The sequence below is a fragment of the Haliotis rufescens genome, unplaced genomic scaffold, assembly GCF_023055435.1.
Source record: "Haliotis rufescens isolate VD_foot unplaced genomic scaffold, xgHalRufe1.0.p SCAF_3, whole genome shotgun sequence".
In the NCBI taxonomy this organism is placed as follows: domain Eukaryota; kingdom Metazoa; phylum Mollusca; class Gastropoda; order Lepetellida; family Haliotidae; genus Haliotis; species Haliotis rufescens.
In genome coordinates, this window is record NW_025964001.1 from 11,406,863 (window position 1) to 11,529,845 (window position 122,983).

A 122,983-nucleotide genomic window follows, 5' to 3' on the forward strand; every position below is an offset into this window, starting at 1 on the left:
TTCTACAACCCATGCTTGTCGTAAGAGGCGACAAACGGGATCGGGTGGTCAGGCTCGCTGACTTGGTTGATGCATGTCATCGTATCCCAATTGCGTAGATCGATGCTCATGATGTCAATCACCGGGTTGTCTGGTCCCGACTTGAATATTATCAGACCGCCGTCACATAGCTGGAATAATGCTGAGTGCAGCGTTAAACAACAAACAAACAAACGTATCCATTCACATAAAACAGTTTATTTCAAGCAATACCCCATTTTTCCCACACCACCTCTCTAAATAATGAGAGGGAGAGAGAGGGAGAGAGAGAGAGAGAGAGAGAGAGAGAGAGAGAGAGAGAGAGAGAGAGAGAGAGAGAGGGGGGGGGGGGGGGGGGGGGGCGGCTAGTTGTAAGATTACCTGGGGATTCCAGGTTAGAATTGACCTCCGGCAACGTATGCTGGGCGTCTACATGGATGACTTGGATCGTTGCACTTAATATCAATCACTTGATTGCCTGGTCCAGACTCGATTATTTACAGGCCTCCGAATTTTCTGAGTCCAAAACACACACGACTGGTTGCACATAATTTAGAGCACGCAGGCGGTTAACTGTATCTGCATTGCGAGTAGTATTAACAACGAATATACAATCATGCCTTTAGAAATATGGTGCTGTTGTGTAAGCTTGCATGAGGATATGCTTTCACACCTATACAAGCATTCTCAACGCGCTACAGAATATAGAGTTCAAAAGACATGCACCAACTACTAGGTTATCCAGACTTTGAAATGAGTCCATCTTGGGGAATATCGTTTCAACTTTTATACATAACTTACGAAAGTTCCTGTGAAAACGAGTCAATAGTCACTATACAATTCCTATCACAGGGACGTTTACTCCCCACAATGCGTATCGTGTTTTGCTTACTGGGGTGTTATTGACGCTACACTGTATACGTCCGTGTATAAGTATGAATGGGAGATACGAGATAGGACGCTCCCATACGTTTTAAGGCAACGGGGCATGCAAGGAGACTTGCACAACATTTCACACAATTCAATTACTGTACCATAGACTGTTTTTATTATTACTTACGTATACATCCATAAGTACAGGCATATATTAGCTTTATTGTATATATCTGGTAAATCTAAGCGGTTTATTGGAAATCCCGTGACTTTCATAATGGCAAAACGACACGCCCTTAAACATTGTGTACACAAAAGAATTTCGAAATAGCGTAATGTCGCAACTGATGGTCATCAAACAGGTTTTTGTGTTAAAAGACTGGAAAAGATCTGGTGCTACTAGTTTAATATGTCATTAAAAATGAAACATGTATTGATCGGCGTGTTTACATGCAGAACGCCCACAATACTGAATATACACGTGCGGCTTGTGTTATTTGTATAAATATGATCGTGTGATGATTCCTGCTAAAGGGTTGTCCTCCCATTAAGAATATCACCGAATCATATATTTTATGCGCGTCTCATGCCAACATTAGACAACGAAAAATGCCAACGAAAAGAACATCCACATCAGGCAAAAAAAGAGATTATATATATATATATATATATATATATATATATATATATATATATATATATATATATATATATATATATAATCTTTCACTTCACTGCACTATCTGACAACTATTCGATTTTAATGTTTATTTCAAGCTTAATCCATTTCATTTGAGGAAATTAGCGACAGAAAGTGGTACATGTGTACCCGTCATTATACAAAGAAACGTTTGTTAAGCACAGTAGTATGTTGCTGTATCACTGTATATAAAACAGTATGTGTTTACGTTCGATTTTGCAATACGTTGAAAGGGTTGCGTAGGTGGAAACGATTAACATATATCTATTATGTTGAATGTCACGGACCTTCTAAACAGTTCATTGGAAGATAGTTTTGCGCGCACGTCGGTGCGTGTTCATCCGGGCATTCTGTCATAGCGCAACCAGAGTGGGAGAAGTATGTGGACGGACGTAGTTGAACTTGCGCATTGTCTCGTGTTAATTGCTTGACTTTTGTAATCAGTTTTTACTATTCATCAACTTGGTTTATTTATTTATGTGTATTGTATTTTCAGATTCTGGTGTATGAGAAATACTCGTAGAAGGAAGATTTCATCTAACATATTGGGACCAAGTTCCCCAGGGCGATTGCCAATTACAGTTTGCTTACAAATTTCTTCGCTCATTTTTAGCGTTTTTATGACGTTTGTGCGACCAGACGGTAAGTTTGATGTTTTTTAACTTACATTTAAGTCAGTTGTCGATTTAAATTGTCGTAGACATGTTCTATTATGATGAAATATGTTGAAATGTCGGCCATATTGCTCTGTGATATATCTGCGACACCAACACGTGGCGTAGGTGTTTGCCGTCGCTTGATTGCTACCAAAGTCTTCCTTTCAAGGATTGGTATTTTGTGATACGTCATTGACCATACATTGTCTAATAAGGCATCATAGTTAGCTATCATGAGAATTATTCATGATTTCACCTCTCGAACAAGGTCAGTATGAAACAATTTAACTAATTCAAACCTTGACATGCTGTTACAAAGTAAATTGAAATGTAACAACATACTTTGAGTGCAAGTATTTATGAGGGGGATCATGGTCGGACCAAGTGACTATCCTAGCAAGTCTTTCAGATAGCCCTTACGTTTGGATCTATAGACGTATAATAATCTACTAATTGCACACTGAAATGGTGCGTGTGGGTTCACTCATGGCACTTATTTAAATGTCTGGACCTAGACTGGAAATGGCTAGCACACTGAGCATAGTTCCCCATTTAATTAGTTATTACCAACTAAAGTATCATTTACAGTCACTTCTTGACTCAAGTCTAGTTGACAGTGTGTCATCTTACCCCAATGGCGTGATTTGTTACTCATAATCTCAATATCTGGATTGTCTGGTTAAGATTAATTGCTTACAGTCTGCCGTCATACAGCTTTAATATTGTCATGTGCTGTGTTAATCAAATACACATTTACAGGCCTATAGCCAACTAGGTCTAATGATTATGCTAACCATAGGACTAGTAGATAGACTAACATCTAGTCTCTGAAATGAACATATATACAATGGCATGGGCTGTTTCAGATATATTTGTTTAAGGGCAAGATTTGTAGCATATCAAGAAGGATTGTCATGTTGATAGAAAGGTTGACACTCCTGTGGGGGATCTAGTTTCTAGTTCTGATTTGATCATTTACAGGCTGTTGTGATATTGCTGAAATATTGCTGACTGTTGCGTAACAACAAACATCAGGCAAACAGTCACATTAGGTTGTAATAAAGCTCTAGTTTATTTTTTTCACGGACAAGGTCATAAAAGTAGAGCTAATTCACTTCCTTAGCTGTTTGACTTCCAATAAATGGATTGATTGGATACATATGGGATTTTTGCCTAGTGGAGTGAAGCAAGAACACTGTCAGTTTCTTCAGACCTGTGATAAGCAGCTGGAAAGTTCCTTACAACTGACAGACTGATAACCATGTTGACATATTTCACTGGAGTTTGTTCAGGAAAAATCTGTTGTATTTTGAAAGTGAAAATGACCATATGTTATGTATTTTAGTCTTTTAATTGCAGTTCATAATAATGCTGCCTTGTATGGATATAGGTTCGGTGGGGTAGCCTAGTGGTTAAAGCAATTGCTCATCAAGCCGAAGACCCGGGTTTGATTCCCGACATGGGTTCAATGTGGGAAGCCCATTTCTGGTGTTCTGTGCAGTGATATCGTTGGAATAAAACTCGCTTGTATGGATATATAATTTGTTAAAGTGCAATTTCTTCATCTTTATCAAGTTATGGGACCTTGGTCTAGGGGTATTCATGTAAAAACTGTGGCATGGTAGCTAACATTATAGAACAGCATAATCTTCAACCCCATTTCACTTCACACATTCTTGATGCTTATATTTGGAATAACTCTACATGTTTTAATTAATGCAAAGGAAAACAAAATGAAAGTTGAACATAACATATGCAATAATGATAAGAAATCAACAACTATATTTTTGTAATATTTTTAGTCACATCTATCAGCTTCTTTATTAAAATAATCCAAAATATTAAAGGTATTATAAAATGTTGGCCCTATCAATGAAAATGTATTGCATCCTATTCAAGGTTTTGGCAGTATGTTTTAGACAAATTAAGTTGGTTTAGCATGCCCTCAACACTCAATTATTATGTCGCTGAATAGAGGAGCTTCAGTGTCTGTGTTATTCAGGGTTTTGTAGTGATATGGAAGATACTCTGTATGAAGTAACCTGTGAAAATAAGGGGTAGAATAGGTCTCCAGCAACCCATGCTTGCCTATGTGACTATGCTTGTCATAAGAGGCGACTAACAGGATCGGGTGGTCAGACTTGCTGACTTGGTTGATGTCTGTCATCGTATCCCAATTGTGTAGATTGATGCTCATGATGTCAATCAATGGTTAATGACTTGATCATTTACAGACAGCCATCATATAGCTGGAATATTGCAGAGTGTGGCGTTAAACAACAATCAACACCAACAACATCAACCTCATGAAGTATTCTGACTATCACATTTTGGGGTGACAAGTCAATAAACATTGAATGATTTTGATGTTACAGGGCCCTTGTGGTGGCATACAAGAATAATAGAACCAGAGCTAAGTGGTTTGGGGAAAGTTTCGTCAGAAAGGTTTATGAAGTTCCTCAAGCAAGCTGCTCATTTAAATCAAGCAGATAGTAGTATTCATAGGAAGAGGAAACCTTATCAGAAAAACCTATCAAGATGTCGTTCAACATTGATAGAAGCAATACCGACCCCTTCTACCGTTACAAGATGCCTCGTCTCTTAGCCAAGGTAAGCATTTTACTGTTGTATTATTGCTTATAACATCCATTCCAGGTAACTGTTGGCCAAGAAGTATTGTGGAAGTCAAGTATCTACCTTAAGGATGGATATTGCTGATCTCATGGAAATAGGTTTTAAGGCGAGAGGAGGATGAAGAAAAAACACCTATGAAACATCGCATTTTAAGTTTCTTTCAAATGTTTTGAACTATGCCAATCAAACCAGTGTTTCTCAGGAAGGATATAGTGACAAAAAATGTTGGTTTATAACTGATTAAATGCCTTGGATCAAATCATTAAAAAAATGCATGACTGATATATATATTTGGATACTATAGTGATTTTTCTTCTGCGTACAACATGTACAAGTCTTAACAATGACATTTCTTTCAATGCAGGTGGAAGGAAAGGGAAATGGAATCAAAACAGTTATTGTGAATATGCCGGAGATCGCCAAAGCCCTAGCACGGCCTCCGACTTGTAAGTTTGAATGATTACAAAGCTTGACATGATTCTAGATGTACAAAGCTTAATGAAAACCAGATGTTACTTGGTCTTTAATTGACTTACTTTACATTTAAGTCCAATACAGAACCATGCTTTGGGATGGAATTAACAAGCTAATTTTGAGTTGCCTTTTTTAAGATCAACATTTCTGTCTCTGTATTTTCAAAACATGTTCATTTGATTCTTTCACACTTGTTACTAGGAAGATTGTAATGATTCACAGTTTAACATTGTTAACATTTACTGATGCTGCTGTTAATTTGTTTTCAGATCCCACCAAGTTTTTTGGCTGTGAACTTGGCGCTCAAACCCAGTTCGATTTAAAAAATGATCGCTTCATTGTCAATGGCTCTCACGAATCCAACAAGCTTCAGGATCTGCTTGACGGCTTTATCAAGAAATTTGTCTTGTGTCCGGAATGCTCCAACCCGGAGACAAATCTTGTAAGTTGATTGATCCCTAGACTAGCCCAGTGTAGGATGAAGCTAACATGGCTTTGGATGGTCGATGATCACTTTTAAGAATAAATGGTAGTTTCATTTCATAATTGTGTGTCTATTTGTATGTGTTGTGTTAAATAAGTCTGTGACAAAAATTGAGTTTGCAAGCCCAAACTTGTCTCAGCACCATTTTCAGTAGATTTAATTGTGAATATATTATCCTGATATATGGACTAAAATTTCATGTATTTTCTGAACTTATCAGATTGAAATTTTACTAGACTAGAGGCTCATGTCACAGATTTTTTTATTTTAAAATTGGTTTTATGCAGGTATGATGAGTTATTTTGTGTTGGATTCCCCATCAAGAGTCTTGACTGAGAACAAACACTCTGACTGCTCAATTACCATAGTCTTGTCTTTCACTTCTTTATTTTATCACAAAAAGACTTATCTCCACAAAATGCCCAAATGTTTCATGCATATGAGACATTGACAGTACAAGTTTATATTTTGTTGCAGACTGTTCATGCCAAGAAACAAACCATATCCCAGCGCTGCATTGCTTGTGGGTATACTGGCAACATCCCATTGACTCATAAAGTCACCACTTACATTTTGAAGAATCCACCAGACATGGTATGTAGTACATTTATTGGTTTGAGACTTCCAACAAATTCTAGTGGCATATTGTTATTTTGTGTCTTTATTATTTAAAGTGATTTGTGTTTTCCCTAGGTACAGGGAACAGAATTGTCCCATACCCTTCAGTGTTAGTTTTGAATGTAAGTCAGAAAAATATATACCATATTCGACGTAATAAACGCCCACGGCAATATTTGCTAATATATTGGCTAGTGAACAATCCCAATTAGCACCCCTTCCGATTGATTAATGTACACAAGACTTATTTATTCGCGTATAATACGCACTGGTTATATGCACACTGAATTATGGGCAATTAAATTCGGGAAAAATATATGTGTTGTACATAAACATTTCAGGCTGTCAGCATAAACCACGAAATTAAACTTTCAACTCAACTTTTTTCACCAAAATAAAATTCTAATTTATGAGAGCGCCCTGGGCGCTTATTATGTCGAATACGGTAGAATGATTTAGCAATGGACTGCATTCATTACTTCTAAATTTAAGGAAGTGTCGACGACACCCCAGAAAGGTGGCAAGAAGAAGGAAAAGAGAAGCAAGAAAGGAACAGTGAATGGGGAAAAGGAGGATGATCGTGCCAGCCCAGAAGTCAACGCACAGGAACAAATGGCTGCTCAGCGGGCTTCTGGAGGTGTCATTGATGCTCCACCTGAGGAGGTCAGTCACATCTTAATGCAGTTTTCGTCCTTGAATAATGCATTTGTTGCGACATCCCTGCCTAACCAGAAATGTCTCCCTTTACAGTTTTATTATGCTTATCAAACCATAAGAAGGCCATTCTCATGCTGTACTATACCTATTTACTCAAGATCATGGTACAAAGAATGTTTTTGTTTTGCTTTCATGTGACCACTTCTACAGTATAATGTTATCTGTTAGCATCGTTTGATGCATTCTGGTGAAAAAATGGAATGAGTCTCTGTGACAGTTTACACATCTACTTTCCTTGCAACTTTTTGGTATGGCAAAAGTGATGAGTTACTTTGTGTTGGATTCCCCATCAAGAATCTTGACTGAGAAAAAACACTCTGATATGTCATCCGATAAATTTTGGGATTTTGTTTGCTATGTTATTTTTTGTGGTGGAAATGTATACTCCTATGTTTGCTTTGATCCAGACACGTGAGATTGACGATGATGACTGGGGTGAGGAGACAAGTGCGGAAGCCATCAAACAGCGGATGCAAGAACTGACGGATGCAGCTAAAGGACTTGCTTTCACAGAAGATCTTGAAAAAACATCGGAGGAAAGGGTTGACATTCTCTACAAATACATTGAGGTAAACTTGAGTGTTGAATGGCTACAAGACTCTCTCTGTGGTACCCAGCGTCCTTTACCCTGTTATTACCCTGCCCTGGCACTCAGCATTAACTCTTTCAACACCGTAGGCCGATATACCAGCCAAAAGCATCGAGTACCCAGACACCATAGGCCATGATAGGCTGGTTTACCGACCAAGCCATAGTCACGTCAAAATAGTATATATTTTTATGAACCTACCTGTCATATCATTCATTTATTAAATCTATCACATTTCACAATGTCTGAAATATGTATTCCATTTCAATTTATCATTTTTTATTTATTGATATATGGGTCCACATCGAACATGTCAAAGAGCAAAATAAAGACGTTTCTGTGTAATGTAAGTCAAATGACATCTCAGCTTTAATCGTCTTGAATTCTCGGCTCGGACACAGTGTATGCTTAAAACGTTCAGTAAAACATGATTTAACAAAAATCTTTCTTCAACTTTTGAAGTTTATAATATCCACGAGGCAGTACCATAGCTTAATTTTGATTGGCTGCCTTAGGTCACGTACTCAAGTTTTACCAATCATGAACCTTGTAGCAGATTTCGGCAAGAAAGCATCATTAGAAACCAATTTTTATCCTATGAAATCATATGTTGTAACTTAAAAAAATCCAGGTGATACGAGCATGTACATGAAGGAATAAACTTTCTAGCGATGTGTCATATGCCAGTCTTCGAACGTGTTGTTCATACAAAGCCTCGAATAGGGGGTATTTCTTCATGTTACTGAGCGGACAGCCACTGTTATCGGGAAATGGGTGATGACAGATACTTATTGTAAATTCTTTTCAAAATGATTTTCCAATTATGTAAACAATGAAAATAAAACAGAAATAGGTACGTGGATTTGATTTAATCTTATATTTGCCGAAAATCGTCAATTATTCGCTTCCTTGGTCCTTAATGTGGACGTTATCAACGTGTTAGCTTATATTTTTTTATTTACAACAAACCTAATTAAGTTGTAAATGCATTATTTAAATAATGTGATAAACATAACTTTCTTATTTATGAACCATAGGATCAGACCTTTCAAATTGTGTATAACACATAGTAGCAAAGATGTTTTACAAGCAGATATTTTCTTTGATAAATGTTGGCTTCATCTATCACACAAGATTCTCTGGGAACTAGGTGTCCCAGCAGTAAACACTTCTGGTTGACTGGTGTTGAAAGAGTTAAGGGGCTAAAACAAAGACTGGTCGGCTTTGATAATGTTTTCTCCCAACATTGAAATAATGCTCAATCAGTACCTGGTGTCACAGCATCAAAAACCATATTGAGATGAGGCTAACTTTTAATCATGCTGATTTGACTACATGATTGATCTGTTCTGAGATGCTGTAACGCGCCGTGCATAGTTGCTTCCCTTGGTTGCCTGGATCTGCACGTCATTCTTTTGAAAGTCAGATTTGTCCTGATCATTATACAATACTCTTGACTTACTTTATTCTCTAGACACGTCGTGACAATGGAACTTTGAAGAGTACCCTTAAGGAAGTGGTTTCTGAGGCTGAGAGGCTGGAGGTGAAGGACAAAGCTACTCTAATTCTGGTGGAATTGCTGCTCGGTGCCAAGATCCTTGCACAGCTCAAAGAGCATGAGAAGCTCTTCCGAGTGGTATGTCATCTTTGGCAGTGTCATCAACTTAAGAATGTGAATAACTTGTCATCCATGTTCAAAGTAAAAGTACATTCATGCTGGGTTGTTTGTAAACAGTTCCTGTTTATCCTCTTCACACATGCCTGTTCAAGGTTCTACAATTAAGTCTAATGCAGACATGATGAGTTTCTTTGTGTTGGATTCCCCATCAAGATTCTTGATTGAGAAAAAACACTCTGACTGCATATTTAAAGATTATACATTTTCCTGTTACTTAGGCCTTATAAATATGTTTACAGTTGTCATTTCCCGACAATGTTCAAAAGGTATTGGCTGTATTGCCTTTTTCAGTTCTGCCATGGCAACCAGAAAGCCCAGAAGTACCTGTTGGGTGGCCTGGAGCAGCTGGTGGGGAATGTTCACAAGGACACACTGCTGCCGAAGATGCCTCACATCCTCAAAGCATTGTACGATACCGACATCCTGGAGGAGGAAGTGCTACTAGACTGGGCAAAGAAGGTAAGGCCCATTTCCTGGAGTCTCACTTTAGACACCTAGACATGACCAGCTTCTTCAAATATTCCAGTTCAGAATAGGTCACCAGTACCTGATGCTTTTGTAGGATGTGACTAAATGTGTATCTTTGGCTGATCTTGACTAATTCCATCATACCCTGGTTGTGTGTATTGTTGCTTATGTTATCAGTAAGTGGGTTGTTTGGTCGTTGGGTTTTTGGGTTAATATTATTTTCAGACTCAGTTGATTTAGCTGAAATATTACTGACTGCGGCTGGCAACATTCTTTCTTTAAAGAAGTGATCTTTGCCATTATGGCACACTTGCGTTTCTGCTGGTTATAAGCATTTTTAAGTAAGTTACATATATGGAATATTTTTCTGCTCATCACATGTAGCTTTTCAGCATAATACTCATTTGCTTTTTAACAGATGTTCAGTACAGAATTGCTTGATAGTTTCCCTAAAATTATCACTTTGAAAATTGTTTACAGGTTTCTAAGAAATATGTGTCGAAGCAAGTTGCGGCGGAGATCCATGAGAAGGCTGCACCATTCATAACATGGTTGCAAGAAGCTGAAGAGGAAACGGAAGATGAAGATGATGATGAAAACCTGGAGGTATGGCAAAACATGTCATTATGGCTTTCCTATTTAGAAACTGGCATCATAATTGACACTAAAACAGTTGCAGGAAAAGCACATTTTGAAGTACCTAATTCTATATCCAGTTGATCTATTTTCCATGATTTGAGTCATTTAAACATTTTATCAATTCTCTTGGTTTTCTATATTCATGGATGTGACAGTTTATGTATATATGTTGATGAAAAGTATGACCTTGATGGTTCATATGTTTGGTTCAACTTTGACATCCGTGTGAGTTGATAGGGTTTCATTTTTGAGTATTCTAAATGCATGTTGAATATACACTTTATGCCAAACTTTGTCACCGTTGGGTATTTGTTAAAATACTTATGTCTCATTTACAATAAAGTAGGGATTTCATTTTACAAATGGTTGTCCGTCATGCCTGCATTCAGAATATGGAATCTTAAATTGGCTTATGTTTGACTTCAGCAGGGTTTGTTGATCAATTGAGAAGCAGGGCCTTAATTTACTCAGTTTTTAAAAATTATATAGTAGCTAATTCTTTTGCAGTAACTCATTTTATTATCTGTTTCAGGTTGTGTACTCCACAACTGAGAGGGTTGGCCAGCAGGAGAAGCCTAAACCTGCAACTGCTGAGATAGATGACTTCAACATAGATGACATCTAGATGATGCCCCACTGGCAGACCAAGCTAGCACTCCCCGTCTAACTGCAAGCTTCATAGCTATCTATCTAGCACAGATGTACTATCACAGGGGAGAAGACTAGGCTGTTCTGTTGACTTTCTTGTGAACATTCTTGTAGGTTAGGATGGGCCGCCAGTTACAGTTATACCAGTCATCGGAAACATTCAGCCAATATGGAACTTTGAGTCTGATAAGTCTCAGATATGTTATCCAGGCTTTCATCTATTTGACCACTATCTGATCACCTAGAGCATAATTTATTAATATATCATTGTTTAAAGGGTTGATCAGAACCGATTTTCAATGTTTATTGTAGATATGTCGGCTTGTCATTATGTTTGTAATCAACCTTATTTGTATATTGGGAATTTGTTGAAGTTTAGCACTTTTGTTGTAAACATACATTTGATTTTCTTTGGAGGTCTGTGGTTCTTAAATTCTTTTTTTCCCCAGAGTTGTTTCCCTGCAGTTGCAAGGACTCTCAAAATTGACCTATTGAGTTTTGCATGGACTGACTTTTCAAGACAACTTGATGAAATGATGCAGCTTGTTTTAGTGATTTGGTTTATGGTATGTTCTATGAAGCTGTGTATTGTATCACTTTGTTGTAGCCTTGTATATTTTTGTGAAGTTCTGTTTTTAAGTTTTGAGGAGGCTTTGAGAAAATGTCTGCTTTGCTATTTTATTGTACAACCTATAGTGATCCGTTTCTTCATCTGTGAGACAACTGTGGCTTCAGTGCTGGGATGTATGTGCTATTCATGTGGGGTATTGTTTGCTTACTCTTGAGGTACTCTGTACACAATGAAACAACTATATATTACTAAATTATGTAATAAATAAAATGTTTCAAAGTTAGAAGTATTTGATTACTTTTTCCTCACCAGTGAGCTGATCAACTCATTTTACAAGTGTCAAGCAGATTCATATGATGTGAACATTACTATGTACCCAATGGGGATTCCTTTTTGCACTAGGTCCTCGGCATCTGATGGGGACCAAAATGAGAACCAAATGGACAGTGTGAGATGTGTGCATCAATGTCACCATGAATGTTGCACATGCTTTTAGAATTGCTTTTCATCACTGACTATACAGGTCACAGCTTGATTAGTTAGATGTCACCATGATATGACAGGAATATGGAAACTGGGCTGTATGAAACTCTTCCTCTTTTCCCCCCTCCCCACACACGCGCGCACCAAACTATGGATTGTGATGATTCTTCACAATTGAAATGTTATTCATGCTATATACAATGAAACAGCCGAAAGGGGATCCTGGTCTGTCAGAACGGGTCCTTACTTGTCGTTTTGAAGAAGACCCAGCTTATGTGTTTCAGCGATTTGTAACCATGGATAACTCTTGGGTTCACATCAGCCAGAGACTAAACTACAGTTAATGGAACCATTAAACGTCTCCTCCTATAGCAAACCCTGTTTCATCAGCTGGCAACATGATGTCTTCGGTTTTCTGGGATCCCAAAGGGATCCTCCTAATAGGTGACTTCCTCCCGAAAGGCCTGACCATTAATGACCAATATTAAGCTTATCTCCTGGGGCAACTGCATGATATCAAGGTTGAACGTCCTGGGAAAACTCACAAAAAGTGAAACATAATCAGCAATAGACTCAAACAGTCAATCGTAGTTTGGCGTGGACGTTTTCATCCATACCTGGTATGTATGTTTGTGTGTAGAATTACGCCTCTCTTTGAGGTGAGGGTGGCACGGGTGGCCCAGTCGTCTTAGACGCCGCGATTCGCTGTGCAGAGTTGCGTCCCTTGGGCACGCCAGAAACCTATGATTGTGCGTTCAAATACCGGTTCGCCCCGATTGTTTCTAGGTTTGTCGACACCACACCCGACGGTCCGTGCTCGTGGGTTTCACCGAAGTGGTTAAAGTCAGACCTGCTTCACTTCGGGCCTTTTCCCACGTTGAGCTGACACGCCAGGATATAACTGGAATAATGTTAAAAGCGTCTCATTGAGGTAAGGTGAAATTGAGGTTATCGTCGTGTTCAAGAATTTTGCACTTATATAGCGACGTTCAATAATCTTGAACACGACGTTAAACCCCATTTCAACTCACCATTAAGCAGACGATAGATGATTATGGAGATGGAAACCCCCATTGACAATTGATATGGCCTGTCAAAATGTTCCTGAATATTTTGGCATTCCTGCGATCACGCTTCGTACAAGCAGCAATTCGCTTGGCAGAGTTGCACCCCTTGGGCGTGTTATCATTCAGTGGTCGTGGTTCGAATCCCAGATTTGCTCGCATTGTCATTCTTATATTGGAAGCACCATATCGGTGCTTGTGGTAAATGACCAAGACATGCGTCAGTTGTCGCGTTTGTCGTAATAGGCGACGACCGGGATCAGGTGGTCAGTCTCGCTGACTTAATTGATGCATTTCATCGGACCCCAATTACGTGGATCGATGCTCATGATGTCAATCACTAGATTGTCTGGTCCAGACGCGATTATTTAGCTGGACTATTGCTGAGTGCGGCGTTTAACAACAAACAAACAAAACAAAAACAATAGTGGCGTAGCTCTCATATTAAGCTAACCCACCGCCATGTAACTGAACTACTGTTGAAAGGGTTAAACCAAGCTCTATCCTTGTAAATGGTGGATACGGTTTGATTTCGTCCATGCAAAAGTAGCTCTAGTTTTTGTGACACATTCAAAATAATAATAATAATAATAATAATAATAATAACCAAACCATGTATGTCCCATTTAAGCAAACCGGCACCCCATTTATTAGTCTCAAAACTATATTTTAGATAATGAAATGAAAAGTGACCATGCAATTGTTTCCAAAAACACAACAGTAACAACGTAATAACACAAACAACCCTACTGGACACAAGACACGGTTCTAAGCTTTAACACTGCACGATACTTTCAAGGCGAGAAATTAATTAAGTTTTCAAATAGGAAAAGGTTTTATTTGAAAATGCCGTTTAGAATGGGCAATCGCCAAAGGGAGCAAAGTACATGTAGACACTCAGTTAGGTGTATCCAGCCAATGACTATGTAGCGACCACCTCTGTGGTCTCGTTGATAGCGCCCGGAGATGGTCGGTGGTTCATACCGAAAGACGCTAAAAATGGTACGTTATTTTCCTGTCTGGCGCTCTGCATTAAGGGTAAAAAACAAGGACTGGTCGGAGATCGGAGTATTCTATGTCTGAGTGGGGTATTCATGTTAAACTGCGGCCTGGTATCTCAGTGGGCTAGCACCATAAAACTAACAGTGCATAAAGCATGCACACACACACGCACGCACGCACACGCACGCGCACAGACGTCACTATATTAGTGCCTCGCCACACCTTTAAAATGTAGCCGTAATAATCTACAGTGTCACATAACTACTGTATTTGTTCTTAATACACCAAAGTATAGAAAGTTCCTTGCTTTTTGAACAACAGTGTTATCGAAGTGTAAGGCAAAGCAATATGTAAGACAGCTCAATGTTCCAACCCTGGAAGGGTTAATACCCTGGAATAACCCTCATAAACAAATATTTGCTCAAAATAAAAGGTTCCTTGCTCTATATTTTGCAACTCAAATATCCTCATCAAATTGAGGTTTATAAGGGGGCAACGTTGAGTTATAATACATACTCAACGTTTGGGATTTTCATATATATCCCACTATTTATCTCGACAGGTCATTAGTAGTCCCTTTGGTGTGTGAAGCAATTACCGGAACATCCCAAGCAAAATCTGATATTTGTTTTAAACATATTGGCTACTGTGACATAAATGTACTCTTTGAGTCAACTGAAACGATGATATTGCACCACCCAGTGAAAGGCTCGATAACGCCACTGTAAAGGAAAGATATAGTGTTCAGCTAAAATGCTGAAGTGTTACAATACACACAATCAAAAATATGATTTTGCACTATATTGACATGATATAACAAAACGTATGTTATATGAACTAACAATCCATGTGCCAAACGATAATAGGCGTTAAAGTAACAAACTGAATACTGAAACAGAATGTAAAAACCCCAAGTAGTCCGTCATGGATACACGTGGGAAAAAGTTAGTGCCCCATGACAAAGATAATCACTGTCGCGCGAACCTGGACCCAACAGTAGTCAAACGACAGGAATTGTCACAAGCATTGCACTGAGAATGGCAAAACCTACCCCAGGAACGCATCAGTCACTGGGGGCATGTGGAGAATGTTCAAGCGGTTATCAGGGCAAGTGGTGGTTACACAGTCCTGTTAAAGCCATATTGGTCATTTGTAGTTAGCATCTTACGAGCCATAACAATATAGGGAACCCTCCAGCTCCATACTTAAATCGCGTACCAATTTTGCCAATAATACACACAATGAAATGTTCTGCTTTGTATGCCAAAGATTTGGGGTCAGGGCACAGGTTTAAAAACTCATAGCTACAACAGGAGGGGGTGCTTAACGTTTTTTCCAGGTGTGTATAATATATTCAGCAATGGGCTGAATAAAGATTTGATTCGTGACTAAATCAAGTCAAGATCTGACATTGTTGGTCAACATAACTCGTCACGCCTAATCACATACATTTAAACATTTAATTCAACATCTCCTTGAGATCCGCATTAAACAGTATGCAAAACCTTACCAAGCACCGCACAACGGACGTTTTGTTGACCATAATTGTTGTCCAGTAAATGACCGATAGTAAGTAGCCTCACATGCCCCTTTTATCCCTCACCATACAATTCCCTGCTTTTGATGATAATTGTGTACTACTCTCTACCATGCTGCAACACTCTATTGCTGATAAACTCTGCATGTTTAGTTGGGATCGTATCCGCCACCCGTATAAGGCTGGAAAGCCCCAGCAAGTAGAGACATTGTTCGCTTATGTCATTTTATACGAAAGTTAAAGACTTAAACACTTTCATGACAAACCTTAAACGAGATTTCCACAGAAGACTTATTGAGCACTGCTTCCTTTGCAACATCGTTTCTAACCAGCAGACTAGTAGTATTCACCTATTGGTTGAAACAGAGTGTCTGGTTTCTTTTGAAAACTGTAGACTCTTTGTGTTCGACATAATTTCATTACAAGTGACCCAATTTACAAGTTGCACAACGCACGTAGGTCAAACTGTTGTCATGGATCCTACTGCACATCTTTGAGCGTAAGTGGCGTGACAAACCCCACCATGATGCACAAAAGTAGAGCCACGAAGCGCACCCACAACATAACCTCCCTTATCCAGTTACTTTTCTTACATCGCTTATCCGATCCGACCTTCTTTGTTTCTGAAACCGGTACACATGTGTCGTCTGCGTCTGCTTCTCTGGCACTCTCTGCCCATATTGCCTCGATATCTGCCGTGATTAAGGTTACTTGTTCTTTACTTCTTCGTGTTTGGTAGAAGTCTACCCTTGTGCCTGCGTTTCTTTGCTCCTCGCACATTCCAAGTCTTCCCGACAGTTCCGAGGCGTCTGCAGCGTACTCTAGAGCCCGCTGGACGTTCTGCTGGCGGTAACGAAGGTCCGACATTGCTGTGTAGTACGTCACTCGAAGAATCTCAGGGACGCCAATTTCCGATTCTTCAACAATCCGCAAAACATCCTTGGCTTTATCCACACTTAATGAATTGAGGTTCAGCCCAGAAAACTGCATACTCTCCCCACATTGGAGAAGAAGTGAGGCATACTTAACGAAGGCGAGAGATTGCCCAAAGAGTCCATCATTGCTGTTTTCTCTTTTGAAGTGTTCTATTGCCTCCTCCAAACTGCGGAGCGCTTGTTGTCTAAGATTGTGACTTCGACGTGGACTAGCTACTTCGAGGATAGATGTCAATAGTCTTGCATGATCAACAAATATCCACCCTGCCGCTTTCCCGGAGCAACTTAGTGGATCTTGATGAATCAGCTGCATGGCGTCTCGAAGACAACTCTCTAACTTACTCAGTTTGTTAAGTTTAAAATATCTCCACGCTTTTTTGGAAAGAATGTCCACAGAGAATCCGAGGGGGTTGCTGGTATGTTGTAACAATTTTGATGCTTCTTGACACAACAATTTAGTTTGACTCAGGTCGTTCTGAAACAAGGACTGACAACACTGTAGGTAGAGGACAGTGCATCGCACGTCTGCCGGACATCGACAACACGACATCAGTTTCTGGGAATTGTCGCGAAACTGCGAGTAGTCTCCCTTGTTGAGAGAGTTACTCAGGATGTTGAATACACGATGGACTCTCCTGTCTATGATTACTCCCGATTTCGGCAACGGGCGCGCAATGATTCCCTTTGTTTTTGCATGTCGCCTGTTTGTAAATGAGTTTTCGTCGTCTGAGTCAGTGGAACTATCACGGATGGGGGCAACCACTGAAACTGAGCGTGTTTGGATGGCAGCAGTCTCATGGATTGACGAAATAACAGATTTGACGGAAGCAGCAACCGGTGACACCAAAAAACTATAATCCGACCTCAAGCTGTCCACAAATGTTTTCAAGGCCTTGACCTTGTTGTCCCTGAAAGTCAGTCTCTCCACCAGCAGACGACATCTATCTTTACGTGTGACCTTCACATTGACCAAGTCCATGTCCTCCTCGCTGAGCGCATGTTCCTGATATAAATAATCCATTACTTCTCGTGGTTCAAGGTGACTGGACACGCTATTCACCAGGGCGTTAAGAGTTGGATCTGCCATCCTGTATTATAAAGGAAAACATGCATATTAACATTGAATTTCAATCATGTATTCAAGTAAATGAACAAATATGTTACTACACACGAAATATTTTACTCTATAGAAAGTCTAAACTTAGGACTGCAGCTGCACACTACTATTGGTATCCCTATAACATACAAAATATGCATACTGCGTTATATGACACAGATGCATGTGAATGTTGCATGGTTTTGTGTTTGTTTTCAGACAATGTCATGTGGTGAACATGGAGGGACCAGTACAAGGTGACAGGTAATGCTCTGAACACAGACCACACATATATACACCTCAAGACCATGTATACATGGTGTAGATCCTAGCTCGAATAGGTAGCCAGTGGTCCAAGAAGCATCAACTCTTTGTGCAGGGTTGTCTCCCTTAGTTGCCAGATCAACAGCTACTAGTTGGGCGTTCAAATCCTAGATTCATCCCACTGATGATCCTTTGTCTGTCAAGGTGATACCAGTGCGTGTGGGTTTCACCAAAGTGATGAACTACTTAGGTATGATTTCTTTACAGTAAACTACGGTTATAACGAACTCAAAGGGACCAGTTCGTAATAACCGTAGTTCGTTATAAACATATAAACAGCATATATACATCAAATGGCCGGGACTAAAAAATAAGTTCGTTATATCCGTCAGTTCGTTATAAACGTAGTTTACTGTATTTTTCTCCACAAGTTGATAGGCTCGTTTAGTTTTTAGGTCGTTGTTGTTTGAAGTATATCGATCTCTTGAAGATTCCTAGTCAGAATAGACACCCAGTACATCCGTACATTTAGAAGATGACTTGTCTGATTGTTTGTCATGGTACCCAGACCCAGACATGTGACATAACGATTTAGTGAGTGAGTTGGGTTTGAACAGTATTCCAGTAATGTCACGGCGTGTCAGCTTTATGTGTGAGGAAAGCCCGATGTTATGCAGGTCACAGATGTTTAACACTTGGTGAGCACAGGTATGATGATCACCTACAGACATAATCGGGGCGAACCGGGATTCGAAACCCACAATCTTCGGTTTCTGGTGTCCCCAAGGGACGCAACTCTGCACAGCGAATAACGGCGCCTAAGACGACTTGACCACCCGTGCCACCTCACCGTGACATAATTGTTATATTGCTGAATGAGAGTAAAACATTCACTCACCCATTCAGTCAGAGTAACCTGGCCCTACAACTGAACGGTCATGTTTATGTACTCACAATGTAACAATAGCAATATGTATATTGTCCCCAAAAGTTCCTTAAAATCGCGACCCGTGAAGATCCGGGGTAGAATAGGTCTTCAGCAACCCATACTTCCCGAAAAAGGCGACTATGCTTGTCGCAAGAGGCGACAAACACGATCGGGTGGTCAGGCTCTCTGACTTTGTAGATGCATGTTATCGATCCCAATTGCGTGGATAGATGCTCATGATGTCAGTCATTGGATTATCTGGTCCAGACTCGATTATTTACAGACCGCCGGCATATAGCTGGAATAATGCTGAGAGCGGCGTTAAACAACAAACAAACATTAAAATCGCGAACACGACCCTTAAATTGAACTGACATATGTTTATTACTTTCCACTAATATTTACAACATGAGTTTATCCTACGCGAGCCCTGCTGTACGTTGGTAAGCATTTACTTACAATACTCTCATCATGCTCATCACTTGGTGACAGATGCTGGGAAAGACATCTCGACTGCTACGGAACTCACACCCAGTTGACATCCGAAGTTAACAGTAGATATAAACCTTTATATATCTTTTGAAAACTCACCTGCCATGCCTGTTAACATTACTACTGGCTACCCAGCCTTTATTTAATGTCTCCTAAATGTAACGAACAACGAGTATTTTATGTTTCCTAGATGTAGCTAAAAACTGTATTTGATATCTTCTAAATGTAACTATCAGCTTTTTTTGTCCCCAAAATGTAACCAACAATATGTATGTTATGTCTTCTAAATGTAACTAAAACCTTTATTTAATGTCTCCTAAATATAACTAAAACCTTCATTTAATGTCTCCTTAATGTAACTAAAACTTTTATTAAATGTCTCCTAAATGTAACTAAAACCTTCATTTAATGTCTCCTAAATGTAACTAAAACCTTTATTAAATGTCTCCTAAATGTAACTAAAACCTTTATTTAATGTCTCCTAAATGTAACTATAACATTTTTTTAATGTCCCCTAATGAATCACAATCTTTATTTAATGCCTCATAAATGTAAGTAAAACCTTTATTTAATGTCTCCTAAATGTAACTAAAACCTTTATTTAATGTCTCCTAAATGTAACTAAAACCTTTATTTATATTCCTAAATGTAAGTAAAACCTTTATTTAATGTCTCCTAAATGTAACTAAAACCTTTATTTATTTCTCCTAAATGTAACTAAACATATATTTAATGTCCCCTAATAAATCACAATCTTTATTTAATGTCTCCTAAATGTAAGTAAAACCTTTATTTAATGTCTCCTAAATGTAAGTAAGACCTTTATTTAATGTCTCCCAAATGTAACAAAAACCTTTATTTATATTCCTAAATGTAAGTAAAACCTTTATTTAATGTCTCCTAAATGTAACTAAAACCTTTATTTATTTCTCCTAAATGTAAAACCTTTATTTAATGTCTCTTAACACTGTGAAGTGTGAAACTGTGACCCCATCTTCCCTAAGACGTCATGACCATGTCGCCTGTTGTGAGATACTCATTGATATGATGCATGGAATATCTGTGACCCGTATGTATATGTTATATTTTATACTAAATAGTACGTGTATATAATTACGTCTCTCATAATCCTGCAAGGGATGGCTCAGTTATATATTGTTGTATATGTTGTTTATCCCTTCCTGGGGCGAAACGAAAATAAAATATTCTGTCTGTCTGTCAAACACATCATCATCGAATAACCATTTCTTGTTTTGTTTCATGTTTAGCCACCATCAAACATGGGTGTATACATTCTTTGCCCGGAAGTAATTATATCCCCTCAAAGAAACACCATGTAACCGATACCTAAACGCCAAACCACCAACATGGTACAACAATTCAAACTTACAGAGCTTCATGAGATGACGAACTTTCACACGATACATGTTAACAACATATAACGTCCCACCGGACGCTAACATCGACGTGGACAGTCCGGATCAATGCGCGATCCCACAGCCGTACTGATGTAATTATTTGTGCAATGCTTCGTTGCCTTGGAGGTGATCGAGAAATACATTCAGCGGTCAAGAGACATAATTAACACACTTACCTTGACATACCCTGACAGACTAGCTCTTACAAGTCCTGTGTATCAATACTGACCACTAGAAACAAGAATTAGGCTTTCTCCAGAAACTGTGCTATTTTTAGTAAGCGTACTTCTCCATGACTGGATATCATGTGACTTTCTTTGAAAGTAAACAACGAATGTTGTGTTTATTTATATTTTAGCGCAACCGACGACAGAGTCTCAATATTATGGAACGACTATTTACAGATTTGCCAACAGTTTTCTGGAGACAATAACATCTATATTGTAATACGTTCAGCATCATAATTACACACAGGACGCCGCGTGACGAGACACAAGGCATATGTTTTACACCAGCAACTAGTACAGTTATGAAGGGACTACTTTCAGTAGAACTGGTACTTTAGAGAGTGAGAGGGAATGTAACAAATTAATAAAAGATACAAAGGAAATATGCCCCAAACATGTATCGTCAAATATATTTAATAGGACAGGGATGTGTCCCTACGGAAACAAATTAGGGCCATACCATTTTTATGCTTTCTCGAAATTATAAATTTGAAAATGCAAGTTACCAATAATTTGAAATTTCATGATACGGTGTTGACATTTCAAGATAATGCCAATGCCTAACAGTAACTCGTGGCTTAAAATTGTAATTACACTTGAAGGGAATATATATGTTTCCGTATAATATTTGAAGGGAAGGGAATATACATCCCAATATATGTCTTCGTATACAAGTTGAAGGAAATATACTGTTTAATAAATATGTCATCATATACCAGTGGAAGGGAAGGGATAGCCCTGCACAAGTCTCGAAAGCAATATTTTTATTAGTTTAAATCATACTTTCTAGATTATGTAAATAATAAGAACGAGTTGTCTACATATTTAGACTTGCCTATGAGAAGGTGAGTGAGTGAGTGAGTTTGATTTAACGCCGCTTTTAGCAATATTCCAGCAATATCACGGCGGGGGACACCAGAAATGGGCTTCACACATTGTACCCATGTCGGGAATCGAACCCGGGTCTTCGGCGTGACGAGCGAACGCTTTAACCACCAGGCTACCCGACCGCCCCCCCTATGAGAAGGATAGAATTACTACACATTCTTGGACTTTCAGCACAGACTTGGAGCAAGGCTAGAGAAGGGCATATACCTCCTAATATATGTCTTCGTATACCATTAGAAGGTAAGGGAATATACCTCCTAATATATGTCTTCGTATACCAGTAGCAAAAATATACTACCTAATATACATGCCGTCATATACCAGTTGAAGGGAAGGGAATATACCTTCTAATATACACTCTTAAAAAAAGAGGGGGGCGGTCGGGTAGCCTGGTGGTTAAAGCGTTCGCTCGTCACGCCGAAGACCCGGGTTCGAATCCCGACATGGGTACAATGTGTGAAGCCCATTTCTGGTGTCCCCCGCCGTGATATTGCTGGAATATTGCTAAAAGCGGCGTAAAACCAAACTCACTCACTCACTCACTTAAAAAAAGAAACGCACAGGTTGTTTGTAGTTCATTGAACCTGACTACACAAAAAATCCGGTATATAAATTGGATATATGTTATTGGAAAATGTTGGTGGCCTGATATTCGACAAACGGTGCGTCAAAACGCAGGCATTGTTGATTTGCAATGTCTTAAACGGCATTGTTTTCACACATGGACAAAATGTCATGGAGGAAAACAGTAAAGCCAAATGCATGTGCAAGTTATGGCATTCGTAACTCGTGGTAGTGGCTATAAAAAGGCAAGCCAATAATTTGTCATTCAATTGTCAACATTTTTCAAGTTCGAAAATGCCGAGACTCAGGGCTGCCGATTGGAACATCGCCATAGTACGTATCCAAAGAGGGGAATCGCAGTCTTCTGTTACACGCCAATTCAATGGACCGATACACACAGTTCAATTCCACTGCAGACCGTCCGAGAACCGGCCGACCAAGAGTTACCACTCTTGCACAGGATCGCTACATTCAACTGTTCCACCTACGTCATCGCAATGCCACAGCTACGGAGAGTGCAGGACGCTTCCCTGGTTTGAAGAGGATATCGGACCAAACTGTCAGGAATCATCTTCGCGAGGCTGGAATCCGACCCAGAAGAACAGTTATCATCCCTGATTTGCAACAGATCCATCGACAGCGACGTTTGCGTTGGTTCCATACCTTACAGCCTTGGGATTTGAGAAACAGGCCATGAGTGTAGCGATGAATCACGATTTCTTCTTCACCGGCGAGATGGAAGACAACGTGTTTATCGTCGTCGAAATGAGCGTTTTGCCCCACATTGTGTACGTGAATTCGACAATTTCGGTGGCGGTATTGTCATGGTGTGGGGGGCCATATCCTACACCACGAGATCTGACTTGGTTGTGGTTCAGGCAAATTTGACAGCAAATCGCTACATGAATCAAATTCTTCAACCTCACCTTCTTCAAATCATTGACCGCCAGAGGGAACTGTTTCAAAAGGACAACGCTCCACCGCACACAGCTCGTGTCACGGTAGATTACCTTCACATTGCCAATATCAACGTCTTGCCCTGGCCGTCGAGATCTCCAGATCTCAACCCAGTCGAACACATCTGGGATGAACTCGATCGACGTGTACGTCAACGTCAGAACACGCCGCAGTCACTCCAAAACTGGCCAAGCAGTGCCGAGGAGATGCAGAACCGTGAATGCTGCCCGGGGCGGTCACACGAGTTCAGCGTAACCTTGTGGCCTTATGTGACATGCCAATGAACAGTTTTCAATGCCTTTCACAACGACAAACATGTGACTATCGAGCTCCAAATTTCATATTTGTATCTATGATATTAAATAAAATATATCGACTTTATTAGGTACAATAAATTTACTAAAAATCTACCTGTGCGTTTCTATTTTTGAAGAGTGTATAAGTCTTATATACCAGTTGAAGGGAAGAGAATATACCTTCTAATGTATGTCTTGTATACCGGTTGAAGAAGAGGGCTTCCCAGCTAGCCCTACCAAAACAAACTCTAATCTCAAACTAAAAAAGACCCACCCCCATACCAATAGCCAACATAGCCACTTCCCCAAACCGATAGACACCTAATCTGACCTATAAATATTTCACGAATGGCAATTTCTTGTTCGACAAGGGTGATCGGGCACGGAAGAAGGGCCGCCATTTTAATTTGTTAGCTGAATGTATTCATTAATGACACTTTCATTTTAACGTTTTTAAAATCATCTTTTGAAAAGTCGAATTGACCTTCAACATGGCGTAAAATGTCAGAGGGTTAAATAAAGTTGCCTTGTGAATCTAGTGCACTGTAATAATGATATCCTCATGTTTGTTGTGAGGAGAAAAGTCTCAGTTATGTTTCAGATATAGGTGTCATCAGTACCCCACGTGTGAGTGAGTGAATATTGTTGACGTAGCAGTCACAATCCTTCAGCAATGTCACAGCGGCTTGTGAATAATCGAGTCTGCGTCAGGGAAATCAGTGACTGAATCTCAAGTATGGGCACGATCCACGCTGGCTGAGGAGGTTGACAACAGTCACTCACGTCACACGCATTGTGACCACCCGGTCCTCTATATATAAGGGGACGATGGGATAGCCTAGTGGTTAATGCGTTCACTCGTCACGCCGAAGGCCCGGGTTCCATTCCCCACATGGGTACAATGTATGAAGCCCATTTCTGGTGTTCCCGGGGGTGATATTGCTAAAAGCGGCGAAAACCATACTTACTAATTTACCCACAGCACTCTATATATAGATCTAGACAGTCATCTCTTACGACAAGCATAGTGTGCTATTCTGTCCGAGAGTCACAACAGCCACCCATATCATGAACTATGGACAATGATCTTGTATTTTGAAGTATCTTCACATCTGACACCCCCTAATCTGAAATCATGCCAGCGTGTCCCTCAACAGGGAGACGACAGCTTCAATACACTGTCCTCAACGCCCGATATCTGTCCGCCTGACAGTGCAGAGAACCTGCTCACTTACGCTTGTCGTCTGCATATGAACTGATCGAGCAGATTTCTTCCATATGCTTACGGTCGTCTGCCTCTGACTATCACACCAACATGGCGACTTTAGACGCGTGGGGGGAGGCGGGGCAGAAGTATAAAATCCACGAGGAGACCCTTGCGTTTTTTCGCCAACAAAAAGAGAGGGGAGCAAGACCCTATCCAGAGCTCAGTGTGGAGGAAGCGCGTGAAGCCAACTTGCAGACGTCACTTTTCTACGCGGGAGACACTGAATTCAAAGGCAGCATCAAGGAATTCACAGTTCCGTCCGTTCATTGTCCGGGTAAGGCCGTATTTACACACAGAGACGAGGGCCCTCTTATCTTGCCCATTCTTATCAGTGGAAAAAAAGGTACGACAGGGGTCCTTTCGTTCAACGAGAGACTTCGCTATGCTGTTATTTATTGCATTTTATATATAACAAGCAAGTCGTTTGCTACCTGCAAGTTCTATGGCATAAATAGTTACATCTCAAACATGCATGGACTTCGTCGTGTTTTCGGAGGCAAGCGTAAGATAATCAAACAATAATTTCACGTAAATTATTTTTGCAAAGTGTAATCTTGATGATGGCTTTTCGCCACTGTCGTATGGGCATGATGGGTACCGCCGTATACACAGCAGAAAATAATTAACGGGTATTCATGTCGGCTGTTTGCTCGACAGACCAGTTCAGTTATATGTGCCCAGTGAACGGCCATGACAGGTCAAGGTGATAGATGCGGATCAGTGGGACAGTGGTTTTACCCGGCAAGTAACCCAGATCTTTCGCACGTTATCAGTCCAACACAACACACCGACTACACTTACAGCGGATTCATGTCACCATAATTGCCGCAATCACGCCACTAATATGACAGTTTACGAAAATGATGAAACTTAATTACATCGCTGTATATATCTCTCCTGCTCTTAGCTCTTGCATAACTGTTTGATGAGCGGCGTTGTCTCCCGATGACGGGCTGAATACACAGCCAGTATTAAACATTTTGATGATAATGACGATGCCACAAATAAAACGTCGACGACGTTAAGCGACGTAATAACACCCGGTGTTGATAATGCAGTTTAGAATTGGCTCCTAGTAACCCATGCTTGTCCCTAAAGGCGATCAAAATGGACCAGGTAGTCAGGCTATTAACGACTCCTTCATGTGTCATCCGCTTCCGATGACGTGTTTTTTGTCCAGGCTCGATAATTTACAAACTGTCGTGAAACCGCTGGAATATGCTGACTGCGGCGTTAAAAAAACGTTCGCTACCTCGAACTGTACTTACAGTGACGCAGCAATACACTCACACAAGGATTGATATGTGGTATGATCAGTCACGTTCATTTGAAGTGGTGACATGAATACAGATATATGTACGCGTAGTCACGACGCATTATTTACGATACTGCTGTCAACAGACACGTGGCCCCTCAATCGTTGAATTTTATCTTTACTATCTACGTCCAAGGTCAAGGCCGTACACAAAAAGGTTCATATCTTAAACACAAAAATGTCTTAAAACATGATTATGAAATCAACATATCAGTCAACTTTACTTCTTTACTTCAGACGGGAATATATAACCGACAGGCCACCTAGATCGTTTTCATATAATGTTTATATTACAAATATTGCTATATTGTATTGCTAATAGCATACAAGAAAAACCTTATTAATGTTTTGTTCAATTTGATTTACACTGTATTGAAAGAACCACATTAAGTTCATAAGTTTTTGAACAAATGACTTTGTGCTTGAAATAAACGCGAATGCAAGTAACATATACATGCAAATATAAGGTATGCAATGATTGAGTGAGTGAGTATGGTTTTACACCACTTTTAGCAATATTCCAGCAATATCACGACAGGGGACACCAGAAATGGGCTTCACACATTGTACCCCTGTCGGGAATCGAATCCGGGTCTTCGGCGTGACGAGCGAACGCTTTAACCACTAGGCTACCCGACCGCCCCGTTACGCAATGGAGTTGACTTGGCCTTATTGTGGTATGATATAAAATGTCAGATATAAAACATGTCCACTCTGACAAGAGAAACAGTATGAGGAGAAGATATTCTCTAACGAAAATTAATGACAGAGTTTTGAATACTATTAGGATTAATACACATCTAAAAAAACAACCGCCTTAATGTTTTATAATTGTGGTGCCCCACATGTCTTTTAGTGGTAAAGGCGTTGGGGAAGCCTATAGCAGTTTTAAGCATTCGCTCGTAACACGAAAGGCCGGGGTTCGATTCCCAAATGAGTACAATGCTGTAAGCCGATTTCCCGCCGTGTTATGGCTGAAAAATATCTTAAAGCAACTTAAAACCATACTCACCCACCTTAGCGCCGAATGTTACCATGTTATATGTCTACATCCCCTCCTTGACTGTGCCCAGAGGGCGTTGCTGTCAGCGTGTACAAGGACTCCATCTGCCCCCTCACAGCCCCAGTGCTCGTCTACTTCCACGGTGGAGGAATGGTGGTAGGCTCCAGACAGGCTTATGATGTCACCTGTAAACTAATAGCCAGGTACGTTTTGTTATTTTCTTTTCGATGTTTGGTGTTTCATTATGAAAGGAAAGCTGTTTCACGAAAGACAATATTGACAAACAAATATGAATGATTTCTATAAAAATAGAAACAATCACTTGGGTTAAAATATACCTCTATCACCAATGCGTTGACCTTCATCCCCGGAAGTGCAAGAGAGGCAGTAAATCTCGTTCACCCATTTAGAAATTCATGTTGGTTTGTTGGATGGCTAGTTGTTTTACGCCGCACTCAGCAATATTCCAGCTATATGACTGCGGTCTGGTAATAATCGAGTCAGGACCAGACAATCTAGTGATTGATATCATGAGCATCGATCCACGCAATTGGGATCGATGACAAGTTTCAACCAAGTCGACGAACCTGACCATGTGACAGTACCGTGTATATACAGTTCTTTTTGAAGTTTAGATGTAAAAACAAATACAACTATTAAACTACACATGGCTCCACATAATATTTTTCAACCATTGAGTATTTACTTACATGTCAGCAATCATCATCTCCGGTTACATAAGCTATGATTGTATGAAAAAAAGCCTAATGCATGTCGTAGTCTGTTATGTATTTTGCCTCCCACCCTTATGTTGCGACCTATGACGGGCACCTGCTGATGTGTTTCAGAGACACGCCCTGTATAGTGGTGAACACGGAGTACCGCCTGGCACCGGAACACAGGTTCCCTGCACAGTTCAAGGACGTGGAGTGCGTCACTAGATGGGTCTGCATGAACAAGGCACTCATAGGTACACGTGTCTCCTTTCAATTACACAACTTCAGATCAATGTGAACCCCTATAGAAAGGTGATCCATTACTGGCGGAATTACCCTTTAATTAGACCAGGTTTCAGAAGCAGGACCAGAGGTCCCACACTGCTCTGAAATGGGTGATTGGTGTTTTTCTCTCTGGTCAATATAACCCGAGACCCTTGGCAACTTAATGTTGCATAAATACTCTTCATTTACTCCAAGGTGTTGTAGGTGGCCTAGTGGATAAAGCGTTCGCTCGACGTGCTGAAGAGTTGGGTTCAATTCCCCACATGTGTACAATGTGTGAAGGCCATGTCTGTTGTCCCCTGCCATGATATTGCTGGAATATTGCTAAATGCGGCGTAAAAGCAAACTCTCTAATTTACTCCAAACATATAACGATTATCATCTTCCCGAGGCAAGTGAGTTAACTGACTATAAAAGTCTAGTTACCACCCTTGCCGAACTAGGCTGGTATTATGGAGTTACATTTTGGCTGGGCTTACGAGTCTATGCATAGTCCAATCAAAATCGCGCACCGAAATCGAAATCCGGTTTGTAAAATGTCGTGCAGTTTTCTGTCGATTGCAGGATTTGCAAAGCATGTGCACCGCCAACTCGTTGTCAACAGATATTTTCCAAGTCTTTTCATGTTTTTAATCAAGTTGCTCACGTGATTTGATGCATTTCGCTATGTAAGACCCGTTTTATCACAATATAGATCTTGATTATCAATCAGATCGTTTTGACTGGGCGCCACCATTTTGTTTGAAACAAATGCAAGTGATACGAGAGGTGGAATCTGATTGGTCCATAGGAGAGGCTTAGAAGGAACATCACTCGTAATAACCATTGGTGGCGCTACGGTCGAGCCCAGGAATTCCAGCCTAGTTCGGCAAGGGTGGAAACTGGACTTTTAAAGTCAGTTAACTCCCTTGCCTTGGGAAGATGAACGATTATATGTATTCATAATAATTGATTTCTGCTGTCTTGTGACAATCTAGATGATTGTAGGAAGTAATGGTATAACGCATGTTTCATTGTCAGAATAAGACAACATATAAAATAAAAGTGACAAAAACCATTTCCATTATCACAAGAAATATCTACTAAAAGCAGAGTCCATTGTACTATTCCAACTATATCATAAGAATGTGTTTATGGATCACTTCTAAGTAGGTGTTAGCGAAAAGGTTACCGTATCCTGCTACCACCGGCGACACCGTCACAAACACGTGCAAAGGAAAGTCAATTGTTCACTTGAAAAAAACTGAAGAAACTTTAGAAAAAAAAGGAGTTTAGAGTTATGCCTCAAGGTGTCCAGCTGGCTCCACGAGTTTCCCATCACTATGGAGCTGAAGTTTAAAAGTCTACTTCATCTTTAATATTTGCGTTCTTGTCTTGCAATGTTGTCATCACGTGACGCACCAAAGCACCCGTAGGTATGTGCACAATGGTAATTTTATTAACATGGCACCAAGAGTTTTCCACTCCACCCGAACCAATATTTACTAATGACTCCAAACTGACATTCACACCTAAGATATAAAATCTTGTATGGATTCTATCCAGAGCTTCTATACAGTCTGACTGATTGTGTTTGTTTGGTGTTTAACACAACACTCCGAAACATTCCAGCTATGTCGCCGGTGTCCCGGTATAAACTCTCCCCCGTACAAATTCTCCCCCCGGAGATTTCCATACAAACTAACGATTGCTATTATGAACAAAGATGCAAATTGCCACGAGACGATGACAGGCAGTCGACCATGTCACGTTCTTGGGCCACTCGAACAGTCAAATATAGGAAATGATCTTTATAAATATGGCCAAATTACTTCTGTGACTGATAACTAACCTTCGATTTTTCAAACACTTCATGTTAAGGTTTTACGACGTTCACCCAAGAGGTACGACAATAGTGTGTCAAACTGCTGCGTGTAGGGATTTTCTTGCTTAGTCAAGTCTTTGACCAGGGCCTCGTTCCACAAAGCAATCTTAGCACTTCAATTGCCTTAAGTCTATGTTAAAGTATGTAAGTTACGATCACCTTCACACTAAGATCGCTCTACGGAACAGGGCCCAGAGCCCAGAGCTGCTTTTTGTAAGATAAGCAAGCAAAGACAATACAACCAGACAACGACAGATTCATTTTGTTTCCGGAATTTCTCATCAAACTTTCTAAATGTAAACCGTTTCAACCTTTTTCTGTACCTCATCTATTTAAGTTCTGAACATGCAAGTATTACTTTTTCGTAACTTTGAGAACTATCCCATTTCAAGTGGCCATTGACCCTCATTCCACCTGTTGTTTAAAGTTAAAAGCTCTTTACAGCGCTGCTCCAGCTTCCAGTATACGGGTATGCCTTTACCGCAAGTGAACACCGGGTCTCTCAGTGTTGCTCATGTAAGAAACCTGTAGCCTTTATAACGTTTATTCTATCTTTATTGTTCAAGTGGTATTTTTTAAAGCCTCAATTGTCGGAAAAAATACATTGTTATTTAGCTAATTAAAAACTCTATTGTTTTAAATTCAGGGGCAAATAACTCTAGTCGAGTTGGTGTTGGAGGCGACAGCGCAGGGGGAAACCTGGCGGCGTCCGTCTGTCACCAAGTCAACGTCGACTTTCAGGTGAGAGGCTTGTGTATTCAGGGGCAGGTAACTCCAATGGAGTTGGTGATGGAGGAGACAGCGCAGGGGGAAACCTGGCGGCGTCCGTCTGTTACCACGCCAACGTCGACTTCCAGGTGAGAGGCTTGTGTATTCAGGGGCAGGTAACTCCAATAGAGTTGGTGTTGGAGGAGACAGCGCATGGGGAAACCTGGCGGCGTCCGTCTGTTACCACGCCAACGTCGACTTCCAGGTGAGAGGCTTGTGTATTCAGGGGCAGGTAACTCCAATAGAGTTGGTGTTGGAGGAGACAGCGCATGGGGAAACCTGGCGGCGTCCGTCTGTTACCACGCCAACGTCGACTTCCAGGTGAGAGGCTTGTGTATTCAGGGGCAGGTAACTCCAATAGAGTTGGTGTTGGAGGAGACAGCGCATGGGGAAACCTGGCGGCGTCCGTCTGTTACCACGCCAACGTCGACTACCAGGTGAGAGGCTTGTGTATTCAGGTGCAGGTAACTCTAGTCGAGTTGGTGTTGGACGCGACAGCGCATGGGGAAATCTGGCGGCGTCCGTCTGTTACCACGTCAACGTCGACTTACAGGTGGGAGGCGTGTGTATTCATGGGCAGGTAACTGTAGGGGAAAATCTGGCGGCGTCCGTCTGGCACCACGTCAACGTCGACTTCCAGGCTTGTGTTTTCAGGGGCAGGTAACCAAAATCGATTTGGTGTTGGAGGAACCCAGCGAAGGAGAAGGGTGTCCGTGCATCACAATCAGGTGAGTAAATTCAGGAGCAAGTAACTCTAGTCAGGTAGAGGTGCGAGATCTCGACTTTCAGGTAAAAAAGCTGGTGTATTCGGGGGTAAGTATCACTACGATTCGCTGGGGTTGAAGGAGAAGCTGAAGGATTTCAAGGTCAACGCGGATTTCAAGGTGAGTGCCAGATGCAGTGCTCGATGGAGTGTTGAAATGAGTAAGTGAGTGAGTATGATTTTACGCCGCTTTTAGCAATTCTACAGCAATATCGCGGCGGTGGACACCAGAAATGGGCTCCACACATTGTACCCATGTCGGGAATCGAACCCTGGTCTTCGGCGTGACGAGCGAACGCTTTAACCACAAGGCTACCCGACAGTCCCTTGTTGAAATGATTTACCGTAATTACATGTAGGCACATTTCATAGCACAGTTACAATCAGAATATATGGACATTTAGGTATGGTAGAGCTATAGCCCTACTCGACGAAAATAGGAGCCAAACAATTTTAAGGAGAACCTCAACTCTTTTTCCAAGGCCGTATAGATATACCATGGCTGTATTGTCCTGATACTTACAGAACCAATGAAATAAAAACAGTGGTAGTAGATGAACTGGTCTTGTTTTAGGTTCTAGTGTACCCTATGACGGACCACACGTGCTCACAGCCATCTTTCAGCGAGTTTGCCACAACACCAGGACTTAACCAAAGCATGATTCAGTGGTAAGTCGGGAAGGGGCCGATGATAGAATGGCGTGTTACATTGTATCCGGGACATCGGACCTGCATCACGGAGGTCCGCTATGGTACATCTTTATCACGCAGAGCTTGGCCTGTGCACTTGCAGTGTACACGCGTCAGGATTACTAGGTGTGGGCACACATTTAGACAGGTCACAATGTTCTGTTTCCAGTCTCAGTAACCATTGTGGATCCTTATGAAATGTTGCAGCAGCTACACATATCCAGTGAACCATATTTGCTGAAACAACATCAGTAGCTGACAAATTCTAAGCAACAAATTCAGGACTTGACAGGTTGTTGTTGTTATTGTTTAACGCCGCACTCAGCGCTATTCCAGCTATATGACGGCGGTCCGTAAATAATCGAGTCTGGACCAGACAATCCAGTGATTGTCATCATGAGAATCGATCTGCGCAATTAGGATACGGTGACATGCATCAACCAAGTCAGCGAGCCTGACCACCCCATCCTGTTAGTCGCCTCTTACGACAAGCATGGGTTGCTGAAGACCAATTCTAGCCCGGAATCTTCACGGGACCAGGACCTGACAGGATGTGTCACATCGTCGTGTTACAATGTTACCAAACCAATGCATCAAACTTTAGACTAGGCACGTTAGTAAACACCTAAGTTAGGTCCAGCTATTGTTTATTATTAACAGCGTGTCTGCCTCTCTTTAATGTTTGCATGTTACTGACGTTTGACTTTAGCTTACGACTGTGCCTTTCTCTCATATCTGCGTCTGGTCTGCCTCTCTCAGATGTTTGCTAGTCACTATTGCCTTCTTCTGTATGATTTCTGCCAGTGACTGTCGTCTGCTTTTCTCTGATGTCCGCAAGTTATTGTCACCTGCTTCTTTCTGATGTCACTGTCGCCAGCCTGTGTCTGATGTTTTCACGTTATCTGTCGTCTGCTTCTGATGTATTCTGGTCACTTTCGTCTGCCCGTGTCTGTTGTTTGCATCTTACTGTCGTCTACCTTTCTCTGATGTCTGCAAGTTACTGTAGTCTGCTGCTCTCTGATGTCTGCAAGTTACTGTCGTCTGCCTCTTTCTGATGTCTGCAATTCACTGTCGTCTGCTTTTCTAGGATGTCTGCAATTCACTGTCTTCTGCTTATATCTGATATCTGCAAGTCACTGTTGTCTACCTGTGTTTGATGTTTGCATGTTTACTTTCGTCTGCTTCTCCCTTATGTCTGGAAGTCACTGTCGCCTGCTTCTCTCTGATGGCTGCAAGTCACTGTCGTTTGCCTGTGTCTGATTTTGCATGTTTACTGTCGCCTGCTTCTCTCTGATGGCTGCAAGTCACTGTCGTTTGCCTGTGTCTGATTTTGCATGTTTACTGTCGCCTGCAAATCACTGTCGTCTGCCTGTCTCTGACGTCTGCAAGTCACTGTCGACTGCCTCTCTCTGATATTTGTGAGTCACTGTCGTATAAATTCTCTGTGGTGTCTGCAAGTCACTGTCTGATGTTTGCATGTTTACTGTCGCCTGCAAATCACTGTCGTCTGCCTGTCTCTGACGTCTGCAAGTCACTGTCGACTGCCTCTCTCTGATATTTGTGAGTCACTGTCGTATAAATTCTCTGTGGTGTCTGCAAGTAACTGTCGTCTGCTTGTGTCTGATGTTTGCGTGTTTATTGTCGTCTGCTTCTCTCTGATGTCTGCAAATCACTGTCGTCTGCCTGTGTCTGATGTCTGTTAGTCACTTTCGTCTGATTCTCTGTCTGCAGATCACTGTCTTCTGTCTGTGTCTGATGTCTGCAATTCACTGTCGACTTCCTCTCCCTGATATTTGTGACTCACTGTCGTCTGCCTCTCTTTAATGTTTGCATGTTACTGACGTTTGACTTTAGCTTAGGACTGTGCCTTCTCTCATATCTGCGTCTGGTCTGCCTCTCTCAGATGTTTGCTAGTCACTATTGCCTTCTTCTGTATGATTTCTGCCAGTGACTGTCGTCTGCTTTTCTCTGATGTCCGCAAGTTATTGTCACCTGCTTCTTTCTGATGTCACTGTCGCCAGCCTGTGTCTGATGTTTTCACGTTATCTGTCGTCTGCTTCTGATGTATTCTGGTCACTTTCGTCTGCCCGTGTCTGTTGTTTGCATCTTACTGTCGTCTACCTTTCTCTGATGTCTGCAAGTTACTGTAGTCTGCTGCTCTCTGATGTCTGCAAGTTACTGTCGTCTGCCTCTTTCTGATGTCTGCAATTCACTGTCGTCTGCTTTTCTAGGATGTCTGCAATTCACTGTCTTCTGCTTATATCTGATATCTGCAAGTCACTGTTGTCTACCTGTGTTTGATGTTTGCATGTTTACTTTCGTCTGCTTCTCCCTTATGTCTGGAAGTCACTGTCGCCTGCTTCTCTCTGATGGCTGCAAGTCACTGTCGTTTGCCTGTGTCTGATTTTGCATGTTTACTGTCGCCTGCAAATCACTGTCGTCTGCCTGTCTCTGACGTCTGCAAGTCACTGTCGACTGCCTCACTCTGATATTTGTGAGTCACTGTCGTATAAATTCTCTGTGGTGTCTGCAAGTCACTGTCTGATGTTTGCATGTTTACTGTCGCCTGCAAATCACTGTCGTCTGCCTGTCGACTGCCTCTCTCTGATATTTGTGAGTCACTGTCGTATAAATTCTCTGTGGTGTCTGCAAGTAACTGTCGTCTGCTTGTGTCTGATGTTTGCGTGTTTATTGTCGTCTGCTTCTCTCTGATGTCTGCAAATCACTGTCGTCTGTCTGTGTCTGATGTCTGTTAGTCACTTTCGTCTGATTCTCTCTGTCTGCAGATCACTGTCTTCTGTCTGTGTCCGATGTCTGCAATTCACTGTCGACTTCCTCTCCCTGATATTTGTGACTCACTGTCGTCCAGCTGTGTTTGATGTTTGCGTGTTTACTTCGTCTGCTTATCTCTGATGTCTGCTGGTCACTGTTTTCTGCTTCTCTGATGTCTGCAGGTCTGACGTTTGCCTCTCCATCATGTATGGTTGTTGTAGGTTCCAGGACCTTCACTTCACCTCCCCTGAAGAAGTGAAAGATCCCCGCTACTCTCCCTTACTACACAAAGACTTCAGTCGCCTGCCACCGGCAATATTTGTTATAGCAGAACTGGACCCTCTAAGAGATTGTGGATACGGTAGGTGACTTAAGTGCAGTGCATGATCTAACAATACGGACTCGGGGAATTAAGGACGTTAGCTTACGTGCTTAAATAACGACAGTAATCTTGATATGTATCTGTGTACCAAAAAGCGGATTTTAAGCTTGGCTATTACCCAAATAATGACATAAACCTTCAGTCTTAGGGATTCATGAACAAAAATACAAAGGTCATAGGACAACGCATGAAAATTATCTAAAATTAAATTATGATTATATTTCACAGAGAATGTTTCTGTATTTTGTGTCCAAGCGTCCTCCTAGACTATTTTCCCGGTTCGCCCCGAATATGTTTCTAGGTTTGTCAGCACCATACCCGTGCTCGTGGGTTTCACCGAAGTGGTAAACGTCTGAGACCTGCATCACTTCGGGCTTTCCTCCCACATTAAGCTGACACGCCGTTATTTAACTGGAAAACTGTTCCAAGCGGCGTTAAACCAAACTCACTCACTCACTCCTAGACTATTTGTATGCTGGTTTTACCTTATGTCATGTCCTGCCTGTATATACATAGTGCGTCTCACACATTTGGGTGTGTGTATTGGTCTGACAGTTTCCCGATGACACTCTTCTGCCTAAGCCCTTTTGTCATAATCATATAATTCAGTTCAGTTTGAAAACAGGGTTTTATATAAAAGGATTCTTATATAAACACTGGTTGTGGCCATATATCTTGAAGCTGCTATTTTTTGCGTTACAAGCCCCAGTGAGTTTGAATATATATTTCAAATGATGTGTATGCTTTCCATAGCCTATCGGGATAAATTATCGTCTGCTGGCGTCACAACTGACTGCATCACACTCCAGGGGGCGCCCCATGCATTTTTCCACATGCCAGGTAATAAGTTAAACAGTTAATAGCTTGTACAGGTAGACACCGTCACGAAAACTTTATAACATTATAAACAGCATGTGACTATTACGGTGCGTGCTGATAACGTCCATCTATCCTTTTCACTAACTCAAATTTGCAAACTTCTTGCTAGTTCCTCGGAACAGATAATTGCCTCAGTCTCGTCTCAGGATGATTTGGATTCGCTATATATCTGATAAAAGGGGAATACAATTCATCGTTATCGCTGCTCGACGTTAAATTCTTAATGGCAGACGTGTAAATTGTTCCATCAATCTGCCCTACTCATGCATTATGAAACAACGTTGTCGTTACTGATTAAGAAGAAGGTCAAGGTCCTCTGAATTTATTCTCTATAGAAAGGCTAAGACCCATGCTCTGTAGCATTTCGCTCAGTTTGTGATGCGACAATGTTACGGTTATAACGATAACCAGAGTCATTTATAATCAAATAAAAAATGTATTATCACTTTCAAACTATATCGCATATTGTTCTGATTTGGAACTTTAATCAGGTAAATACATTGTTATCATCACGTCCTTTTATCGTTTTTAGGAAACTATGAAGTGAACTGCCGTTTGTCCTACGAAGCTGTTACAAGGTTCATCCGCAAATTTAGTCACTGAGAAAAAGGATCAAAACCACGAAGCTCTATGAAGGGATACAGGCAGAAAACACATATAGGGCCCGTGACTCTTAACTGAGCAGACGATGTACGCTATTGCTCACAAATACTTACCGTATTCGACGTAATAAGCGCCCCGCTTTAATAAGAGCCCACGGCGATATTGGGTATTATATTGGCTTGTGAACAATCCCAATTAGCACCCCTTCCGATTAATGTACACAAGACTTATTTATTCGTGTAAAATACGCACTCGTGTGTTATATGCACCCTGAATTATATGGGCAATTAAATTCTGAAAAATATATCTTTCATGTATGATACGCACACACTTGTCAGCATAAACCACGAAATTTACGATCTTTCAACTCTTTTTTTTTCTCACCAAAATTACATTCAAATCAGAGCCTCCTTTTTGAGATTTTTGAGAGCGACCCGGGAGCTTATTACGTCGAATACGGTATCTCTTTTTCCGTTATAATGTTCGTCATATCTTTGCAGTACCAGACCGGTACGATACGAGAACAAGCGTACAGAGGTCATTTTGTAAGCGCCAATGTTTTGCCAAACTACCCTGCTACTCTCGCGGAACCGCAGTAAAGCCGTAAAGGACTGGTCATTTATTGAAGGGAGGCGAGTTGATATTTGTCTTAGAACTGTTGACACCCCCACCCCCTCCTCATAATATGTGACCTGTCTCAAAGCAGTTGTTATAGTGTAAGCAGACACTGTTCATAGCTAGAATTCCTCAATGATGCATGCTCACAATCACTTGTAATAGATACATAAATTGATGATCAAACCACTACCTATAGTTTTGTTTGTTTCTCATTGTAAAACCAACTGCCAGGAACGATAATCGCCCCGTGGACATTCTGGGTTAGAATTGGTCGTCAGCAACCCATGCCTGTCGTAAAAGTCGACTAAAATGGATCGGGTGATCAGGTTTGGTGATGTGGTGGATTGTGTGACATCTTTCCCCTATGGCGTTAGACGTTGCACATAATATCAATCACGGCATTGTCCTGTCCAGACTCAATTATTTTCAGGCCGTCGTCATATATCTTGAAAATTGCGGCGTAAAATAACAATGAAGCAAGCAAGAACAAAGTGGTCTGCGACATACAAAGGATGTTGATATGCGTGCGTGAGTTGGATTTAAGACCGATTCACTAAGTTCAGATTTCACGGAGTAGTTGCAAAGCAGGATTCTATCATTGCCTTTGTGCAGCCGTCTCCGTGGCCTGGTGGATAATGCGGCTGTCCGGAGGAGGGAAGTTCGGAGTTCGATCCCCGGCCGCAACTTGAAGATGCATTAAAAGATGGTACTTGGTGTCACCCTGACCGACATTAAGGTGATAAAACAAAAACTGGAGTCAGTATTCTGAGAGGGGTATTCATGTTAAACTGAGGCATAGTGGGCTGGCACTATAAAACCGGCATTAGTCACAGACACACACACGTGCATGCACGTCGCTATTTACAATAATCTTGAACGCGACGGTAAACCCCATTTCACCTCACTCAGACGTCATCATAGAGACATCTAAATATCAGGTATATGACGGGTAAAGGTATGTTTGCTGTCGCCAGGTTTCCCTGTATACAGACCGCCTCCGTGGTCTAGCGGTAGAGCGTCAGCCCGGAGAGCGGAAGGTCAGGAGTTCGATCCCCGGCTGCGTCATACCAAAAGACGTTAAAAGATGGTACTTGTTGCTACCCTGTCTGAGGCTCGGCATTAAAACAAGGACTGGTCGGCTCGGAGTCAGTATACTGTGTCTGAGTGGGGTATTCGTGTTAAACTGCGGCATGGTATCTCAGTGAGCTAGCATTATAAATTGGCATCAGTCCGGTCTAGTACAAGCAGCCACACACTCACGTCGCTATATAAGTGCAATACTCTTGGACGCGACGTTAAACCCCATTTCACCTCACCTCACCCTGTATACAACTGGTCCTCAGACCAACAGTGTCACAATTTCAAGTTTGTTGGACGTTCATAAACGAACCTGAGAATATACCTGCTAAGTATTGGGGTTACCGGGACCTGGGCCCGGATTTGTAACAACCTCGGATCTTAAGGGTAATCTCACAGACGTATAATAGTCAGGCTTTCTTCTAGAATACTGCACACATACGTACACAGACGTATGCAAGAAAATAGTCAGGCTTTCTTCTAGAATACTGCACACATACGTACACAGACGTATGCAAGAAAATAGTCAGGCTTTCTAGAATACTGCACACATACGTACACAGACGTATGCAAGAAAATAGTCAGGCTTTCTTCTAGAATACTGCACACATATTTACTTCAGAGCGAGGACTTCGGACACCTTCCAGACATCATCATGCGACTTTCACTTTTCCTCTGCTGTGAGACGGATAATGACAACGTATCTATTTACTCCGGGTGAAATCTGGAACCAGCCATTTTGTACTGGGGTTGCGAGGTGGTGTGGGAAGAATGGGTATTATTTCTGGTGATTGCTTCAAAACAATTGTCTTACGTGAATGGAGAAGTCAAACACACGTTTCTCCAGGAACAGCAGCATGTTCTGGTAAATCCGTAAGGAAAATTATTACCTTCGAGTGTCAATAATGCTCCCTCTCTCTCTCTCTCTCTCTCTCTCTCTCTCTCTATGATTTCCCAGCTATGTTGTTTCATGACTTATTAGCAGAGCCGTGTTTAATGTACGATTCATGATGAACCTAAGTGGTAAATTTTATTTGTTTATAATTGCCAAATATCATAAATAACGCATGTATAACAACACAGTGTAAAAGTTATATACAGTAATTGGCTTGATACAGGGACACTACGTGTACAAGTCATGTTGTATTTATAAGTACTTACAACGCCTTATCACGCATCGACTGATAACCAGTCAGCCAGTCGGCGTGTACTGTCGCTGCTCTATATATGGAGTGAAAATATATATATATCTGCTTCGAAGCGTGTAAAAAGGGCCTAGCGATAGAAGAGTCGGGAGAGTCCCGGAGGTGGCGACACGGCAAGGTCACACGTAGCTGATCAGGGCTGTATACCTCACTCCGGAATAGATAAGTCATATCACATCCCTGTATAAGACACGGGACGGGACCAGTATGTCTACAGTCGAGGCGTGGGGTGAAGCGGGTCTCAAGTATGACATTCACGAGGAAACTCTGGATTATTTCCGAATCCTGGAGGGTCGGAAGGACCGGCCAATTATCGAGCTGACACCCCCCGATGCTCGGGAGGCGGGACTGATAACAGCCAAGTTGTTCGGGGGTGAAGTTGAGTTTGACGGTCAGATCAAAGAGTTTAGGGTTCCGTCACCTGCGGATCAAGGTAGGTCAACCACGTGAACGGAGTACGACTCGGCGCACTGATTACATCTGCTGCTGTGTGAAAGTAAAAGCCTTTTTATTGATAAACCGATAACAATGAACGATTGAAGCGTGAAGAAAAAAAATTACAGGGATTTTTAGACAAATATTTTTATTAGATATGTTACTGGTTATCCCTGATGCATTATTCGATGTTAGCTTGTATGCGTATTGTCACAACACATACACCTTACACAAGTATTTGTTAGATTACTGCTTACCTCTGTTGAAATACTGGATATTAGCCTTGTGTATTGTCCCTTAAACAAAAATAAAAAAACTACTGCTTATCCCTGTAGAATTATTGGATGATAGCCCCATAATATGTATAGTCCCAATACATCCTTACCTATGTAGTGATAGATTAATTACTAGTCAACACTATTGAATTATTCGATTTTAGCTTTGTACGTTTATTGTCAATGCCAACAGAAACATCCTTGCGCATGTATTGATAAATGTTACTTGTTATCCCTGAAGCATTATTCGATGTTAGCCTCGTAATGTGTATTGTCTCAATACACCTTCACAAACGTGTTGCATTTGGATGTAAGCACTGTTCTCACAGGTAGGACAGCTAGTGCGTCATATCGTACAAGCTGACTGTGCTGTGCAAGTGGACAATATGCACGCATGAACTGTGTTGTTATTTCCCACTCATGTGCATCCGACGACGCCCTCGACGACCTCTACACCGTGGGAGTCTGTAAACTACTTTGTGTGACAATACACTAGCAGCGTGTTTTCTCACATCGACACGCGGGTTAGCTGCACTCCGTCATCGCACCCTCGTCATATTTCCGGTGAACAAAATCTAGGAAGCACCCCGGCCATACCTGTCGTAACAGTCGAGAGATGGGGTCATGTGGCAACACGGTGTCACCTGGTTTATCGTTGCTCATGCTATCAATCACTGGCTGGCCCGGTTCTGTACTTGCCGCCGTGATACAGATGTTGTTTTACTGAACGTCGTTAAACGTCACCCACTTCATCCATGGCCATTTTCCCAGACAGCATACCAGTGAGCGTCTACAGGACAACGAAATGTCCCCCAGAAGCCCCCGTTGTCATCTACTTTCATGGTGGGGGCTTCGTCGTCGGATCACGGGCAACAGTGGACAGTATATGCAGATCCCTCGCCAGGTGAGACAGTAGACAGTATATGCAGATCCCTCGCCAGGTGAGACAGTAGACAGTATATGCAGATCCCTCGCCAGGTGAGACAGTAGACAGTATATGCAGATCCCTCGCCAGGTGAGACAGTAGACAGTATATGCAGATCCCTCGCCATGTGAGACAGTAGACAGTATTTGCAGATCCCTCGCCAGGTGAGACAGTAGACAGTATTTGCAGATCCCTCGCCAGGTGAGACAGTAGACAGTATATGCAGATCCCTCGCCAGGTGAGACAGTAGACAGTATATGCAGATCCCTTCGCCAGGTGAGACAGTAGACAGTATATGCAGATCCCTCGCCAGGTGAGATGGTATGCAGTAAATGTAGAAACTTCGCAGGGTGAGACAGTAAACAGTATATGCAGAACCATCGCTATGTGAGACAGTAGACAGTATATGCAGATCCCTCGCCAGGTGAGACAGTAGACAGTATATGCAGATTCCTCGCCAGGTGAGACAGTAGACAGTATATGCAGATCACTCGCCAGGTGAGACAGTAGACAGTATATGCAGATCCCTCGCCAGGTGAGACAATAGACAGTATTTGCAGATCCCTCGCCAGGTGAGACAGTAGACAGTATATGCAGATCCCTCGCCAGGTGAGATGGTATGCAGTAAATGTAGAAACTTCGCAGGGTGAGACAGTAAACAGTATATGCAGAACCATCGCTATGTGAGACAGTACACAGTATATGCAGATCCCTCGTCAGGCGGGATTGTAGACAGTACATGCAGATCCCTCGCCAGGTGAGACAGTAGACTCTGTACTGTGTCTGTGTGTCTGTGTGTGTGCATATGCGGTCGTGTGTGTGTCTATGCAGAGACCATATTCCGATCGTTATATGTTCTCTGGTGTGTGTGTGTGTGTGTGTGTGTGTGTGTGTGTGTGTGTGTGTGTGTGTGTCTGTCTGTCTCTGTGCGCGTCATCTGAATACTTACACTGAAATCACACAGCCCACACACTACACACGTCACCAATCTTATCCAGGGGGAGAGGCTGAGCTTCAGCCCCTTTCGGGAAGCAGATCCTTTACCAATAAACCACCTAGTTGTATTACATATAGGTCGCTATGCAGGAAGCGAGGCTCAGTGTCGTTTAGCGCCCGGCAGGCCCTGTCCGAGATGTATTTGAAGGGAAAATAAACACTTTTATGTTTACATCGCAGCTAATCCCTTATTTCCTTTCAGTGAAGACTAAACATGAGCCGCTGTAGACATATGTGAACATACATATTCAAGATATGAGTAGTTTTGTATTCATGCAAATGTAGGAATCGTGTACATGAAGCAAGTTATCGTGCCTATTCGATGATGCAGTGTTAAAATCTCCTTTGTATTGAGATAAATACACGTTGAGGATTTCCAAGACAATTATAAATTTGTCTCCGCGCCCATTCGTCTGGTGCTACTGAAATATTGTTACAAGAACACTGCAATATTGTTACAAGAACACTGCAATATTGTTACAAGAACAATGCAATATTGTTACAAGAACACAGCAATATTGTTTAAAGAACACTGCAATATTGTTTAAAGAATACTGCAATAATGTTACAAGAACACTGCAATATTGTTACAAGAACACTGCAATATTGTTTAAAGAACACTGCAATATTGTTTAAAGAATACTGCAATAATGTTACAAGAACACTCCAATATTGTTACAAGAACACTGCAATATTGTTACAAGAACAATGCAATATTGTTACAAGAACAATGCAATATTGTTACAAGAACACAGCAATATTGTTTAAAGAACACTGCAATATTGTTTAAAGAATACTGCAATAATGTTACAAGAACACTGCAATATTGTTACAAGAACACTGCAATATTGTTACAAGAACACTGCAATATTGTTTAAAGAACACTGCAATATGTTTAAAGAACACTGCAATATTGTTACAAAAATACTGCATTATTGTTACAAGAACACTGCAATATTGATACAAGAACACTGCAATATTGTCACAAGAACACTGCAATATTGTTACACGAACACTGCAATATTGTTACAAGAACACTGCAATATTGTTACAAGAACACTGCAATATTGTTACAAGAAAACTGCAATATCGTTACAAGAACACTGCAATATTGTTACAAGAACACTGCAATATTTTTAAAGAACACTGCAATATTGTTACAAGAACACTGCAATATTTTAAAAGAACACTGCAATATTGTTACAAAAATACTGCATTATTGTTACAAGAACATTGCAATATTGATACAAGAACACTGCAATATTGTTACAAGAACACTGCAATATTGTTACAAGAACACTGCAATATTGTTACAAGAACACTGCAATATTGATACATGAACACTGCAATATTGTTACAAGAACAATGCAATATTGTTACAAGAACACAGCAATATTGTTACAAGAACAATGCAATATTGTTACAAGAACAATGCAATATTGTTACAAGAACACAGCAATATTGTTTAAAGAACACTGCAATATTGTTTAAAGAATACTGCAATAATGTTACAAGAACACTGCAATATTGTTACAAGAACACTGCAATATTGTTTAAAGAACACTGCAATATTGTTTAAAGAATACTGCAATAATGTTACAAGAACACTCCAATATTGTTACAAGAACACTGCAATATTGTTACAAGAACAATGCAATATTGTTACAAGAACACAGCAATATTGTTACAAGAACACTGCAATATTGTTACAAGAACACTGCAATATTGTTTAAAGAACACTGCAATATGTTTAAAGAACACTGCAATATTGTTACAAAAATACTGCATTATTGTTACAAGAACACTGCAATATTGATACAAGAACACTGCAATATTGTCACAAGAACACTGCAATATTGTTACAAGAACACTGCAATATTGTTACAAGAACACTGCAATATTGTTACAAGAAAACTGCAATATTGTTACAAGAACACTGCAATATTGTTACAAAAATACTGCATTATTGTTACAAGAACACTGCAATATTGATACAAGAACACTGCAATATTGTTACAAGAACACTGCAATATTGTTACAAGAACACTGCAATATTGATACAAGAACACTGCAATATTGTTACAAGAACACTGCAATATTGTTACAAGAACACTGCAATATTGTTACAAGAACAATGCAATATTGTTACAAGAACACTGCAATAATGTTACAAGAACACTGCAATATTGTTACAAGAACACTGCAATATTGTTGCAAGAACACTGCAATATTGTTACAAGAACACAGCAATATTGTTTAAAGAACACTGCAATATTGTTTAAAGAACACTGCAATATTGTTACAGTGACACTGCAATATTGTTACAGGAACACTGCAATATTGTTGCAAGAACACTGCAATATTGTTTAAAAAATGCTGCAATATTGTTTAAAAAATGCTGCAATATTGTTTCAAGCATCCTAAAACTTCACTCACTTATTTAGAAATATATGCTTGACAAATATACACTGGACAATCGAGGACGCATGGCTGTCTACAATACATCTACTGCCTCCCGGATCAAGCTGACACTGAATATACTGGTATAACTGAAACAAAGTCGAAAGAGGCATTAAAACAACCTCACTTCTTGATATTACACAATTGCTGGGGACGAATTGATATTAAAGATATCAATGCTACGGGTTTCTTTATTCAATTAAAAAAGGCAATATAAAGTTTCTCTGATAAATCGTAGTATACTGAGTTTTATAGTGCTAACACGCGATTATGTTCATACAGGGATACTCCTTGCACGGTGGTGAGTGTGGAGTACAGACTTGCACCAGAGAACAAACTGCCGGCGTGCCTGGACGACGCCGTGTGTGTGACGCGATGGGTGAAAATGAACAGAGCACTGATAGGTGAGTTATTGCTATTGCATTCGTGACCAACTCGTGTTATTCCAGGACAAGCCGAATCGCGACTCGTGCCTCTCCCGTGGCCATTTTTGAGACTGGGTTCCGTCTAAGTGCAAACGGGTATCGCTAAAACAAGTGTCAACTTGTTACGTAATGATTCACGTATATTTGCCCCATATATCATATATATTCTTGATGCTACTGAAAACACATTGAGACTTACATTATTATACAGTTTAGTTGAACACATTTAAATGTATCTTGGGTATATTTTTAATTGCAAGACATGTAAAATCATAACTTATTCCTGAGGGATTCTTTGGCCGAAGTACTAGAAGTCATACGCGCATTCTGATTGGTTTGTCGTATTTTCGCACATAACATTCATCAATAGGGGGACGAGTCTTCTTGTAGGTTACGGAAAGGGGCGAGTTGTGACCAGAGACCTTATACCGATATATCGGTATATGGTCTCTGGTGGTGACGAATGTGGTGAATGTTGTGGAGGGCAAATACCGTTTGAAACAGACTTCTTACCAATGTCGTTGTCTTTCACGACGCCATACTTTGACAAAAAAGCATGTCAGCATGACCCTCTCTTGCATACACATTATGCACAACATACACAGCTTTTGATATGGGTAGTCATAGTGTCTATTGGTTAAGATTAATTGTCCATCATTGGAAATGTTGTCATACGACTAGTATGTGATAGTGCCACGCTTATTCAGCTCTATTTCTTGTATTTCCGTTAGCTGTCCTCGGAGTGAAGTAGGCCTAACAGTATGTACATGTCAAAAGTTGAGTTGTGTGATATATCTGATATACATGTATAATATATCCAACTTTTGAATATTGGAAGCATCTGAAGCTAATTTGAATTTCTTTGTCAGTTACACTGATCAGGTCTTTGAAAGGCATTTTGAAATTGGTTGAAAATAAAGACATGAAACGTTTTATGAGGAACTACTTCCTTCACCTGAAGAAATAGCTCCTGGGCCCACTTGCACAAAACGATCTTAGCAATAAGACTATTGTAAGCCTATGTTAAAGTATGGGAGTTAAGATCATCTCAGCGCTAAGATCGCTAAGTGCGCACCCCCCCCTTTTTATTTCGAAAAAAATCTTTATTTCTTTATAAATTACCACCAAAGACAATAAATAGATCTTAATTGTGCACCACCCCATTTAAAAAAAGCTGTATCCGCCCATGGCCCTGAACGGGTGTTAAACAATAAAGAAATTGTCATCCAAAAGGTATACCAACGGTATTAAATAAGGGGACAGGGCTTGACATGACATTCGCAAAGATGATCGGGGATGTATATAACACCAGATACCAACAGCCAGCCCTCACTTCCGTTTTGTTCATATGGAAACCATTTCAACACAGCAATGAACCTTCTCACGCTAAAATGCCCTATGCTCCCTTGTTTATTTCCTTGAGTATGTCTATGAATCTGTATTCACTGTGTGACAGGTGCAAACAACATCAGCGCTCTTGGCACAGCCGGGGACAGTGTAGGTGGTCACATCGCCTCCACCGTGTGCCATGAGGTTCCGGACGTAGACTTTCAGGTAAAGCTGAACTTGTTTGTTTTAACGAAATGTTAACGATCGTTTCTTTAAAGAAGCCTGTCAGCTTAATCTGCCAGGAAGAGAAAATGACATAGGTCGTAGTCAGTTAGTTAGCCTTGCGGTGTTGTCATATCCTGTCAGACCAAGAATCAGTGCGAATCTGATATTCGAAGCCACGATCATAGGATCCTGGTGCGCCCAAGGGACGCAATGCTACACGCCACCCTTACCCACATATGAATATTCTCTCATCACGAATTTTTCTTTCGGCATTAAAATACATATACCAGAGGTAAGCGCTCTTACTCATTATGCAGAACGGATATATGCCCGATTCCATCTATTTGTGAGATATTATATCAGTGTTAACACGATTAATATGGAATCAAAGTTTCACTTCTATCCGTCTAATAATTTTTGACATTGGTCTGACCTTATTAGAAAGCAAATCCATGTGTCTATACAACTAAACTAGCGACCAAAAGAAATTTTAGAATTATATAAGATTACCGTTCCCGGAAGTTTGTAAGGTGTCACGCGCTGGGAAGGTTAGCTTGCTCTTGGGCCAGAGAAGACGTACATGGTTTTGAATCCACAGGTCATGTCCTGTGCAAAAGTACGAGAACACAACCCGTGCAAATCCTCATGTCGTTATTAGGCGCTGTTCAAACTCCGGCCGACGTCGTGGGCGCGCTTGTTGTGTTGCACGTGGAGGACACACACATTGTGGAAACATTGACGTTTAGTCATTGACAATTACCGTAATGTTTCTTCCCATTTCGTGTAAAGTGGTTCTGAAATCGCACATTTACTCCTGTGTGCTGTGATGTTGACAGGTGATGGTAATTATTATGTACATCGGAGTTTCTTTCTCGACAAATTACTAGTCTCGAGATACACCGTTTGCATTGATCAGTGTCACTATTCCGAAAATAAACTGGGTATACTTACTTTTGATGGTCAGTTTATAAATGCATACGTTGTGTGTCTCGGGTATGTCCATCCAACTCGTGTATGCCCATCCAACTCGTGTATGCCCAGCCAACTCGTGTATGTCCATCCAACTCATGTATGTTCATCCAACTCGTGTATGCCCAGCCAACTCATGTATGCCCATCCAACTCATGTATGTTCATCCAACTCGTGTATGTCCATCCAACTCGTGTATGTCCATCCAACTCGTGTATGTCCATCCAACTCGTGTATGTCCATCCAACTCGTGTATGCCCAGCCAACTCATGTATGCCCATCCAACTCGTGTATGCCCATCCAACTCGTGTATGTCCATCCAACTCGTGTATGTCCATCCAACTCGTGTATGTCCATCCAACTCATGTATGTTCATCCAACTCGTGTATGTCCATCCAACTCGTGTATGTCCAGCCAACTCATGTATGTCCATCCAACTCGTGTATGCCCATCCAACTCGTGTATGTTCATCCAACTCATGTATGTTCATCCAACTCGTGTATGTCCATCCAACTCGTGTATGTTCATCCAACTCATGTATGTTCATCCAACTCGTGTATGTCCATCCAACTCGTGTATGTCCAGCCAACTCATGTATGTCCATCCAACTCGTGTATGTTCATCCAACTCGTGTATGTCCATCCAACTCGTGTATGTTCATCCAACTCATGTATGTTCATCCAACTCGTGTATGTCCATCCAACTCATGTATGTCCATCCAACTCGTGTATGTCCATCCAACTCGTGTATGTCCATCCAGCTCGTGTATGTCCATCCAACTCGTGTATGTCCATCCAACTCGTGTATGTCCATCCAACTCGTGTATGCCCATCCAACTTGTGTATGTCCATCCAACTCGTGTATATCCACCCAACTCGTGTATGTCCATCCAACTCGTGTATGTCCATCCAACTCGTGTATGCCCATCCAACTCATGTATATCCATCCAACTCGTGTATGTCCATCCAACTCGTGTATGTCCATCCAACTCGTGTATGCCCTTTCAACTCGTGTATGTCCATCCAGCTCGTGTATGTCCATCCAACTCGTGTATGTCCATCCAACTCGTGTATGCCCTTTCAACTCGTGTATGCCCTTTCAACTCGTGTATGCCCATCCAGCTCGTGTATGTCCATCCAACTCGTGTATGTCCATCCAACTCGTGTATGCCCATCCAACTTGTGTATGTCCATCCAACTCGTGTATGTCCATCCAACTCGTGTATGTCCATCCAACTCGTGTATGTCCATCCAACTCGTGTATGTCCATCCAACTCGTGTATGTCCATGCAACTCGTGTATGTCCATCCAACTCGTGTATGCCCATCCAACTCGTGTATGCCCTTTCAACTCGTGTATGTCCACCCAACTTGTGTATGTCCATCCAACTCGTGTATGTCCATCCAACTCGTGTATGTCCATCCAACTCGTGTATGTCCATCCAACTCGTGTATGTCCATCCAACTCGTGTATGTCCATCCAACTCGTGTATGTCCATCCAACTCGTGTATGTCCATCCAACAACGCTTTGTGCAAGTCCCCAATTACATCAGCCGCCTCCTATGTGCTATGTCCCGGATGTTGCAGGTGCTGGTGTACCCGATGGTGGACCTTGAGAATACATATCCTTCCGTGGAAGAGTTCGCCAACACGCCAGGACTAAACAAGAAAACCCTGGAGTGGTAGGCTTCAACGTTATCAAATGGACCTTAAATACTTTTATGTTTTCGTATTACTTAATATGTTGTCTCTGTGGACACGAGACCGCCTCCGTGGTCTTGTGGTAGAGCGTCCGCCCGGAGAGCGGAAGGTCCAGGGTTCGATCCTGGGCCGCGTCATACAAAAAGACGTTAAAAGATTGTACTTGTTGTTACCCTGTCTGGCGCTCGGCATTAAGGGGCTAAAACAAGGACTGGTCGGCTCGGAGTCAGTATACTGTGTCTGAGTGGGGTATTCATGTTAAACTGCGGCATGGTATCTCAGTGAGCTAGCACTATAAATCGGCATCAGTCCGGACTAGAACAAGCAGCCACACACACACATACACGTGCATGCACGTCGCTATATAAGTGCAATAATCTTGGACGCGACGTTAAACCCAATTTCACCTCACCTCATCTGTGGACACTTTCGACAAAACGACCCAAGCTCTACGACTGTAGCGCTGAGACTTTATGTTAAAGGGGGCTGGGGACGAGGCTCAAACAAATTGGCAGCCCTCGATTATATACACACATGTATAAGACAATTGGTATGATACACTGGATAATCGAGGATGCAGCCAATCGTTCAAACACTACCTGTAAGCTTTGATTATGTAGATCAATATGATATTGAATAACCTAATTACATGTCGACGGTTCATTATACAACGGACAGAGCACAGTTTCACACAGTACACTAACATCGTCATCACCTGTAGAAAGTATATCGTCCCTCCTAATGGATTTTAATGCTTCAAAATATATAATGTTTATACTTCGTATATATTGATGATGATGATGATGATGATGATAAAGGAGAGAATTTATGGATGTCAACTTCTTTGTACTGAGAACCACAACGTTTCGGAGTATATTCTTACCCCTTCATCAGTTTAACGAGTAAGCATATACTCCAATCTCATTAAAATCAGACCTTAGTTCTCGCTACCGCTAAACAAAGATCTGAAGACATCCCATTAGGGGTCACGTCGGAACAACCTTTCATCTGACCAATCAGAGCGTCGCTTACCAGATTATGAAAGTGACAGTCGGAATGTGGTTTCTAATCATGCAATTTCAAAAACTTTAACACGGGGTATTCCGAACGATAGTTATGGGTTTAACGACTGAATCCATACAATGTAGACCATCTATTAGCCATTCCAGAATGTTCTTTTGTTTAGGTTTCAAATTGTAATCGAGAATTTGTCAAAATATGTTTCGAAGCTTAGTCGCCAATTTTGAAATTAGTGCCGTAAAGCACGAGAAAGCTTCTTTCTGATTGGTCATTTCATTGGTCGATCAAAGTTCGCGCAAGGTCGGTCTGACGTAACCCGTAATGGGATGTCCTCAGATCTTTGTTTAGCGGTAGTGAGAACTAAGATCTGATTTTAATGAGATTGGCGTATACTCCTGAACCTGATGAAGGAATAAGCATGTACTCCGAAGGTTGTGTTCATCATAATAAAAAACGTTGACGTAAATTCTCTCTCTTGTGTGAATCACTTCTAAATGCCATTCGGAGACTTGATGATGACGATGGTTGTTTGAAGGTTTGAGAACCACGCCCTCACATCGCCAGCTCAGCTGTCTAACCCGCGTGTAACTCCACTGTTGAGGAAGCAGTTCTCTGGACTTCCCCCTGCCTTGGTGCTCCTCGCTGAACTAGATCCACTGAGAGACTGCGGATACGGTAAACTCTAATCTGATATCAAGTGATTAAGTTGGATTTAACGCCTCTTTGAACAGTATTCCAGTTGCATCATGGCGTGTCAGCTTAACGTGGGAGGAAAGCCCGTTGGAAGCGTTTGCCAAGGGAAAAGTCTTCAAACCTAGAATCAGGATAAACCTTTGATTCCATCCCACCATCACCTGATCAAAGGACCCCGGTCCAGATGCATATACCTCAGCTATAAATCTTAGTGGGGCGGTCGGGTAGCCTAGTGGTTAAAGCGTTCGCTCGTCACGCCAAAGACCGGGTTCGATTCCCGGCATGGGTACAATGTGTGAAGCCCATTTCTGGTGTCCCCTGCCGTGATATTGCTGGAATATTGCTAAAAGCGGCGTAAAACCTTACTCACTCACTCACTATAAATCTTTGTGACATATAATCAGTCATTATATTTAGGTCGACCGGTATCTGTGTACCACCTGGCTGGGGAAAAACTGGGCATTAGCCCCATGTTGGAACCAGCATATTAATTGTTAGGTGACAAAATCCTTGCTTATGCAATGCCATGGATAAAAGTCTTACATCTCCCGATAAAACAAATTGAATATTTTGAAAGAATTTCTAAAATCTCCAGTGACAATCTGCTAATCTCTGAAGATTTATATGGTCATAAATAGTGCTTCCTTAAAGTTGGTTATTTGCTTATAATTTTTTTTAATATTCTGCGTTTGTTTCTATGCCCACGGACTATCGTTTCCTGATTATAAAATGGGCGTGGCTTGTGTTGTATTATTGCGCTGGGCGATGTCACTGATTTCGTACTGATGTCTGATGTTTGTGTTTATCTGTTATAATTTGTATAGGAAGTCTGTGAAGTTATTATTGTTGACGTATATATTTGTAAGAATATGTTGTTTCCGTTATGGGACCGCCTCCGTGGTCTAGAGGTAGAGTGTCCGCCCGGAGAGCGGAAGGTCCGGGGTTCGATCCTCGGCCGCGTCATACCAAAAGACGTTAAAATGGTTACGTTACTTGATGGTAAAACATGGACTGGTCGGCTTGGAATCAGTATACTGTGTCTGAGGGGGGTATTCATGTTAAACTGCGGCATGGTATCTCAATGGGCTAGCACTATAAATCGGCATCAGTCCGGACTAGTACAAGCAGCCACACACACACACACACATGTGCATGCACGTCGCTATATAAGTGCAATAATCTTGGACGCGACGTTAAACCCAATTTCACCTCACCTCACCTTCCGTTATGGAGTTATAAACCTATAACCGGTGTGCTGACTTGGCGAAAATCCACTACGCGTATTTACACAGTACGCACATATGGTTTTACGCATATATCTCTGTAAACGCAAAACATATTGAAGTCAGTTCTAAAATAATTTTCTTTCATATCAGATTAGTACCCTAAGCGACTTCAAGATATATTGACTCATATTTTAGCTTACCGTGACCGAATATCTGAGGCTGGAGTGCAGACAAAGCTGGTGTTGGTAAAGGGAGCGCCACATGCATTCTTCAGGATGCCAGGTGAGCTACAGGCAATATATACATAGTTGTTCCGCATTCACATATTGGACAACCACGAAGGGACCTGGGTTAACTTAGCTCCCAGCACTGTACTGCTTGTCGTTTGGGGGCGACTATATCAATACGGTGCATGCTGGCTCCGTGGCTGCTTGCGTCACACAACGCACCGATGGCGTAGACCGGTGCTCATGTTTTCAATCACTGGTTTGCCTGGTCCACACTTGAGTTATATCACCTGTGACTTTACCAGGTATTTGCTGACTGCCACGTCTTGTTACATTCACGCACTATACGACGTCTGTTGGTCTCTCATGTAATAGAGTGAGTGAGTGAGTTGGGTTTAACGCCGCTTTTAGCAATATTTCAGTTATATCACGGCGTGTCAGCTTAATGTAGGAGGAAACCTCGAAGTGATGCAGGTCTAAGACGTTTACCACTTCGGTGAAACCCACGAGCACGGGTATGGTGCTGACAAACCTAGAAACATAATTGGGGCGAACCGGGATTCGAACCCACAATCATCGTATTCTGGCGTGCCCAAGGGACGCAATTCTGCACAGCGAATCGCGGCGCCTCAGACGACTGGGCCACCCGTGCCCCCCTCATGACAAGTAGAAGTATGAAACAAAGATCAGAATCATACATATCTACAACTTCGCACCTGAAACATATTAACCAAGGATTAACTTGAACGTACATTTCTTCCTTATACATTGAGTAATTTCATTTTTGGGGACACGTGACACATGTTGTTTAAGAAATCTATTGATGCAATAATATTGCAGGTCACTTCAAACTGCTTTGTGCCTCAGCATATGCAGCAGTGTCGGAATTCATCAGGAAACACGGCAGCAACAAGGACGCGCCCGCGGACGACTAGCACCACGTGACCATGCTACGTCATATCCGCCCTGTATTGGCCTATGTCCACTCCCAGACACCCGACTGCCTTGTGCACAGAATGTTCCAATGTCTCAATACTCAAGCTTTACTTGTAATGGGCAGATTTTTATACTTCATTTCAATTGTGTTTTTGGAGTTTATTTTAATTGTTATGAAATATTCTAATAAAGGATTTTGAAAAACAAAACGGATTAGCTTTGTCAAGAATATGTCATGTGGTCACGCATGATAAAATAATATTGATTGCAACCACAAACAAACTGTAATCGTCGCCTCCGTTCCAATTGATTTATACATTATTATATATTGATGGTACTAAATTTTTCAATTGCACCACAATTTTTTGAAAATCAATTGCCCTTTATGCCGAGTACCAGGTAAGATAACGAGTACTACCTGTTAACGTCTTGTGGTGTGACGCGACCTGGGTATCGAACCACCGACCTTCCGCTCACCGAGCAAACGCTCAATCCATTTCACCACGTGGCGGAAATGAATGATATCAGGGAATGTTTGAAAATCGGAAATCGGAAACATAACGAAAAAACACCAACTTTACCAACCAAACAGTGTATCCAAGTGGCATTTTTGCACATTCTTTTTTCTGTGTAACATGCGTATCAACAATTACCCCTGACCAAAGCATCATTAACTTTTATGTGGAATCTGATGTGAAATCAGATGGGAAAGATGAATTCTAAGAAGATTTGTTTAATCTGGAACAGGTAAGAAGCATGTTCATTTGACCTAGCTGCATCTTCCCGAGTCAAGGGCGTTAACTGCCTATATAGGGACTTTTATAGTCAGTTAACGCCATTACTTCGAGAAGATGACCTGGCTGAAACAACAACCCTCTGAGGGGACACTGAGCCTTGATCTGACTGAAACAATAATCCTCTGAGGGGACACTGAGCCTTGATCTGGCTGAAACAATAACCCTCTGAGGGGACACTGGGCCTTGATCTGACTGAAACAATAACCCTCTGAGTGGTCACTGGGCCTTGATCTGACTGAAACAATAACCCTCTGAGTGGTCACTGGGCCTTGATCTGGCTGAAACAATAACCCTCTGAGGGGACACTGGGCATTGATCTGACTGAAACAATAACCCTCTGACAGGACACTGGGCCTTGATCTGACTGAAACAATAACCCTCTGAGGGGACAATGGGCCTTGATTTGACTGAAACAATAACCCTCTGAGGGGACACTAGGCCTTGGTCAGACTGAAACAATAACCCTCTGAGTGGACACTGGGCCTTGATCAGACTGAAACAATAACCCCCTGAGAGGACACTGGGCCTTGATCTGACTGAAACAATAACCCTCTGAGGAGACACTGGGCCTTGATCTGAGTGAAACAATAACCCTCTGAGAGGACACTGGGCCTTGATCTGACTGAAAAGATAACCCTCTGAGGAGACATTGGGCCTTGCTCTGACTGAAACAATTACCCTCTGAGAGGACACTTGGCCTTTACCTGACTGAAACAATAATCCTCTGAGAGGACACTTGGCCTTGATCTGACTGAAACAAAAACCCTCTGAGGAGACACTGGGCCTTGCTCTGACTGAAACAATAACCCTCTGAGAGGACACTGGGCCTTGATCTGACTGAAAGAATAACCCTCTGAGTGGTCACTGGGCCTTGATCTGACTGAAACAATTACCCTCTGAGGAGACACTGGGCCTTGATCTGACTGAAACAATAACCGTCTGAGAGGACACTGGGTCTTGATCTGACTGAAACAATAACCCTCTGTGGGGACACTGGGCCTTGATCTGACTGAAACAATAACCCTCTGAGTGGTCACTGGGCCTTGCTCTGACTGAAACAATAACCCTCTGAGAGGACACTGGGCCTTGATCTGACTGAAACAATAATCCTCTGAGGGGACACTGGGCCTTGATTTGACTGAAACAATAACCCTCTGAGGGGACACTAGGCCTTGATCTGACTGAAACAATAACCCTCTGTGGGGACACTGGGCCTTGATCTGACTGAAACAATAACCCTCTGACAGGACACTGGGCCTTGATTTGACTGAAACAATAACCCTCTGAGAGGACACTGGGCCTTGATTTGACTGAAACAATAACCCCCTGAGAGGACACTGGGCCTTGAACTGACTGAAACAATAACCCTCTGAGGAGACACTGGGCCTTGATCTGACTGAAACAATAACCCTCTGAGAGGACACTGGGCCTTGATCTGACTGAAACAATAACCCTCTGAGGAGACATTGGGCCTTGCTCTGACTGAAACAATAACCCTCTGAGAGGACACTTGGCCTTTACCTGACTGAAACAATAATCCTCTGAGAGGACACTTGGCCTTGATCTGACTGAAACAAAAACCCTCTGAGGAGACACTGGGCCTTGCTCTGACTGAAACAATAACCCTCTGAGAGGACACTGGGCCTTGATCTGACTGAAAGAATAACCCTCTGAGTGGTCACTGGGCCTTGATCTGACTGAAACAATTACCCTCTGAGGAGACACTGGGCCTTGATCTGACTGAAACAATAACCGTCTGAGAGGACACTTGGTCTTGATCTGACTGAAACAATAACCCTCCGAGAGGACACTGGGCCTTGATCTGACTGAAACAATAACCCTCTGAGTGGTCACTGGGCCTTGATCTGACTGAAACAATAACCCTCTGAGAGGACACTGGGCCTTGATCTGACTGAAACAATAATCCTCTGAGGGGACACTGGGCCTTGATTTGACTGAAACAATAACCCTCTGAGGGGACACTAGGCCTTGATCTGACTGAAACAATAACCCTCTGTGGGGACACTGGGCCTTGATCTGACTGAAACAATAACCCTCTGAGAGGACACTGGGCCTTGATTTGACTGAAACAATAACCCTCTGAGAGGACACTGGGCCTTGATTTGACTGAAACAATAACCCTCTGAGTGGACCCTGGGCCTTGACATGACTGAAACATTAACCATCTGAGAGGACATTGGGCCTTGATCTGAGTGAAACAATAACCCTCTGACAGGACACTGGGCCTTGATCTGACTGAAACAATAACCCTCTGAGAGGACATTGCGTATTTAAATAACTGAAACAATAATCCCCTGAGGGGACACTGAGCCTTGATCTGGTTAAAAAAATAACACTCTGAGAGGACATTGAGCCCAGATCATGGATATATGACTCTTCCATTCTCTATGCACATTTTCGCGTTTTTTCGGCAAACCTCTTTGCTGTTATATTCGGAAGGCGATACTTTCTAAACCATTTGGGCCTGTTTTGGATATCTCTTGCGAATTATTAATCTCGCGTTTCGGCATCGCAGTAGAGGCATCTGACCCAATCAGAAGGCTTCTGAACATTGACATAAATCCATAATGATAATGTTCAACAGTGAAATGTCCTCCTATATGGCTGTGATGGCCGTTATGATAGCTAATCCTTTCTAATAAAACAATAATCGTGGCTAATTTTTAAATGAGTGCCAATTGAAAATGGAATTTCTTTTTTAAAACAAAAGTGTCGCCACATGACAGGTCGGGGCCTGTTGTAGGTAGAAAGCCACCATTTACACCTCCTTGTATGTAGTTTATAGATATTTAGTAATATTCGTATTTGGCATTCCACAAAAATATGAAGAATGGGAGGAAGAACAATTAACTGTTTTTCAATATATGGTCATGTTGTTCAATAGCGTTTTTATCAACACAAGCTGACCCAACTGGCCACGGTGAGTGCACAAATAATAGGTGTGTGTGTGTGTGTGTGTGTGTGTGTGTGCGTGCGTGCGTGTGTGTGTGTGTGTGTGTGTGTGTGTGTGTGTGTAAAATGTATCCCTGTACATCCACATCAGTGCCTTTGAAATTTGCAAACTAGAGCAGAAGAAATATTTCCCTATTCGTGTCTGTTAGGTGTGTTGCATCCATTTCACACAGCTTTTGCTTATCATGCGTATCAAATACTTACTTCAACAATCAACAGTGTACCGACCCGCCTATATCAACACCTATCATTCAAGACACGTACGTACAACGTATCCATTGCCAACTACAAACACAGGGGATGTAATGTGGTCACACATCACCAGAAACGCCCTACTTCTTATCGCTGACAAAAACACATCATCATTAGACCTATTGTAGTAAATAATCTCGTTACGACATTTTATGACTTTTAAAACCATGTCAATGAGTACTATGAAGGACATAAGGATATTACATCTATTACGTTTTATGAAGTGAAATTACCTACTTATTTTTATCACTGACTTAAACATTGTATCATTCGACTTAAATAGACCTATTGTAGTAAATAATCTCGTTACGAGATTGTATGACCCTGTTAATGAGAGCCATGAAGAAGATACTGATGTCACATCTACAACGTACGTTTTGTGAAGTGAAATTACCTACTTTTTATCAATGACGAAAAGACTGCATCATTAGACCATTTTACTTAAATTATTCTATATCTCTGTAGACTAGGGAATAATACCCAAATCCAACTTGGATTATCAGCGATGGGCATTCTTACTAGTCAGTCCCGAGTCAGTTTGTGGAACGTAAAAAGGTGTCCTGGAGGCTAGTAGAATTTCAGAATTTAGGAGGGTCCTTATATGGTATCGGTATCAGTCACAGCAAACGTGTAAGGTTTATGTCCACCACTGATGATCCGTATCATTGTGAACCAAATTTACAATGTTCCAAGTAATGTAGGCATGAAAAACACTCAGTTCCACAAAAACAATTCTTTTAAACTCCAAACTGTTTGTTTATTGTTTAAGGGCCGCACTCAGCAATATTCCAGCTATATGACGGCGGTCTGTAAATAATCAGGACCAGACAATCAAGTGATTGACATCATGAGCATCGATCCACGCAATCGGGATCAATGACATGCATCAAACCAAGTCAGCGAGTCTGACCACCCGATCCTGTTAGTCGCCTCTAACAACAAGCATAGTCAGTCGCCTCTTACGGTAAGCATGGGTTGCTGAAGACCTATTCTACCCCGGATCTTCAGGGGTCAAACTCCAAACTGATGCATACTTTGTTTCAGTTCTAAGTTTAATGTTAAGCCTGGTGTTCAGCCGAAATAAACCCGTCTGTTTCACCCTCGACAATGCCGCGACAATGCCATTAGGCTTGACCACGCCAGAAGCTGGCTATGATGACTCGTTCTGAGTCGTCAAACTCTGTAACGTAGTTACCGTTGCTGTTACTGACGTCCTCTTCTGTTTTCAACAGAAAACGATTGCTTTTGCTGTGCTGACCTCCACCTTTCGCTCACTACTGTATCTTTCCAAGTGTTTCTAGGGAATAATTGCCAAATCCCACTTGTATTATCACTGATGGCCATTTTTACTTTTACTTTTTACATCACATTACCGTATTCGACATTATAAGCGCCCAGGGCGCTCTCAAAATAAGAAATAGGGGGCTCTTATTAGAATATTATTTTGGTGAAAAGCAACAGAGTTGAAAGATCGTAAATTTCGTGGTTTATGTTGACAGCCTGAAATGTTAATATACGAAAGATGTATTTTTTTCCAGAATGTAATGCCCCATCATTAAGGGTGCACATAACACACGTATTACATTGATCAATCGAAAGGGGTGATAATTGGGATTGTTCACTAGCCAATTATTTAGCAAATATCGCCGTGGGCGCTTATTACGTCGAATACGGTATCCCCGGGTAGTAGCCTCTTACGACAAGCATAAGCTACTGAAGATCAATTCCAACCCGGATCTTCATGGGCAACAAAAAAAGGATGATAATTACTTTTAAAACTCTTTATTCATAATAACTACAATAAAAGGCAACAAAAAATCAAAATACCTATGTAATAAACCACTATAAAATAACAAGGGACAGCAGTGTAAAATACCTGGACAAATGAGCTAAAATGTCAAAAACTGTTTTGGCCACATATGAGATTAAAGCATTTGAAAAGCTGCAACAACAAATGCATATCGTCATTAGCTTTAAGCAATACAACTATGGATGAAAACAAGATATGATTAACACTTCCAAATACAATCATCAGTTCTCCGTTTAAGTTTCAACAGTTTGTAATTTCCTCCTCTTTGCCCCAACAGACAAGGTAATGTTGGACTTAATAAATACAGCCTCAAATAATTATCTCCTTAAGTATGTAAACCAATATTTGCCAAAAATATGACAAACATAAAATTTTACGAAAATATACACCAATATATTCTTCTAAAATCATTACAAAATTATTACCTTGAATCTATTCTAGAAACACAACTTGGATATGTAATGGATATTGTGTAAAGTTATATATTTGTCAGTTATAAAAGTCATGCACACATACAAAGTAAATGTCTAATTTCTTGCATAAAACATTTTTCTGTGAAACATGAAAAGGATAGAGAAAAGAATGTGAAGGATTAAACTCTTCAGGTATCATATCTGAGTAAAAGATCTGATTTGAATGGGATAGTTCACAAACTTTGTAGTCAATTCCAGCATTTTGTTAGTTATCCAATCAAATTGTGTCACCTCAAGCTCCTAACAGGGTTAATCCTCAGCTCTGAGGCAGCTTCTCATTCTCTATTTTGAGTACTGATTATTTTGGGTCACCTAAATGTTTGTTAATGATTAAGGATTATTAGTGAAAGTTCTCTAGTCAAACTTGGTCCCTTCATCATCACTGAAGTCAAATACATATGCATGAGACTCCTTTCCATTGTTTTGTTTTGACCTGGTGTTGATAATTCAGGCCATTTCTTCAGTTAATCACAACCTAAGTTGCACAGGGAACCACCAGATAGTAAGAAAGTAAGACAGTTCCCACTTTTAGCACCAACACAAATTCAAATCTTACTAACCCTCTGACCTAACAATGTAACATTAACATGAGTTCAGTTGTTAGTACTTTCCAATTAAGTTTGTATTAAGTTTATCGTCAAGATCAACAAATAGTACTTCCCTTACCACTGACCATTAGACGAACGTGAACTTGGACTCTGTTTTAAACAAACACAGATATATGAGATCATGATACAGTAAGGTTATTACACTGTAGACTATATTATGAGATATCTACTTGCTTTCTAAGCTAATCCTTATGTAGGCTGCCTGGGTGTTAGATTCTTTGAATTACACAATCCAATATGCAAATACATAGTGATGAAATGAGTATTCTTATTTTTCATCCTTTTAATATTCACCTAAACCCTTTCTCAACAAAACTGAAATGTTAAAAAAATTTGGACAGTCATTGCTTATAGTATTCAACTAAGATTAGTTGCCACATTACCGGTATCTCATAAATCTCAAAGAATTTTGATGACAACTATTCAAACACCATTGACACAAAATATTTCATATTGGGTAATACTGATAACATAATATAGTTTGCAATGCATTTCAAAAAAGTCTGTTGGTTTGTTTGCTGTTTAATGTCACACTCAGCAATATTCCATCTATGTGATGGCAGTTTGTAAATTATTGAGTCTGGACCAGACAATCCAGTGATTGACATGAGCATTGACTCGATGACATGAATCAATCAAGTCAGTGAACCTGACCACCTGATCCTGTGAGTCGCCTCTTTTGCCAAGAAATGGTCTTCAGTTACCAAAAGGTTTTTACATATCCAGTATTTGCAGCCAACACACTTCCCAGTATTGCACTTCAATCGCCCTATTGAAAGTAATGATGTAAAATTACCTACAATTTCAATAACTCATGAGGTGTTTGCATTTTGTAACCTTGTTCATTTCTACCTTTCAGAAATCCATACAAGCAGATGTAAGGGGCTTGTCAGATTCTGCATTAACTAACCAAATATGCTGCATATTAAACCCAACATCTACATACTAACTTGTTGACCTTTCATTAACAACTAAGATCACTTGGCAATTGTAAAGTAAGACATCTAGTTCAATGGATATACAATACTAACGTTTCAACAAGCTGGAATAGAGCAAATGACAGGTCATTATCAGGTGTTAAACTAATATTTTTTCATCAACTAAAACAATAATTCAAAATCAAAACATTTGAAGCTTTTGGCAGATAACTCCTGCATTTTAACTCTGGCACTTTAATGGCATAATCAATGATCAAAACTACATAACCATTCACATATTGAAAACAGATGTTGCAAAGTTACTCCGGCAAGTTATTTTCTGTAATACTTGGTATACCGATCAACAAAATTTAGAAATTTTTGTTTGTTTGTTTTGTTTTCCGAGCCCGAGTCAAATTCTGGCAATGAAATAAAACTTTGAATTATCAAATATGTTGCAAGGGAAGTAACTCCTTGGCTCTTCAATAAAGAAACCCTCCAAATTGCCTGTTTCTTCCATTTCATTTCTTGCACCAAACCAATCATAATTAGACCTCCAAAAATATATGTTTTTGCAATTCTGTTTTGAAAACAGATGATTTTGGTTTTTGGAATATACAGGGTATCCATTGACCAAGTAACAGAAAATCACCTGCCTAGTTCCTCTGTTTTGGCACATATACAATAAGCACACTTGTAACTTGGAAATCATTCAACCACTGGCACTTAAACATTTCAACAGCTGTAGAAAATATTCCAGAACTTTCCACCTCTATGAAAGATATACAACACACATATATCAAACATCAGCTGTACTTCAATAAATTCATATCTGCATGTAGATGTTTACAATACAATACGACTGTGGAAATACAAACATTTAAATAACATCAATATTTACTTCATCTGTAATTTAGTGGATCTAACCATATGATGGTGATTCCATTAAGCAAAAAGGACAAGCTACATTGGAGCAAACAATAGCGAGCTTTTGTCCATCTTGACATGGGATGACTTAAACAGGGAATTCTTAAACAGCTAAAATTCCATATTCTGATATTAACCATATGAACTGGTAATTCAATATCCATTGATTGTAAGTAAAGTAATCCTTTGGTCAAAACGTCATCATGTTAATATGAAATATCCAAACTTGCTAAAAACAAACATGTATCCATTTGTTGACATGAGGTAATCAATTACCGTATTTCCTTGATTAAACTCCTCCCAATTCTTTCCGACATTCTTTCCCCCTGGTGTTTAATCACAACTATAGTAATTGAGAGAACTCTGTGCACAAAAATAACCAGGCATTTAATCGATACCCCAGCGTTTATTTGAGGCTTGGCATTTAATAGAGGAAATACGGTACATCGTTTTGGGCGGATTTATGGCAGCAAATATTTCTTAGTTGACTTTCTGAAAAGCATATGGTCAACCAAAGTTTGGGGATGGTTGTCCTTTTCTGTTAATTGGTAATGGGAAGACAAGAACCGTGAAGAACTAGTCAGTGCTGAACAAGCAATACACCGGACAAAACAGTATGTTTTACAATGTCAAGGCCGTATTTAACATTTTTTGACTGGGGGGCAAATAAGATTATTCATTTCTTATTCAAGTTAACTTTCACAAGGAAAAATGTTTTCTTTAAAAAATCCCTCCCTGCCCCCCGGCTGGCTACAGCACTGAATGTTCCAAGCTTATACAGCTTAAACTATCCGTCAACGACTGGACATTCACCTGTTAGGTGTATCAGCTGATTATAAATTCTCAAATTATCAGTCATAAAGTTTGACTAAGCTGCTTAAATATACAAACATATGTAATTGATAAACATTACACTCAGCTGGTTATCATGGTTATAAGAGTTGAAAACAATATCAAGGGGTGTAACTCTGTAATAAGTTAAGTAGCCTATTGCCTTCTTGGACTAAGTTTGCATACACATAAATACTGATAGTAATAGTGTAATGATATTAAAGAAAAGTAATCAAAGACTAAAAGAGTTATTCAGTCAAAGAATCCTGTACTTTGAAACCCCCAAAAGTAATTAAAGAAACCCATCAAAACGTGGAACAAAACATAAGTGATACATCATAATCAATCTCATTAAAACCAGATCTTAGTTCTCGCTACCGCTAAACAAAGATCTGAGGACATCCCATTACGGGTCACGTCAGACCGACCTTGCGCGAACTTTGACCGACCAATGGAATGACGAATCAGAAGGCAGTTTTCTCGTGCTTTACGGCACAAATTTCAAATTCGCGACACCACTTCGAAACATATTTTGACAAATTCTCGATTACAAATTTGAAACCTGAACAAAAAGACATTCTGGAATGGCTAATAGATGGTCTAGATTGTAAAGATTCAGTCGTTAAACCCGTAACTATCGTTCGGAATACCCCATGTTAAAGTTTTCGAGATTGCATGATTAGAAATCACATTCCGACTGTCACTTTCATAATCTGGTAAGCGATGCACTGATTGGTCGGATGAAAGGTCGTTCTGACGTGACCCCTAATGGGATGTCTTCAGATCTTTGTTTAGTGGTAGCGAGAACTAAGGTCTGGTTTAATGAGATTGACATCATAATATGCCTAAATACAGAAGTATATTCTTAAAGTAAACCTCAAACTTTCAATCTACATTTGCTTTCTCCTACAGGCTTTTCAAAGTACTTAATTTCCTTTAACTGTTTCCTTATTTGGTCTACTTAGGGTCAAAATAAAAGAACTGGTTCTCAGGCAATGACTTTTGAAAATATAGTGTGGGCGGTGTTTTTTTGTTTCTTGTTTGTTCAAACTAGTATGTAACCAAATAAACAGTTGTGTACCATCAACCTGGGAATGGGCTTCCTTACATTAACAAGCACATAAACTCTTATTGCTGCCATGACCATAATACGAGATGCGCAGTAAAGCAGTGTACAGGTAAAGGGAAGAAACTACATGCTTTTATTTAGGATTTTATTTTTTTTAAATGGAAGTGAAAACGAAACGTACGCCAGACTTTATGATGATGCGGGCGGTGCCTGAGAACCAAGACTATTATTTTTTTTAGCCTTAGCTTCATCTAAAAATCTTCATATACAGAATCAAGTTTGCCTACAAATTGGATGTTTAAAAGTTAACTGTTAAAAAATGCGAAAGAAATGAACAAAGGCTATAAAAAGAAGTGGAAGGGAACATTTATAAATGTAGACACAACTCTTTTTCGTCAGCTTTGTTCCAATATACCTATGTGTATTCCATCAGTCCTCCATACAAAACAAATACATGTACGCATTGTCATCATAGTAGCATCGTGTAAGCCTTCGATAGACTCAGTGTAAAGCATTCTCTCTATCAAGAACTGGCCTTGTGTTAATAACCGTATAATATTCTTCCAAAATGTGACTCATTAAATATAAGATATTTACGTCTACAAAAAGGACTATCAAAATCTTTCTGTCTTCCAAAACAATTCATGTTGCCATTTAAAAACACAAAACCAGCATCCAGTCAGATTATATCCAAATCCACACCCCCATTGAATAAATTCTGAGGAACAAAATTGTGATAATATACTTCTTACTTATTATTAAATAAGATTAGATACTAGATATTTTTAATTTTTTTATTCCATATATTTTACTTACGTAAGTTCCAGTCAGACTAAAGAAAACTAATTAATATTTTATATTGTAGGAATGCAAAAAAATATTGAAATAGTCCTCATATGGACATCCAAATCAGCACTCTACATTAATTGTAAGTTGTAAAGAAGATATCCTCTAAAAAAATCCCAGCTTAGATACAGTCTTCTGCACCACTTCTTTCACCTACATAAAATGGATGGATTGTTTATGCTGGTGTTCTACTTTGCTGCTACTACTGTGCAAAAACTTCAATTTTGAATGCAGTGTTTGCTAAATCCTGGTTGGGCTGTGAGCAAACATCATTTCTATGGTAATCTTCAAAGCAATCATGACGATGCTACTCTTTTTTTAATAAATGCAAACATCTTTTCCCTGGCTTTTAGTCCCAGATCTTTGAAGTGTCCTGCACAAAAGAAAAACAGTTCCTGTAACAATGTAATTATTTTGCTACTTGCACAATTTAAAACAAATTCTAAATGTTATAAAATCAGAATCATAGGATTACAAAAATGGGCAAAATCATTTTATGTAGATCATATCATGAATAATACAAATATAAAAGGCTCACTACTGAGAGTTGCCTTTGTATTTTCATGCTTATCATTGTGGTTGCACAAAGTGCAGTGAGCTTGCATATTTCTAATATCTGTTATGTGGTTTCATGTGACCAATATTGACCAATCACAAAGTAGACACAGCAGTTATCTGAATAAGACATACCAGGCTTAGAGAAGAACCCATGGAGAGATCCTTTAATCATCAGACTCTCTGCATCAATTCCAGCTTCCTTGATTTTGCGCTTGTAATCTGAAACCAAACAAGGGTATGTGAGGCCAGAAAAGGTATTCAGGTCAAGGCAGGGGCAGGGGTGGGTGGCACTGTTGCCCCAATTGGCTGTGCAGAGTTGCATCCCTTTGTCATACCACATCTTCACGAGGCAAGTGAGTTAACTGACTATAAAAGTACGGTTTCCACCCTTGCCGAACTAGGCTGGTATTATGGAGTTACATTTTGGCTGGGCTAATGAGTCTATGGATAGTCAAATCAAAATCGCGCACCGAAATTGAAATCCGGTTTGTATATGTCGTGGAGATTTCTGTCGATTGCAGGATTTGAAAAGCATGTGCACCACCAACTCGTTGTCAACAGATATTTTCCAAGTCTTTTCATGTTTTTAATCAAGGTGCTCACGTGATTTGATGCACTTCGCTATGTAAGACCCGTTTTATCACGATATAGATCTTGGTTATCGATCAGATCGTTTTGACTGGTCGGCACCATTTTGTTTGAAACAAATGCAAGTGATACGAGAGGTGGAATTTGATTGGTCCATATGAGAGGCTTAGAAGGGACATAACTCGTAGTAACCACTGGTGGCGCTACAGTCAAGCCCAGGAATTACAGCCTAGATCGGCAAGGGTGGAAACTGGACTTTTATTGTCAGTTAATTTCCTTGCCTCGGGAAGATGTCATACCAGAGATCTATGATTGTAGGTTTGATTCCAAGATTCACCCAGGTTCTGTTTCTAGGTTTGTTTCTAAATTGTAGGTAACAAAAATGGTAAATGCATCACTTTCGGTTTCCTCCCACATAAATCTGGCACACTGTGTTACACCAAAGAAACAGTGGTGGTGACTTTATCAGGCACAAATTTAGTTACTATGCAACAGACCAAGGAGTGAATGTTGTTTTATGCTTTGTGAGTCACATTTCACAGGCAGACAATCCACATTTGAGGACCCATGAAGATCCGGGTAGAGAATAGGTCTTCAGCAACCCATGCTTGCTGTAAGAGGTGACTGCTTGTTGTAAGAGGCGACTAACGGGATCGGGTGGTCAGGCTCACTGACTTGGTTGTTGCATGTCATCATATCCCAACTGCATGGACCGATGCTCATGATTTCAATCACTGGAATGTCTGGTTCAGACTTGATTATTAACAGACTGGCGTCATATTGCTGGAATATTGCTGAGTACAGTGTTTGTCAGAAAACAAACAAACAACAATCCGCATTTGAACATACAACATATATAATTGATTCTACATGTGAGTAAATGTTGTTTATGCTGCAGTTGGCTATTATCCAGCCATATCTTGGTAGCAGTAAATACAGTGACCACTTTCCATGCTATTGGAGTATAACGACTTCACAATCACACGTGGGGCAGAACCTGACCACCCCAGTCAGTCAGCTCTTACGCCAACCATGTCTTACTAGGGACACAGTGTCATCCTAAATCTACAGGGTGATACTAAAAGACACATATGAGGGCTGGCTGTCTACATTTCTAAAGTTAACACCTCAGTTGCTCTTTGTGAAATGTTGTTCAAACATGAGCTCTGCAATAACAGATAATAACAGATGGTGAATTGTCTGTCTTGCTCCTTCTTTGATATTTGAAGTTGGCAGAAAGTTAATCTTACTGGGAGTGGACCCCTGGTGTCGGAAACACAACCTGACACCCCTGCTAATGGACTCACCATATGCCTGGTCACGGAGTGGATCGAACTCTGCTAGAAGTAGGAGAGTGGGTGGGAGACATGTGAAGCTCTCACGAAGCAGTGGTGATGCTCGTGGGTTTTCTACCTCTTCTGGAGTTTTCACAAATTTGTCTACAGACCTAAGACAAAAATACAGAACCATTGTTTAATATATAGGAGAAAAATCAGTCTCAAACTGAGAACTTTGAATACCGGATGAAACCAAATCAAATGTCATACTTCCATGTCATGACAAATCTTTTGTTTCAAAATGATGAATTAAATGATACATGCTTAACTAACTGAAAACTAAAGGGTCTTAGCTCAATAAGTTTTTAATATAACTAGCTTTCAGACTGGATAGATTTCAAACAGCTGTATTTTCTATAGATATTAATTCAAATTGATTAACATTTGAAATAGCCTTATTAAGCATATGTCTATTTGTTTAAATTAGAAAGCAAACCTAGTGTGTTTTCAATTTGGAGGTTTTAACACACCTATAAATTTCATGAAAGTGTGAAGTTTCAAATTTGTAAAATGTACAGCTGAAGACCTCTAAATTGAAAACACAATTAACTATGACAACATAAATGTGACACTTCCATAATAGGGGAAGAGATCACCGATACAGCATCAGTTGAGTCTAAAATATTCCATAGGGTGAATGCATGAATACAGGGATAAAAAAAGTTGTGTTCCTCATAATAAAGAAGTTGACATCCATAAATTCTCTTCCTTAGGAAGAAGTCCAAACACTGTAGCATGAAAGAAATGAAGAATACATTCTAGAGTCTCACTAAAGTGTTGACGTTACCAACTTTGACAATACACTAAGTAGTTGTTCATCAGCTTCTGCACCTAACCAATATTGCCACACTTGCTCTAAATAATCGAGGAACTGCACCTCCTTATTTATCAAACATGTTAAAAATTAAGATGAGTATTTGATACTGACTACCAGTCTGGTCTAAAAAAGCAGTGTTTCTATGAAGATGTTTTCTTCATGGTAATGTGGTCATTGGGAAAATTCTAACATGTCTAGATTCGGTACTGCTGGTGGACCAATCAGAATTCAGGATTCCAAAAGCAATGATGGATTAGCCATTTAAGTCATGGGAGAAACCATGAGAATCTGTTTTTTTTACTACCAGAATCATCCCATTCGAGTAATGTCTCCGACTTAAACCATGTCATGGTTGAATACGTGACACTTTCTTATGGATAAAAACGTTATGGTTGATATATCATTTTCCATAATGACAAATAATTGTGTCAGTTTTACTACTTAATATGCCTTATGCACATTCAGAATGGTCAGTGAATTCCCGGTTCAGAATCAACTGAAACTATTGCGTGACGTCATCACAAAAGTATAAATATGCAAGAATACAAAAGAGGTCAACACTCAATATGTTGTCTGCAGCAATCATACTGACCATCTAAGGATGTCAACTGTCAAAATTGGGCCATTTTCAAATTCTGTACAAGATGGCTGCTCACATCTCAGGTCGAGCCACGGGTACACCAGCACCTGACAATGAAACACATCGATGTAGAGCATAGTCCTTACTGGGATATCAAGCATAGCACATTGATGTAGAGCATAGTCCTTACTGGGATATCAAGCATAGCACATCGATGTAGAGCATAGTCCTTAATGGGATATCAAGCATAGCACATCGATGTAGAGCATAGTCCTACTGGGATATCAAGCATAGCACATTGATGTAGAGCATAGTCCTTACTGGGATATCAAGCATAGCACATCGATGTAGAGCATAGTCCTTACTGGGATATCAAGCATAGCACATCGATGTAGAGCATAGTCCTTACTGGGATATCAAGCATAGCACATCGATGTAGAGCATAGTCCTTACTGGGATATCAAGCATAGCACATCGATGTAGAGCATAGTCCTTACTGGGATATCAAGCATAGCACATTGATGTAGAGCATAGTCCTTAATGGGATATCAAGCATAGCACATCAATGTAGAGCATAGTCCTTACTGGGATATCAAGCACAGCACATTGATGTAGAGCATAGTCCTTACTGGGATATCAAGCATAGCACATCGATGTAGAGCATAGTCCTTAATGGGATATCAAGCATAGCACATCGATGTAGAGCATAGTCCTTACTGGGATATCAAGCATAGCACAATGATGTAGAGCATAGTCCTTACTGGGATATCAAGCATAGCACATTGATGTAGAACATATAGTCCTTACTAGTACATGCACATCGATGTAGAACATATAGTCCTTACTAGTACATGCACATCGATGTAGAACATATAGTCCTTACAGGGATATCAAGCATAGCACATCGATGTAGAACATAGTCCTTACTAGTACATGCACATCGATGTAGAACATATAGTCCTTGATAGTACATGCACATCGATATAGAACATATAGTCCTTACTAGTACATGCACATCGATATAGAACATATAGTCCTTACTACATGTACTAGTACATGCACATCGATGTAGAACATAGTCCTTGATAGTACATGCACATCGATATAGAACATATAGTCCTTACTAGTACATGCATATCGATATAGAACATATAGTCCTTGATAGTACATGCACATCGATATAGAACATATAGTCCTTACTAGGACATGCACATCGATGTAGAACATATAGCCCTTACTAGTACATGCATATCGATGTAGAACATATAGTCCTTACTAGTACATGCACATCAATGTAGAACATATAGTCCTTATTAGGACATGCACATCGATGTAGAACATAGTCCTTACTAGTACATGCACATTGATGTAGAACATATAGTCCTTACTAGTACATGCACATCGATGTATAACATATAGTCCTTACTAGTACATGCACATTGATGTAGAACATAGTCCTTACTAGGACATGCACATCGATATAGAACATATAGTCCTTACTAGTACATGCACATTGTTGTAGAACATAGTCCTTACTAGTACATGCACATGGATGTAGAACATAGTCCTTACTAGTACATGCACATCGATGTAGAACATAGTCCTTACTAGTACATGCACATCAATATAGAACATATAGTCCTTACTAGTATATGCACATCGATATAGAACATATAGTCCTTACTAGTACATGCACATTGATATAGAACATAGTTCTTACTAGTACATGCACATCGATGTAGAGCATGGTCAAGCTATATAATGGTGGTGTGCATATTATCGAGTCTGGATCAAACAAACCAGCGATTGATATCATGAGCAACAATATGAATGGAGAATGATGACACACAATCAACCACGTCACCAAGCCTGACAACCAATCTACCTAATTTGCCGCTTACAACAAGAATTGGTTACTTGGACAAATTCAACCCAGCAATCGACCCGCACCTGGAACGCAATCCCCTTCGTCACTTCATGGCACAGGGTAGCAGCTATTGTCCCGCCAGCACTGCAGCCAACCACACCGATCTTGCTGTCATTGGTGCCACCTGGAGGCAAAACGTGGTACTATTAAGGATGGACAATCTCAGAGTCAACCTAAAGAGTCACCTTAATGTGTGCCAAAAAAACCCACAAATCAAAATGCTTTGTTAAACATCTTTATGTTTGTAATTTTGTTTTAAAAAAATTAGGAAGTTCTTTAATAATTCAAACCAAACCTAACCCTTTTCAACATTTCCCTCATTCACTAGTGCTTCTTGTATCTTGAATACTGACAAAGAAAATTAGTAAAAGAAAAATAATCAATCAGGCCAGCCTTAATACATGTTAAGCATCCACCTGCAGAGTTTGACAGTACCTATGAGAGCCTTGTTCATCATCACCCATCGCAGAACATTCTTCCCATCCTCAAAGGCTGCTGGGAACTTGTTTTCTGGGGCCAGTCGATATTCCACGTTCACAACCACACACGGAATGTCTCTGCAAGGTCAAGAGATTTAATCAACCTTAAATGTTCACAATTAAGGGTGGTCCTGGCCCCTTGAGGTTTTCCCAGTCTTATTAGAATCTGGGGAGCCCTTATATTTTCTACGATTAATCGGGGTCATGATAGTGACCTCTTTACTTTCCTGCTCAACAGCACACCCATAAGCATCAACATTAACCAATACATAGACTGTACATGGTATAAAGGTACGGTAATGATGCTGTTTATGGCAACTTTGTATTTAGGCAATCATAGACACAATAAATAGAGAACAGGCCTACAAGAGGTTTGTGATAATATTAAAAAATTGTAGGGTTTACAGATATTGTATTCAAAATCTTCTGGTTGGTAGGTGAAAATTTAAGCAACATTCACTGGCTCACCTACCCATCCTAGTGAACAGATGGTGATGTGGCTTCAAGCAACATTTACTGGCTCACCATCTCACCAACTTATTAACTCTTCTGTCACCCAGCTGCCCCTGAAAGAGAAAGCCATAGCTCCACCCCAAACACTCACCTTGCCAGTACCTGGCAGATTGGCCTGTCCGACTCCTTTGACCTGAACACCATGCCCCCCAAACACTCACCTAGCCAGCACCTGGCAGATTGGCCTGTCTGACTCCTTTGACCCAAACACCATGCCCCCCAAACACTCACCTAGCCAGTACCTGGCAGATTGGCCTGTCCGACTCATTTGACCCAAACACCATGCCCCCCAAACACTCACCTAGCCAGTACCTGGCAGATTGGCCTGTCCGACTCCTTTGACCCGAACACCATGCCCCCTCCATTGAAGTACACCAGGATGATGGGATTGGTGTTGCAGTTTCGTGGTTTGATCACATCAATGGGGATCCCATCTGGAACAGGAACACTCACATGTACACCTGCATTCTGCTGTGGGGATTAGGCAACGCCTGAGTTAATAGATATGCTGATTCTTACTGTACAGGATGTTTAATATTTTTAGTGTAAATTGTACATAAAAGCTTGTATTTATTTCTATCAGAGACGACTTATATAGTTACTGGCATGTGTGTGTGTGTGTGTGTGTGTGTGTGTGTGTGTGTGTGTGTGTGTGTGTGTGTGTGTGTGTGTGTGTGTGTGTTTGTGTGTGTTGGGTGGGTGTAGGTGGGTGTAGGTGGGTGTAGGTGGGTGTGTTGCGGGGGTGGGGAGAGGCTGCTTGTACTCATCTGGACTTATGCCAGTTTTATAGTGCCTACACACTGAGATACCATACTGCAGCTTAACATAAATGCATCACTGAGGCACAGTAGACTCTGAGCTGACACTGAGCCAGATGATCATTTCATTGAAATACGACATGACAGATGGTAGCAGGAGTGAGACGGCATTTCACTCCTGTTGTATACATATATGAGGGATGGCTGCAAAGTTCAGAGCCTAAATAAGTTGGGGTGAAACGATACAGCAAGGTCACGATACGATATTATCGTGATACATAGGTCTCGATACGATACGTATTGCGATATGCATATCTACTTTGAATCATGTGGAAACGATTTGGCTATAAATATTTCAGAGCAGGTTCCAAAGGAAAAGCTAGCTGTAGACATGTTCGTAGCAGCTCTTTTTAGTAGTGAACTTTTTAAAAGCTAATTACAACATATTTTGCAATATTTGACTGACAAAAATGCTGGGGTGGGGGTCATTATATGTGTAGTAAGTAATCTATTTTAGCAAGTGTATCATCTTGTATCGATACAGAAAAAAACGTTTTGTGTATCATATCGTCACATGAAATGTCATGATGCACCAGTACACCAATGTATTGTTTCACCCCTATAAATAAGATGGACGGCATTGATGGAATTGGTTGCTAACTATCCCATCCGAGGTCCACACACTTCTGCCAGCGATGCTGTAGTGCCTACATCCCACAGGTGTAGAAGGCTTCCTCCTGGTGGTGCAACAAAAGTCTTCCACAGCAGAAATGATGTCATCATCATTTGCATAATATTTGCCAGACATTCTCTCTTCTGATGAAATCTGGTGAATACGGAGGATGTTCAATGAGTTCAAAGCCACAGTCACACATTGACTGGCGACAACAAACTTGTGCATATCTGTATTGGCCTGGTTGAACAACACACCATTAGTGAGTTTTCCACAACATTTAGCCTGGATATTCTCGCAGCTGCCAAGGCAGATAAGCATAGCAGTGCTCATGAATGGTCTGACCTTTTGGAAGGTAGTCCACCAGTAGGATTGCTTTGGAACCCCAGAGAACTGAAGCCACCTTGCCAGCTGATTGAACAGACTTTGCCTTCTTCTTTGGGGGCGACATTAGGTGTTTCCACTGCTTTTGCTGTTGTTTTGTCTCTGGCTTATAGTGGTGAACCCAAGACTCATCCATGGTTTCAAACATTTAAAAACGAAATAATTTTCTCACGAGATGTAGACTGGAGCATTTCTGATCTGCAGACAGAAGTTCTGGCATTCAGTGTGTTGAAACCTTTATAATGGCCAAATTATTCCCCAGATGTGCTCAACTCCTTCATGAGAGATGCCTACTGTAAAAGCTATGTGACGTGTAGTGAGTGGTCGTTCATTCATGAAAATATCATTCGACATTTTCCTTAAAGTACTGTTGGAAATGCTAGAAAATGATGACAGTCTGAAACAGACTATAGAAATATGCGTATGTGACTCCGTTATAATGATAATAATGTAAAACATCTAATCCACACACAAAAACAATTTGGAGAAAATTCTAGATATGCATCTTCTAAAATGATAAAATGACATTGCGTTTTTTTTGTCAACATTGCTCCCATAATGCATGTTACATTACACTTGCATAGCCATAACCATGGTACACGATATGGAGTCTGTACTGGGAAATGTAAACAAATTCTTTACACTTTAGAGAGCTAGAGGGAAACCATTTATTTAATTAGGTAGGTTGAATTACCAAACTGCCCAAGCTATGAGGTTTTCAATTCAATTTTGTTATAGATCTAGATCTCTCTACCTGCTTATTCACCTGAAGGGATACGATGTTGTTGTTTTTTAAAGCGCATATTATACTCAATAAATCTTTTTTTACATTATGAATTTTAAATAACTTCTATTCTAATCTTTTTTGAAACTCTGAAATGTGCAACGTAGATCGGGTTAGGTAGGCAAAGCATGTAATCTGTTTTGTTGGTCATCTACCACCTACGACTCGACCTTCGTTACACTGCTGATCATCTATAACGATCATCAATTGTTTGGACCCCGAAGGTAGCAGTGTAACAAGGGATCACTGTACCATCAAGTCTACGGTATGATAAGAAAACAGAACAGGTACATGTATAGGGGTGGTCTCAAAAACAAAACTGGAAAGTAAAAGGATATTAGAGAGCTTTGATACAGGGTGGGGGCAGTTGGGTAGCCTAGTGGTTAAAGCGTTCTTTCGTCACGCCGAAGACCCGGGTTCGATTCCCGACATGGGTACAATGTGTGAAGCCCATTTCTGGTATCCCCCGCCGTGATATTGCTGGAATATTGCTAAAAGTGGCGTAAAACCATATTCACTCACTCACTGATACAGGGTGATTGGGCGTATAGTGTACAAACTTTATGAGCAGAAGGTAACCCTGACTTGCAGTAGAATTTGGGAGGAATTAAAGATACAATTAATGTTTCCCGGAGTGCACTCACTATTGCTCTCCAAGAGATGGGATTTCAATACACTGTGCGTGGCGATGACCGAGCATTTTCAGGGGAAAATATTCCATCCTGTTTATGTGGTCACATTATCTCCGAACAATTCATAACTATCACATCTAGGGCGTCCAGATAATTTACCTTGATGAATCCCCTCCACTGACTACATGTGGCTATCGGCAGATGGACAAAAAGCACCCATAGACCATCACGTTATGGTAATCATGTCATTGTTTTGCACTCTGCAACCCATGATATGGGGCTTATTGATGGATGTGAAAAAGAAAACTGGTGATTTTCATAAGGAAATTACAGGAGGTGATGTGTTCATAGACTGGTTGGAACTTCAGCTATTGCCCATTTTAAACAACGCCAGTGTTATTGTCATGTCAGTTAATAATGTCCGGGAATCAGATACTGTCGCCCAAACAATGAGTAGTCTTAAGGCGACTATACAGGAATATATTACATTGTCGACTTCAGACCATATGAAACGAAAGTTCAACTCATGGAGAAAATTCGGCTGAATAAGAAACCAGTAAAGTACAAGACATATGTGCTGGCGTCACAACACGGTTACGTTGTCTTACGTACGCCAGTCAGACATTGTGAGCACAACCCTGTTGTGCCCATCTTGGCTGAGTGTAACAGGTTCGTAGCATGACATAACACAACATTCAAAAGTACAGATTCATATACGTCATCAGCGGAGATAAATGCTACCTCAAGAAACTACTTCAGGATTCCAAAACCGCAACCTTCCAATACTCATCCTGTTTCATGGCTCTTAACTAGTCCATCATGTTTCCAAGCAAATATACTGCAGTACATATCCTAAATTGCTACCCCATCAACGCATGCCAATTAAGTACAATAACAGCAATATTTTGAGACCACCCCCAACTCGGTGACATTTGCACCTGGGAGAATGCACAGGCCGGTGTAAGGTCATCACCTCGGGACAGGTGTTAGGTAATTACCTCAGGTTATAGGCCATTTCATACATGCATGACAACACATATATTTTCTAAGTTTATCATCATTTTACCTGCAGAAGTACATTTTAAGGGTAATCACAAGGTCAGTTAGGACTGGCTAGATTAGGGCAATTTACGTTATTTTGATATATGCTCTTTTAATAGTCCTATAACTCGTATTTATTTCATGAAGCCCGAAATGCAGTTTTCTAGCATTTCCGACAGTACTGTCATAGCGACTGATTTATGACACCCATTGTCTGAAAGACATTTAATTGCAAAGACTCATTTCCCTGGAGCCATGACATCTATATGCCTTGAAATACTTAATTGCTGTTATTTATAAGATGCTAATCCTAATTGTTAATCCCCCTTTTTGTGTACATCGACCGTCCTGCTGATGAATTACTGTTTATATTTATTACTTACTAAATGTCAGGTGACCTTGGCTATATAAGCCTTGGTCCAGAGAGAAGAAAAGAAAGAAAGAAAGGTCTTACCCTTAGCCTAGCTAGGGTTAGGCTGGGTGCTCCGGGGCACCTAGACAACAACCACTACCACTATGTGCTGACCTGGCACATAGTGTCTTTTGTATGTATACATCTAGATGTATAAAGCAAAACTGTATATACCGCAAGCCATCGTCTCCAAGTTGTCACTTCCTACTGAGAACCATACGGTGGCCCCTTGCATATACGAGTGTGCAAATTATAAATTAATCATCGTCAGACTACGTGGGTTGTTAGTACTTCAGTGGTGGCAGTTGTAGGTCTTTTTGATCTTGGGTTATCTTCCCTTCCTGAACTCCACTGCCCACCTTTTAACAGTGGCAAAGAATATGCATGTACTATAAGTGTCAACCACTGTCAAACATTTTAGCCACAATATGCTCAATATGTATTCAAGACAATGTTTTGCCAATACACAGCCCCATGTCTTATCTCTTTGGACAACATGAAGGTTACTCAACATTATCATCAGCAACAATCACTGAACATGTGAAACAAGATGTACTCCTTTCATCACAAGCTGTTTCTTATACTAATGACCGCCTCCGTGGTAGAGCGTTTGCCCGGAGAGCAGAATGTCTGGGGTTCGATCCCCGGCCTCGTCATACCAAAAGACTTTAAAAGATGGTACTTGTTGTTACCCTGTCTGGTACTCAGCATTAAGGGGCTAAAACAAGGACTGGTCGGCTCGGAGTCCATATACTGTGTCTGAGTGGGGTATTCATGTTAAACTGCGGTATGGTATCTCAGTGGGCTACCACTATAAATCGGCATCAGTCCAGACTAGCACAAGCAGTCACACACACACATGCATGTCGCTATATAAGTGCAATAATCCTGGACGCGACGTTAAACCCAATATACATCTCCTATGAAAATTAGCTAGGGTCAAGGCTTGCTCATGTTAAACTATCCCAAAATAATCAACCCTTATGACAGAAGTCCCAAACAAGCAATTGATGAATTGAACAATGTTTATTTTCATTCATGTGAACATACTTGATAACATTCATAGCAATTTTTAAACTTAAGCAAATCCCATCAGTCAAAAAGGTTCATGCCATTTGCATGTGTCTTTAGCAAATAAAGCCTCAAGATATTTTTATTTTATTTACGGACCTAAAATGAAAGTCTGGTATCTTTACATCTTTAGTTCATGTTCTAGAGTAAGTAAACACTTCCTTCTGAGAGATTTCTCCGTCAAACAATGCCTCCCATTTATAACAAACCAAAAGAGATTTTACTGATGAGATAAGTTGAGCATAATGAATTGTTTGTCAGCTTCAACAATTTCCACAGGATTTATATACGTACAGAGTGTAGGCTCCAAGGGCTGTCAATGCTACTACATGTATATATATTGCTAAAAGTGTTCTTCTAAGATTTGGGTATGTTTAGAGTATCTAAAACTGTACTTTTTATGTCAAACTTATCCTTGAGGTTCTCAAAGAGCATGTTATCTGCATTACAAATATCTTGTATTGTATAAATGCCCCCTTTAGCCAAATTTCTTATAATAAAGATTGATATTATAATTTATTCATTTAACCACATGGGTTGAGATAAGATTTCACCAATATTGTTGAAGTTTGTCTCATAGTTTTTTCAGAATTTCCCCCATGACTTTATTTTTTGGTTTGGACTAGCCAGAGTATTAACCGTATTTCATTACAAGAATATGTACAGCATATACATAAATATATGTTTTTAATCAGTTCGTTGAGCAAATGGACAAGACAAAAAAACAACAGTTTGTTATATCTGTCTGTTCATTAGAAGGGTGTTCGTTATAAATGTAGTTTGCAGTAATCTAAGTCCTGAGACAGGTCAATTTTGACCAGATTGTAGATTTTTCAAGGGAACACAGGATGTTTGGGATGCAAACTTAGTTCTTCCTATACTGGCTATGCTACAGATTTGTTTGTCTGTAGGTATATGATACTGCCTTGTGTCAAGCTGTGCAGTGTGTCAAGCTGGACCATTACCGATCTGACAGTTTTATTACAAAACAAGATCCTTCAAGATAGGGACAAGGTCCTTCAAGATAGGGACAAGGTCCTTGCAGATAGGGACAAGGTCCTTCCAGATAGGGACAAGGTCCTTCAAGATAGGGACAAGGTCCTTCCAGATAGGGACAAGGTCCTTCCAGATAGGGACAAGATCCTTCCAGATAGGGACAAGTTCCTTCCAGATAGGGATAAGATCCTTCCCAATAGGGACAAGGACCTTCCAGATAGGGACAAGGTCCTTCTAGATAGGAACAAGATCCTTCTAGCTAGGGACAAGATCCTTCCAGATAGGGACAAGATCCAGATAGGGACATTTTCTGTGAATTGCACTGGGGTAGGTTACAAACAGCCCCACAAATGTGTTTGACTGAAAGCCTGATGTGATGCATCAGTCTAACATTGAAATCCCCATCCAAACAGATTTATGGCTTCTGAGCATGTGCAGTGACGTGACATCAGCAAATGGATTCCATCACAATGTCCATGCCTTAGACCCCTAAACTTATTCAACTCAAAAATAGATAGACGGGGTAAATCTCAGAATAACCAAGATGAAATAAATAGATTACCAGCACTGATTTCCTAGTTCAACCTGACTTTATTATACTGAAAAGTAATCACGACACTCTCATTTCCGCCACATACTGCCCCCTTTATTACCACTTCAGTGCATTCATAACCCATCACCTGCACCATGCACGCTCATGGGGACTTTATCAAGCAGCAGATCTCAAAATCTTGGTCTGGACAGGTTCATGCCATGGGGTTCCCACATGGTCACAAGCTGATGGAGAGACCAGTGGGTCATCTAGTAGGATGGTTAATGAGTTCACAGCTGTACTGTCCAAGACTATGTAATTATGTCCGTGTAATAACACCCAACACTGCCTGTACACCAGCCAGACGGTCGTAAATCTGCAGATCAATACCAGGCACTCCTAGCCCTCAACTCTGTCGACACTGACTCCGTTTCAATGGTTCAGTGTCATTTATATTTCATGATCGTAATTTAAACATATTTCATAATCTTTCATCACCACGCAATTTCAGATATGAATTATGAATCATCCATGTGTCTATCAAGAGGAAAGAGGCGAGACTGTTCCTGCTGAGATTGGTGGTGTGTGTTCTATATTATGTTCCACTCCAACAGAGAACACTTTACTCAGTTGGCGAGCTTTTCTACACATTGCTATGGCAACTGGTTTTATAATCCACGATTAAAGCTGTGGGTTTCAGATAGGTGGTTATGTTGGGAGGCACTGTTGAAGGTAGAATAATCTCAATATTCATGAAGTAATGGTGTTATTTTCCAAACATTCCCATTGTGTGATGATCAATTCATCTTTTAACACCATGGTGCCATTTGTTCTGCCAGTTTAATATTCCTGGTGTACTTTGTACATGTTGTACTGGAAAACAGAAGCATCCTAATTAGAACAAATTGATAAGTACCTGGTCACATAATGACATTAGTGTTCATGAAAAATAAATTGATTAGTAGCTCGTCAGATAAGTGTTGATGAGAATAACAAATTGATAAGTTGATTGTCACATTTGTGTTCATGAAAAATAAATTGATTAGTACCTCCTCAGATTAGTGTTGATGAGAATAACAAATTGATAAGTTGATTGTCACATTTGTGTTCATGAAAAATAAATTGATTAGTACCTCCTCAGATTAGTGTTGATGAGAATAACAAATTGATTAGTAGCTTGTCACATTAGTGTTCATGAAACATAACTTGATTAGTAGCTCCTCAGATTAGTGTTGATGAGAATTACAAATGATTAGTAGCTAATAATTTAAATTTGTCCTCATGTTTTACAACAAAACAGATTAGTTTATTGGACACGTCAGATGTTTAGTGAAAAATGTATAATGAGAAAGAATAAACTTGTTTTGAAGCAGTCGCTGAAAAATTATTCTGTCTTTTTTTATCAAAAATCCCAGCTCCTCGCACCCCTGAACCATTAAATGGTGGGTTGCCCAGTTCATGTTACAATCATGCACCTACCAGTGTTATCCACAATTACATTCAACAAGACTGTAGAGATCATTAGACAGTTCAGGGTTCAAGAGCTCAGCCTTTTTCACTTTAATGTCACTAATTTAGGGGAGATCCACTGCTTATATTTTATATTAGGGGGTTGTTATAAGTCGCAGGTGCTAGTTACAATGATTACGTTAGTACATACAGAGACCTGATCTCAGATAGCAGAGCAGAGCTCCAGATAAGCTATCTGCGTAAAATACGCATCAGAAACGCAGAAATCCAAGCGTATCAAATACGCACCGAACATTACAGATACGCTACAAAAATAAACTTTTGCATATCATCAAAATATTGTGAAGTAACCCTGCGTATCCGATTAGCAAATCAGCAACTTATTTTGAAATTATAAACGGGCATTCCGTTAACCTTGCCAAACTCCACGATGACAGTTACATCACGATCATTTGCCATCACAATTTCTTGTGGAAGTATCGTGGTATTTTTGAGTCCTATAAAGCTCTCGAACCTACACGACACCAGTTTGCAGGGACTAGATGAATAGTGTTTTTAAATATTTAACTTAAATACCCACATGTGTAAAAACTAGTGGGTAACAGAAATTTGAATACCCAGATAGAATTACTGATACCCAATGATTTTAAAATGCATGGGTAAAATACCCACAACACCAAAAGCTTATCTGGAGCTCTGGCAGAGTAACCATCAGGCAACTGGCAATGGTAACCACACACCACAGGGGCATGGGAACACAAGCACTCACATCACCATAACAACTTGAACCTGGAATCTCTACGGTGCATTAGTTAATGATCATCAAATCAATTTCTTTACAAAATAACATCAATACAGACCCTCACTGTCCTGTTCTGCCATTTCAGAACACTGATGAAGGGTGCTGCAGCGCTCTCACCATGGAGCCAGTGTAAACGTTTGTCCAATAAAGTGCAATATGATTTCCGTGGGAACTAGAGTTTGGGAATATTTTTTGGCAACCCAACTGTCTGTTAGTTTACCCTTTTTACTCAAGTACATAGCCTTATTGGTCTATAAAGTATACAAGTTATCAACTGGTTGTTGGATGGGTGGTGGAGGGAGAGTGGATGGTTGTATGAGTGGTTGAGAGTGAATGAGTGAGTGAGGGTGGTGGATGGTTGGGTGAGGGTGAGTGAGGGTGAATGGAGGGGTGGTGGAGGGTGAGAGGAAGGTTTCAGGGATGAGTGAGGGTGGATGGATGGGTGGTGGAGGGTGAGTGAGTGGGGGAGTGAGGGTGGATGGATGGTTGAGTGTGAGTGAGGGTGAATGGAGGGGTGTTGGAGGGTGAGAGGAAGGTTTCAGGGGACGGTGAGAGAGAGTGAGGGTGGATGGAGGGGCATGGATGGAGCATAGTTTGAAGGGAGTTTGAGAGTGAAGAAGGGAGGTAGGCTGGGTGAGGGAAGGAGAGTGGGTGGGTGAGGGAAGGAGGTTGGCTGGGTGAGGGAGGGAGGTTGGGTGGGTGATGGAGGGAGAGTGGGTGGGTGAGGGAGTCACATTAACTTCATATAATTTACTCCGATACGACACCACTCTGCGAGAAGACCTGAGGACACATGCATCCATGGGAGGTCACGTCAGGTGAACTTTCTAATTGGCCAATCAACATCAAGGTTACTAAATTCTTGGTGAGTGAGGGAACCATTCAGACAAGCATATCTGATTTCCATGTCTTGAAAACAAATATCATGTGTGAGTTCAGAATGAAAAAAACCCATTAAGCAGCGCTTTTATAGTTATCTAAACAGAAGAGGGTGTAGTAATGAGGGCATATCTGTGTTCTGTTATGTTTTTCTTTGCAAAGACTGAACCCAAATCCTTATATAGTAACCTGTCATCTGATAGGTTCAAGGGCCTCTGCTTCTTTCATTTAGATTGGGTGTTCAGTTTGCTCAAGGTTCTCCAACAAAAATTAAACATATTTGAATGCCAATGACGATGTGTTCATTGATTACATAAATAATCACGCGAGATGGGAAATATAACAGGCAACTATTACATTCACTAGCATCCAGCCATCATTTGGATCAGAGCCTGACTATCATTGGTTTCATTGAAGTACTATCCCTTTTCATTTGTTTGCTTGTTTATTTGTTAAAAAACTCAGCAATATTCCAGCTCGATGATGACTGCCTGCAGATAATCAAGTCTGGATCAGACAATCCAGTGATTGATATTATCCCCACTGTCAGGTTATGTAACAGCCACTCAACCACTTCACCGAGTTACTTAATCCATCTGCAGTAAAACGGAAGGTGATGATGATGATAAGATTGGAGATATAAGGAGCGCTTCCGGTGTTCCGGTAGGTGGCCTACGCCAATTGAGGTTGATCAGTTCTTTACTCTAATTGATTTTTCAGTCTGTTTTGAAGTGAAATAGGAGTTTGATTGATATAGTGGAATAGATTTTTTATGTAATACATACTGCACACTTCACATTGCAATTCTTTTCAATCTTACACAGCTATATGTGGGTACAGCTCGTCAAATGATGTCTAATAGAACAGCTTGAAGCACTGGAGCAGGTGACCACGCCCACCACACAGGGCTACCCAAAAAATAAATGGACGCGTCCACCGAGTCTCTACGTTATCGGAACAACTTGTCTGTCAGCATTTCTCTTCTCGTGTCGACTGACAGCGATCCGAAAAAGAACACAAACAGTTAGTTCAAGACTGACCCCAGATGTTGAAATGACATTGGACAAATCCCATACCCACTCAGTGTGCTATTTCGGTTACACATGAGTAATAGTAAAATTCTATGTGTGACAATGTTTCAAAGCACGTGCTAGGCATCTGACAATATGAGGCCGACGCATCTCTAAAAATATTATTGTTTTGATTGCATGAGACTTCCGTGAGAGCACTTGCCCGCCGCCTCCACATGGCCCCCCACCCCCACCCTCACCCCCAACGTACCTGGCAAGGCGGCTGAAGGAACCCTGAACTCCTTCACAGTGCCGGCGAACTCGTCGGCATCGTTGATCAACTTGGATGACGACTCAGCTGCTTTCCTTCTCCTGTCGTCCAGTGGGATAGAATCGTCTGTGATGTCGGTTCCGCCAGCTTGCTGAATCTCCAGATATGCCAGGGACTCACTGTGGACTTTGTATTTGGTAGCGAACTCGTCCAATCCTTCCGGCATTTTGCTTAATAACACCGCTACCGAAAAATACACACCGCGGAAGTGAAACCTCGGACGAACCCATTATGCGCAGAGGGGTCAGAGGTTACTCTGGGTCAAATCGCGTATTCTCTTAAACGTTCTTTTTCTCGTTACGGTAAACATTAATGTCGTGTTGTGAAAGGTATTGACGTTTGAGTATAAAACTGATAAGCTACGGGTGTTATTTTCATTAGGGCATAAAATCAGTGATGCTAAATGAATGGAAACATCTAACAGAGTTACTAGAAATGTAGTTTGATAATGTAAAGCAGTACTGATTTTCTTATCTTTAAGGAGTTTCGATCCATTTCGAGCTTTCAAATATTCAGTTCCAAGAAATTACCTAATATGATGCACTCATAATCAAAACAAATATAGTTCCCCACACACATTTAACCAAGGGAAATGCAGATATGGACTCGGTCTGGAGACATTGATGCAAGCACTCGTAAAATATTACCGATGTCGTCGCTACTACTCTATAGCATTGTCTCTACCAATACAGTATGCTCAAATGTGTTTCATGACTTGTTTTTAAATATAACTTTGCATAAATAACTAAATTGTGAATATATTAACTTGGTCTCTTCGCGAAATGGCGGAAATAATGCCGGTGCGACGTTAAATTTTAACTCACTCATTGTCTCTACCTTATCTCTTTGTCGCGTCTGTATTTCATCGTCTCCTCCATATCTCATGTGTCCACCGTGTCTCATGGTTTTCTCTGTATATCTCATATCTCCTCCATATCTCATGTGTCCACCGTGTCTCATGGTCTTCACTGTATATCCCATGTCTCCTCCCTGTCTCATGTGTCCACCGTGTCACATGGTCTTTACTGTATATCTCATAAATCCTCCCTGTCTCATGTGTCTCATGGTCTTCACTGTATATCTCATGTCTCCTCCCTGTCTCATGTGTCCACCGTGTCTCATGGTCTTCACTGTATATCCCATGTCTCCTCCCTGTCTCATGTGTCCACCGTGTCTCATGGTCTTCTCTGTATATCTCATATTTCCTCCCTGTCTCATGTGTCCACCGTATCTCATGGTCTTCACTGTATATCCCATGTCTCCTCCCTGTCTCATGTGTCCACCGTATCTCATGGTCTTCACTGTATATCCCATGTCTCCTCCCTGTCTCATGTGTCCACCGTGTCTCATGGTCTTCACCATATATGTTATGTCTCCTCTCTGTCTCATGTGTTCATCGTATCTCACGTCTTCGCCGTATATCTCCTGTCTCCTTCATATCTCACGTCTCCTCCGAATCCCCTTCACACCGAATCTCATAGTCTCCACCACAAATATATCATGTATTAACGGTATATCTCACGTACTCCTAGATATGTCATACCCCAACCGTATCTCGCGTCTCCAGCATATATGTCATGACATCCACCGTATCAAAAGTCTCCAATGACAGTCAGTAAAAACCGAATTGATTAGTGCTGCCAGTGCAGGGCTATTCTTTGGAATGTCCCACTCGGCAACTGCTGCATTCTGTCCAATGTCCAACTCTTACCTACGTGGAGGTTAATCGTTCTTTGGCTTCTCAGTTTGTTTGTTTAACGGCGCACTCAGCACATCATGAGCATCTATCTACACAATTGGGATACAATGACATGCATCAACCAATATAGCGAGCCTGACTACCTGATCCCGTTAGTCGCCTCTAACGACAAGCATAGAGGCCTTTTACGGCAAGCATGGGTTGATGAAGACCTATTCTAACCAGGAATCTTCACGGGTCGATATTTATAACTGAGGGGCGAAAGAAAGTATATCGAATTTGTTTTTATGTAATTGGAAGTTGAAAAAACTGTTGTCAAATTTGTTTATGGCTATCGAACCATCATTTTCTGCAACAGTTAGCATTCCTGCGTCCTGTAAAAGATAATTGGAATATACTAACTGAATCTTAATTTAAAAAATATATATTTATATATATTTTGAAATAGTTTATTATTTATTCACATGATATTCAACCACGATATTCCAAAGTAAACAATAAACAAGAATCTTACGTTTCAGTTGGAGAAATGACATCCCAAACAGTACCAAGCAGTTGGTTGAAGCGTCCTATAAATGATTGTGCGCGACAGTCGGCGTGATTGCGGAGGCCTGCAATGCTTGTCAAGTATTCAGTAGGCAAACTAATGGACAATAGTATGAGCATCGGCACCCCAGTAGATACATTTCAGAAAATTTTAGATACAACCCGCATCCATTCGGGAAAAAGAGTCCTATTTCTTTTTGGCCTCATCATTTTGCCAAATCCCCCCACTTATCAAGATGGCTGAAATCACAACAGTTACTTGTTTGTTGGCATAGACGCATCTTCTCACTTCTTAAACACTTTTGAACAAATCCAAAATTAAATGGATAAATCAATAAATAATTAAAAATATAAATAAATACATCCATTTTAAAACAGTTGAAATACAAATATGCTAAAAAGATCAATAAAATTTACTGCAAAACACGATTAAATATATTCTTTAATGTTTATCTTTGTACGTAAAACAGGTTTCGTTTCCACGTTTTAGAGCAACATTTGGCAAGAAGCAATCAAACGTTTATAAGATAAAAAAACGAGGAAATTCGTAAATTAATAAAGCACATGGATATGAACTCGTTTTATCATTCGAAGTCACAAGTATTGCTAATGGTATTAGGCATATTAATTCAGACTGTAATAAGAAACACAGGGATATGGCACAGAGTTGTATTTCTTCCCAACGTTAAATGAAAACCGTTGTTATTAAAGTAGTATTAATTAATGCGATGAAAGAACAAAATTAGCTGACACGCAAGCAGGGAGATGCTGGATCAGCAGTGGCAAGGATGATGATTCCCGCGTTTCCACGTTCGCCTGAATCTCCGACCTACCCTCGACTGCAGACGATAATGAATGGTCACTCACAGTCTTCTACATATGCTGTTTCAGCCGAGCAGACGGACGTTGGCCTTAACGCTGAAATCATTGAAAAGGGCGAACAAAGTAAAATGAGTTATTAGAAAAGGTCTGATTTGTTAACATTTAATTAAATCAGTGCATTTTTTACAGCCAATTACATCAGCAACCCAATTCATTTTTGTACATAACTGTTAACATATCAAGGCAAACACAAGCACAATACCCTTGCATTTACATGCATACGAAATAGTCCCCGACATAACAGGGGATATAGCCATCCGTTGGCCCGTTTGTTCACATTTTCGTTTCCGGAGCATATCTTCTAAATTCTTCAAGGTATCGGCTTGAAATGTGTAATATATTTGAAGTAAAGGCTCGATTGGTGACCTTTTGCTCGTTTGATTTTTTATGTTTAATTTTAACTGCGTTCCGAGAACACAGTATATGCATTCTGCATTTATATGGTGATGGAAAGTTTGTGTTTTTTCCGAAGTTGAACTAAAACGCTTTCAAATTAGCCCTTTTGTTATGTGAACAGTGAATACTTGGTTTAATTTGTACCCCGCGTCTCTCTGTATACAGAATATCTTATACCTGAACAATGTGCATGCAGTCCCTGTACAATCTCAAAACAAGCTTTGTGGTGTATTAAAAGAAGTGGAGGAAGAATTTAAAAAATATATTCGATCTGTATTTCTTCTTGTTTGTTTCGAAAATAGTTTTTTTTGTGTGCAAACCAGTTAAAATTAGCTATGGTTGGTGCCAATTGGTAAACTTTGTTTTTAGATGCTAGTATGGATTTTTTTCACCCTTTTACATGTGGTTCAAATTGGCTAGATGTTTCAAAACCTCACCCCACCTCTGCTGTATATGTATTTAACTAATTTAACAATTTTATATATTTTTCAATTGTTCACAAAATTTCAAAAATATATTCGATCTGTATTTCTTCTTGTTTGTTTCGAAAATAGTGGGGTTTTTTTGTGTGCAAACCAGTTAAAATTAGCTATGGTTGGTGCCAATTGGTAAACTTTGTTTTTAAGATGCTAGTATGGATATTTTTCACCCTTTTACATGTGGTTCAAATTGGCTAGATGTTTCAAAACCTCACCCCACCTCTGCTGTATATGTATTTAACTAATTTAACAATTTTATATATTTTTCAATTGTTCACAAAATTTCAAAAATATATTCGATCTGTATTTCTTCTTGTTTGTTTCGAAAATAGTGGGTTTTTTTTGTGTGCAAACCAGTTAAAATTAGCTATGGTTGGTGCCAATTGGTAAACTTTGTTTTTAGATGCTAGTATGGATATTTTTCACCCTTTTACATGTGGTTCAAATTGGCTAGATGTTTCAAAACCTCACCCCACCTCTGCTGTATATGTATTTAACTAATTTAACAATTTTATATATTTTTCAATTGTTCACAAAATTTCAAAAATATATTCGATCTGTATTCCTTCTTGTTTGTTTCGAAAATAGTTTTTCTGTGTGCAAACCAGTTAAAATTAGCTATGGTTGGTGCCAATTGGTAAACTTTGTTTTTAGATACTAGTATGGATTTTTTCACCCTTTAACATGTTCAAATTGGCTAGATGTTTCAAAACCTCACCCCACCTCTGCTGTATATGTATTTAACTAATTTAACAATTTTATATATTTTTCAATTGTTCACAAAATTTCAAAAATATATTCGATCTGTATTCCTTCTTGTTTGTTTCGAAAATAGTTTTTCTGTGTGCAAACCAGTTAAAATTAGCTATGGTTGGTGCCAATTGGTAAACTTTGTTTTTAGATACTAGTATGGATTTTTTCACCCTTTAACATGTTCAAATTGGCTAGATGTTTCAAAACCTCACCCCACCTCTGCTGTATATGTATTTAACTAATTTAACAATTTTATATATTTTTCAATTGTTCACAAAATTTCAGTTGTCCTTTTCAGAACAGGTGTAAGGTACAACTCAGTTTACTACACTGTAAGTTCTGTGAGTTTAACTGTTACATAATAGCGGAAACCAGATATTTTAATTACTAAATTTACTAGAATTGTCCAGATCCTGATTTTTTAAATTTCAAGTTTAAATCTACAATATTAAATTTCGCAAAATAGTATATTGGATTTTCAGATAATATACTGACGTTTGGTGTTAAAATGTTACATTAACAAGATGCTTTGTCGAAAATGTGTTCTTTACAATTCATAATATTATCTTGAAAACTCCACTGTCTTTAAAGTTCAATGTTAAGGATAGATGTCGGCTAGAGGAATGACCTATTACAAAACCCAACTTAAATTACATGTTGATAGCTGCAGATGTGGTTAAATAATGACTAAAGGGATAAAGCAAATTAGCAAATAAGAATTCAGGAATTGATAGCAAGTGCACCGAATACCGACAAAAAACAGACGTTTTCCAATTTATGTGCAAAAATTAATCATGAATTTTTATTAATGAAGTGTGAAATTAAAATTGCGCTCTAATGAAGCATTCCATGCGCACGTAATTTCCCCTAATTTGCCAGCAGTCTGTACCGCGTATGTGTGAAATACAATCCACGCGTTAGCTAATGGGGGTAACTCCCCAATACCCACATTCGCCAGCAGAACGTCACGGATCAGCTTGGTTACATTTGGCAATGACCTTTACCGACGTCTTTAAATCAGCCGGATAACTCGACTGACAACAAATGTAGCTAATTACTATTGCTTGCAATTTATACCCGACACGTGGACAACCTTACGCCGTCCTCGAAGACGATCTGAGTTGATTTTACAGGTGCTGACATTATTACTCGAGACTCTCATTACAAATGGTGAAATTGGTAGCGGGCACAAAGCACGTTAGTAATAGTATCTTTGTGTTGCAAGGTTGTCAGAGCGACTGGACGGTATCAGAAGTGCCCACCTCTTTCGTTATGACAAAACCACCCGAACAGGCCAATGACGTCAAGGATTTGAAGGTGACAAGATTGAAGATGGCGCGGTATAGCACGTGACATGCCCAGGTGAAAGCGAATGATTGGTTACTGATGTCACGTCGGTGCACGTGAAATGAGGTAACCTTTGACCCGACACCTCAATCTCTGACCTGACGCACTCAGTGTCATCCTTACGCGGAGAATATTTTAACTGGCCCGTAATCGGTAGTTGATTTACAACGTCAAAATGACAGTATACTGGTAGACGTCACGTGCTGCGCGTGCAACCAGGGGGCGCTGACTGGGCTGACGTATCGCATTTGCCCTATCTTTTCATCTACATGCCTATCGATTCATTTCAATTGTTACAGCCGCCATATTTGATTACCTGATGCCGCTTGTTGACAAACAGTTCTTAACTTAATAGCCCTGCATGGGTAGAAGGGGTGAAACTGATATAAGAGGCAATGGCGTAAGGCATACATAGGGGCGCTGCAACCACCACCTTATTAGATTAACTCGTTTAAACGGAAGCTTGGGAATCGCAATCGACAGCTTAGTGATGTAGATTTGGTTCGTAGTGAAATAGATACAATAATTTAAATTCTATTATTATGTATGAAATAAGTGTAATAAACATTGTCACGTTTTTTCGATAGGTTAGATTTATACATGTTGTCCCCACACACATCATGTGAAAACACATGTACTTCTTTTTCTATCTTCTTATGGACATTTCAGCAGCCCATGCTTGTAGAAGGCGACAATGTTGTCGTAAGAGGCGACTAACGGGATCGAGTGCAATATTCCAGCTGTATGCCGGCGACAATCCAGTGATATCATGAGCATCGAACCACGCAATTGGGATCGATGACATGCATCAACCAAGTCAGCGAGCCTGACCACCCGATCCTGTTAGTCGCATTTTACGACAAGCATAGTCACCTTTTACGGCAACCCTTTTATGGGTTGCTGAAGACCTATTCTACCCCGGAACATTTGTCTAATAGCCAGATTAGCCAGATAAGCCACATTTTACATCTATTTGGTAGAATATTGTTGGTTTTAGTAGAATTGGCACTTTATAGAAAGATTAGGTCAACGATTTAACAATATTATAGCTAATTTGTTGTTCGTTTAAAAAATATTGTAGGAATAGAGATATCAGCCGAGTAGCTGTTTCGTAGAAATTAAAATTGTATTATGGAGTACCTAATACAGATTTGTTATTTCAAATATATGATATTTACGACACTGAAGCACACCATGGTAATGACATCTTTATCGTGTAATGTTATTCTTATGATAATCGAAGTTTAAGACATACACATATTTCAGACTGATTCACTTTGGTAACTTCACAAACTGCGTAGGAATACAACGCCTGACTGAACCGCCCCAGTTGTTGTATAGTACCAAATAATTTGCATTCATGTCATCGGGAAACCTCTGTCTAATATGGATTCCTAGAAGGTACATTGTCGCGTTGTTGCATTAGAAAAACAAGCAAAACGTGTCAAAATTAACCAAAGCACATTTGGCCATTTGTCGCATGGTCGCGCTTGAATAATATTTTGTATTTTAACAAAGGGCGACAATGCGACAATGCGACAATGCGACATTTTTCAAGGTCAAAATATATGGCATTGTCGACCCATTAATAATGTGTAAAAAAGGCGTTAAAATGCGCAACAACGCGACAATGTGACATATTGATAATGTCGCATTGTCGCATTATCGTGCTTTGGTTATTTTTGACATTTTATGCTTGTTTTTGTAAGGGCGACAATGCGACAACGCGACAATATCCCTTCTAGGATTCCATAGTCTAAACAGTTAGGGTAGGTTGAGGAGCAACCATTTGATTTTCAGGGGAAGAGTGGGGCCATCAGCATTTATTTTAATGTTCAGGAGCTCAGTTATTGTTCACCCAACATTAACAGGTGCCCAATTATTTCTTTTTAAGTAAATAAAAGGAATGAACTCATTCTTTGTATACTTTAAAAAATAACAATACAGTCTTCTGTGCAGGATAGTCGGGAAACAGGTCAGCAGTTTGAAAGGTTAGAAGAAGAGGGCACACCATACCGCTCACTCTTCAATGGTGCTAATACTTGGTCGAACATGGACCTATTTCTACTGATGATGTTCCCCTTTTGGCATCTCTGCAACTCCTGGCATTGATCTACATACTAGTCATGTATGCAACGATGACAAAGTCTGATTGGGAGGATCATTGGTTGGTTTGTTGTTTAACGCCGCGCTCAGCAATATTCCAGCTATATGACGGCGATCTGTAAATAATCGAGTCTGGACCAGACAATCCAGTGATTGACATCATGAGCATCCATCCACGCAATTGGGATCGATGACATGCCTCCACCAATTCAGCGAGCCAGACAACCCGATTCCGATAGTCGCCTTTTACGACAAGCATAGTCTTCTGGTACGGAAAGCATGGGTTGCTGAAGACCTATCGATCCACGATATTGGAATACGATGACATGCATCCACCAAGTCAGCGAGCCTGACAAGCATAGTCGCCATGGAATGGTGCAACATATGAATAATAATACAAAGTTCTGTGTAACAGCAAATGGTACATTATCCAAGTTCTTCATATGTGATTCAGGAGTACGATGTGGAGAATATGTATCTCTTCTTATATTCTCTATCTAGCTCAAAGACTTAGAGAAGTCTCTTTTCGACAAAGGCTGTAAGGGTGTTAATTTGAAATGTGGAGATGGTGAATTTATTCTTTTTCGTACAATTTCTCATTTAACTTTATACAGATGGTATTGTCTTCCCGGCGGACAGTCAAGAAACCCTACAAAATTCATTAGGCTCCTTCTATGAATACTGTACCGGAAACCTAAATGAAAAAAAAAGGAAATCATAGATAACTACACGTATCATGGCATCATTTACACATATACAGAAGACTGATTGCCTCATTCAAATATCTAACAGTGCAGCCAAACTTTTGTATGCTCGTTTTAAAAGGCGATGCAATATCAATCTGCCGTTTGATTCTTTATCAACAGCATTTGATGTAATGGTATTTCTTGGTTGTAAAGTCAGGGGATATCAGAAGTTATAATTTATATAAAAAATACAGATAAAATTCCCGAGAGCCTCACTATGAAAATGCTTGATATATGGTAAACTTCGAAGATATATCTATGGGCTGCCATTAGGCAAAAGAAAAAAAAAATGAAAAAAGGGACAAAAAGTATTCAATAATAGTCAAATGTTACAAATAAAGAATGAATGTTACAAATAAAGGTCGTTATCTTATTTAACATACGAACAATGAACTCAAAATATAAAACGATACCAATGAACAACTCGCAAACAAAAGACGTCATATGTAAAGAAAGAACAATGCGTACTAAAGAACGTCAGTGAACAAAAGGGACAGTAAACTGCAGAAGGACAACGTTGAAAATAAAGAACGCCAGGTTATGTCGATTAGATACTTGATACGACAAATTGACAAAATGTCGCACAGTACTTGAAATTTGCCGTTATTAACGCATAACAAAATCTCGGACAATAATTAGCAGTGTCTCTTTTTGAAATAGTTTTAATATTTGCAGTTACATTTACACCATCAGACAAGAAATTTAACATTTTACATCTCCGAGTAATAGTACGGTCTGAGGCGAACCCAGTGCCGCGGGAGCGCAATGATATTGCACAACGTTCACTGTTCAGATCTTGTTAAAATGGGCGTAAGGAAAATAAGTCCCCATCCTAGAGCCCGTATGCAGTTATGACCTATTGGGAACTTGCTATAACCCAACTTTGTCTCGATGTTAAGTTAACATTGTTAAATTTCTGGTCGAAGTTTATGTCAGAAAATGTAGCAAACTATAGTTTGTATTCATTCAGTCTTGTACAGAGACTCAGTTGTAAATCAACGGACGTATAGTGGATGAATCAGGCATTTCCTGTTTGGATATATAGTTATATATAATCTTCCTGGTTGAAATCATATGTCTCCAAACCTCTCTGATACATATGAGACGTAGTGATTATCCGGTTAAGTTGTCCAAATTTATCCACGCTTATGTAAAACGGGACTCTGAGTTTAATTATCCATAATAATTAGCTGATATTCAACAAAACAATGCATAACATGGACACAAATGCGGTTCGTTGTACATTTTAATTATTACAACTTTATTTAATCCTGTCAGAGCAATGTAGAAAAAAGGCGAAAAGGTATTTAGTAATTATCACGTCATTAATACATACCCTCTATTGGGGAAAACCTTCTGATGTCAAGTTCCCCATTAATCCGTTGTAAGCATGTCGAACATCACTCTCTTCCTGGAGGGAATGGCCGTTAGAATGACATACCATGTGACGAAAGGACTTGTCCTTTCTGTGATTGATGAACTAGTGCTTACAAATTGAACTTTCTATTCGTTTGTTTGTTTGTTGTTTAAGGCCACACTCAGCAATGTTCCAGCTATATGACGGCGGTCTGTAAATTGACATCATGAGCATCCATCCACGCAATTGGGATCGATGACATGCATCCACCAATTCAGCGAGCCAGACCACCCGATCCCGTTAGTCGCCTCTTACGACAAGCATAGTCGCCTTTAAGGGCAAGCATGGGTTGCTGACGACCTATTCTACCCCGGATCTTCACAGGTCAACTTTCTATCCAAATGTAAACCTTTAAAATCTAGATTTATATGTAGTTTATCTAATATGAATGGCCTAACCTGTTAAAACACAAGAAACCCAACACAACAAAAACTGTCCATATGTAAATTTATGTCTACCGTTAGAACTAAAGGTAAAACGTAACTGCAAATGAGATCATGTTATTTTTTGCTTTGTATATATTATAAATATATGCCCTTGTACCACCGTCGGTGATGATTTGAGAATAGAGAATTGTCAATTATTGAATAACTGAACTACACTCTAATGTGTAAACTTTAATCCCCCTACATCGAGTCTTGACCAGACAATCCAGTGATTGGCATCATGACCGTCGGTTTAGGCAATTGGGATACGAAGACATGCAATAACCAAGTCAACGAGCCTGACCTCCCGATCCCGTTAGTCGCCTCTTACGACAAGCATGTGTTGCTGAAGACCAATTCTAACTCGGATCTTCAGGGGCCATCTGGACTATTGCCCAGTGCGGCGTTAAACAAGAAAAACAACAACACTTGTCTTCCTTGATGAATGCTTATAAAGAAACTTTTCATTAGGGTTATTCAAACATAATAGTAGCTCCCACACGACATCAAAGGAAGTAATAAAAACTAATGATGAGTGATTTAAATGTGATTAGAAACTTTTTCCATCTGCTCGAAATGTCAATAATGTTTCACTTAAATTTACTATTTTAAACTTTTAATGTTTAGTTTAAAAAAGTTCGCGGACTAGTCAATAGAGGGCGCGTTTATACCACACGGAAAGAATAGTGCCACGGCACTGTAGCTCACCTGGATATGTACTCAAGAGTTCCACCCTAGAAATGCCAATGGCCATTAATAAAGTAAAGTGTCAGCTTTATAGGTCCAGTGGTTACTGAGGAGAGGATCGAGGCACGAAGTACAAACTTGGCATGACATAAGCTTAGTCAGGTGAGCTAAAAATGAAAGCATCTCAATTTAGGCAGTCCGTATTTTTTCTGAGTTTCCCCATCTCCTGCCCGCCCTGATTTTCATTCCGTTGTGAAATAATAAAACGTTTTCGTCTCTCAAGTTTCCCCGCCGCCGTGGAAAGTTATGCCCTGATGCGATAAAAATTAATATACTCTTCACAAAAAGAAACGCAATACGGATATCTTTGGCCATAAAAGCAAAATAAGCGGACCAAACGGTGCAAAATGAAGAGCTTTAATGTGTTATAGTGTCAGTGGCAAATTTCTCGGATCAAAATGATCACAACAAGGACATGCAAACCATCAGTCAGGAAACACGTACGATTCGGAAAATCGCTACCAGTGCATTAACAAAAGGGCCATGGAGCTGCACATACTGCACGTGCAGCAGCATTATGAAATATATTAAAGTGCAGGGTTTTTGATTGCCTGGCATCTGCCTCAATCGAACAGTGACAGTTCAACATCATGCCAATATTAACAAAAGTGCAAAGAAACAACGGCATAGGCCGCTTGCGGGCAAGGGAATCCCGATCAGCTGTAGCCAGGGTTTTCAACGTAGCGCGTAGCGTTATTATGTGGGCGGCTATCTCTCATCATGGCAGGAGTTTTCGTCCATATCCAGGGCAATCTTACGGCTCAACGATACATCAACGTAATTCTCCTACCATACGTCCTCCCAATTGCAGCCAACGGCAACGGTGTATACCAGCAGGAGCAGCACGGATCACAAGAGCCCATCTACACAACACCAACGTTGATGTTCTCCCCTAGCCCTCCAGATCCCCGGATTTGAACCCGAAAGAGCACCTGTGGGATGAATTGGATAGACGGCTACGCCGACGTCAACCACAACCCCAGACGTTGCAGCAGTTGGCTTTTGCGTTACAGGCCGAGTGGGCTACCATTCCCCAGGATGTGATTCGCATACTCGTATCTTCCATGGGCAGGAGATGTCAGGCCGCTATTGATGGTAGCTGACCTTCACCTTGGACCCTTGGATAACTGAGATGACTACAATCACGAAGTGTTCTCTCCACAATATTTTGGCTCAATACCTTGTACGGTTCCTCGTATAAATGAATTTTCCTACCACACACAAATATTCGCGTTTCTTTTTTTGAAGTGTATATTACCATTACACAGCAATTAATAAACAGCTTCGGCTATGTTTATTAAAAAATCGTTTCCGAAGTAAAGCGACTCAATCTACGTCAGAAATGTATGACTGGCTCCAAGTGTTTTAAAGTATTTGTTTTTGGTTGAAGGTTGGAAATTAGAAATACATGAAAAATATGGATGGCTAAAGTACTGTGGTTTAACTTCTTTGATAGGCATTTGGAAGTTGGAGTATTAAGTAACTTGCTTAATAACGGTGTTAAAACCTACACCGAAACGTCGCTCTTAATTGTAACAAAGAAGTTGTTCATCCATAAATTCTTATCCTTACTTACTGTGATTTACACGAAAGTTCTACGAATCCTTTTTATCCGACGTAGGAGATTTTCCTGTTTGATGCTAGGGAACATTCTCTGGTTTAAGGGGGGCGTGGGTGGCCCAGTTGGCTAAGGCGCCGCAATTCGCTGTGCAGAGTTGCGTCCCTAGGGTACACCAGAAACCTATGATTGTGGGTTAGAATCCCGGTTCGCCCCGATTATGTTTCTAGGTTTGTCAGCACCATATCCGTGCTCTCGGGTTTCACCAAGTGGTTAACGTCTTCATTTCGCCGCCCCCCCCCCCCCCCCCCCCCCCCACACACACACACACTTTTAAAAACGGCGTTAAACCCAACTCACTCACTCACTCTCAGGTTTAAGCGATGATTCGTATTTCATTTTCCCATTTCGTGGTCAATTGCACGTCTCGGTCAGTGAATTTGTCGAAGAAGGGAGGCGCCCGCATATCAAGCTGGGAATTCCACAGAGAAGAAACCATGGCTTCGTGTATTCTTGATTTTATGACTTGATTTTAATTACATAAAATACAATAGACACTAAAATGTAAGCTTTCTAACACAGTTATTTATGTGTGTGAATTGTTTTTTTGTTCACTTTTTTGTTCGCAATATTTCAAAATTATTACTACAAACAGACATATAACGGTTATCTGATGGTGGACTATTAATTTAAATGGGAAATCGATTTGATCATGACCTTTTATGTTGAAAAGGCGACTAGAAAAGATTAAGAAGATAAGCTATTTTCAGTCATGGGGAGAAGCGGTATCACCTTCGTGGAGAGTAGTTACTATGTAATCTAATAAGATCAAATTTTGACAATGTGTATTACCGATAGTAATTAACAAAATTTGCTTTAAAATAGTAAAGACTACAATGATCAACATTTCCTTTCCTGATTTCAGTGTCTTATGATTTAATTTCCCCGAGGTTCTTTATGAATTTTATATACAGTCGAACTCCTGGGGGCCAGAGAAATAGTTCGACGTATCCTGGGTTCGACACATCCGACTCAACTTTATAACCGCCTAGCCTTGCCATCAGACAGCAGAGCAAACGTACCAAAACGTGCATGATACGTTGTTTTTGACGTTTCATGCCGTATCGTGTTCATAACATTACATTTTATACAAATTCTAACTTGTGCTAAGTTGTGTTTTTCAAAGCTTATTCAACTTATTTTTCACTCGAACTTTATATTGAGTACGAAATTCGACACATCCGGTTCGACACAACCGGGTTAAAAGTGATTAATATGGTTTGATGGGATTGGACTGTAAATTCGACACAGAGTGCAAGACAACGGGGTTCGACTGTACCATGTGTCATGCGATAACAGATGTATTGTAACCATAGTACTTACTTTGGGTGAACATCCGGGGTAAAATAGGTCTTCAGCACCCCATGCTTTCCGTAACAGAAGACTATGCTTGTCGTAAGAGGCGACTAACGGGATCGGGTGGTCAGGCTCGCTGACTTGGTGGAGCAGGTCATCGTATCCCAATTGCGTGGATCGATGCTCATGATGTCAATCACTAGTTTGTCTGGTCCAGACTCGATTATTTACAGACCGCCGTCATATAGCTGGAATACTGCTGGGTGAGGCGTTAAACAACAAACCAATCAAACCAATCAACCAACCAACCAACCAACTTCCTTTCCCTCGATGAAACAACGACACGACGCTGTTACGTATACTCCGCTGTTCCGTCAATTCTGAACATGTTTACGCTCATTCTCCACTAATTGAGCCACCTCCAAGAGAACTTTCAAAAAAAAGCTTCAGAGTTTACCCGATTTTATGAAACAACCTAAAACGAAGTCAACTTCTCTGTATCACCTGCCGTTTTATTTTTACATAACAAGGTGTCATTATCTTTGAAACAGAATGTTCAAACGACATTATATGACTTTATAGTTTCCAGAAATATCAGAGAATTCACCAAAGTGCAATAACTGTACACTGACAGGGTCTGGGCAATACACAATAAACTTTCTAAGTCCCTGGAATTTTGTATTAGCTTCAGACGTGTCGTGCAGTGTTATACCCCCTGAAGTGCATTACAACGTCTAATTAATTTGTGAGAACTACAATTTTCGTAACAATTATGTATTGTTTACAGGAGAATGAAATGAAACTAAGAAACGTACTTGTACTCTGTCTACTTGGACAATTCAAACTTTAAGTCGTAAGTTGTCAATACGTTAACATGTAACGTATATCTCGGGTTAATGTTAGTTGACGTAGCTCGTTGTCTCTCTCGCATCAGGTATTGACGATCATCAAGTTTCTTCCTTGCCCTATAGAACTTTTATAGTTCTCGTTTTACCATTTTCTGAACAAAAGCAAAGAAATGTAACAGATCCGTTAGATGTATTTTGTGAGTAAAAGTCTTATTAAATGGTACACGAAGGACTATATTACCTGGTTTTAATTTAAAAAAAATAGATTCGAACTTTCAAAGTTAAACATTAAAAGATACATTTTCAGAATAAATATATAATAATCATGTTAATATAGGTTCTTTGTAGGTAAGAGGTGTTGTTACTTGTTAAATGAAGGAATTAATACACTGTTTCTTTATGCACATGAATGGGGATTTATGCTCGGATTCGCGAGGTCAAAATAAGGTAATTTGGCCAAAAGGTTTAGCTCAAGCTTCAGGTATATCGATTATCTGCTATCGTTCAGTAACCATCAAAAAGGCAATTCTGTTCCACTGATTTACCCACCCGAACTAGAAATACATGAGACCAGTGAGACCGCCTCAACTGTTTCATAATTTGATCTATGCATAAAGATTCAGTGACAAAACACTCTCCAGAAGACTGTATGACAAGAGGGATGACTTCAACTTTCAAATAGTCAACTTTCCCGAACACTATTCCTGCAGCTCTAGCCTTTGGTGCATTTCACAACTTTGAGGCACAATGGAACATAGCTCTTTCTATTAACATTTCAAAGAGCGTCATGTGACTCTTGCTCAAGAGTTGTTTGATCAAGATTACAACATTCAAGGAGTCAGTAAAGCTTTCATAAAGTGTTGTGGTAGACATGTGGAAGACGCATCAGTGACAAATCTGATTTCCGATGCAATTCCATAATTTAACTTGTTCCCGTGTTTTTTCAGGTGAATAACTGACTTGCCTTTGCATGTGTTTGTAACGGGTGTCACCGGTGGGGCAGGATACGCTCACCTTATCGCAAACACCTGGCACCATCACTATTTGCTAGTGACTCATAAACACATACTCATGATATAGTCGGAATCCTACAGCGATTTCTTAAGACATGAAAAGGATTTAGTTGCTTTTATTTGATGCAAATTAGCCCGGTTAAAATACAAGAAACCCTTGTGTACAAGAAATGTCGATTCAGCTCCGTTTCAAATATATTTTCAAAAAATATAAATTACGTCAGATCTAAATACGATGTTAAAAATATTAGAAACGTACCAAAAGAAACAGATACGTGAGCATGACAACAACATGCTTAGGAGCATGGACTTGACGTTATTTACCCCAAAATATTGGCCCACAAATACGCCCTGTCATAAATACAACCACTAGTTGTTCTATCAGTAACTATATATTTTCATGTGTCACAAATTTGTTTTAACCCCCCCCCCAAAAAAAACAACAACAACAAACAAACAAACAAAACAAACCCAAACCAACCCAACAACAACAACAACAACACTGATGCCAAAGTCCGCTGGAAGCACATGGCCAAAATCGTATTGAATCTCGAATCTAGCCACGAGATTAAAACCTTTATGGCGGGAATTTTCAAATTCCTATGGTCGAGGTAACGCATCTGTGTGTCACGTATCTGTCTGACCAACCATTAAACTGAACATTTCCGTGATCAATACTTACATCTTCTCCTTTCCATTTGGTCAGTTCAAGCAGTCACGTATATCCTTGTCGAAACTGGCGGTCTTTGTATTGAATTACAATTTGTCTTCATATAAACTAGACTGAATGGGGTATCAAATCTGTTTAATATCTCTGCTGAAAGTGAAAACGTTTTTCTTGGATCTATTGCTATTTGTCTAATCTGCATGATCTGGTATGTCTCATACCTTATGTCCTTGAAACAATGAAGTATAAAACAACGCAACTGAGACAGATTTTCGTTTTACATATACAAGACAGCTTCAAGTAATATTGTAACGTATCTCTCTCATACTTTGAAACAGTTCCATTTAGAAGGAGACATTGGAGCATAATTCATGATTTTATTGTGCTCAGTTGTTTGTAATCAGACTGGAAGTAGTGAAACGAGGTTTCATCCATAGCTACAAATCGTTGCAAGAACCTTCCAGGACCAGCTTCTGACAGAACTTTATTATAACGAGACATGTCGTGCCTGGTGCGTTTTTAATCATATGTCAGAAGGTTTGGAGACAAACGAGCTGATACTCTCTTAAATGCAAATTTTCGGTGATAATGGAATTTTCTCTCTCCTGAGAAATGCGCCTGGAGAAATTACCGGTCGGTCATCACTATATCATGGATTTTCTGGATAAGTTATGATGTCGCTGGCGTGATAGTGTTACAATGACATGGCTTGTCTACGCGGGTGGCTTTTGGTGTTAATCCCTTTTTCTGCAAGTACTTGATCACTGCATGTTCTTCAAGTTTGTCCATTTGCCCATTTCACAGGTTTTGTGGATATACCTTTTTGTCAGTAAAAAAGTATAAAGTAAAAAAAAATCCTTGTAAGTGAGGCTTCCTCGTGCGACATGATCTGTGACAACTTGTACCTATCAGGGGAAGGGGTATTGTGTGGGTAGTAGATAGACGACATGATGGTGTCTGTGACGACCTGTACCTGTCATAGGAAGGGGTATTGTGTGGGTAGTAGATAGACGACATGATGGTGTCTGTGACGACCTGTACCTGTCATAGCAAGGGTATTGTGTGGGTAGTAGATAGACGACATGATGGTGTCTGTGACGACCTGTACCTGTCATAGCAAGGGTATTGTGTGGGTAGTAGATGCACGACATGATGGTGTCTGTGACGACCTGTACCTGTCATAGCAAGGGTATTGTGTGGGTAGTAGATACACGACATGATGGTGTCCATGACGACCTGTACCCTTCACAGGAAGGGGTATTGTGTGGGTAGTAGATGTACGACATGATGGTGTCTGTGACGACCTGTACCTGTCATAGCAAGGGTATTGTGTTGGTAATAGATGCACGACATAATGGTGTCTGTGACGACCTGTACCTGTCATAGGAAGGGGTGTTGTGTGGGTAGTAGATGCACGACATGATGGTGTCTGTGACGACCTGTACCTGTCATAGGAAGGGGTATTGTGTGGGTAGTAGATGCTCGACATGATGGTGTCTATGACGACCTGTACCTGTCATAGCAAGGGTATTGTGTGGGTAGTAGATATACGACATGATGGTGTCCATGATGACCTGTACCTGTCATAGGAAGGGGTATTGTGTGGGTAGTAGATATACGACATGATGGTGTCTGTGACGACCTGTACCTGTCATAGCAAGGGTATTGTGTGGGTAGTAGATAGACGACATGATGGTGTCTGTGACGACCTGTACCTGTCATAGCAAGGGTATTGTGTGGGTAGTAGATATACGACATGATGGTGTCCATGATGACCTGTACCTGTCATAGGAAGGGGTATTGTGTGGGTAATAGATGCACGACATGATGGTGTCTGTGACGACCTGTACCTGTCATAGGAAGGGGTATTGTGTGGGTAGTAGATGCTCGACATGATGGTGTCTGTGACGAAATGTACCTATCATAGGAAGGGGTATTGTGTGGGTAGTAGATATACGACATGATGATGTCTGTGACGACCTGTACCTGGCATAGGAAGGGGTATTGTGTGGGTAATAGATATACGACATGATGGTGTCCATGACGACCTGTACCTGTCATAGGAGGGGTATTGTGTGGGTAGTAGATATACGACATGATGGTGTCCATGACGACCTGCACCTGTCATAGGAAGGGGTATTGTGTGGATAGTAGATACACGACATGATGGTGTCTGTGACGAAATGTACCTGTTATAGCAAGGGTATTGTGTGGGTAGTAGATATACGACATGATGGTGTCTGTGACGACCTGTACCTGTCATAGGAAGGGGTATTGTGTGGGTAGTAGATATACGACATGATGGTGTCTATGACGACCTGTACCAATCATAGGAAGGGGTATTGTGTGGGTAGTAGATATACGACATGATGGTGTCTGTGACGACATGTACCAATCATAGGAAGGGGTATTGTGTGGGTAGTAGATATACGACATGATGGTGTCTATGACGACCTGTACCAATCATTGGAAGGGGTATTGTGTGGGTAGTAGATATACGACATGATGGTGTCTGTGACGACATGTACCAATCATAGGAAGGGGTATTGTGTGGGTAGTAGATATACGACATGATGGTGTCCATGACGACCTGTACCTGTCATAGGAAGGGGTATTGTGTGGGTAGTAAATATACGACATGATGGTGTCTGTGACGACCTGTACCTATCATAGGAAGGGGTATTGTGTGGGTAGTAGATATACGACATGATGGTGTCTGTGACGACCTGTACCTATCATTGGAATGGGTATTGTGTGGGTAGTAGATATACGACAAGATGGTGTCTGTGTCGACCTGTACCTGTCATAGGAAGGGGTATTGTGTGGGTAGTAGATACACGACATGATGGTGTCTGTGACGACCTGTACCTGTCATAGGAAGGGGTATTGTGTGGGTAGTAGATACACGACATGATGGTGTCTGTGACGACCTGTACCTGTCATAGGAAGGGGTATTGTGTTGCTAGTGCATATACGAGATGATGGTGTCTGTGACGACCTGTACCTATCATTGGAATGGGTTTTGTTTTGGGTTGTAGATATACGACATGATGGTGTGTGTGTGAGACGCCCTGTAGCTATCGAGGTGTGACGATGATAGATGTTATCACATCAGCAGGAATGGTTGTCATGGCAATAAATGATAGTGATAGTGGTAAGGATTATCCGTACTGATGCTCGAGATTGAAAAAAGGGTGAAGGTGTTTGTATCCTGCTAACGAGAACCGTCGCCATTTATGAAAAATGACTTTAAGGCGGAAGGTGGGGTCAGTGTAATTCCTCATTTCAAAACCAAAGATTGTCATATTCCATATCTGATTTTCATTGGTGACTGGTAAAGTTTACCTCTGGGGGGTAGGGTGTTATTGTCTTGAGGTGCGAGATAAAAGCTTCGACGGGATATTATCTCCCATGCTGCGCCAGCCCCACCTTTTACCCCAGTCTACCTGATCACGGTATGACTAATTTCTGTCTCTCACCTGAGTGTCCCCGCCCCTGCCGTTATAAATCATCGCTGTCGTTCAAGATCGACGATAACAGGACTGCCTGACTCGCCGCCAGACTCACCTGCCCCATCGTGCTCTGGCCGCCTCCGTAGCAGACTTGTAGTTAACGCGTACTAACTGGAGACTGGCACACAAAGGAATATACAGTTAAAATATTAGGATGATAAATAAATAAAAGAAGAATACATGCATGGATGATATACACGAATGAATAGACTAGCAGATGAAAATAATGAATATTAATGAATGAATGAGTGAATAAATGAATGAATGAATGAATGAATGAATGATCTAAAAACATAAGAATGAATAAATAACTGTAATGAACGTGATTAAATGAATGAATCAATCTAATTTATTTAGGATTTTAAAAACTGCCATGTACTCTCTGTAATCACTACACCGTGTTTCTCATATCGGTATTAAAAGAATAAATCTTCTGCTATGCATTCTCGGGTAATCGTATCCATTTCGAACCGTAGACGATTAAAACATCCTATATCTTCTGGAAAAAAATCGGGTAATTTGCGATGAAACCGAGTGTTGGTTTGAATGAAACCATCCCAGTTAAGCCGCATTGGGTGATATCATTACACACACGTCATCCGTGTGGAATAATAGTCCATCTGTTTGTATAAAGTATATATCAAAGATGGTCCATTCATTAATGACATCATTATTATATACTGAATATTCATGTGTTCAATTTCTTATACTGGATTCGCTGATATATACATAATTTAATTTCAGAATGTATTATTTAATTTCAAGGTGGTCTGTAGCCCACCTAGCCACTGTGTACCTTATCCTATACGTACATCATGTATATGTATTCAAAGTAAAGTCAGGTATATCTACTTCCAACCTAAACCCCCTTCCTGTGATAGGTACAGGTCGTCACACACACTATCATATCATATCTCTACCTCTATTCCCCACACGCAACCCCTTCCTGTGATAGGTACAGGTCGTCACACACACTATCATATCATATCTCTACCTCTATTCCCCACACGCAACCCCTTCCTATGATAGGTACAGGTCGTCACACACACTATCATATCATATCTCTATCTCTATTCCCCACACGAAACCCCTTCCTATGATAGGTACAGGTCGTCACACACACTATCATATCATATGTCTACCTTTATTCCCCACACGAAACCCCTTCCTGTGATAGGTACAGGTCGTCACACACACTATCATATCATATCTCTATCTCTATTCCCCACACGAAACCCCTTCCTATGATAGGTACAGGTCGTCACACACACTATCATATCATACGTCTACCTCTATTCCCCACACGAAACCCCTTCCTGTGATAGGTACAGGTCGTCACACACACTATCATATCATATCTCTATCTCTATTCCCCACACGCAACCCCTTCCTATGATAGGTACAGGTCGTCACACACACTATCATATCATATCTCTATCTCTATTCCCAAAACGCAACCCCTTCCTATGATAGGTACAGGTCATCACACACACTATCATATCATACGTCTACCTCTATTCCCCACACGCATCCCCTTCCTATGATAGGTACAGGTCGTCACACACACTATCATATCATATCTCTATCTCTATTCCCCACACGAAACCCCTTCCTATGATAGGTACAGGTCGTCACACACACTATCATATCATACGTCTACCTCTATTCCCCACACGCATCCCCTTCCTATGATAGGTACATGTCGTCACACACACTATCATATCATATCTCTACCTCTATTCCCCACACGCAACCCCTTCCTATGATAGGTACAGGTCGTTATACACACTATCATATCATATCTCTATCTCTATTCCCCACACGCAACCCCTTCCTATGATAGGTACAGGTCGTTATACACATTACCATATCATATGTCTATCTCTATTCCCCACACGCAACCCCTTCCTATGATAGGTACAGGTCGTTATACACACTATCATATCATATCTCTACCTCTATTCCCCACACGCAACCCCTTCCTATGATAGGTACAGGTCGTCACACACACTATCATATCATATCTCTATCTCTATTCCCCACACGCAACCCCTTCCTATGATAGGTACAGGTCATCACACACACTATCATATCATACGTCTACCTCTATTCCCCACACGCATCCCCTTCCTATGATAGGTACAGGTCGTTATACACACTATCATATCATATCTCTACCTCTATTCCCCACACGCAACCCCTTCCTATGATGGGTACAGGTCGTTATACACACTATCATATCATATCTCTATCTCTATTCCCCACACGCAACCCCTTCCTATGATAGGTACGGGTCGTCACACACACTATCATGCCGTAAATCTACTACCTACCCACTACCCATTCGTGTGATCGGTACAGATGATTATACACACTATCAGCTGACACGTTTTAAATTGTATTCTTTGGGTACGCAACTTTTTGATTTAAGAATATTCCCATTTAGTAAGATATCATAAACGACTCGTCCCAATATAGACCACATATTTCAGCAGCATGAATTAAACTTGACGTCAGCCCTGCTTCTAAGGACAAAATAACATTGGCAGGATTGAAAGTACTGAGCGACAAGTACAGAACATGACATTACACATCGTTAAATATGATTTTAAAAAACCTCCAAAAAAACCCAACAACATCAGAACTTGATCAACCAGTGAAGCAGGCGTTTTTCATATTGACCATTATGTTACAAATATCTGTTAACTTGTGTTGGTGGTAAGAAAATAGATTGCATAATTATACTTCTTATTAAATGTGATACACACGAATTAAACCATGCCTTGAGACAGCCATGTGATTTGACTATAAAAATCATTTTAAAATGCCTATAGCCTAGATAATAAAATTGGCTAGTGATAAGGATATTAATGATAAAAACCTGAAACGCTCACCAAGGAAGGATTTGATTGTTCATACCGGAACACTGTAACAGAGCAAATTAAACTTGATGAATTAAATGGTCAAATTATTATGAGAAATATGAAGGATATAGATTTATCACTCGGTCGCGTTTCACAGAAAAAACCATCGGCAGCGAGGAAATTAGCTGCAGCCGAAGGGACGTGTGTGGAGTTTATTAGTTGTAACGGGACTCCTAACTGGTTCCTTGTCGCTGTTCCGTCCCTTCGGCTGCGTCGTAAGCTAGGTGGCTGTCTTTAAGCAATAGTCATCGGGTAGCAGCTTACATGACTCCTCTCACCGCTGGAACAGAACAGAACAGAACAGAACAGAACAGAACAGAACAGAAGTTTATTGCTCGAAAGAAAATCACACAGAGTGATTACAGAGCATACATGAGGTTGAATATATACACAACCACACCAACAATAATTTCTAATAATATATACATACATGAATACATAACTGCACCCGATCACGCATAATGCATTTCTATAATACATGTATGATCTGCATAACTACACACGTGAACACATAAAATGTACACATATATTATATTGTAGAGTAAATGGAAGAGTCCCTTCTAGCACAGGAGTCCGTATCTAAAAATATGTGGAGATGGTCATGAATATGCATGAGGGCGTCTATTTTTAGATACGACTCTTCTTATGTGACAGTTGTGATTTAATATCCTCGTCAAATTCTCCAAACGCACGTAGTTGTAAATCACTATGTGCAGAAAAGAATTGTCTCTTTTTATTTCTAGTTCAGAGTTGTAAATCAATGTAAGGGAAAAGGCTATTTGACCATTATTGAACGTTATGAAATCATGGATATGCCTGAAGCCAAAATTAAACTTTTTGCCCAAATCCTCTTTTTTTGATTTTGTTAGTTGGAGCAAAACTTCAAATGTATAAAGAAACAGACCATCGCGGAGGGAACAGCAGTTGTCTTCTTGTCTAAACGTATGTGCAGCCATCCGTATATTCGTGACAAGGGGAGAGCCGATGTTCGACCATAGCGAGTGAGTGAGCCGCCTTTAGCAATATTCCAGCAATATCGATGACGGAGGACTCCAGAAACGGGCTTCACGCATTACACCCATGTAGGGAATCGAAGTCGGACCTTCGGCGTGGCGTGCGAACGCTTTAAACACTTAGCTACCCCACCCTACTCGACTTAAGTGAAAGCGGAAATACGGTTACACGGTTTCACTCGATGGAGTTTGGGTTAGCCAGGTGATACTGTTGTATAAATGTGCGCGCATTCACCTTCCAACTGAGAACACGACCTGCAAAAGGGCTTAGGGTTATTATATATATTAGTTGTGCAAAAGTAAATTATTACTGATTATTGCCATGGAGATGTAATGACAGTCTTGCAATGACTTACCGCTCTTCTTTCTAACTATCCCCCCAGGCACGGCGATCCCATGTGATCCTCATTAAAAAACTTTTAAAGTATGCGTTTTATGTGACTTCTTTATATGCAGAATTATCTCAGCAAAACTATTTCTATCATTGCACTTCATGCATGCGTCCATCAAGTATTAGTTTTAAATTTTGCAGCGATGTAATTAAGATGGAAAAACTATGTTATCTTTTCAAGAGCAAACCTTTGACATTTCTCGTTATCGATAAAATTTATAGCTCTAAAAAGTATGTGTTTTATGCTTGAAAAAAATGAAAAGGAATTACTAGTTTTAAAAGCCATTCAAAGGCAACCATGTACAAACAGTGACAACGACGAACAACCCCAAACAAGAAATATCGTCCATTGATTGACTCCTGGCATTCTCTTTGATATATTTCTATGGCTCTTCATGACTAAAGAATAAGACATTTCACGTTTTTATTCCTTTAAATCATGAAATTAAAGATCTCTTTTAGAGTACGAAAACCTTCTCATATTTCAATATATTATAATAAAAATAATAATTTCATTTTACTTTTAAAACATAATGTATGATATTTGATCTCAAGATGGCATTTGAACACTGTAACATAATAAACCAAAAGAATACACTTCAATTTCAAAAGATGCAAAAGTAATTATTTTGTAAAAGATGGTACAATCTTTACAAGTTGGAAATTCCACAGTGTAAACGTCTTTAACTTTACAAAGGATTTCAGAAACATGTTATTCTTTGATTTTTAGTTTTTGATCAAATCTCATAAAACCCTAAAGCATTTACTTCGAAAAGCTACAGACCGAAGACTAAGCCAAGTTTCAAACTATACGACGTTAAAAGTTAAAACGCTTCCTGTTTGAATGTCATGCCCTTCAAAGCGGCGAAGTAAAGAGGTCGCGTTAAACTGTAAAATTGTAGCATCAATAACATAATATGATTCGTATTTCGGCTGTTATTTTGTACAGTAATTAGTTACATGTTAAGTTTTAAATATGAATCAATCAGTTTAACAAATTGGACATTGTTACGTTTTCTTGTCTGGGTTTTACATACATACATACATACATACATACATACATACATACATACAAATTGGACATTTTTCTGCGTTTTACACACACACACACACACGCACGCACGCACGCACGCACGCACGCACGTACGCACGCATACACACACATACATACATACGTGCTGTCACATGCAATTCCTTTTTCAGACTCCTTGTTATCCCGTGGGCTTTTTTTCGGGTGAACACTTGACTTACCTTTGCATGTGTTTTAGACGGGTGTGACGTGTGGCGCAGGGTACGCTCACCTTTTCGCTGCGAGCACCTGGTATAATCACTATTTGATGGTGATTCATAAATATTATACTCGTGTAATCGGAATCGTATAATTGTCTCTGTCTTAGGCAGAGAATCTGATGTATATGGAAAGGCCTTGTTGCTTTTATTTATCGTAACGGGAGCCACCGGTGAGACAGGATACGCTCCCCTTTTCGCGAACACCTTGTATCATCACTTTTTGAGAGCGATTCATAAACGCATGATTTTGAAATAGTCGGAATCATATAGTGGACTGTTTACTTAGCAAAACTTTCTTATGATCGTTGAAAGGGTTTTGTCTCTTTTGTTTTTGTTTGTGAAATAGAGGAACATTTTTTTATTTGATTATTTTAAAAGATTAACATTTTCCGAATGTTGAACGACATCGTTGATTAGTAAATTAGCAGACCGTGCAGAATCGCAAAGGAATGTTTTATGGTTAATATAAGCACACAAAGAAGTTATTTTACGTTTCGAAAAATTCAGCATTTTTTACAAATAAAAACACTAAAAGAAAACATTTGTCACTTTGAGTTAGCGAGTCACGTGACACATACAATCCCACGATGTTGCTGAAACACCCTTTGTAAGTAACAAAGGAAATATGACCCTGAAGACTGCCACATGTCTTAATTGACTCCGTTAATACTGAATCTGCATCTTTAACGAGAAACCTATGGCTTTATTTATGTAATGACGGTGCTCTCATTCCGAAGCCCCTATACCATCCCGGTATCCACATGTACCCGGGGGTGAGGCTGGCTAGTAGCCCCTGTGACAAGTGCTGGGCTCCAGGGATAATGATATATGTTGGTGGGGAGAGTGATGAGTGGCGACCACCGTTAAATAACGGTAATTGCGAGCTTAACACTCACATCAAAAGATTACCCTACTCTTTAATTCAACCACAACACCTGATGATTAAGACTTTCGCGACAATCTCGTTTCCACGGTCTCATGTGTTTTGGGAGAATTTCAAATCCCTGATAGTATAACGAAAAACAATGTACTGAATTGTCTATCTTTGTAGTAGCGGACTGAACTTCACAATATCAAAGAAAGGTCTGGTGCTTAATTTATTTTGTCAACCGCTTTTTTCACCGGGCTCTGTTTGAGGTCAGATTTTTATTATTTTCAAATCGTTTAGACTTGACCCATAAACAGTGAAAATTTGAAACATGTTAATGTTAATGTTTTCAGTGATCCATTCATATAATTTTCACCGATATTTTGCCTTTTAAGCCCGATGGTATCTGTTTCGGAGACTGGTTATTTCCTGGCGTTGATGTTATACGTTGTTCTTATGACGATTGTGATTTGTTAATATGTATCTTTTGTCAACAAATCATAGACTTAGTCCATTGTCGAGTTGCATCTATTAATAACAGGAACTTGCAGAGATGGAGGTTCCTGATTCAATTAGATATTCAGTCTGGGTTTGGAGTCGAATAACATTATATTACCTATAAGATAATATGAATAAATGGTAATATTTTATTAATATGAAAATGAGAACGGATATTGTGTTTTTTACGGCTACACTCGAATTTAATGGGTTCAATTTGCCGTACAAATCAATCTTGACTTTTCGTGAGCTACTATTTCCGTGGCACGTGGCGGTAAATAATTGTGACATTATAGCGCTGTCGTCATAGTAATATAAAAGCAATAAAGTATACACATCCGGGGTATTACCGTAACTGTCAATCATGAGGCTCTGTGATGCAGAACAAGTAGTGAATCACTGAATCATGAATGATGTGTATGCCGACTGTAATATTTAAGACACTTATTGATCGTTTTACCTCTCTATCGATTTTGAAACAGACTTCAAACGGTTACTGTTTTCTTGCGTTTGCGTTCAAGGGTAAATATCCAAGTAAATTTGTCCTGGTGAAAATGATAAAAAGTTAACAATTCTTTAATTCTTCCTAATAACAGGAAATATATGTAACGGATATCTTTCTATGATATTCGGATGTATACCCGATTGGAAAATCTATACAGAGTGAAGCGATCTCGCGATTTTTAGCGCCATGAAGAGCAAGTTATACTATTTTGTCCAAATAAAATACATAACATATGAAGATCATCCCTGAGTTATGTTCGCAAATTATATTAACAAATGTCATCAACTCATTTGCAATTTAAAAAAAAAAGAGATCATAAGAAAAGGCTATGTAAATTTACGCTTGTAGTTTATATATCCACTTTTGGAAACTTAAAGAAAAATTAACACATTGACACAACATTCTATTGTGGACAATATTTAAAAAATAAACAAGAACAAGAACTCTTTTTTTACAGATGCTATTAGGTCATTTGCAAATAATTTAAAAAAGAGAAAATATCAGAAGGCTATGAAAAAATTACACTTGTAGTTCATATACGCACTTTCGGAAACTTAAAATAAATCCATGTTTTTAGTCTTTGACAAAACATTCTGTTGTGGAAAATATTTAAAAAACAGAGGAGAACTTTGAAGTCTGTATTTATAGTGTGTGAGTAGACAATTCGTAAAACACGTCAAATGTTTTCTTCGTCCTGAGTCGATGTCTACAGTGTTTGGTATAAGGCTCTTTTAAGTTTCGTTGGGTCCTAAACTGGTATCTTATCAATCGCTTGCACATTTGAGAACATGTTGACAGGGATTAAAGGAAATCTAGAGGTCTGAAGAGGAATATACTCTTTGGGTCCTAAACTGGTATATTATCAATCGCTTGCACATTTGAGAACATGTTGACAGGGATTAAAGGAAATCTAGAGGTCTGAAGAGGAATAAACTCGTTTGGTCCTTAACTGGTATTTTATCAATCGCTTGCACATTTGAGAACATGTTGACAGGTATTAAAGGAAATCTAGAGGTCTGAAGAGGAATAAACTCGTTTGGTCCTAAACTGGTATTTTATCAATCGCTTGCACATTTTAGAACATGTTGACGGGTATTAAAGGAAATCTAGAGGTCTGAAGAGGAATATACTCGTTTGGTCCTAAACTGGTATTTTATCAATCACTTGCACATTTTAGAACATGTTGACGGGTATTAAAGGAAATCTAGAGGTCTGAACAGAAATATACTCGTTTGGTCCTAAACTGGTATTTTATCAATCGCTTGCACATTTTAGAACATGTTGACAGGGATTAAAGGAAATCTAGAGGTCTGAAGAGGAATATACTCGTTTGGTCCTAAACTGGTATTTTATCAATCGCTTGCACATTTTAGAACATGTTGACAGGGATTAAAGGATATTTAGAGGTCTGAAGAGGAATACACGTTTCTCCTGTATATTAGTTTTTCTCATCAAACGGTTCTGATAAACGGAACATGAGCATCGGCGTACGCAGCATGTAACTACCTTTAACATATTTCCTTAGCTTCTCAGTATTATACTCACAATTGAATTATTTAATAGTTAATTTCACATCGTACTGTCATGTGTAGCTGTAGCCGAGGTCGACTATTTCACGCCGACAAATTCTGAAATCATTCTACTAGAGTCTCAAAATAAAAAAAAAAAAATTCCGAAAATTCGAAGTGTACATTAAACGGAATATGAATTCAACATAATAAGGTAGGTATGATTAATTGACAACTAACTGTCCATTCGTAAATGACAATCCATCGTTTAAGCAAAAGGTGATGTGTTGTAAATTCTGATAATATTATTGAATTGTGCCAAGGACATATAGCCCGGACAAGACTAACCTTTAAACTTCTTATTACCATGAGGCTAATTACGTCCCGTAAGTCACTCTGTGTGATCTGTTTATGACAAAGCTTATATCACTACTTGCATTGTATTCCACTGTTATAAAGCCCCCTCGTGGATAGCCTTGCATACGAGATCAATCAAACATCTAATATTTAAGAAAGATACAGAGAGCGAGCGATGTACATCCATACACATTTGTAAATAATATTATTTGAAAAATTATCTTCACAAATGAACATCGGGAAATTGTATTAACACACATACTATACCTAATGAAATCGTACAAACGAGTAAACGTGTTTATCACAAAGACCCAGATCTTCAAAGCGAATTCCTTGTGTATTTGCCGATTTGGAAAGATATTTGTGTAAAAATGATAAATGGTCAGTGATTAATTTGTGTTTGTATCAAATCTTGATGAAAGGGATATGGGTGAGATCGTTCAAAGTGGAAATATGATCTGCTCAGGTCCGCGGCAATAATAAATCAAGGGGCCACGACAGTATCTTGCAGAATATACCGCCGACAGTAATACCGGTTCTCTGTACACCATGAAGCCATCTCCACAGGAGTACAGTCCGTGCATATATAGAGATGTCCAGTCGGTGCCCATGGTGAAAAAATATATGTGATGGCAGTACGTGTGAGGGTTGTGGTGAGGGGTCGACTGGTAACCACAGTTGAATCGACTCAAAATATGTCTGACATACACCCGTCGCTAATAATCTACCAAAACAACCAAATAAACAAACAATTGTAAGGATTAAGGAATGAGACATGAGGCTTAGGGTCCGACAGTTCTACCTTTTGTTTGTTTGTTTGTTGTTTAACGCCACACTCAGCAATATTCCAGTTATGTGACGGCGGTCTGTAAATAAAAAAGTCTGGAACAGACAATCCAGTGATTGATACCATGAGCATCGATCCACGCAGTTGGGATACGATGACATGCATCAGCATAGTAAGCCATCCTGATCCCGTTAGTCGCCTCTTACGACAGGCATCGTCGCCTTTTACGTCAAGCATGGGTTGTTGAAGACCTATTCTACCCCGGATCTTCACGGGTTGACAGTTCTACCTATCAGATGATATTACAATATGACAATGTTTGATTTATGTTATATCGTTAGAATAGATATGAAGCCCTGGGGTATTGATTTGTACTGGCTATTTGCTAAATAATAGATTAATTATTATGATTATGATCAAATCTGACGCTATTGCTATAATACAACGTTCCCATGGCGCTGACGTCATGGCAGAAAACCTACATACTTATTGGACAAATCTAAAAATTATCCGCTTGTAAGTCAGACACTTTGAATGCACTATGTGGTTCTGAGATAAAGTGGAATCAATATGTAGGTGAATATTGTCAATGCCTGTAAAACACCGACTCTGGACCAGTCAAATAAAAGCAACAAACCCGTTACCATTTTCATAAAAGCCACAAACCCCTTTCCATATTCATAAGAAATCTCTGCTAAAAGCGCAATTGTGCGATTCTTATTATATCATGGGCATGTAATTATGAATCCCTATCAAATAGTGATAATACAAGGTGTTGGCGAAAAGGTGAGCGTCTCCTGCTATAGTGGTTGCACCCGTCACAAATACATACAAGGGCAAGTCAATTGTTCACCTGAAAAATCGCGGAACATATGGTACAAGTTAAAAAATGGAATTGCATCGGCCATATTTTTGTCACTGTGCGTCAAATCTATAAATGTTCTCCAGATGTCTACCATTAAAGCTTTTGAAAGCTGCACTGAGGCCTTGAATGATGAAACCTTGATAAAACAACTTTTGAGCAAGAGTCACATGACGCTGTTTGAACTCTTCGAAGAAAGAGCATGTTCGATTGTACTTCAAATGCTGCTAGAATATTGCTTGACATGAAAGGGAAGTTGAATATTGGAAAGTTGAAGTCATCCTTCTTGTCATACAGTCTTGTGAAATGTATTTTGTGACTCTGAATCTTTATGCACAGATCTAAACATGAAACGGATGAGGAGTTTCACTGGTCTCTTTAGTTTCTTGTTCAGGTGGGACAATATGTTGAGAGAATTGGCTATGTGACCGAAACTGAACAATAAATTGAAACCACACAGTAATTGATAACATGTGCGATGATCTCACGGTCCCAATACGATAATACACTCTCAGTGACCAACCGATTCTAATTGTACCCGGGGGGGGGGGGGGGGGGGGGGGGCACGGGTGGCCCAGTCGTCTAAGGCGCCGTGATTCGCTGTGCAGAGTTGTGTCCCATGGGCACGCCAGAAACCTATGATTGTGGGTTCGAATCCCGGTTCGCCCCGATTATGTTTCTAGGTTTGTCAGCACCATACCCGTGCTCGTGTGTTTCACCGAAGTGGTAAACGTCTGAGACCTGCATCACTTCGGGCTTTCCTCCCACATTAAGCTGACACGCCGCAATATAACTGGGATACTGTTAAAAGCGGCGTTAAACCCAACTCACTTACTCACTAATTGTACCCGACCTGACAGGGATAGGGTGCTGGTAACCTATTCTCACCGGTATTCCCGCCGGGAGCATGTCGACTTAACATAATGTGCTTCTTTCTCTGTCCTGGCAACAAAACATCCGGGCTTTCTTGTGTATGTGTTGTCAGTGTCAGTGGTCTTCAACAAGGAGCTGTTCTAAGGCACGGCCTGTTTTTATCGCTATTAATGACAAATGTGTTAATTTAGACACGATAACAAGATGATTGCTAAAGACATCCACTCCTCATTAGGATTGTCTGCTTAGAATAATCAAATATTGAATATCAGACACACATTAGCATGGTGGTCCAGTCCTGTCACATTTAGAGCCTTGTTCGTTTTGGTCCAATTAAAACATAATTTATGTCCTTCGTGAAAAGAAAGTAGTTCAGGAATAACGATTAATCATATTATTCAGGCGTTAAAACTCAACATGTTTCATTTGCTCAGTCAGAGTGAGTATCATTTTTTACAATGTTTTTTGGGAAATTACATATTTACTCGTTTCATTCACGTATCAAACATATTGTGATCTTCAGTTTGAGATTATTATGCTAGTAATGTATATGTGTGCAAATTCTCAGTGTATATTACGTATTGTGGGTAACATAGAGACTCTTATTTCATCTTTTGATATTAAATACATCTACAATCTACAGGAGCTGATGAAGTAGGAATTGTTCCAGACACCGAGGTTAAGATTATATTATTTCTCCATATTTCTCCACTGAATTAATATCTACAAAAAAGTGATTTAATAAAATGTGAACGTTGAAGTTTGAGGTCATTTTCAAATGGAGCAAAAGTATCAAAATGCACTTCTTTATTAGACTGAAACTGTTGCTGCCTAACTATTCCATGCACGATATGAACGTGGATCACGTCACTCCCTTGATATTGTATTTGCATGTGGCCATTAATTCAATTTAGACAACACGTCTTTTATTGGTACAAACTGTGAATGAAAGCTTTGGTTTAATGTCGCATTATTTCTGTATATCACGGGGTGTCAGTTTACGGGGTGTGGGAGGAAAGCCCGAAGTGATTCAGGTCTTAAGCGTTTACCACTTGAAACCCCTGGAGCAAAGGTATGTTGACAAACATAGAAACATAGGCGGGAAATATGGGATGAGAGGTCGCTGGCATGCGTAACTCTACACGGCGCAGCGCGCTGCCTCACGCCACCGATGTAGACTTGGAAAGAGATGTCTATGTTGAGAAATATGAAAGAATGAAATCGATATTTCGCTCGGGTGAAATAAAGCTTTATGGAGGATCTACTCTCTGTGTGCTTCAATGACACTATGGTTTTCATATTAAAATCAGTTGCAAAATACACTATAAATAAAACATTTGACTTTTCTTGCCAAATAAAGAGTTTATCTCTTCTCGTTACCTGAGAAATGTTGACATTTTAACTCATAAAAATATCAATTTTGGCAGGTCAGATGAGATTAACAGTCACACAAAGCGAGTTATCCCAGATAGTTCACCAATAATGAAGCGGTGAAATTGAAGTGATCATTAATTGGTTAAACTTTCTAATGTTTTTTTAAAATATTTTGTATAAAGACCACAGATTGAGGAGCTGGTCGTGAGACTCTCCAGTACATCACCTGATTGTCTGGTTTGTTCACAGGCCGCCATCGCAAGGGAGAAGTACTGCTGTGTGACGTCAGGCAACAAACACTTATTTTTTTATGCAAATTATACGAGTGGCGGTTGATACCGGTAGGCGTCATCACTGATGTCCAGTTATTCATTCATATAATTTTTACAGCTATTTTTACGCCCTATTAAATCTGTTTCGGCAGAAAAGCACGACTGATTGTTCCCTTGCGTTGACGTTTTATATTTTTTAAAATGACAAACTCCCCATTAGAATAGAATTATCAAGTTCTAATTTCGCCCAGTTCATATTTGAGTCTTATAAACATTGCCCCAGTGTGTATTAGGCAATGCGTCACCCACGAACATACATGAATGATCCTTGGATATGCAAAACTCATACCGATTTTACTCTTAGAACCTTTGTGTCATTTTACAGAGATACGTTCGTAGCTAAACATGATCATGCAAAGCACAGAGTAAAATCCCATTTAGAACAATGATTTTTTGACGAAGGGTAGTGGTAATTCCGATAAACGATAGATATATTGGCGTCCCATATTTAGACATGTCATGATGAATGTGTTCGTCGTGACTGTTGCCTCACTCGATTGTATTCAGAATCAGTGCAACAATTATTTTACCAGATGAAGAGGATAATTTTTTAGATTTCGTATATTCCGATTGATTCTGTTGAATGATAGTTGCGCCGATGTGATTTGTCATCTTCATATCTGATTGGTCCCCGTGTTCTTGATAAAATACTATGTATCCTGCCTGTGAGGAAAATAAATTAATCAGCGGGTGAATAAATCCCTTATACCCCGCCACTAGCAAGACAGACAGGTGGATTTCTGAGAGGCAGAATATATCCCTTATACCCACACGCTTTTTCCTAGTCAATGAAAATCACAAAACAGGTCAGTTGAAGATCTGTTTTCTATCAATTTAGAATTTGTTCTAATTCGTTTACACTGTCATATTAAAACATGTCGGTAAGATAAATTCGTTGTAGCAGGATCACTCGGGGTACATAGGGTTTAATGCGCCCCTCGTTAGGGTTTATACCTCTCCGGCTCGTGTATGAAAAACCTAACGTGGGACGCATAAAGCCCCATGTCCACCGAGTGATCCTGCTACAACTACAGGTATGTTTTGTGTGAGGGTGGCATATGGTTTTTTTATGCATTTATTTTTGATAACTTACTAACCAATCGCGTTATCATATTGTGAATAGTCATCTCAATCTCAGCATCTGCGCCCGTCAAATATTCGTTTACCCTGGCAATCTCATCTGAATTTAAAGAACTCTGGGTGTATGCTGCTGCTCGAACACTGGAGGAACTCCATACAGTTTACAAAGACATTGAACACAAATGGGTAATAATCAAATCATCATAAGTAAAACCGGTTCCAAAAATAAAACTTAATGAAACGATGAAACATATATCCTGGATAGAACTTTGCTTGAAATTACGTTCCTCATCGCAATCAATGTCAAAACGCCAAAAATCAATTTGGAAAAAAATACAAAGTACAAGACAACAAAAGAGAAAATTCTAAATTGAATTCTTGATTGTCTGAAGAAAAAGAAAGTGGAACAAGAAAATATTTTCATAAAATAAACTCCTCAAATGTAATGAAAAACAGTTTTACAGGCAATTAAATGCAACCAATGTCAGTGATGAGAAAAGACCAACCATGGATTGCAGGTTTTGAAAACAGTTGTGGTCTTTACCCGGCAAAGGTAACCACGAGGAACCATGGGTAGATGATAACAATATTGTACATGATAAGATAAGGTCACCGTTGATGTGTTTCGTTACACCCGATTGCCTAAAAAATATAATTAAAAAGGGCCTGATGGTATTAGAAACCGGTATTGGAAACGGTTTCCTTGTATCCAAACACCATTTCTTAACTATTTAAATTCTCTTTTGGATACAGGATGTTCTTCCTTGGTTGTGCAAAAGTCGAACAATAGTTCTCGCAAAGAAACATGATTTGACATTTGACTGATCCCCAACCTCCTTTACAGACCCGTGAAGATTCCGGGGTAGAATGGGTTTTCAGCAACCCATACTTGACGTAAAAGGCGACTATGCTCGTCGTAAGAGACGACTAACTTGGCTGACTTGGTTGATACATGTCATCGATCCCAATTGCGTTGATCGATGCTCATAATGTCAATCACTGGATTGTCTGGTCCAGACTCGATTATTTACAGACCGCCGTCAAATGGCTGGAATATTGCTGAGTGCGGCGTTAAACAACAAACAAACACCTCCTTTACATGAACGATCTTGAACTTATTGCCAATGGAGAATCCACTCTAAAACCAGATTATCATTGTCGAGTCCTTTTCTATTGGTATGTCCTTTGGACTTGAAAAATGCAAGATTCTTCATCTGAAAAGTAGAGACCGCCTCCACGGTCTAATGGTAGAGCGGAAGGTCCGGGGTTCCATCCCCAGCCGCGTCATACCAAAAGACGTTAAAAGATGGTACTTGTTGTTACGCTGTCTGGCGCTCGGCATTAAGGTGATAAAACAAGGACTGGTCGGATCGGAGTCAGTATTCTGTGTCTGAGTGGGGTATTCATGTTAAACTGCGGCATGGTATCTCAGTGTGCTAGCACTATAAATCGGCATCAGCCCGGACTAGTACAAGCAGCCACATACACACATACACGTGCATGCACGTCGCTATATAAGTACAATAATCTTGGACGCGACGTTAAACCCCATTTCACCTCATCTCATCTGAAAAGTGGAAAGGCAGAAGGATCAGTCAGGATATTGGTGTTGTTGATTGGACGAAACAAGATATCCAGGGTATTGACAGACTCACACAAAAAACATGTCAGACAATAGATCCCACCACTCTCGCTCTTCCCTTAATCGCTTATATTTAACAATAATAACGGGGGGTGATTTCATTAAAAATGGTGATAGGACTGTATGGTGCACTTTTGCACACATTTATTTGTCTGATGAGCCTCTTGTGAAGCATGTTCAGACACATGATGAAAACAAGGCATTCCACAGTTTTCTTAAACGATCCAAGGATGTGGGAAATAATCTCAATGTCAGTGTTGATTTTGTTGATGGTTCTGTACTGCTGGACGGTCCAGGAATGAGTGTCAACCAAGCGGATCCTCATATCAAATCAGCCCAGACTCAGTTTTTCAAGGAGAAACTATATGAACGACCACTGCATAGAGTTTATGCACAGTGTGTTGAGAAGAAAAGCAACCCCGCAGAGTCCTTCGCGTGGATGAAGTCGGCTGGCTTGAAAAGGGATACAGAAGGCTTTCTGTTTACTGCTCAGGACAAATCACTTCCCACTCGAAAACGTCAATGTGTGATTTTGCATCAAAATGAAACTATGAAATGTAGATTATGCAATGAATTTAATGAGACTGACCAACACATTGTTAGTGGCACAAACACAGTATCTTAAGCGACATGATGCAGTGGCATCTTTTATCACCGTCTTCGCCATGCTTGTGGTTTTGACTCAGAGGTTCATCCATATGAAGATGGCATGATGGAAAATGAAAACTTGTGCTTTTTTTTAATAAATCCAATGAAATCATTTACATCATTGACCCTGTCCCTAATTATGTGATTGACAAGATTCAGGAAGAACATGGCAAATATGTGAACCTCTCTTTCGAAATGTCACGATGGCATCCCAAGTTCTTGGTGCCTTGGTGCCTGACATTGGGAGAGTACCCGGGTTTACTGCCAGGAAGACATACAGTCCCTCTGACAATCTGGGTAACACAGAAGGCTGAAGTGTTGGGGAGTCTTCACATTCCCCGAAAAGTTCTGGGTGAGTTCGACTCGGCAGCACTTCCTGGGAGAAGTGCCATTCGCTGTCTGGGCTGCGTGTAGAGGGGTCAAGGGTCCAGAGCTGATGATGAGCCAAGCAAGCCTGACTGAGCCAGGATCACACAAACCCTCTTTGTTGCATTTTAAAATTTTAATCTGTAAATAATAATAATAATAATAATAATAATAATAATAATAATAATAATAGATAAATAATGGTTACAAGTGATTGTTCATGATGAGAATGTTTCGTATGTGTAATGTTTCATGTATATAACAATTCGAAGATTTGACGTTGGGCCCAGGTGATCTAATCTTTTGATATTTAACTATTTAATATGTTCAAACATATTTGGTTTTACAACATATTTGTTAACTAGTGACAGACATTCGAGAACACCATGCTGAACTGAGACGCCACTATCAGTATGTGCGCCCCTCTGTGATGAAGTGAAATGCGTTCCCTTGGCCTTTCGTGTGTGCACTTCTTACAAAATATTTTTCAGTCATCTACATATTAATTATCCTTTTTGATGGACCATATATGCGCAAACATAACCCTGAAAAAATATATTGTGTATTAACTCATTTCGTTCTACCAAGAATCTACTACCAAACTAAAAGTATGCTTAATGGATCGGTTAAAACGCCGGTTAAGGAACTTATATTCATACAAATAAAGTCTGACTATTAGTCCTAGTGTTGATTTATTAAATTCATAATTTCACATAATTTCTTCCAGGCCAAGGTAGCAGAATGCTTATTTATTAATTGTGGACTGACTTCGGGTTGTGACGCCACTAGCTATATTATTTGTCATCAAAATACTCTCTCATCAATGTAAACATTTCTATGTTATCTAGCATTGTCTAATTAAAGTGAATTCAATTTTGCGTTGGTCTAAGGGTGAAGACAATGGATCCAATGGTTAGAAAGTATATATTTGATGAGACAATATATTCACTAGTTTGTAAGTTGAGGTATGATCATATATCAATGGTTCTAAAGTTGATATATGATGAGACAATGGATCCAATTGTAAGTTAGTTGATATATGATGAGACAATGGATCCAATTGTAAGTAAGTTGATATATGATGAGACAATGGATCCAATGGTAAGTAAGTTGATATATGATGAG

The 122,983-nt window shown here is 40.1% G+C and overlaps 5 protein-coding genes and 1 long non-coding RNA gene across 8 annotated transcripts; 4 read left to right on the plus strand and 2 right to left on the minus strand.

Annotated features, from left to right (window-relative positions):
• Positions 1-1,832: 1,832 nt before the first annotated feature.
• Positions 1,833-12,050, plus strand: LOC124146624 (eukaryotic translation initiation factor 5-like). Its single transcript, XM_046516984.2, has 12 exons — positions 1,833-1,969; positions 2,088-2,233; positions 4,623-4,857; positions 5,246-5,327; positions 5,625-5,797; positions 6,317-6,433; positions 6,950-7,120; positions 7,582-7,743; positions 9,238-9,399; positions 9,733-9,900; positions 10,390-10,515; positions 11,081-12,050. Exons 3-12 carry the CDS (start codon positions 4,786-4,788, stop codon positions 11,171-11,173), a joined length of 1,326 nt encoding a protein of 441 aa, XP_046372940.1. The 5' UTR covers positions 1,833-1,969; positions 2,088-2,233; positions 4,623-4,785; the 3' UTR covers positions 11,174-12,050.
• A 1,884-nt stretch (positions 12,051-13,934) lies between these two features.
• On the minus strand, positions 13,935-21,274 carry LOC124146623. Of its 2 annotated transcripts, none has more exons than XM_046516982.2 (2): positions 21,163-21,274; positions 13,935-17,876 (listed from the first exon to the last, which is right to left on the minus strand). In XM_046516982.2, the coding sequence occupies exons 1-2, from the start codon at positions 21,168-21,170 to the stop codon at positions 16,334-16,336; spliced, it is 1,551 nt and encodes a 516-aa protein (XP_046372938.2). In that variant the 5' UTR covers positions 21,171-21,274; the 3' UTR covers positions 13,935-16,333. The 2 variants fall into 2 exon arrangements, with proteins under 2 accessions (XP_046372938.2, XP_046372939.2); XM_046516983.2 differs by lacking the exon at positions 21,163-21,274 and adding an exon at positions 20,959-21,036.
• Positions 21,275-24,881: 3,607 nt separating this feature from the next.
• On the plus strand, positions 24,882-37,231 carry LOC124146622 (esterase LipI-like). Of its 2 annotated transcripts, none has more exons than XM_046516979.2 (8): positions 24,882-25,528; positions 27,574-27,706; positions 28,352-28,473; positions 31,015-31,109; positions 32,474-32,568; positions 35,583-35,722; positions 36,497-36,583; positions 37,155-37,231. In XM_046516979.2, the coding sequence occupies exons 1-8, from the start codon at positions 25,234-25,236 to the stop codon at positions 37,223-37,225; spliced, it is 1,038 nt and encodes a 345-aa protein (XP_046372935.2). In that variant the 5' UTR covers positions 24,882-25,233; the 3' UTR covers positions 37,226-37,231. The 2 variants fall into 2 exon arrangements, with proteins under 2 accessions (XP_046372935.2, XP_046372936.2); XM_046516980.2 differs by having other exon boundaries at positions 24,933-25,459.
• Positions 37,232-40,177: 2,946 nt separating this feature from the next.
• On the plus strand, positions 40,178-54,175 carry LOC124146620 (esterase LipI-like). Its single transcript, XM_046516978.2, has 8 exons — positions 40,178-40,558; positions 41,607-41,739; positions 45,499-45,620; positions 47,098-47,195; positions 49,751-49,845; positions 51,420-51,559; positions 52,999-53,085; positions 53,871-54,175. Exons 1-8 carry the CDS (start codon positions 40,333-40,335, stop codon positions 53,963-53,965), a joined length of 996 nt encoding a protein of 331 aa, XP_046372934.2. The 5' UTR covers positions 40,178-40,332; the 3' UTR covers positions 53,966-54,175.
• On the plus strand, positions 41,746-42,491 carry LOC124146621. Its single transcript, XR_007223268.1, has 3 exons — positions 41,746-42,073; positions 42,185-42,295; positions 42,370-42,491. It is a non-coding gene; the product is annotated as an uncharacterized LOC124146621 (long non-coding RNA).
• Positions 54,176-64,276: 10,101 nt separating the features above from the next.
• Positions 64,277-84,276, minus strand: LOC124146618 (carboxylic ester hydrolase LipN-like). The gene is made up of 8 exons (XM_046516977.2): positions 83,984-84,276; positions 72,570-72,702; positions 71,712-71,833; positions 71,300-71,400; positions 69,362-69,456; positions 67,923-68,062; positions 66,160-66,246; positions 64,277-65,842 (listed from the first exon to the last, which is right to left on the minus strand). Exons 1-8 carry the CDS (start codon positions 84,207-84,209, stop codon positions 65,766-65,768), a joined length of 981 nt encoding a protein of 326 aa, XP_046372933.2. The 5' UTR covers positions 84,210-84,276; the 3' UTR covers positions 64,277-65,765.
• Between the last annotated feature and the right edge of the window lie 38,707 nt (positions 84,277-122,983).

What these genes read in the sequence shown, in the direction of transcription:
- LOC124146624 (XM_046516984.2), top strand. Translation starts at nt 4,786, where the DNA reads ATGTCGTTCAACATTGATAGAAGCAATACCGACCCCTTCTACCGTTAC. An exon ending in TGCCTCGTCTCTTAGCCAAG is followed by an intron (nt 4,858 to 5,245) that starts GTAAGCATTTTA and finishes CTTTCAATGCAG; the next exon opens with GTGGAAGGAAAGGGAAATGG. An exon ending in TGAAGAATCCACCAGACATG is followed by an intron (nt 6,434 to 6,949) that starts GTATGTAGTACA and finishes TCTAAATTTAAG; the next exon opens with GAAGTGTCGACGACACCCCA.
- LOC124146622 (XM_046516979.2), top strand. Translation starts at nt 25,234, where the DNA reads ATGGCGACTTTAGACGCGTGGGGGGAGGCGGGGCAGAAGTATAAAATC. An exon ending in TCTTATCAGTGGAAAAAAAG is followed by an intron (nt 25,529 to 27,573) that starts GTACGACAGGGG and finishes GACTGTGCCCAG; the next exon opens with AGGGCGTTGCTGTCAGCGTG. An exon ending in AAGTCAACGTCGACTTTCAG is followed by an intron (nt 31,110 to 32,473) that starts GTGAGAGGCTTG and finishes GTCTTGTTTTAG; the next exon opens with GTTCTAGTGTACCCTATGAC.
- LOC124146620 (XM_046516978.2), top strand. Translation starts at nt 40,333, where the DNA reads ATGTCTACAGTCGAGGCGTGGGGTGAAGCGGGTCTCAAGTATGACATT. An exon ending in ATATGCAGATCCCTCGCCAG is followed by an intron (nt 41,740 to 45,498) that starts GTGAGACAGTAG and finishes ATGTTCATACAG; the next exon opens with GGATACTCCTTGCACGGTGG. An exon ending in ACTGAGAGACTGCGGATACG is followed by an intron (nt 51,560 to 52,998) that starts GTAAACTCTAAT and finishes CTCATATTTTAG; the next exon opens with CTTACCGTGACCGAATATCT.
- LOC124146618 (XM_046516977.2), bottom strand. Translation starts at nt 84,209, where the DNA reads ATGCCGGAAGGATTGGACGAGTTCGCTACCAAATACAAAGTCCACAGT. An exon ending in TCCTTCAGCCGCCTTGCCAG is followed by an intron (nt 72,703 to 83,983) that starts GTACGTTGGGGG and finishes TTCCTGTTCCAG; the next exon opens with ATGGGATCCCCATTGATGTG. An exon ending in CGAAGGGGATTGCGTTCCAG is followed by an intron (nt 69,457 to 71,299) that starts GTGCGGGTCGAT and finishes TTTCATTGTCAG; the next exon opens with GTGCTGGTGTACCCGTGGCT.